This window comes from Oryx dammah, unplaced genomic scaffold (genome assembly GCF_014754425.2).
Source record: "Oryx dammah isolate SB20612 unplaced genomic scaffold, SCBI_Odam_1.1 HiC_scaffold_11050, whole genome shotgun sequence".
Taxonomy (NCBI): Eukaryota; Metazoa; Chordata; class Mammalia; order Artiodactyla; family Bovidae; genus Oryx; species Oryx dammah.
The window spans coordinates 3,947,735-4,091,913 of NW_024080444.1; the positions used below are offsets into that span (position 1 = coordinate 3,947,735).

Below are 144,179 nucleotides of genomic sequence, written 5' to 3' on the forward strand. Positions count from 1 at the left end.
GATAAAGGGAATATTAGAAGAAAGAAAACAAAAGTATCTGATAGATATTCATCTTTATATGTCATAGAAGCAGGAAGCAATGATTCTGCTAATGAGTACCTAAGAATTATAATGAATAGTGCCATTCTATTTTGACCCATTGATTCCTGGACCTGGGTATCTGGCTGTATGAGAAATAGTATTTCTACCTAACAGAAATATTGGGTGCTGATTCAGCGCGTGTACAGCCTACTGGAGAATCTTACCCCAGCCCTACAAGATATACCACCTAGCTGGTACTGAAACTGAGTCTTCAAAAGACCATTCCATCATTCTATCAAACCAGCCTCTTCAGGATGGTGGGGGCCATGATAAGACCAGTAAATTTTATAAGCATGGGCCCATTGCTGAACTTCATTTACTGAGAAGTGAGTTCCTTGAGCAGAAGCAATACTATGTGGAATACCATGATGGTGGATGAGGCCTTCTGTAAGTCATTTTGGTAGAAAGTATTGCATGCAAGAATGTCAAATCTGTGTCTAGAGTACGTATCTATTCTAGTGAGAACAAAACATTGCATCTTCCATAAGGAAAGTCAAGCCGTGTGATCAGCGTGCCACCAGCTAGTTGACTGATCGTCTCAGTGAGTGGGGCCAATGAGGGACTCAGTGCTATTCTCTGCTGTTGAAAGACTGGGTACACAGTAGTGACTGTATCCATGCTGATGTTGCTGAGTGGAAGTCTTTGTTGCTGAGCCCATGCATAGCTTCCATCTCTGCCGCCATGGAAGCTTTGTTCATGAGCCCACAGCTGGAGAAAGAGGCTGACTGGTATTCATAAAACAGGTCATCCTATCCTCTTATTATTAAAATAGTCTTCTGAAGTCACCTTTGGTAAGTATTCACTTGGGACATAGGTATCTTCAGGATTTTTCCCGTTCAGGGAACTCGGTCTATATACTTCTTTCCTGAATTTCTTTGTCACCAATTTTCCAGTCGTGTTCCCTCCAAATCCGTGACTATCCAGCCACACTGTTGCTCCTTGAATGAATTAATATACAATTTCATATCTGGCCGTTTCTTCTTTCTATCAAATTAGGCAACCAGATACACTGATTGAAATTCTGCACACTGGGAGGATTTCCCCTCACCATTCTCCTTTAAGATTATCTCAGAGAGGGGCTGGAGTGCTACGGCTGTGCATGCATATGTGCAGAACCACCTGTGAACCAGGCCCAAATCCTCTCTTCCTCTGTCAGCCAATCATAGGGAACTCCCCATGAGAGTGCAGGGGAGAGACAAGGCAGTGTAGCAGGAGAGGGAACCATGGGGACATGGGCCACTTCTTCGTGTAATTTACCTATAATTTTAGGGCCCATTTGGGCACAGTCATGTATGTATCATTTGCATCTGATGATGGAGTGCTGCTGTACATACCCAACTTTATGGCTTTGTGGGTTAATAACATCCAGGTCCTGACAGGCAGCTCAGGTTACACACTATCTTGGTAGCCTGTCGCTAGATGCTTAGTCTCTATAAGATCTGTTGTTGTTCAGTCACCAAGTTGTGTCCAACTCTTTGCAATCTCATGGACTGCAGCATGCCAGGCCTCCCTGACCCTCACCATCTCCCAGAGTTTGCCCAAGTTCAGGTCCATTGAATCGGTGATGCCATCCAGCCATCTCATCCTCTGCCACCCTCTTCTCCTCCTCTCCTCAATCTTTCCCAGCGTCAGGGTCTTTTCCAGTGAGTTGGCTGTTTGCATCAGGTGGCCAAAGTATTGGAGCTTCATCTATAAGGTCTAGTAGCAGACAAATAACTGTTTCTGAACAAGAGAGTAGTTACCTGATTTGGGGTTTTGCTCCAAAACCTTAAGGGCCTGAGCCATAGCTTATTTATAGGAGCCTTCCAGGGGCCCCAGATAGCATCCCTACCTGCTGTTAATACTTCAGCCACCATTGAATCTGCTGGATCTCACGGCCCAAGTGGCAAGGCAGCTGGTATAGCAACCTGGACCTGTTGCAGAGCCCTCTTCTGTTCTGGGCCCCACTCAGAACTAGCAATTTTGGGGGTTACTTGTTAATTGGGCCATGGTAACATGCCAAAATGAGGAATATGTTGTTTAACAGAATCCAAAAAGACTCACTAGGCATTTGTTGCTTTTTAGGTTATGTGTGAGGGTGTCAGAGGAAGCAACTTCTCCTCCATCTGAGAAGGGATATTTCAACATGCCCCATACCACTGACCCCCTAGAAATTTCTCTTGGGTAGAGGTCCCTCCATGGTGTTTCTTAGATTTATTCCCCAAACTCTATCATGGGAATGTCTTATCAGTAAGTCTAGAGTAGTTGCTATGTCTTGATCACTAGATCCAATCAGCATAATATAACCAATGAAATGGACCAGCATTATATCTTGTGAAAAGGAAGAGCGATAAAGATTCCTGTAAATTAAATTCTGACCTCGGGTCAGAGAACTGATATACCCGCTGATATAGAAGAGTGGAAGTGTATTGCTGGTCTTGACAGCTGAATGCCAGTTGATTCTGGTGGACCATATTTACAAGGATGGGGAAAAATTTATTTGCCAGATCAATAGTTGCATACCAGATACAAAGGGACGTATTAACCTCCCTGGTGGCTCAGTTGGTAAAGAAACTGCCTGCCAGTGCAGGAGACCTGGGTTTGATTCCTGGGTCAGGAAGATGCCCAGGAGGAGGAAATGGCAACCCACTTCAGTATTCTTGCCTGGGAAATCTCTTGGACAGAGGAGCCTGGTGGGCTACAGTCCATGGGGTCACAAAAGAATGGTACACAACTTTACAATGGAACAACAACAATAAAACCTGCTCAAACAATGAAACCACAGCTGATACAGCCATTATAGCTGGAGTTACTGCCTGATTAAGCTGACAGTTATCCATTGTGAGGTCTTTTGTGTCCATCCATCTTTTACGCAGACCAAACAGGTGAGTTGAGTGGTGATACCGTGGGAGTCAACGCTCCTGCATCCTTGAAGTCTTTGATGATAGCACTGATCTCTGCAGTTCCTTCAGATATGTGGTGTTGCTTTAGGTTTACTAGTTTGCTATGTAGAGACAGTTATAGTGGCTTCCATTTGGTCTTTCTCACTCTGGTAACCCTCACTCCACAGATCAGGTAACTAATGTGGGGATTTTGACAGCTGCTGATTATATCTATTCCAATTATTCATCCAAGAAGTTGAGAAATAGGATGGGTTCAAAGACCCACTGAATCACCGTGCAGATGGACCTGCATGAAAATGCTTGATGACCTTGATACCTTAGCAGTGAATGGTGAATAGTGCTGCAGATTTGTGGTCTCTGAAGATTTAACTCTGGGACCAAAGATGGTTTCAATCACTGAGTTTTGTGTAAATTTTTATTTCAAGTAAAAGTGACAGATAAAGCTTCTGATGTAGACATCGGAAGGTGGTAGGAGAGTATCTGCCTCACTGGTATAAGCAGGGCCTTACCTGCTTCTCAACAGGCTGCTGAGAATAGATAAAAATAATACCTCAAGATTCTAAGAGTTCCACAAGACCCTTTCCCAAGGCATACATCCTAAGACAACTTCCTACAAGATTAGCCAGGGAGAACTGTTTCTGAGTGAGGTCTCTGGGCAAGATACACTGTTGCTGTGTAATCAGGGGTACAAGTCTTGAGAAACAGGTTCCTGGGCAAGATTTGTTACAATTATGATCATAGAGCCTAAGAAATGTATTTCCATAAGACATTGTGCTGTGTGATCATTAGTTCCCAACCTAAAGAAAGGCCAGTGTTTGGGCAAAATACATTGTTGCACAAGGCTTAGGGAAAGTATGAGTGAGAATGTTCACCTCCTCCTTTTAGGGCCACAAGCTTTAACTCCCTCAATCTGACCTCCATAAGTCCCTAATGTGATTGGTGGCACACAGTGATGTTTGGAGGGCTCTTGGAATCATTGTCAGTTCAGGGCCAGTTTACCCTAGTCCTTGGAAGACCTGATTATTTCTTTTTTTCCCAGTGCACAGTTTCCCTAGCAGAGGCTTTTGGTGCTTTCCAAAAGGTTGGGTGAAAGTTTAACAGAGTAAATTTTTGGTAGTTACTTAGGATCTTTAAAGAGACCCAGCCTCCTCATGCAAGCGGTTCTGGGTCTATTAAGCACTCAGTTTTGGGAATTGAATAACATACTGTGATGCTCTAACTTTATGACTCAAGTTAGATTTTTATTCATTCAACCAGGAATTTTTTTGCTCATGGAGATCAAGGAAGAATTTAGTAGGCTTCCTGTATGTGTTACTTCTAGGAACACTGTGAGCAACTAGTCAATACTGCAGGCCTGCTTGAGTTAGATAATACTGATTGCTGCTTTAACTCTGCTCATTAAGGTAATCAGGTACACTTGCCTTGGGCAGTAGAGTGCCTGCACCTGGCCCCCTCTACACCAGGATCTAATTACTCCCACTGTATTTAAGTTTACTAAGCAAGGTTTGGGCTATAGAGAGAATCTTGGAGCTCTTCAGGGACACTAGGGCTCCCAGAACAAATTTGTTTCTCACAGTACTGGTGAAAGGTGCATTTTTTTGACCGTCCCAGCAGAGGTGAGTAAAACTTTATTTAGCATGGTACCCTTCATGGAAGCTCTGGGCCCAGGGAAATGCGTGTATAATTTTTTTTTTTTTTTTACTTTGTGTGTTAGGAACTATGCAAAATGAGCTCTTTTGCTTACAAGGTAGTGGGGCTCCAGTGAAACTTATATGGGGAATTTTAGTACCCTTGTTTGGCATTTCTAAAAAGTCTTCATTTTATTCAGTGACTGCTGAGGTCTATTGGGTAAATTTGCCTGGTTTGCTTTATTTTTCTTTTAGTTGCTTTATTTCCATTCTCTAATTCTGAAACGGTGTCCCTGCTGAGAAGAATTCCATGCTCACGGAGTTTAGAAATGCCATGAGTTTTGTTTCAGAGAGTTTTGATGCTTTCTGGAGGATCTTTGTGTTTTCTCTAATCCCACTTCTGAATAAAGGGTTCAGGCTGTTCTGTTTATGCCAAGTGTCTCAATGGAGAGGATCCATTACACTTAAAACACAAAAACATATATCATTTCTCCTCTGATTTTAAAATTTCTCTTTAGGCTTCAGAAATTGAGGAAGAGAAATCTGTTCTTTGAACTAGAATTTCAATTTTTTTTTTAAGCTGGGAAGTTCTCTCAGATTTTATAATATGACTATATTGCTTGCTATTTTTTCCTTTCTTCCACTATTAGCTTTTTTAGTCCTACAATGGGACTATTAAAAAAAAAAAAGTCCTATAAAGGGATTATTTTCCTGGAGTAGGAAATGGCAACCCACTCCTGTATTCTTGTCTGGGAAATCTCATGGACAGAGAAGCCCAGTAGGCTACATGCCATAGGATTGCAAAGAATTGAACATGACTGAGTGATTGAGCATAAAGCGACTATTAATTGTATTTTTATTAAAAAATTAATAGCAAATCTGTTTTGCTGATGGGATTTTCCCACTTTGACTGGTGGTGGTTTCTCCATACAGCACTCAGAAGATTTGTTCATAGAAAAAGAAAGATAAATTTCATATGTTGCTGCCTTGAATTTTCAGTGTATGTTTACTGGTGATTGTGTAATGCCATAAAAATCACCAACACTTTTTTGAATTCAAGGTATTCTAGTTCACAGCGTATTAAAATGAAAGATAAATAGCTGATTTCCTAAGTAACTATTGACTATTCCAGCTAAAGAATATGGTTCTATTTGTCCCAGCTGAACCACATAAGTACCAATGATGTGTAATTTCTTTTTACTTGAAATACTTCTGAAATTATCAGGGCTTTATTCTTGCAAGTTAAAAAAGCAACATTTTGAAAAACTGAGTATGAGAATTGTGGAAAAAGGAAAAGAATAGGAGGTAGAGAAATGGAAATTAGAGAAAAATGGTCTACAACAACAAGGAGATGTCAGTTCCTATCACTGTGATGAATGAAATGCATACAGGAGGAAATTTAACTAAGACGTGTTATTGAGTGGTTTTTTTATAGGCTCCTCTGGAGAACAGTGTTGTTAAAGTCTGTGTAGCAGAGTGGAAATGAGCATGGGCTGTCCGACTAGAATGACGGACTAAGTTGCTGCTCCATGAAGTGTCAGTTCTGTAATCTTTGTGTCTGTTTACTCAATTACAACACAAGGGTACTGTTAGTACCTGACTCATACAGTCATTGTGGACAAGAGACAAACTGATATATGTAAGGTAGATTGATGAGTACCTAGAATGTGGCTACTAATGCAGGAGGTGGGAAGTCTTAGGCAGGTATCCACTACTGCAAATGAGTCATTACTCCCTGGCTGTATTTCCCTCCTGTTTACTTTAGGAGAATACCTGATGCTCATTAAAATGTACATTCTAGCATGCATTATGGCCTTCCCTGGTGGCTCAGATGGAAAAGCGTCTGTCTACAATGCGGGAGACCCGGGTTTGATCCCTGGGTTGGGAAGATCCCCTGGAGAAGGAAATGGCAATCCACTCCAGTACTATTGCCTGGAAAATCCCATGGACAGAGGAGCCTGGTAGACTACAGTCCATGGGGTCTCAAAGAGTCGGACACGACTGAGCGACTTCACTCACTAGCATGCATTATAATACTTAGAGGCATATTACATGGTTTCAGTTGAAACAAGGGAAATCAATTCATCTCTGTGATATACTTCTTGTCTATATGTCAAAATATGATAAAGCAGATTACACTCCTTATATAATATCATTGCTGCTTTCATTGCTTTGTACTGGGGTTTATTCTACGTTTGTTTTCTTTGTACTTGTTCAGCTTTTAAGATAGGTTTCATTTTATTTGGTTTGTATCAAAGAGACCACATTGTAAAGGCTGATTATCATTGCATTCTTAATATTGTTTTATTTTGTTTGTACAAACCATTCATTGGTGATTAATAATCTTAACTCCCTAATTTGTCCAAAATACATTTTTATGTTCGTGGAAAAAGATTATTTCAAATTTATAACCTTTTGAGACATATGTTAACTTCTTTTTATTAACTTGTGATAATATACATTTTTACAGATTATGTAGAATTAAAGACAAGTTTTGCTAATTTATGGGTGTTTTGATATAGTTTATTTCATCATATTAATGGAAATAAAAGTTTGAAATTAGTTTGTATTAAAGTAGTGCTTTTCAAACTTACCTTTAAAATATAATACTTTAAAAGAAACAACAAAAATATTTTTACCTTTAAGTTCATCTGCATATCTTGAGGTTTGATTATAGAATAGTAATTCATGCCCTGTGCATCTAATAACATTCAGCCTGAGAACTCCCTCCTAAAAAATGCGTAAAGTATTTGGCTATAACTTATGTTCTGCTAAGTCTTACTGCTTTGTTTCTGCATATTTTTACTATCCACCTCCAATCACCAGAAATATTAGAGACTCCAAGGAAACTTTCTTCTTTGACATTATTCTTGATGCTGCTGCTGCTGCTAAGTCGCTTCAGTCGTGTCCGACTCTGTGCGACCTCATGGACGGCAGTCCACCTTGACATTATCCCTATTCAATGTATTGAATCTGCATTGGCCTGTTTAAATATGATCCACAAGGAAATTTAGATAGCGTGGACAGGGAAAGAATGAATGGCTTTAGCAAACAGAATATTTTGTCATAAATAGCCCTCTCTTAGTCCAGACAGTGGTAGCGGTAGTTAATGAGAAGTGAATTTAGTGAAAAAAGGAAGATGAAAGTAGCCATTCTAATCAAATTCTGTCGTAATTTCTCAGGGGTCTGGAATTTATGGCACAACATTCAGCAAATCTCCAGTGATACATTTCTATAACAGGAGTTGTAAATCCATTGGCAGTTTCATTAATCAAACAAAGAGCTGTGCAGTTATTGAAATAACTCCTCAAATAATTGCCAACTTGCCATGCAGTGACATTACTCCTAAGAGAAGTGTTTCAACAATTGATGATTGAGCCCTGGTAAATTAGCATTTCTGGCACTGAAACATCATTGTTGGGCATACCATGGTTCCGAGGAAGCAATTTCTGGCATTGTTTCCCTTCATAGGCAAGATTTAAGGAGTGCTGATGATCAATAATTTCCTTATTTTACACATGAGAAGTGTACAGGCTGTGCACTCATCCCTCTCTATACTGTGGTTAACTACTAAGCTAGTACAAAATTCAAGTGTTGCCAATTTAATTGCTTTAATCTTTGTTGAGTGACTTTTTAAGCATTGTAAACTCAAGGCTGCTAAGGAGTCTTATTTTATATAAGACATGACTCCCTCCTCCTAGGTAGATCCTATATTACCCTTCTGGGTATGTTACGGTTGTTGCTCAGTTGCCAAGTTGTCTCCAAGTCTTTGTGACCCTGTGGACTGCAGCACGCCAGGCTGAATGATATGGTACAGTGGAGTGAATGCCGTCACAGAGGTTCTACCAACAGAGGGGAAAATATTAGGTATCTAAGTGGGAAGAAGATTGGAATGGGAGTACAGTTATGTGTTCTTAAGCTTTTTGATACTCTGTACCTTGATTTTTCACTTAAAAACAAATTGATTCCCTTCTATTTTTATGATGATTTTCTAACTTAAATTTTAAAAAGTTGGAAATAGGATTTTGTGTGGGAGGAAAAAACCCAAAAACATAAATATTAAATTAATGGTATTTTATGTCTTGGAATACTACAAAGACAGAATTTCAATATGTTCTAGTAGATAAAAAGTAGTCATGTGTCATAGTCAAATATATATTTACATGATATAAAAATACTTTTCTGCAGTTACTCCTTTTGTTTTTAATTAAATATTTTTTTAAAATTTGCTAATTTTATTTGCCTGCTCCTGATCTTAGTTGTGGCAGGTGGGATCTAATACCCTGGCATTGGTTGAATCTGGATCCCCTGCATTGGGAACTTGGTGTCTTAGATACTGGATGCCAGCAAAGCCCCTACATTATTCCTTTTAAGTATCTCGTATGTTCTCTTTTAGCTCTAGATTTAAATTTGCAAAGGAACACAATTACCCTCAGTGATCTAAAGACATAATAGTAGAATACAGTGGGCAGTGTATAATGCTTTATAAAATTTAACCTTTTTACCTACTTTATTTGATCCATTCCTTAAGATTCACATTTGTTTTTGTTCCATTGCAAGTTGTGTCCGACTCTGCGACCCCATGGACTGCAGCACATCAGGGTTCCCTGTCCTTCACTATTTACTGGAGTTTGCTCAAAGTCCTGTTCACTGAGTGGATGATGCCATCCAACCATCTCATCCTCTGTTGTCCCCTTCTCCTCCTGCCTTCAATCTTTCCTGGCATCAGGGTCTTTCCCAATGAGTCAGTTCTTCACATTAGGTGGTCAAAGTATTGGAGCTTCAGCTTCAGGATCAGTCCTACCAATGAATATTCAGAGTTAATTTCCTTTAGGATTGACTGATTGATCTCCTTGTCCAAGGGGCTCTCAAGCTTCTTTTTCAGTACCATAGTTTGAAGGCATCAATTCTTCGGCACTCAAGCTTTTTTATGGTCCAACTGTCACAGCTGTACCTGACTACTGGAAAAACCATAGCTTTGACTATACAGACCGTTGTTGGCAAATTGATGTCTCTCTACTTTTTAACATGCTGTCTAGGTTGGTCATGGCTTTTCTTTGAAGGAGGAAGCATTTTTTAATTTCATGGCTGCAGTCACCATCTGCGGTGATTTTGGAGCCCAAGAAAGTAAAATCTGTCCCTGTTTCCTTTGTTTCCCCATCTATTTGCCATGACATGATGGGACCAGATACCATGATCTTCAGTTTTGAATGTTGAGTTTTAAGCCAGCTTTTTCACTCTCCTCATTCACCTTCATCAGAGGCTTTTTAGTTCCTCTTCACTTTCTGCCATCAAGGTGGTGTCATCTGCATATCTGAGGTTATTGATCTTTATTCCGGGAATCTTGATTCCAGCTTGTGCATCATCCAGCCTGGCATTTCACATGATGTACTGTGCATTTAAGCAAGGTGACCATATACAGTTTGATATACTCCTTTCCCAATATTGAACCAGTGTTCAATGTTCCATGTCCAGTTCTAACTCGTGTTTCTTGAGCTGCATACAGGTTTCTCAGGAGGCAGGTAAGGTGGTCTGGTATCCCCATCTCTTTGAGAATTTTCCACAGTTTGTTGTGATCCACACAGTCAAAGGCTTTGTTGTAGTCAATGAAGCAGAAGTAGATGTTTTTCTGAAATTCTCTTGCTTTTTCAATGATGCAACAAATGTTGGCAATTTGACCTACTTGTCTCCTTGTTCTACAGAAATTAATAGTCTTTTGATTATGCATTAGTTCTGATGTATTAAATTGCTTTCTATAAATACCTATGAAGTTTTCATCTGTTTTTTGTATATACAGAATAGTCAGGTGAAGCATCCATGATATAATTATTCTCCAATTTGAATTTTGCTTTTGAATATATCTTATTAGTGTAAGCTGATGCAGTAAAACTTTATATAAAAATTCTGAATTTAAGAGCTGAGTACTTGAAAATAAGAAGTTATACCAAAATATGGTGGACTATTGTAACAGAATATGTTCTTATTCAAGAACACTAATCAAATGGTCAGTGTTCACATTCACTTATAATAGACTTTATTAATTATGTATTTATTGTCATGATTAACTGTTGTACTAAAATGTGTTTATGTCAGCATTGTTCACCTCACGATTATGTTTAGTGACTGTAGCAATGCCTGGCATATTGTATTACTGTATAATTTGAGGAATTATGCCAAAATTATGTAAAATCAAGTATAAGTAGCTTTGTCAATTAAATGAGATTTTGTTGAGTATATGTAAAAACCTGAAATATTATTTTGCTGAATTCCTTAGTTTACTATTTGTTGCATTGGTAATAGAGAAATATAATCTTTTTTAATAAATAGGCTGAGTTTTGTTTCAAAGTTTGACAGTGAGTGAAGTAAATTAGAAACGAGATGTGAACTGTTTCTTGGTAAATCACGTCACTAAAATGTTAATAATGACTTTACTTTTCCCATCACTGTCAAACTTCTGACAAAGGTGAACTTTTAAAAGAAAAACTTAATTCTGTTTAAGGAATATCTTTAGATTTGGTTGAGACCAGGACATTGAGAGCCCTAGGGATTCTTATTGTTTTCTGTAAATCCCACATAAAAATGACTGCTCCCCATATTTGATGTCTATACTTTTTGCTTACAGTGACTAATTTTGTGATAAATTTTAAATAAAATTAAAATTCACAATGCTTTGGCTCCCCCCCCCCCAAATTTGCTTAGAGATAGTCTTCATCAACTTTTCCTTTGGGCTGAAAGCTGGCAAATAAGAGAGGAAAAAATATATATAAGATAGTATCATGATTGTAAAAAGATACCTGTGTTGAAACCTAATCCACCATAGAATTCTAAAGAAATGGTTTATATAAGCAGTTCCTTGAGCAGGCAGATGTAATATAAGTTGCTTAAATCTTGGGGGCAAGGGGGTCAGGGAGATATGCCCCTTCTCATTTTAGAAAGAGAAAGCAATGGTTTTGCTTATTTCTTACCTGAGTTAAAATCATATGATTTGTGGATGAATGAATATATATCTTATTTTCTTTCATGAAAAATAGATCTTAACAGAAAGGGTAAAAGAGCCTATTTACAGTACTGAGGAAAAGCCTGCTCTGGGTATTCTTCAACATACTTTATTCTGTGGAATTACCCCACCAGTCACACCTCACCAAATACTGTGTCGCCTTTTGCTTACATGAACAGATTCAACAGTCTTTGTTGCAAACACTGGCACAGGCCAGCTTTCCATTGCTTCCTCCATGCTTTTTATGAAAGTTCGTCTCATCTAAGTGTTTTCCTAGATTTTGGGCTTTAAAAATGTAAAGCTTTCTACTGCAAAACTGACATTTTGAGTAACTTCACGGATTAATCATTCAAGTTTAACTCATCTCAAGGGCTCATGTCTTGAAACAATTATAAACTTGTAATTCTTTCCAAGAGGACAGTAATCCTCCTTAGGATAACATGATTATGAACATGCCACTTTTAATAGCCCATGGTAAAAAATAGGCTGTTAATAGGATGTTAAGTCTGACATTGTTTGGATTTGTTTGTGTCTAAATGAAAGCAAAATTTTCTTGAGGTTCGAGGTTAACGTATGTATCGTCATTAAATTTTGTATGATTTGCTTCAGCACCAAAATACATGTTCTATTTCAAAGAACAAAAGAAAATGGATTTTTAATTCAGTGCCTTTTTTTTATACCACTGAAAGTAAAGACTAGAACCATCCTTTTGCTATGCTTTTATTTTATAATGCTATCCCCCCTTGACTTGTGTACAAAAGGTAGCAGATGCTTTGGGTTTTTGGAGCACACCTGGTTTTTATGCAAAGACAATGTATAATTTGGACTATCAAGTGAGTAATGTCAAATTAATTCAAGATGCATTATAAAAAATCACGTGTGAGATTTCTTGCTTTCTCTAGGAACTGCTGATATAGGCATCTTTATTTTGAGTTTTCCTCCACTTCTCACTAGAAAATTCCACTCAAAACACTTGTGCTGATTTTTCCCAGAAAAAATTACATTTGCTGGGGTTTTTTGTTTGTTTTTTAAGAATATGTTCACTCTTGTAAAATGCTGGGTTTTGTGATATACCTTGAACTGACATAGCACTTTCCAGAAGATGGCTATTTCCTGGAATATCACCCCCAGAGATTTAGAAAAATGCCTGTGTCAGAGATCTGCCCATATTTGGACTATTAATGGCAGTCTCAAGATATATGCAGAAGGATTTGTCTTGTCATGTGCTTGGTATTTAGAATCCCAAATCTTGAAGTGATGTCTGTATTTAACCTCTGGCTTTCAGGGAATGGGCTGGGCTGGTTATTGGACCAGTTATGCTGCAGAGTAATTTTGCTTTGTATGTTTACAGACAAATGAGTTTTTTTTTTTTTTTTCAGATAAATGACTTTAATCCTAACTATTCTTCCACCCCCATGCTTTTATTTCCCCCTACCTAGGGAGATATGAAAATAGTCAAAATTTCTTTCAAAGTATTTGAGGAGAATGGGGACAAATGACAAGAATTTAGCATGAAATTCTGTGGATTTAACGTCAACATATAAAAATAAATATTAAAATCTACCTGAAAAATGGGAGTGGGAGAACTTAAGTGTGTTTTAAACTTATAAATAAATAGCACTGTAAAAATAAGCTTATCTCAGCTTCTAGCAAACTGATGTAATTTGCAGATGTTTAGTTAGTAACAATTTTTGAAATAGTACTATATGTTCATGGGATTCCCAGGTGACTCAGCAATAAAGAATCCACCTGCAATGCAGGAGATGCAGGAGAGCCAGGTTCAATCCCTGGGTCAGGAAGATCCCCTGGAAGAGGAAATGGCAACCCACTCCAGTATGCTTGCCAGGAAAGCCCCATGGACAGAGGAGCCTGGTGGGCTGCAGTCCACAGAGCTGCAAAGAGTCGGACACGACTGAGCGACTGAACATGCACGCATTATATACATACTTTGTGTGTATGAACATAAACCAGCCCTGATATTGGCAGGCCCATCACATTGCACTCCTCAGTGAGTATCTTTTACAGCCACTGAAGCAGATCAGCTATTTTTTTCTCAATGTCTTTCATGCCTGATTCTCTCTAAAATATAATAAATCAGGAGCTCTGCATTACAACCCATCCCAGAAGCTAATGATCCTTCCCTTTTCACTTGAGACTACATTATCCCATCAAATAACCATTCGTAGCTATAGTTTTAATTCCAGTTCAGTTAGAATGTCTGTGGGCTGCATAAGGAAGGATACTTCAAAAAAAATTTTTTTTTCATACACAACAGTTTTGGCAGACTCTACATGTCTCTCCCTTCCATGTTTCCCAATAAAATGATGAACTACTACAGAGGTTCACCTCCATAACCATGTAAACCTTCTTCAGATCTTTCCATTTTAAATATCCAGTCACTGTGGGATACATCTGTGCTATTTCCATAGGAAGGTTTGGCTCTAAGTATTTCACTCTCTGCCTGTACTCTGAGGTCAAATATCTGGTCAGGCTTTAAGAAAATGAGTGCCAGTGGCTGTCTGGACCCTGACCAACAGATTCTGAGAGAAGATGAATCTCTGTTTATGGAGTGAGATGAAGATGGGACTTCCAAAGCAAGATCAGCCTTCATCCATGGAGTCTGAGATTGCTGTTTCTTATTGCTGGGTTACCCTCTTAGATAAGCACACCTTCAAAAGCTATTTTTTTTTTTAACACCCACACTAATGTCAGTTCCTAAGAAGAATTATCTCCAATATTTCAACAGGGCTTTAACTTTATCCTTAAAAAGTAGGTTTGTGAGCAGCATTTTGACAATTTTATTTCAGTAACCACATTAATAAAACCCACTCTAAATGGTATTAGTTCTCTCTTGGGATCTCAGAGATTGTTTAGTTCAATTCAGTCCCTCAGTTGTGTCTGACTCTTTGTGACCCCATGGACTGCAGCACGCCAGGCTTCCTTATCCATCACCAAATCCCATAGCCTACTCAAATTCACATCCATCGCATTGGTGATGTCATCCAACCATCTCACCCTCTGTCATCCCCTTCCCCTCCCACCTTCAATCTTTCCCAACATCAGGGTCCTTTCCAATGAGTCAGTTCTTCACATCAGGTGGCCAAAGTATTGGCGTTTCACCGTCAGCATCACTCCTTCCAAAGCATATTCAGGACTGATTTCCTTTAGGATTGGCAGGTTGGATCTCCTTGCAGTCCAAGGGACTCTCAAGAGTTTTCTCCAACATCACAGTTCAAAAACATCAATTCTTCAGCGCTCAGCTTTGTTTATAGTCCAACTCTCACATCGATACATGACTACTGGAAAAACCATAGCTTTGACTAGATGAACCTTTGTTGACAAAGTGATGTCTCTGCTTTTTAATATGCTGTCTAGGTTGGTCATAGCTTTTCTTCCAAGGAGCTGCTGCTGCTAAGTCGCTTCAGTCGTGTCCAACTCTGTGTGACCCCAAAGATGGCAGCCCACCAGGCTCCCCCATCCCTGGGATTCTCCAGGCAAGAGTACTGGAGGGGGGTGCCATTGCCTTCTCCTTTCAAGGAGCAAGTGTCTTTTAATTTTAATTAGATTAAATCCCTTTTATGACTCCTCATCTTTGCTGATATCCGCTGAGGTAATTAGTTAAAGTTTGTATGTTGCTGCTGCTGCTGCTGCTAAGTTGCTTCAGTCGTGTCCGACTCTGTGCGACCCCATAGACGGCAGCCCAACAGGCTCCCCCGTCCCTGGGATTCTCCAGGCAAGAACACTGGGTTGCCATTTCTTTCTCCAATGCATGAAGGTGAAAAGAGTAAGTGAAGTTGCTCAGTCGTGTCTGACTCTTAGCGACCCCATGGACTGCAGCCTACCAGGCTCCTCCATCCATGGGATTTTCCAGGCAAGAGTACTGGAGCGGGGTGCCGTTGCCTTCTCCGAAAGTTTGCATAATATTAAATAAATACACAAATTAAATAATAAAAAACTGTTCTAAATAAATGAGTAAATGTAACAGTTTCTGAGCATTTGAGTAGATTTTCTGATGACCTTTTAGATTATGTACAAAGCTATTTTTTTATCTTCTCATAATTTTTCTCTTTGAATTTAAACAGTTTCTTTCCATTTGCAAACCCAGTTCAGGAGGAACATCATGATGATTGAAAACTTCAAACTTCTAAGTTCTTTCTTGTTGTTTTTATTAAAACAAGGTTAAATAAGATAGTATGAATTCTAGAAAATGGATCTATATATTATCTTCATCTTTGTTGTATTCCTTTCTTACTTGAAACCATTAATTTTATGTAAACATAGAAAAATTTACAGGTAAACAAGTTGTATACCAATTTACATAAGGAGCAGAATTTATTAATTGTAATATTTCATAGCATTTATATCATGTATATAAAGAATCAAAGTATATTTCTAATCCCCATATCAATTCCTTACTTTTATCAGAGGAAACTATTATATAAAAGGATACATGCAACATGCACATATGCACAAACACACACCATATTGTTTGTATCATACTGCCTCTTGCTTTGTTTGCTTAATAATTTAATTCTATTATTTATATGATATATATAGATCTCATTCATTTTAAAATATATGTCTATATATTTATATTAAATATATTTATGCTATAAAATAGTTTATATATATTTATGTTAAATAAATATGATTTATTATATGTTTCCATATAATAAATATTGATAAGACTCATGGCCCCAGAGACTCAAGTTGCCTAACACGTAAATGGAAAAGAGTGAAGCCCAGCTCTAGTTTCCTTGGGACCCAGGGTCCTCCACAATTCCAAGTGCGAGCTCTCTTTATATTTTAGAAATATCTTTTAAATAAGAATTCTTGTGCAATTATTCAATCTGAGACTCTTTTGTGTTTACATATTCTGTTCTATTTATTGTAAGCATTGATCGCTTGAGTTTTCCCTAATATCTTAGTGGTTCCCACTCAACATTTTTTTCTTAGATCCACTATTTTCCATCTTCATTTTTCTTGATCAAGTTTTTCTTTTGATTAGCTTGCTTGTAATTCCATTTTATTGTTTTAATAGGTAGGATCATATTATCTGATGTATACTTTAATTGAAATACCTCTACCTTATTATTATCTCATGGACTTGACATGACAGACTTTAGAATGATTTGACATATAAACTTTAGAATGACTTACTGTTGGCTTTAAATCAGAAGTTACATTGCTTTCCCAGTTTAAAATCATTTTTTCACTTGATTCTAACTGATTATGAGAAGTTTTTTTGTATAAAATGTCTGTTATCTTATTTTTTATTTCTCTTTGTATTTGGTGTTCTTCATTTTGTCTATAATATATATAGGTGCTCATTTCTTATTTGCTATCCTGCTTGGGAATTAATCTGACATTTTGGTGTGATAATCAAGTTTTGTGTGTGTATTTTTCCTAAATTCTATAAGAAATCATGGTCATTGCCTCTTTGAGAATTTCCTTTAAACTCATTTTCTTTATGTTCTCCTTATGTAGCTCTTCATAATTAAGTTAAATTTCTATATTCTGCCTTTTCTATATTTTAAAAAATTATCTTTCTAGCTCTAAAATGAAGATTATTTCTCTAGATCAGCATTCTAGTTCATTAATTATGTCTTCAGCAAGACAGTCTGTGGTTTAAGCTTTTCATTGTGTCGTTTAATTTTAGAAATTTATTATATCTTATAGAGCAGTCTTCCTATATTCTATGTTTTTATTTTATCTCTCTAATCATGGCAAATATTAACTTAACCATTGCAAAAAGCTTTTTGATGTCTCTTGATATTATCATGGATTTTCTTTGCTAATTTCTTAATGTGATAAATTATTTAGCTTAATTTTCAAATCTTAAGCCATGCTTTGTGGTAAAACTTCCCTAATTTGGTATGATGTAATATTCTTTTAACATATTTTAAATCTAATTTGATAGTATTTAGTTAAGAGTTATGTCTTTTTTCTGTGGGACATTGTGGTCTGTGGGATTTTTGTTTTTTTTAATTGTAATAATTTTCTGATTTTGGTATTAGTATACTAGTGGCATCATAAAATGAGTTGTGAAGTTTTTTCTTCCCTCCTATTCTCTGGAAGGGCTTATGCAGAACTGACATTATGTTTTCTTTATCCTTTCGGTCAGTTTGGAGTTTGCTTCATGGGAAGATTTTTAACTATGAAAATAATTTTTTAGGTACCTATGATGTTACAAACATTATGAAGTTCTTCATGATTAAGATTTAGTATATCGTGTGTTAAAAGAATATCATTTAACTTGTAAAAATAAATGCTATAATATTTCCTTAATATTCTGTTTCATTAGTGATATTTTTCCTGTACCTTGAATCTCTTTTCTGTTTTTCTCATCATTTTAGTAAAGTACTTTGAAATGTCAAAAGTAGAGATACTTGTTAAAAAAAATTAGCTCTTACTTATTGTATCTTTAAAATATTTATTTTAATTGAAGTATATTGTTTTCCTTGTGTTAGTTTCTGCTGTAGAACAACACAAAACATCTAGCTGCTGCTAAGTCACTTCAGTTGTGTCCAACTCTGTGTGACCCCATAGATGGCAGCCCACCAGGCTCCCCCGTCCCTGGGATTCTCCAGGCAAGAACCGTGGAGTGGGTTGCCATTTCCTTCTCCAATGCGTGAAAGTGAAAAGTGAAAGTGAAGTCGATCAGTCGTGTCTGACTCTTAGTGACCCCATGGACTGCAGCCTACCAGGCTCCTCTATCTATGGGATTTTCCAGGCAAGAGTACTGGAGTGGGGTGCCATTGCCTTTTCGGCAAAACAACTAGAGGTATACATATATCCCCTTCCTCTTGAGCCTCCCTCCCATCTTACCCCTCTACATCATCACAGAGCACCAAGCTGAGTGGTGCTATATAGCAGCTTCCCAGCAGCTACCTATTTTACACATGGCAGTATGTATATGTCAGTCCTACTCTCTTAATCTGTCCTACCTTCTCCTTCCTGTACTGTCCACAAGTCCATTCTCTACATCTGTGTTTCTATTCCTGCCCTGAAAATAGTACCATTTTTCTAGATTCCATATATATGTTAATATATATTTGTTTTTTCTCTTTTTGACTTACTTTTTATGACCTACTCTAAGTTCATTTAAATCATAAACAATGAAAGTTTCATTCGTTTCTATAGCTGAGTAATATTCTATTGTATATATGTACCAACACTTTATCCATTCATTTGCTGATGGACATTTAGGTTGCTGCCATGTACTGGTTATTGTAAATATCACTGCAATGAACATTAGGGTACATGTGTATTTTTGAATTATGTTTTTCTTGGGGTATATGCCCAGTAGCAGGACTGCTGGGTCATATGTTGGTTTTAATTTTAGTTTCTTGAGGAATCTCCATACTGTTCTCCATAGTGGCTATATCAATTTACATTCCCAACAGAGTAAGAGATTTCCCTTTGCTACACATCCTCTCCAGCATTTGTTTTTATCTTTTGATTATGGCCATTCTAATCGGTATGAAGTGATACCTCATTGTAGTTTTGATTAACATGTCTCCAATAATGAGCAAAATTAAACATCTTTTCACGTGTTTGTTGGCAATCTGTATATCTTCTTTGGGGAAATGTCTGTTTAGTTCTTCAGCCAATTTTTTGATTGGGTTGTTTTTGTGACATTGAAGTGCATGAGCCACTTGTATATTTTGAAGATTAATCCTTTGTCACTTGCTTTGTTTGCAATTATTTTTTGTCATTCTGGTGGTTGTCTTTTCATCTTGTTTAGAGTTTCCTTTGCTGTGCAAAGGATTTTATGTTTAATTAGGTCTCATTTCTTTATCTTATTTTTTTTATTTGCATTACCTTAGGAAGTGGGTCAGAGGATCTTGCTGTGATTTATGTCACAGAGTGTTCTGCCTATGTTTTCCTCTAAGAGTTTTATAGGGTCTGGCCTTACATTTAGGTATTTAATCCATTCTGAGTTTATTATTGTATATGGTATTAGGAAGTATTCTAATTTCATTCTTTAACATGTAGCTGTCCAGTTTTCCCAGCACTGCTTATTGAAAATGCTATCTTTTTTCCATTGTATATTTTTGCCTCCTTTATCAAAGATAAGGCTTTCCTGATAGCTCAGTTGGTAAAGAATCCACCTGCAATGCAGGAGACCCTAGTTGGATTCCTGGGATGGGAAGATATGCTGGAAAAGGGATAGACTTCCCATTCCAGTATTCTTGGGTTTCCCTTGTGGCTCAGCTGATAAAGAATCTGCCTGCAATGCGGGAGACCTGAGTCTGATCCTTGGGTTGGGAAGATACCCTGGAAAAGGGAAAGGTTACCCACTCTGGTATTCTGGCCTAGAGAATACCATGAGCTCTATAGTCTATGGGGTCGCAAAGAGTCAGACATGACTGAGTGACTTTCACTTTCAGATAAGGTGACCATAGGTGTGTGGGTTTATCTCTGAGCTTTCTAGCTTGTTCCACTGATCTGTATTTCTGTTTTCCTGCCAGTACCATACTGTCTTGATTACTAAGGCTTTGTAGTATAGTCTGAAGTTTGAGAGCCTATTTCCTCCAGCTCTGTTTTTTCTTTTTCAAGATTGCTTGGGCTTTTGTATTTATTATCACTATTTATCACTATTATCACTCTTTTCCATTTCATTAACTGCTACTTTTATTCTTATTTCCTATATACTGCTTGGGGCTTCCCTGGTGGCTTAGACAGTAAAGAACTGGCCTGCAATGCAGGAGACCAAGGTTTGATCCCTGGGTCAGGAAGATTCCCTGGAGAAGGGAATGGCTAGTCTCTCCATTTTCTTGCCTGGAAAATCCCATGAATTGAGGAGCCTGGTGGGATATAGTCCATGGGGCTGGATATGACTGAGTGACTAAGTATACATTCTGCTTACTTTAGGTTTAATTTGTTTAAGAATTTTGGATCATTAAATCACTGAAATACACAAATACCTGAGTATTTCAATAGGAATCATATACCTACTAATGAAATCCATTCTTAACTGAAAAAAATCCCATGAATAAAACTTACAGGCCTTTATAGATAGATGTCAAATAAGCACATGAAAAGAGGATCAGCACCATTAATTATGAGATAAATGCAAATGAAAACCACAATAAGAATCTGCTAAACACTTAATGGTATAGATAAAAGTTTGAACATTCAAAATGCTGGAGAACACGAGGAGCAAGTAAAACCTTAGTTGGCATGTGAAAAAGTGGTACAACCACCTTGAAAAAATATTTTGACAATTCTTACAAAGTTAAGAATTTAGTTACTGTATGACACAGACACTCTACTCCTAGATATTTACCCAAGATAAAAATGTTATGTGCAAAGCCATACACAAAGACAAATGTAATAGCCATAAGTTGGGGAAAATCAAAATGTCTATCATCAGGTGAATGGGTAAATAAACTGTAGTATATTTATAGTACCCAAACAATGGGATACACTTCAGCATTTAAAAGTAATAGATAATTGACAGTAGCATGAATTTGGGCTTTGCTGGTGGCTCAGGCGGTAAAGAATCCTCCTGTAATGTGGGAGACCTTGGTTCGATCCCTGATTTTAGAAGATCCCCTGGAAAAGGGAACAGCTACTCACTCCAGTATTCTGACCTGGAGAATTACATGGATGGGGAGCTTGGCCAGTCCCAGTCCATGGGTTCGCGAAGAGTCAGATGTGACTGAGCAACTTTCACTAACTAAACTAACATGAATCTGAAAATATTTTTTGAGTGAGTGAATGCAGATGAGAGAATGTTAATATCAATATTACATGATTCCATGTATATAAAACTCTGAAAAAAAAAAGCAACCTATGATAGAGAGCTCATCAGTTGTTGCCTGAATGTGAAGAGAAGAACTGAGATTTGGGAACGGATTACCAAGGAGTATAAAGAAACTCTTGCGGGTCATGTTCAGTTCAGTTCAGTCTCTCAGTTGTGTCCGACTCTTTGCGACCCCATGAATTGCAGCACGCCAGGCCTCCCTGTCCATCACCAACTCCCGGAGTTCACTCAGACTCATGTCCATCGAGTCCGTGATGCCATCCAGCCATCTCATCCTTGGTTGTCCCCTTCTCCTCCTGCCCCCAATCCCTCCCAGCATCAGAGTCTTTTCCAATGAGTCAACTCTTTGCATGTGGGTCATGTAGAACCCATTATTTTGTTTTCACTATTTTTTTTTTTTGTATACACATGGCAAAAGTTATCAAATTGTATTAAGTAAATATGGTTTTAATTTTGTGCCAATTTTACCTCAAGAAAACTTGAGAGGAAAAAAGCACTAGATTCAGTACAAAGAAATGAATTTATACACAGGTTTGTCTTGATTATGCATTGGCATTTCCTTCTCCATCTTTAAAACAGGGGAAAAATAGTGGTTCTGACTTGCTTATGCGGTTGCTTAAGATCAGACAGAATTATATCTATATGCTCTTTGAAAAAGTGTTATGTAGCCAAGAATCATGATTATAAAGGATCTGGTTAGATTTGAGCAGTTCAGCTATGATGCACTGCATTTACATTCATGTGTGTGTGCATGTGTGCCCACTGGCAGAATTCTGGCTATGTTCCCCCGGAGCTTCTGATTCCTTCTTTGCAGGTGCTTTGCTTTAGTGAGAAATGGGAAAAGGATAAATGGAAGGATACTAGCAGCTAGCCTTTTCTTCGGTACACAGGATAAGCAAATGAGAGAAACATGATTGGATTGGCATGTGGGGGTTTTCCAGGTGGTGCAGCTGATAAAGAATCTGCCTCCCAATGCAGGAGATGAAAGAGATGCACGTTCGATCCCTGGATCAGGAAGATCCCCTGGAGAAGGAAATGGCAACCTACTCCAGAATTCTTGCCTGGGAAATCCCATAGACAGAGGAGCCTGGCTGCCTTTGGTCCATGGGTTCACAAAGAGTCAGACACAACTGAGCACAACACGTCACCAATAAATGTTTAAAGGGTGGCTGCCTGAACAAGGTGGATGGCTATGTGGTAGATGTAGCACAGCAGCAAAATACCCCAAACTTGACTTTTTTGACCAACTCTGTCATTTCTCAAATCCCAGTTTCCTTCAGCTTGCATGTGGGTGGAGGATGAGCGTCTCCGAATTTCTGAATTATTGTGTGTAAGGATTCCAAGTCAGGGTTTATTTTCCTGGAGCTGCAGAAGATGGCTGAAAGAAAAATGAAGGAATATGTTTCCAGCTTTTACTATGGTTTGCATACAATGATTATCTTTGATTTTATTTGGAAGGTGAATTCCAATACTGATTGGAAAAAAAAAAAAAAAAGTTTGTTTCCCTTAGGAACTCTGCTTCTTAGCTTCTCCAAAGGGAAAATATTTATTTCAGCTTTACAAAGACACAGACATACACATTTACACAAACATACATTAATGTCACCAATGTTTGTGGGTCTAAATGTCATCAGAGGAATGTTGGAAATAGGTAATTAAAAAATAGACAGGAATGGAGCAATAGCCATTATCAGAAGCATGTCCCTTCAGAAGCAGCTGAGTAATATTTAACAGAGTTGGAGTTGATAGAACTCCTTATCTACATATCTATAGCAGTCTTATTTTTAGAAATTTTAGTAAGAACTAATAATCTTTCTAATATCCAGGCTTACTAAACTTTGTACATGGAGATAGCTCATACCTGACAGTGACTGTCTATGTATTTTATATTCTGAGGTCAAAGAAATAGCCTCTTCTTTGAGGTAGATAAATCACCTCCAGATTTAGGAAAAGGTAGCATTCCTGCCAAACTTGTATAGCAGACTCCTTGCCCTCTACTTTCTACTAATAGAATGAGGGCTGAAAGGTGAGGGTAGACTTCATGAAGGAGAAATGAGTTCATAAAGTCATAGATGAGTTCTTCCTCCTCCCCTCATCCTTCAACTTGTAGTCGTAGAATGGAATACACTTACTGTGGTCATTTCCCATTTGTGAGTGCTTCAAGATAAGACAGTGCGAAACTGGACACATCTGCATCTTATTCCTGGCCAGTTGTTTGCCGAGTCACCTTGGTCCTATCAGAACATGGAGAAAGAATTTAGGAAGAGGGCAGAACAATGTAACAATTTGGGAAAGGACAAATATTGCTTACCAGAGTTAGCCGAGGAGCCAGATCCACGTGCATTCTATGGGTTTGAGTAGGTGAGAAAAGGAGCTGAAGGCAAGTGTTGGCTGTCTACCACCCCACCCCCAGTAGGGACTGTCCAGGAGAACAAAGACAGATCAACATTGTATGGAATGCAATTGTCTGGCATTGGTTAAGGGAAGCACTCATATTTCTCCTGTATTATTTGTTATTTAGCCTATGGTTAACATCTGCTAGGTGTTCAGTGATCAGAAAATGAGCTCTAAAATAGAGCAGAGAAATAGCCACTGTAGAAAGTAGGAGGTCAGACTCACTAATGTCCACAGCGACCAGAGTCAGCAGGGCCATAACCACAAACAGTAATACAGCTCTCCACACCTACCTGTGGCTCTTTCTCCATTTAAGAAAATCTCCCCACAGCTGCAGCCTCTATGACAATAAGAATAATGGTAGAAATAAAAGAAATAACTTGATTTTTTGCAAGTAACCTTATACATATAGACTGAGCTGAGTCAGGAGTTGATGTTTGTTGTTTAGTCACTACGTCATGTCTGACTCCCTGCAACCTCATGGACTGTAACCTGCCAAGCTCCTATGTCCATGAAATTCTCCACGCAAGAATACTGGAGTGAATTGCCATTTCTTTCTAGGGGATCTTCCTGATCCAGGGATTGAACCCACGTCTCCTGCATTGATAGGTGGAGTCTTTACCATTAAGTTACCAGGGAAGCCCTGGCTCAGTGGAGCTTTGATTATTCAGAGTGGACTAAGACTTGAACCAGGAAGTAAGTTTAAAAAGGATTGAAGCTGACATGGAAAAATCAGGCATAACTGAGAAACTATTAATCAGAAACTTGATTCCCTATCTTCCTTCTTCATTAATGTAAAGGAATGAGTGGGGAGGTTGGGGCACTTGGAGAATAAAATTATTATTCATGTTTACCAGATATATTATCTCAATGCCACTAAATCTATAAAATAAACCCAATTAAATGAGTTTCATACAAACAACACATACTCAACATATCCTCAATTAAATGCATTCATTACCTTTCTCTAGTCTTCCTTCCATGTTCCATATTTCAGTAAGTTGTGATGCTGTCCATTTGGTGACTAGGGAAGAAATATTTTTCTCTTTGATTACTCTCTTAGTTAATTCTGGCTGCTGTAACAAAGTACCATTGATTGAGTGACTTATAAACAACATAAATCGATTTCTCTGAAGTTCTGGAGGCTGGAAGTGTGAGATCTGGTGGGAACCTACTTTCCAGTTGGCAGATGGCTGACTTCTCACTGTTCCTCACAGAACAGAGAAAACTCCTTGGGGGTCTCTTTGATAAGGGCACTAATCCCATTCTTGAGGGCTCCCTCTCACAACCTAATCATATCCCAAAAGCCCCACCCTTTAACACCATCATATTGGGGATTAGGACTTCAACATCAGAATTTGAGGGGAGACAAAACCCTTCAGCTGATAAGCTACTGTCAGACAATTATCAATACATCTGACAGTTTTCCTCAACAACTCTCAGGTCTACTTACTTCTTTTCACTCATTCTCCTCATGATTACCTTGGTTCAGGCCTGTCATTTCTCAGCTGTCATTATCTTAGGGCCTCATATCTTATAGCTCCCTGCCATGATGGTGAGAGTAATTTTTTAAGCATAATGGGATCGCCCACCCGTGCCCCCTGAAAGTTATCTCATCACTGCCCTCAATATGAGTTTTAAACGCACATGTAATTTCAAAGGTCTACTCACATGTGAACGTCAATAATAATTTACAAAGTCCTTCACAGCCCATTTATCACTTTGTTTCCCTTTCTTCCTGTCATTTCCATCATGCTTGAGCCTCTAGATTAGGGGCTTAAAAACCATGTTCCAAAGAATGTTAGGCTTTTACAACATACTTTCAGAGACTATTGGGGGTGTGTGTGGGTGTGGGTGTGTGTGTGTGGGTGTGTGTGTGGGTGTGTGTGGTGAATTTGTTTTGAAGAATGCAGGAGCAATTGGGGCAGAACCTCACTCCAAGACTGCTTTGAAACTTCATGTTCAATCAGAGTAGCTATATAGGTGGGGAACAGGGAGAGGGTAAATATTGGGTCTCCATATGCATGGTTCTTTAAGGAAAGAGTGTCATGGCTTAAAGACTGATCAAATAAAACAAAAACAACTTTCAGGACCACTACTCTGCCTTACTGATCGATAAACATTTTCTTGGAAATACCATGCATTTTCTTTTTGAAGGTTCTTTTACTTTCTGATAATCTTGTTCTCGAAGATTCCTATACTTTCTTTCATTCTTATCACCTAGTCACCTAGGTAACTCCCACTCATGTTTGAACTGTCCAGAAGCCATATATTTCAGGAAGACTTCACTGAGTTTTCAAGATTAAATTCACTGTCTTTGTTTTTTTTTTTTCTATATTTTCAGCACTCATCATGGTTGATTATAATTATTTATCTGTGAAATTAAAGTGTTAAGTCAAATATGACTCCTTATGACCCCATGGGCTGTAGCCTGCCAGGCTCCTCTGTCCATGGAATGGAATTCTCCAGGAAAGAATACTGGAGTGGTTTGCCATTTCCTTCCCCAGGGGACTTCCAGACCCAGGATCAAACCCAGGTTTCCTGCATTTCAGGCAGATTCTCTACTGTCTGAACCACCAGGAAAGCCCAATTTATCTGTGTTCCTCCCCAAAGGGCAAACTCATGAAGCCATGCAACATGCTGGTTTCATCATAGCACTCAAAGGTCCTAAAGGAAACTCCTAACATCTATTTATCTTAAGATAGATAAACTCTTTTTTTTTTAAATTTGTATAGCAATGTTTCTAGCTACTTTTTTGTTTCGAATCAAAAATGGTAAACAACTCAAAAATATCTATCAATAAGTGAATGGATAAACACACATTGATATATCAATACAACAGAATACTACTTGGCAGTAAAAAAATGAATTAATGGTACATGTACAATATGGATGAATCTCAATTATGCTGAGTGAAAGAGTCTAGATTTTAAAATAGCACATATTGTTTGGTTCAATTTACATAAAATTGTAGAAAATGCAAACTAATATATAATGATAAAAAAGCATAAAACAGTGATTACCTGCAAAGTGGGAAGTAGCAGGGGTATTTGGGTTGATGAAATTTTTCATTATTTTGTGCTCTCAGTTTAGTTCAGTTCAGTTGCTCAGTCGTATCCAACTCCCTGTGACCCCATGGAGTGCAGCATGCCAGGCCTCCCTGTCCATCACCAACACCCGGAGTTTACTCAGGCTCATGTCCATTGAGACAGTGATGCCATCAGACCATCTCATCCTCTGTTGTCCACTTCTCCTCCCACTTTCAATCTTTCCCAGCATCAGGGCTCTTTCAAATGAGTCAGTTCTTCCCATCAGGTGACCAAAGCATTGGAGTTTCAGCTTCAGCATCAGTCCTTCCAATGAGTATTCATGAATGATTTCATTAAAGATGGATAGCTCAGATCTCTTTGCTGTCCAAGGGACTCTCAAGAGTCCTCTCCAACCCCACAGTTCAAAAGCATCAATTCTTCAGTGCCCAGCCTTCCCTATAGTCCAACTCTCACATCCACACATGACTACTGGAAAAACCATAGCCTTGACCAGACAACTTGGTTGGCAAAGTAATGTGTCTGATTTTTAATATGCTGTCTAGGTTGGTCATAACTTCCCTTCCAAGGAGAAACTGTCTTAATTTCATGGCTGCAGTCACCATCTGCAGTGATCTTGGAGCCCCCCAAAATAAAGTCTGTCACTGTTTCCACTCTTTCCCCATCCATCCACCATGAAGTGATGGGACCAGATGCCATGACCTTAGTTTTTTGAATGTTGAGTTTTAAGCCAACTTTTTCACTCCCCTCCTTCACTTTCATCAAGAGGCTCTTTAGTTCCTCCCTGCTTTCTGCCATAAGGGTGGTGTCATCTGCATACATCTGAGGTTATTGATATTTCTCCCTGCAATCTTTTTTTTTCTCTTATTGATATATATTTTTTAATTTTTACTTTTACTTTATTTTACTTTACAATACTGTATTGGTTAAGAAAAGTTTAGATAGTCAAAGGGAGAAGATTGTACTCCATCAACTTTCCTCCAAATCTAAATTCAAATTTGACACTCTTTTTGAAGAAATAGGCAGGTAAAAACTCTGTTTCCTACAAAAGTTGCCCTTATTTTTTCCAAGGAATTTTTTTGCCTTTATGTTTCACTGCCTGTTTCAGTAGACTTTTCTCTATTTCTGCATTTGCGTCTTTAGGATTGCTGGCTGCTATTTGTAAGTATACTTTGCAAAAGAAAATCTTAAATGAATAAATCATGACATTCATTTGCTTATTGGAAAACACCTCAAAGCCCTATAAATAAATGATGCTTATTTGTTTGCTTAATTTATCTTATTCATATCTCTTTGAGAAAAATGTGTTTCAATATTTTTAATAAAGTATCAGATGTTTCACCTTAATTTAAAACCTTTTAAAATATTTTTCCTGCAGATTTCTGACATATGTAAGGAAGACCAATGAGCAGACTAGGATAATGTGATTTCAGTGACAACAGAGTAAAAATAAACCAGGATCACTGCAGAAGGGTTTGTTTTTGAATAGAAATTCATTTACCCTGAGACATGAAATTATGAACAATTAAAATGCATGCTTACTTGAATTGAAATGAACCTTTATAAAACAGCCAAAATAAAGGAGTACCAGGTGACCTTTTATATGTTCTTGGAAAAAAAGAGAAACAGAAACGGTAGAATCATTATAGAAAGCCATATGTAGTGAAATGATTTTGAATTCTTTCAAGTAAATAGGAAATTTACATTTCTGGGCATCTCATTAGAATGTTCCAATTCATTAAAATAAGCCATTTGCATTGAAAGAAAAAGAGTGTGAATCAACAGAAGTCTTGCTATTAGCTTTTCATGTCCTGTATTAGGGTTTTTCAATTTGCAGAGCCTGATAGATCAAAATATCTTCAGTAAAACAATCACCAGGCATAATCTCACTCACACACCCAGAAGTATATGACCTTGCACAGATTGCATTACTTCTCTGGCATCTGCTTCTCTTCACTGACAAATGTAGTGAAAATCTCTACCTCGAATGTTCCTAAGAGTTTTGAAAGCAGTAATGCTTGCAGTATACCATATGCATGTGTGTATGCTCAGTTGCTCAGTTGTGTCTGACTCTTTCAACCCCAGGGACCAAAGCCCAGTTAACCTCCTCTGTCCATGGGATTCTCCAGGCAAGAATGCTGGAGTGGTTTGCCATTTCCTACTCCAGGGGATCTTCCCGACCTACATATTGAACCTGAATGTCTCTGACGTCTTCTGTATTGGCAAGCAGTTTCTATGCCACTGAGCCACCTGGGTAGCCCCATACCCAATATAGACCCTGACGTATAACATGTGCTCAGGGATTGACGTTTTTCAAACTGATGTCACATGTTAAGGAAATAGATATCCTGGTATTGTTTTCACGTTAAGACACTTTATGAGTAATAACTGTGGTGGAAAAATCTTGAATGAGTGAGAAGAGGGGTAAGAACTGTGCAAATGGTTATTTGTATATATGAGTTATTCTTATTTCATAACCAGGAGTGACGGAGGACTGCAAATGAGCAGGAGCACCCATAAACAGACATTTCTAGTTGACAGGCTACTGATAAAAGTTTTTATTCTAATATGATGAAGCAAGTAAAGCAAACATATGATTGAAGCTGCAGTGTGAAAAAGAATGCAGAGTATGCTTTTGAAGTAGAAAATGATATAAGTTTGATTACAGTAACTTTGATCGACATATTATATATATGTAGATATGTGTATGCACATATCATGTGCTATCATGTGCATGTAGTATATAGAATGTTTGTATATGTATGTACGTATACATATGTACTTTTATCTATCTGAAATCCTTAGTATAGTACAAGGCCCATAGTTGAGAGTTAAATGAAAACGTTGAATGATTATATGGCAAAACAAAAAGTGAGAGAGACTTCAAGAATAATCATCCCAATAGAAAACTGTAGGAATAGATAGGGGAAACATCTTAGGACCTAAGACTTGAAAATTTTAACATGCATGTAACACACACCACATGCATACCCAACAATGTTTGATACAAATATTAGGAAGACAGGTATCATAAAAGAAAGGAATAAGAGAAAGACTTGTGTGTAATTTTGTCGTTATTATTGATTTTTCTGTTGAAATCAACAGAGCTGATTTATACAGCTGTTTAAATACTTCTTTTTAAAAATTTCCCCTCATTTTTAAGCTTCCTGGGACTCAAAAATAGTGCTCCTTTTCAACTGCAAAATTTCAGCTTTCTCTTCTAAATCACATTTTATTTTTCCTTTACATCCTTAATATCTCTCCTAGAATGTAGTCTAGAATTCCTGATAAATATGAGTAGCTCTCTACTTGCTACATTTGGATTAAGTGTCATCTCTCATTATTCCTCTTCTGAAGGTACCTGGGTTATCCTCTCCTCAACTTTTTTAACTTGTTTTTTTCTCATTCTTCATCTGTCTGTTTCTAATGGTGTAAATTGTATAATTGTTTCTAATTGTGCATGTGTGTATTCAAATCCACTTCCAGATCTTCCATCAATCTGGTTTTATAGTTCATTTCCCCAGAAACAACTTGGCAGATCAAGAGATGGAGTCAAGTTCATATTTCTGAAGTCACTCAATACTATTAATATATTTCTTTAGTTCTCAAATACACAGGGGCTTCATGGCATTGTAAACATAAAACTGATGTAAGATAGAACTAATTTCAAATACTCACACAGTTCTAACCATTATTTTTCTGCTGCTGCTGCTAAGTCATTTCAGTCGTGTCCAACTATGCATGACCCCATAGAGGGCAGCCCACCAGGCTCCTCCATCCCTGTGATTCCCCAGGCAAGGACACTGGAGTGACTTGACATTTCCTTCTCCAATGCATGAAAGGGAAAAGTGAAAGTGAAGTCACTCAGTTGTGTCTGACTCAGCGACCCCATAGACTGCAGCCTACCAGGCTCCTCTATGCATGGGATTTTCCAGGCAAGAGTACTGCAGAAGTTATTTAAAGCCTCTGGAACCTCAAATTTGTCATTGGTAAATTCATAATGAGGTCTCATTTTCATAGAATATTTTAACATTCCCTATTTCATGTATGAACTAATTCAAATCCCTTATGATTATACAGTGGAAGTGAGAGATAGATTTAAGGGCCTAGATCTGATAGATAGAGTGCCTGATGAACTATGGACGGAGGTTCATGACATTGCACAGGAGACAGGGAGCAAGACCATCTCCATGGAAAAGAAATGCAAAAAAGCAAAATGGCTGTCTGGGGAGGCCTTACAAATACCTGTGAAAAGAAGAGAAGCAAAAAGCAAAGGAGAAAAGGAAAGATATAAGCATCTGAATACAGAGTTCCAAAAGAAAGCATTCCTCAGTGATCAATGAAAAGAAATAGAGGAAAACAACAGAATGGGAAAGACTACAGATCTCTTCAAGAAAATGAGATGCCAAGGGAACATTTCATGCAAAGATGGGCTCAATAAAGGACAGAAATGGTATGGATCTAACAGAAGCAGAAGATATTAAGAAGAGGTGGCAAGAATACACGGAAGAACTGTACAAAAAAGATCTTCAAGACCCAGATAATCATGATGGTGTGATCATTCACCTAGAGCCATAAATCCTGGAATGTGAAGTCAAGTGGGCCTTAGGAAGCATCACTACGAACAAAGCTAGTGGAGGTGATAGAATTCCAGCTGAGCTATTTCAAATCCTGAAAGATGATGCTGTGAAAGTGCTACACCAATATGCCAGCAAATTTGGAAAACTCAGTGGTGGCCACAGGACTGGAAAAGGTCAGTTTTCATTCCAATCCCAAAGAAGGCAATGCCAGAGAATGCCCAAACTACCACACACTTGCACTCATCTCACATGCAAGTAAAGTAATGTTCAAAATTCTCCAAGCCAGGCTTCAGCAATACTTGAACCATGAACTTCCAGATGTTCAAGTTGGTTTTAGAAAAGGCAGAGGAACCAGAGATCAAATTGCCAACATCTGCTGGATCATGGAAAAAGCAACAGAGTTCCAGAAGAACATCTATTTCTGCCTTATTGACTATGGCAAAGCCTTTGACTGTGTGGATCACAATAAACTGTGGAAAATTCAAGAGATGGGAATACCAGACCACCTGACCTGCCTCTTGAGAAACCTATATGCAGGTCAGGAAGCAACAGTTAGAACTGGACATGGAACAACAGACTGGTTCCAAATAGGAAAAGGAGTATGTCAAGGCTGTATATTGTCACCCAGCTTATTTAACTTCTATGCAGAGTACACCATGAGAAACGCTGGGCTGGCAGAAGCACAAGCTGGAATCAAGATTTCTGGGAGAAATATCAATAACCTCAGATATGCAGATGACACCACCCTTCCACCCTTATGGCAGAAAGTGAAGAGGAACTAAAAAGCCTCTTGATGAAAGTGAAAGAGGAGAGTGAAAAAGTTGGCTTAAAGTTCAACATTCAGAAAATGAATATCATGGCATCTGGTCCCATGACTTCATGGGAAATAGATGGGGAAACAGTGGAAACAGTGTCAGACTTTATTTTTGGGGGCTCCAAAATCACTGCAGATGGTGACTGCAGCCATTAAATTAAAAGACACTTACTCTTGGGAAGGAAAGTTATGACCAACCTAGATAGCATATGAAAAAGTAGAGGCATTACTTTGCCACCAAAGTCTGTCTAGTCAAGGCTATGGTTTTCCCAGTGGTCATGTATGGATGTGAGATTTGGACTATGAAGAAAGTTGAGCACCGAAGAATTGATGGTTTTGAACTGTGGTGTTGGAGAAGACTCTTGAGAGTCCCTTGGACTGCAAGGAGATCCAACCAGTCCATCCTAAAGGAGATCAGTCCTGGGTGTTCATTGGAAGGACTGATGCTGAAGCTGAAACTCCAGTACTTTGGCCACCTCATGCGAATTGTTGACTAATTGGAAAAGACCTTGATGCTGGGAGGGGTTGGGGGCAGGAAGAGAAGGAGACAACAGAGGATGAGATGGTTGGATGGCATCACCAACTCGATGGACATGAGTTTGAGTAAACTCCGGGATTTGGTGATGGACAGGGAGGCCTGGCATGCTGCCATTCATGGGATCACAAAGAGTCTGACACGACTGAGCAACTGATCTGAACTGAACTCAATATACATACAGATATGTGATTTAAGTTGCTTTATGAGTAATCAACACACAAACTTGTAGGTAAGGTACTTATATATAAATATTTATATATACAGTATTATAATTACTGTATTGACATAATTACATAAAGCAGTCAATTCAATTCCTGAAATGCGAAATGGTATATAGTTATTTTTTTCCTGATTTTTATCATATATGTAGTAGTTCATATAAAAGTGCCTCTCTATGTATCCATGAATTATGTTGAACCCTTCTTCCCATATTGGTTGTGACCTTTCTTCAAAAGACCTTTTTTTTAAAAAAAAAATATGAATTGTTTCTCTGACTTCCTGTTACGTAACTTCCAGTTTTTGCATTGTGTGTTAGCAATTATGTCAGATGGTGAGATGACAAAAGGAGAGAAGGCAAGCCCAGAATGATCCAGAGTCAGTAATTATTAACAACTGAAAATGTTTAAAGAGGAATGGTATTTGCTCAAACACGGAAAAGGCGTTAGGTCTAGAAAAAGTGGGAAAATTTGTTTCCTCTCTCAAACTTCTTTTTCACAGAAGGTAAAATTGAGAATCAGCTTAGAGTATTTGCAGTTATTTTTTTCTAGCAAGATCATGATATTGAATCCCAATTTCTAGCCAGATACTAAGAAATTCCTTCTTATTCGTCTTATTTCAGGTGTGGTATAAGTTGAGTATTTCAATCTCAAAGAAACTATCTTAAGGCAAGGCTTACCTTAAATGTGTGTGACAATTAAACCCCACATACTAGAAAACAAGTTAATCACATGCTTGGTGTTTACATTTCAAGAAGAGTGAACAGTAAAATGGCTTTTTAGGGAAAGACGATTATAGTTTGCTTTGCTGTGCTCATTCAGTCTCTTTAGGGAATGCAGAAATTTGGTTTTCTTCTGCTTTATAACTTTTAGATGGCAGAAAGACTGCCAACCTATCTTTATTCTGCTGTACTGTCTCTCAAATACTCCCTTGCCCTTGATGATATTAAGTATCAAGGACTTTTTGAATCCTTTAACATGGTTCTTAGCATCTACCCAGCTTCTGAGTAGCTCTAAAATATTGTTTGTAGTCTCTGTTATAAGAGCCACGCAGGACCAAGAAATGATGAATATTATAATTTAGATAGTACAGAAGTGACACCCACAGACCTAATGACTTACATGATATTATCAGACCTTTTCTTCATTAATTGGGCAATGAATATTAATTTTCAACAGCAGGCAAAATTACTGTGATTTATTTTATCCTCCTTTGTTAAAATCCGGGGCGGGTGGGTATGCCTGATTGCTATGTTTCATCATTTTGAAGCTATAAAAGTAGAGTGAAACTAGGACACACAGAAATGCTGAGTGTATAAATGCAAGGACAGATAGGAGAGTCCGGGGATCCTCATCACTGTAAAGCGACACTGAGATTATAGAGGACAATTCTGCCTTCTGGCTTTGCCTGAAGTTACTGGATTTGAACTAGGTTACAGTCACAGTACAAGTGAAATAAATAATATGCCTTGGATTTTGTGAATGCATTTGCTTTTTTCTCTGTGTGCAGGAAGCTGTAGCTTACCACAGTATTGGAAGCAGATTCCTTTACTGCATCATTTCTACCCTCCAGATAGTGGTAATTTTTATGACCTCAGAGAAAAGCTTCTTCATGATAGAACATTCAGAAAATACAAAAAAAATCGCAAATGAAATAAAAATCTGTTGAAAAAGTCAGGGATACCTATTACTAAAATTTTACATGCATAGTCATATTTGTCTCTTTATGTATATTCAGGATTATATTTGTATAATGTGTATCTTTTAAATTTTAGGAAGTTATTTCTGTTTGAATACACATCCTTATATAATATTTCTAAACACCTATATATTTCCTAAAATTTAAGGAATACAGAATTCAAGCTTGAAATTGAGGGATAAAAATGGTTAGGGGATATTGCTGGAAAATACAAAATTATTTCTCAAATTAGGGGTAGTCCCTAGGCTCTTGAAGACAAATCAATCAGCCTCACTTTTCCCTTTGCATGCTAAGAGCTGTTACTCACTGAGAAACTATAAAAGGATTCCAACACAGTACAGTCCATATGTGTCTGCAAATTGCAGTGAGCACCCAGTAAAATCTTGAGAGGAATTATACTAAAGATGGAAGATTTTAATGAACTGGGGAACTGAAAAGAGCATATAATTCTATCCAAGATGTTTCCTATAAGTTATACTTACAAATGGGAGTTGGTATAAACAAGAGAACTTATATTCATTTTCTAAATCACATATTTTTATGTGTAAACATGTATAGGTGACCTACAATCCTGTCATATATAAACTTTAAAGTCCAAGGTCCTTACTGTCTGAATTCTTCATAGATATGTATTAATTAAATTTTCATACAGGAGCAATTTATCCTTTGGAAGGGACAGAAAAGCTAATTTTGCTAATAGTTACAATCCCTGGTGGCTCAGATGGTTAAGAATCTACCTGCACTGCAGGTAGACCTGGGTTCAATCCCTGGGTTAGGAAGATTCCCTGGAAAAGGAAATGGCAACCCACTCCTGTATGTTTGCCTGGAGAATCCCATGACAGAAGAGCCTGGCACACTACAGTCTGTGGGCTGGCAAAAAGTCGGACATGACTGAGCAACTAACACTTTCACTTCACAATGTAAACTTAGGACAATTACTACATATGTTTCTATTTTCCTTTAGGTGGTAAATCGTAATGGAATTTGACAATCCGCATGTGTAAATTCAGTTGAATCAACAGTGCTTTATGGAGTGTCTCTAACTTGGTGGCATAACTGACTTGGTAGTTAGATTATAGAGGAGTGGAATGGTGTAGGATAGAGTTTTATGTAGCATAACAGAGGACTTTAAGAATAATTACCTTGACAATATGGCACTGTCTTTTACAATGGTCACTTACTGATAGGACTGTATTTGTTCAAATTGCCAATCCATTTCTGCATTCCACTTCAGAGCTCCCATTAGCTACTACTCATTGAGATTTTTCTTTATGTGCTCATTTCTAAAGGGGTAATGGCTGCAATATCAGCAGAATAGGCAGAGATGGCAATCCAGACCTCTTAGAAACAGATGAGCTTATGTCTCTTAAAGAGACTTCTTTTATATGCTCTATTCCGGCAATGATATTTAGTATTTAATATAATGTGCTAAATACAAGTTTAAGATTTAAAAAATATATATATGCATATATTAAATAACATCTTTATTAAATAACTATTACATACCAGGCCTTCTGCTGTGTTCTACACAAATGTCAAGATTGACAGGAGAAATATCAATAACCTCAGATATGCAGATGACACCACCCTTGTGACAGAAAGTGAAGAGGAACTAAAGAGCCTCTTGATGATAGTGAAAGAGGAGAGTGAAAAAGTTGGCTTAAAGCTCAACATTGAGAAAACAAAGATTATGGCATCCAGTCCCATCCCTTCATGGCAAATAGATGGGAAACAGTGGAAACAATGGCATATTTTTGGGGGTGGGGTGGGGTGGGGGGCTCCAAAATCACTGTAGATGGTGGCTGCAGCCATGAAGTTAAAAGATGTTTACTCCTTGGAAGAAAAGTTAACTAACCTGGAGAGCATATTAAAAAGCAGAGACTTGACTTTGCCAACAAAGGTCCGTCTAGTCAAGGCTATGGTTTTTCCAGTGGTCATGTATGGATGTGAGAGTTGGACTGTGAAGAAAGCTGAGCACTGAAGAATTGATGCTTTTGAACTGTGGTGTTGGAGAAAACTCTTGAGAGTCCCTTGGACTACAAGGAGATCAGACTAGTCCATCCTAAAGGAGATCAGTCCTGGGTGTTCATTGGAAGGACTGATGCTAAAGCTGAAACTCCAATAATCTGGCCACCTGATGTGAAGCGCTGACTCATTTGAAAAGACCCTGATGCTGGGAAAGATTGAAGGTGTGAGGAGAAGGGGACAACAGAGGATGATATGGTTGAATGGCATCACTGACTCAATGGGCATGAGTTTGAGTAAACTCGGGGAGTGGTGATGGACAGGGAAGCCTGGCGTGCTGCAGCGCATAGGGTCACAAAGACTCGGACATGACTGAGCAACTGAGCTGAACTGAACACATGTGTCATTTCTGTACTTTTAATTTCATTGGTAAGAAAATAATTGCACCTAACATTTATATCACACAATAGAGACAAACATCCAATAAATTTAGATATCATGTTTTATTTAATCCTTATAGGAATAAATATTTTAAGGTAAATACTAATATTATCCTTCTTTTTTGTGAAGAAACTGAGGGGCAGGTAGGCCCAGTATTACTAACGTACAATGTGGTGTGCCTGGAATTCCTTCTGAAACAGCCTGAACTGAGTCATAGCTACAGGCCCTACATTCAGTTCAGTTCAGTTGCTCAGTCGTGTCCGACTCTCTGTGACCCCATGAATCGCAGCACGCCAGGCCTCCCTGTCCATCACTAACACCTGAAGTTCACTCAGACTCACGTCCATCAAGTCCGTGATGCCATCCAGCCATCTGGATGGATGCCATCCAGCCCCTAACCCATCCAGCCATTCCTCTGTCATCCCCTTGTCCTCCTGCCCCCAATCCTTCCCAGCATCAGTCTTTTCCAATGAGTCAACTCTTCACATGAGGTGGCCAAAGTACTGGAGTTTCAGCTTCAGCATCAGTCCTTCCAAAGAAATCCCAGGATTGATCTCCTTCATAATGGACTGGTTGGATCTCCTTGCAGTCCAAGGGACTCTCAGGAGTCTTCTCCAACACCACAGTTCAAAAGCATCAATTCTTCGGTGCTCAGCCTTCTTCACAGTCCAACTCTCACATCCATACATGACCACAGGAAAAACCATAGCCTTGACTAGTCGGACCTTAGTCAGCAAAGTAATGTCTCTGCTTTTGAATATACTATCTAGGTTGGTCATAACTGTTCTTCCAAAGAGTAAGCGTCTTTTAATTTCATGCCTGCAGTCACCATCTGCAGTGATTTTGGAGCCAAAAAAGTAGTCTGACACTGTTTCCACTGTTTCCGCATTTATTTCCGTGAAGTGATGGGACCAGATGCCATGATCTTCGTTTTCTGAATGTTGAGCTTTAGGCCAACTTTTTCACTCTCCACTTTCACTTTCATCAAGAGGCTTTTTAGTTCCTCTTCACTTTCTGCCATAAGGCTGGTGTCATCTGCATATCTGAGGTTATTGATATTTCTCTCGGCAATCCTGATTCCAGCTTGTGTTTCTTCTAGTCCAGCGTTTCTCATAATGTACTCTGCATAGAAGTTAAATAAGCAGGGTGACAATATACAGCCTTGACGTACTCCTTTTCCTATTTGGAACCAGTCTGTTCCATGTCCAGTTCTAACTGTTGCTTCCTGACCTGCATGTAGGTTTCTCAAGAGGCAGGTCAGGTGGTCTGGTATTCCCATCTCTTTCAGAATTTTCCACAGTTTATTATGATCCACACAGTCAAAGGCTTTGGCATACTCAATAAAGCAGAAATAGAAGAAAAAAAAATAGAAGAAAAGAACAGAATGGGAAAAACTGGAGATCTCTTCAAGAAAATTATAGATACCAAGGGAACATTTCATGCAAAGATGGGCTCGATAAGGACAAAATGGTGTGGACCTAACAGAAGCAGAAGATATTAAGAAGAGGTGGAAAGAATACACAGAAGAACTGTACAAAAAATATCTTCACTACCCAGATAATCATGATGGTGTGATCAGCAATCTAGAGCCAGACATCCTGGAATGTGAAGTCAAGTGGGCCTTGGAAAGCATCGCTACGAACAAAGCTAGTGGAGGTGATGGAATTCCAGTTGAGCTGTTTCAAATCCTGAAAGATGATGCTGTGAAAGTGCTGCACTCAATATGCCAGCAAATTTGGAAAACTCAGCAGTGGCCACAGGACTGGAAAAGGTCAGTTTTCATTCCAATTCTAAAGAAAGGCAATGCCAAAGAATGCTCAAACTACCGCACAATTGCACTCATCTCACATGCTAGTAAAGTAATGCTCAGAACTCTCCAAGCCAGGCTTCAGCAATACGTGAACCGTGAACTCCCTGATGTTCAAGCTGGTTTTAGAAAAGGCAGAGGAACCAGAGATCAAATTGCCAACATCCACTGGCTCATGGAAAAAGCAAGAGAGTTCCAGAAAAACATCTATTTCTGCTTTATTGACTATGCCAAAGCCTTTGACTGTGTGGATCACAGCCCTACATATAGAGCTCTGTTAATCAAACTATGATTTTGTTTTCACTGCTCTGACTGGTTAAAAAAAAAAAAAATACACTGGAGGGGCAAAATTCACATAATGATAAAGAATTGTATGGTAGCACACTGAGCTCTGATTCCAATCTTGCTATCATTTTCATTTTCCTATCTTAATTTTTGTTTGCCATTTTTTAAATTTAAAAAACTCTACTTTTATTGTTCGAATTCTATATATGTCTTCAAGTTTTTCACTGTTTAATTCATTTTGGGAGAAGGTGGCATAAATAAGGAAATTTAGAAAATCATCCCATTGATTCCACCAACTTTACTGCCTTGTTAGGTAGGTTTCTGTGAATTCTGGGGTTAAGACACAAAATGTTTTGGTCAAGATCACACAGCTTTTAACTGCCTAACTAGGCTATGGTTCCTTAAAGCAATTGCTTTCATTCAACACTCATTCAACAGATATTTATTGATCACAAATGTTAATTCTTTTTCCGGGATTCCATGCTGCATTTTGTTCACCAAAGCAAGTTTGTAATATTGGTGTCAGTCAGATCTTTGTACTAAATGTGCATTAATGAGAACATAGCAGATGGTTTGGGTGCTAATCTTTAGTGGTAACTGGTGGCTCTAACAGAGGATTCTGTGCTATAGGCATGCTCCACAGGCCTGTGTGCAGAGCCCTAACCTTAAGAAAGCACTGGTGAATATCATGTCTGACCAAATGCAGTGTAGGTATCTACTGTCCAATATAGTGGAAGCAGGTCACACGTGTGGTTACTGAGAACTTGAAACATGGCTGGTACTAATTGGAATGTGCTGTATTTGTAAATTCCATGTCAGATTTTGAAGACACAGTAAGAAAAACAATGTAAACATTTGTGATTTTTATGTTGACTAAAGTTGAAATAATAATATTTTTGTTAAATGAAACATTAAAATTAATTATAAATTCATTAAAATTAAAGCAAAATTTACCTGTTTATTTTTACCTTTTTAAATGTATGTATTAAAGTTTTATGTGGCTCTCATATTGGGCAGCACTGATTTAGAGCATAAAAATAACGTTGTAACTTTCACTTTCTATTTCTCTCTTGTATTTGACTCAAACAAAAGAAATCATAGAACAGATAATTGCAGTCTGAAAATTCAACCATTTTGCAATACTCTTATGAATTTCTTAGCTTCTCTCAGGTTTACTTTTTTATTATGTATTAGTTGGAGCTGTTTATATATTTTGGATATTAATCCATTACATATTATGCCATTTGCAAACATTTCTGCCAATTATAGCATAAATTCTTAACTATTTAATATATCAGAAGTCTCCTAATTTACAGTTAAAGAAGATTTTCATTTTTTCTGCAGTTAAACTTGTCATTCTGTTTCTCTATGACATCTTGGCTATATGTGGTTTAGGAAATAGTGTCCTCATACCAAAATTACAATTTTCTTCTATTTTTCTTTTAATATTCTTTTATTCATTTGACTTTTAGCTTTTAACCACCTAAAATTTAATTTTGCATATTTTTATGTAAACCTCTCACCTACTTTTAAACTTCTCACTTTTGTATGGGTAAAACAATATTCTAATGTTATAAATTGAAAAGCCTATCTTTCCCATTTTTATTTTGAATGCAATCTTTATCATATAATGCATTCTTATATAGTCATGTGTTTGTCTTTGGATTATTAATTATTTTGAATCAGTTCTTGCAGTGGACTGATTGGATCTTCATCCAGTCCTCTCCATTTATATGTTGAAACTTTAATACTACTTTGATATTATTTGGAGGAAGGGCCTGTGGGAAGTAATTAGGTCATGAGGGAGGAGTCCCCATGAATGACTCTACTGGCCTTCGAAGAGGCTAGACATCTAGCTCGCCTTCTTTCTGCCATGTCAGGATATAAGTGCAGGTAGGAGGTGTGGTGTTGGAGAAGATTCTTGAGAGTCCCTTGGACGGCGAGGAGATCCAACCAGTCCATCCTAAAGGAGATTAGTCCTGAGTGTTCATTGGAAGGACTGATGCTGAAGCTGAAACTGCAGTCCTTTGGTCACCTGATGAGAAAAGCTGACTCACTGGAAAAGACCTTGATGCTGGGAAAGATTGAAGGCAGGAAGAGAAGGGGACGACAGAGGATGAGATGGCTGGATGGCATCACCTACTCAATGGACATGAGTTTGACTAAACTCCGGGAGTTGGTGATGGACAGGGGTGGCCTGGCTTGCTGCAGTCCATGGAGTCACAAAGAGTTGGACACGACTGAGAGAGTGGACTGACTGAACTGAGGCAGACTACAGACCTGAAAAGAGTCCTCAGAAGAACCTATCCATGCAGGCTCTCTGATCTTAGAGTTCCAGTTTCCAGAACTATGAGAAATGAATGTTTTTTGCTTAAACCATGCCAGTCTATGGTAAAGTGCTATAGCACCTCAGAGTGACTAAGACAGTTATTATTATTATTTTTTATTCCTATGTCATATTTTATTCTTTTGATTTCTCTCGACTTTTACTTTTTATCCTGATGTGACCAGTCTTTCCTCATTATTCTTCTTTTAAAATGTATGCTTTCCTCCCCACTAGTCTCTCCCTTCCAGAATAACTTTGTAATCTGGAGGTCAAGATGCATAAACCATATTATTTATTATTTCAGTTACTTTTGATTTATTAAAAGAACTGTTATTGTAAAAATATTGAGTCTTTCAATGTAAAGATTGTAAAAGATTGTAAAGATTCCCATGTAAAATGTAGGATTCCCTTATAGAATCCCTTTTCTCACATGAATTTCTTTTTATTAAATGTCCCTACTGATTTAATGTTAATTCCTATATATTTTAAAGCTGAAATTGATATTATAATTTTCCACTACCTTTAATGGGCATTACTGTTATTTAGGGAGCTGTTGATTTTTTAATTTTGTACTTATCCTTCTCAGTATGTTTGTAGCTTTTTGCTTCCATATTGTATTAACTAGGACATTTAGCATACTGTTATAAAGTTGTATATTTATGGTCATCTTTGAGTTGTTCTTGACATTTGAATATTTTCACCTTTAGGGATCATTCTTTTGGAGTTTTAGTTCCTGTGCCTTATTAAAGAAGTCTCATTCTTTTTCTATACTTTTACATTCTGGTAGTATATAGCAACAAAGAAGATTAAAAAAAAAGTTTATTTCATTGGTAAAAAAGACAAGAGTTTTTATTTTGTTTTAAGAAAATTTATTTATTTTCAGAGAATATATCTAACACCCTACATCTTCTATCATTAAACTCAAACTCTTCCTTCAAAATGTATAACAAATAAGCCTTTTCAACCCTCACAGAATGAAAACAATTCCATTCTACTGTGCTCCTATAGAAGTTTGTATATAATTCTTATAGATGTATCTTATATATAATTCTTACATATATTTACTGTAAAAGTTCCAAATCTATTAGGAGACATTGTTCAAGTAGTTATATATCCAATAGCTACATGAAAGTGAAAGTGTTAATCTCTCAGTTGTGTCTAACACTGCAACCCCATGGACTTGTAGCTCACCAGGCTCCTCTGTCCATGGAATTTCCAGGCAAGAATACTGGAGTGGATTGCCATTCCCTTCTCCAGGGACTCCTCCTGACCTAGGGATTGAACCCGAGCCTCTGGCATTGCAGGCAGATTCTTTACCATGTTAAAGCTGGATATGCAGCTATTTATATTTAATTATTTGGGCTTCCCTGGTGGCTCAGCTGTAAAGAATCCACCTGCAATGCGGGAGATGTGGGTTCAGTCCCTGGGTCAGAAGATCCCCTGGAGAAGGAAATGACAACCCGTACCAGTATGCTTGCCTGGGAAATCCCATTGACAGAGGAACCTGGTGGGCTGTAGTCCATGGGGTTCCAAAAGAGTCAGACACAGCTTAGTGACTAAACAGCATCAAATATTTAATTGTGTATCACTACTTATTGCTTCATATATGGCTTCCCAGGTGGCTCAGTGGCAGAGAATCAACCTGCCAAGCAGGAGACACAAGTTCAATCCCTAGGTCAGGAAGACATGCTGGAGGAGGAAAAGGCAACCCACTCCAATAGTTTTGCCTTCAAAATTCCATGGATAGAAGAGCCTGGCTACAGTCCATGGGGTCACAAAGAGTTAGACACAACAGCATAGAAGCAGCAACATTGCCTCATAGAGTTAAAGACTGGTGTAAGTTGTATTGTGTAAAGCCAAAAAGTTTCTTGGAAGACTCAGGGTTCTAGAACATTCTATAGCTTCTGTTTTTTCTTACATGCTCCTCCAGTGCTATCATTCTATTTATCTACACTTGTTTCCTTAAAACTAAAAAAACAGGTTTAGACAAACATATTGTTTATCTCCATCATTAATATGAATACAGTGATTTTGAAGTTTCCCCCTCTTCCACACGATGTAGAGAATTCATGTTTTTGTGACACCCTTTCCCAAAGCCTATGCAATTTCATACCTTCTGCATCTAAGTCACATACTAAGTGGTAATAAAAAGGTTTTAATTCTTGCTTTCAGCTTTTAAATTTTGACTTCTTAGTACATGGTCAGACTTATCATAGTTTAGTAGTAGAAGACATAATATTATTTCCCAAAATATAAATGCTAAAAACTGTTTAATACAAGACAATGCACTGGAACTTTATTTAAGTATCTGGTGATGTTTTTAATAACTTGTAAAACTGTAGAAAAAGAGTTGATATGCTAAATAAATGTTTTCATAAGGACAGGTATCAGTTCAGTTCAGTTCAGTCGCTCAGCCGTGTCCCACTCTTTGCGACCCCATGAATCGCAGCACGCCAGGCCTCCCTGTCCATCACCATCTCCCGGAGTTCACTCAGATTTACGTCCATCGAGTCCGTGATGCCATCCAGCCATCTCATCCTCGGTTGTCCACTTCTCCTCCTGTCCCCAATCCCTCCCAGCATCAGAGTTTTTTCCAATGAGTCAACACTTTGCATGAGGTGGCCAAAGTACTGGAGTTTCAGCTTTAGCATCATTTCTTCCAAAGAAATCCCAGGGCTGATCTCCTTCAGAATGGACTGGTTGGATCTCCTTGCAGTCCAAGGGACTCTCAAGAGTCTTCTCCAGCACCACAGTTCAAAAGCATCAATTCTTTGGTGCTCAGCCTTCTTCACAGTCCAACTCTCACATCTATACATGACCACAGGAAAAACCACAGCCTTTACTAGATGGACCTTAGTCGGCAAAGTAATGTCTCTGCTTAACACATCAAAAAATATTTTTTAAAAAGGTAATTAAAAAAAATAAAATCCAGAACATTGTGGACTCATTAAGCATAAAAATGATTTACTTATACATCATTCTTCCTTTAGTTGATTAGTAGAACATTTTAGTAGACTTCATTTCTAAATAGAATCTTGTTTATTTTAGAGACATGAAATTTTCTCTTTCCTTCCCACATGTTCTTTGTTAATTATATCATTTAAAAACTATTTAGAGTCTATGCCTCTTTCTCATAGAATTATAAAAAGTTCACAATGTAGAAAATTATTGTTGTAATAGATTTTAGAAATTGCCCAGTGTACCTCAACTAACATATTTTCATATTGTTGCGTTTGTTGATAATATTTTATCACAATGTGATGAATACTATATTACCATTTCATTTATTATAGATGATATTTATATTTTAATATTTTATTATAAAATGATAAATATGACAAGTAAATATATATCAATATGTTTTACTTATCATTATTGGATCATTTTACATCTGTGTGTCATATATATTCAACATTTATTTGTCTTAATCCATCATTCAAGGCTCATCATTTTCTTAACCAGTTAATTAAAAAAATAATCAATATCCCTTTTTTCTGCTTCTCATGACAAGACCCTGTAATGTGTTTCTATATTGTTGTCAATTTGATCCATTAGTTACTGGTTTAAAATATTCCATGATGCCAAATCATCTTAAATATAGAAGGTCTTTCCTGACTTGTCCCTTCTTCCATGCCTGGTTTTATCTCTTGCCATTCTAATACATATAATATAGATCTGCCGTTAGGAACTAAATTGTAATTTCACCAGCTACCACCTGTTCTCCCCCTGCTGAGACTTTTCACGTGCTATTTTCTCTGTCTATAATGCCTTTAAATCTCTTTTCTCTTCATTTTTATAATTCCTAATTGACCTTCAAATTTTTTCTCAAGTATATTACTCTGGGGGATGTTTTTAAAAATGCACCCTAAACCTAAGACGGCATTAATTGCTCTTTTTTGTGTGTGCTTTTATAACGTTCTACATAAAACTTGATCAAATTCCTCATTACTATGCATTATAATTTTATACTAGCTTGTGTTCATCTCCCATGAGACTGACATTAGGGATCCCTCAGCTGATTAACTCCAACTCCTCTGTATTATAATATTAACAGTCAAGTCTACACACCAGCTAACTAAAGTTGTATATTATTGTGTGTCTGTGTGCATGTAATCTCTCAAAGATTATAAGCTTCCTGAAGAATTTCTCTGAGTTTGTTTCTCCTATATCTTTGGAAATATATAGCTCAGTGTTGAAATATACCATGAGTAAGGACCAAGTTTTAAAACAGTGTTCAGCAGTGGAATGAGCAAAGAGAAGTAGGTTTAAATCACAGATTTGTCAGTATTTAACTGTTTCAACTTGCATATTTCATTTAAACTCTGAGTTTTAGTTTCCACATCTATCAATAGACGTAATGTCATTTGCTTCATGAGAACCTTTGTCACTTTAACTGGATTAATGCTTATAAAATGTTGAGTGCTGTGTGGATGGTGGTTTAGTTGCTAAGTCATGTCCGACTCTAGCAATCCCATGGACTATATAGCCCTCAAGACTTCTAGGTACCTAGTATTTTCCAGGCAAGAATACTGGAGTAGGTTGCCCATTTCCTTCTCTAGGTGATCTTCCCGACCCAGGGGTTGAATGGGGTCTACTGTACTGCAGGCAGATTCTTTACTGACTGAGCTACCAAGGTAGCTGTATTTATTTAACTTGGATCTTGTGAACTTCAAACTGTTCAGATATAGATACATTAAAATTCCCACTTTGTGCATAAAATCTGAAGTACTGAGAATCTTTTTTATGGGTGCTGTATTTATTGTTGATGGTTGCTTTTGTTATATGATAACATAATTTTAACTGGTAGAAAGTAATATCTGTTATTCTTTGTTAGTATCCTGTAACCTTAATATTGAGATGTACAATAGTAGTTTCTCAAAATATTTTTGTAAATGTTACCCTTATAATGTAAAAGCTTATTTATATTATGTAATAATTCCACCCAGATATTCATAATTAATGGTATATCATCAATGCTGACCAAAAACATCTAAAATAAGTAAATTTGGAATTAACAAAAATTTGATCAGAATTTAGAGAAAAAAAAAAAATAAGGCCAAACCACAACTAAGAAAAAAATGTTAATTTAGGACGTATATTTCTAAATGTTAAAGATAATGCTAAAAACTTTTTGAAAAGTTGGAAGTTATTTTGTACTTTTAAGTTTGCAAAAATCAACCTATATTCAAATATAAATCATGGGAAAATTGAATATTTGCAATATGCAGAATTGATGCTGCCATAATATAATACTCAGCAATCTTATTTTTTGTGTTAGGGCACAAAGCTCTTGATAATTGGAAAAAAATAAAAAGGAAAAATTTACTCATCAATTTTCTTCAAATTTATGTATTCTAGGAACATATTTCCCCTGCTTATATATTGATTACTATGAGAGAATAAGTCTTGAATTGAGTTTTGATTTTATGTAAACAGCATAACTTTTTCCATGCCTTTTTAATTTCCAGAACACAGGAGACATTTAGTGTAATATAGCTAATCTAATTAGTATTAAATTCCAGGAAAAAAAATTTAGTACTGAAGTTTTGATCTTGTTTTAAGTCAAAAGTTCAGTTCTCTGTGAGCACCTTCTGAACTTTGTAATTTGGTATGAATATTATCATTTCTCAGGGAACATTTTGGATGTTGTCATTCAGTTGCCAAGTCATCTCCAACTCTTTGTGAGCCCATGGGCTAAAGAACGACAGGCCTCCCTGTCCCTCACCATATCTCGAACTGTGCCCAAGTTCATGTCCATTGAATTGGTAATCCCATTCAACCATCTCATCCTCTATTGTTCCGCTCTCTCAGGTTTCCCAGGAGGCAGGTAAGGTAGTATGGTATTCCCATCTCTTTAAGAACTTTCCACAGTTTGTTGTGATCCACATAGTCAAAGGCTTTAGAATAGACAGTGAAATGGAGGTAGATATTTTTCTGAAATTCCCTTGCTTTCTCTATGATCCAGTCAGTGTTGGCAATTTGATCTCCGGTTCCTCTACCTTGTCAAAACCCAGATTGAACAGTTCTCAGTTCATGTACTGCTGAAGCCTCACTTGAAGGATTTTGAGCATAACCTTAATAGCATGGAAGATGAGTACAATTGTCCGAGAGTTTGAACATTCTTTCGTACTGCCCTTCTTGGGAACTGGGATGAGGACTGACCTTTGCCAGTCCTGTGGCCACTGCTGGATTTCCCAAATTTGCTGACATACTGAGTGCAGCACTTTAATAACATAATCTTTTAAATAGCTGGAATTCCATCACCTCCACTAGCTTTATTAACAGCAGTGCTTCCTAAGGCCCACTTGACTTCACACTCCAGAATGTCTGGCTCTGGGTGAGTGACCATACCATCATGATTATCCGTGTCATTAAGATATTGTTTTTTGTACAGTTCTTCTGTGCCTTCTTGTCATCTCTTCTTCATCTCTTCTGCTTCTATTAAGTCCTTTATTGTGCCCATATTTGGATGAAATATTCCTTTGACATCTCCAATTTTCTTGAAGAGATCTCTAGTCTTTCCCCTTCTGTTTGCCTCTATTTCTTTGCATCATTCATTGAAGAAGGCCTTCTTGTCTCTCCTTGCTATTCTCTGGAACTCTGCATTCAGTTGAGTATACCTTTCTTTTTCTCCCTTGCTTTTCATTTCTTTTCTCACTGTTTGTAAAGCCTCCTCAGACAACCACTTTGCCTTCTTGCATTTCTTTTTATTTGGGATTTTGTTCATTGCCCTCTGTACAATATTATGATGCTATGTGTGTAGTTTTCAGGTAATCTGTTTACTAGATGTAATCCCTTGAATCTATTCATCACATCCACTATATATTCATAGGGGATTTGATTTAGGTTGTACCTGGCTTGACTAGAGGTTTTCCCCACTTTCTTTAGTTTAAGCCTGAATTTTGCTATAAGGAGCTGATGATCTGAGCCACAGTCAGCTCCAGGTGTTGTTTTAACTGACTGTATACAGCTTCTCCATAGAATGTAACAAAGAATGTAATCAGTCTGATTCTGACATTGACCATTTGGTGATGTCCATGTGTAAAGTTGTCTCTTGTATTATTTAAAAAGGGCATTTGCTATGACCAGTGTGTTCTCTTGGCAGAATTCTGTTAGCCTTTGCCTTGCTTCATTTTGTACTCCAAGGCCAAACTTGCCTGTTACTCCAGGTATCTCTTGAATTCCTATTTTTGCATTTCAATCCCCTGGGATGAATAGGACATGTGTTTTTGGTGTTAGTTAGGAGGTCTTATAGGTCTTCATAGAACCGATCGGCTTCTTTGGCATTGGTTGTTGGAACATGGACTTGAATTACTGTGATTTGAATGGCTTTCCTTGGAAATGATCCAAGATCATTCTGTTGTTTTTGAAGTTGTGCCCAAATACTGCATTTCATACTCTTTTGTTGAAAATGAGGTCTACACTATTTCTTCTATGGGATTCTAGCCCACAGTAGTATAATGGTCATCTGAATTAAATTTCTGGCCATTTTACTTCACTGATTCCTAAGATTGTCATCTCCTGCTTGACCACGTCCAGTTTACCTTGATTCATGCAATAATGTTCTTTACAGCACTGGATTTTACTTTCACTGCCAGACAGATCCACAACTGAGCATCATTTTCGCTTTGGCCAGACCCTTCATTCTTTCTGGAGCTATTAGTAGTAGTCCTCCACTCTTCCCCAGTAGCATATTGGACGCCTTCTGACCTGGGAGGCTCATCTTTTACTGTCATTTCTTTTATACAGTTCATGGGGTTCTCATGGCAAGAATACTGGAGTGGTTTGCCATTCCCTCCTTCAGTGAATCCAGCATTTTGGATGCTTATATCTTATTCAAGCCGCATCCTGCTCCTTGCCAAGCCACCCACAGCCCTGAAGTCAGAGCAGGCCTCAGGGTGCTAAGACTTCCCAGTCACAGCAGTTTGTCTTCTCCTTTGCCACATTCGTCATTTGTCATGGGACATGAGGAAGACACGTGTGGCCAGCCCCCCTAGTGTTTCTTGGTCCGGGCCTTTCTGGAGGGCAGTTACCCCTTGGAAAACATACAAAACCTCTCACTGTTGCTTCAAAAATAGATGCCAACATCTAGTTTTTGTCTTTTAATAGAAGTCAAGCTTTTATAACGAAGAAACATAGATTATAACTACTCAAATCTTATTCTGTGTGACAAGAGATATGTAACTTCTACTTTCATGCTTCTTTATGGCTGTATTTTGTGCTGCCTGTTACTTAGATATCTGTAGGAAAAGAGCATAGCTAAAATCTTGCCTAATACATTATTCAAAGAAAGGATCATCCATATATTTCACTCATTAATACAACCAAACCACAGAGAGCATGTCTAAAGACTGCTTGATATCAGAGGGCTGACCTTTCTTGAGTAGTAAGTATTCTCGTTTGTGAAATATTTTGTGGGTCTTTGAAATTGTCAGAAAACTTCTGTAGCTCAGAGTATACTAGGAACATAAGAGAACAGGGTGAGTGATTGCATTTTAAATATACAGATGTAGTAAAAATCAGTTGCAGCGTGAGATGGAGTGCAGTATAGTTTTCAGGTTCTATTAATAGATAAATGCATAAATTTTCAAGACCGTCAAATACCACTACTTATATTTCTTTTTTAAAAAATATATTGCTAAATTTATCTTAGCACATTAGCATTATAAGCCTTAAAATCTCTTCCTTAAAAATATGCTACCCATCTGTTTTTCCTGTATCTCTAAAGATGCATTGCTTCTGAAAGTATAGATACACTTTTCACATATCAGGGAACATTTAAGTATGTTAGAGTATAAAATTGTGGCAAATATATAAATTCCTGAGTTACTGCATTTTTCCCTGGAATATTGGAAGATATGCGTACTGGCAAACACTGCTTCTACCAACCTTACTTCCCTAGATTCATTGAGTTTTAAACCAAATGATAACTAGTTGCATTTGAGTATTAGACACAAAGTGAATTCCAGTTCAAGAATTACCATTTGAGTACCTCATAACCACATTGTACTGAGGTGAACCCTGCTAAAGGCTGTGGTTGTTTTTATTTCTAACACCAGATGGCACTCGTACATTTGTAATCAGCTTTGATTTTTTTTTTTTTTTCTTTAAAATTTTTCCCTACATCTCTCTTTTTCAGGAAGATTTTGTTTGAAAGATTAAAGTCCATATATGTTTTCTCTCATGTAAAACTTAGTTGAAGGCTTTCATGTATTGATTAAAATTATAGCCCATTTTCACTTTTTTGTTTCTTTCTTTTCCTTCATTGAGCAATATTGTTAAAAAATATTGACTATCACAGGAGTTACTGGTAAAGAGGATCTGTATTAGTGACCTGAGGGAGCTGTCCAAAAAGTCACTGTCTAGTTATTTAGCAATCCAATTCATTTAGAAATTGCTCTAATTTTCAAAGTGATTTTAGCCTGGGTTTCATTCTTCTGTCTTATTAGTATAAGAAGAAATACACTAGTAACTAGGAATTACATTTATCCATCATCCATAAGAGAGCCCTGTCTATGTGCAAATTAGTTTTATGTGAAGCCCCACGGGTGTGTGTGAAATCATTCCTCTTACAAACAGTCTCTTGTTCTACCTTATTCTCACGTTTCAAGATCTCTGTCACTTTATTTTGCTTAAACTGTCAAACAGATAATAGCATACAATTAGGCTCCATATTATAAGAGCATTAGCCATTGCTGCTGCTGCTTTTTTTTTTTCTCTCTCTCTTTCTCTCTCCTCTCTTTCCCTCTGAATTGATTAGAACTAATTTTTACTTAGTCCATGGGGTCGCTAAGAGTCAGACAAGACTGAGCGACTTCACTTTCACTTTTCACTTTCATGCATTGGAGAAGGAAATGGCAACCCACTCCAGTGTTCTTGCCTGGAGAATCCCAGGGATCAGGGAGCCCGGTGGGCTGCCGTCTATGGGGTTGCACAAAGTCAGACACGACTGATGCTATTTAGCAGCGGTAGCAGCAACAATTTTCACTTGGGAGAGATGTGGCATGCTATAAAGAACGTTCTCTATAGCCTGTCTCTTCATTTTAACAAAAGCTTTGTAAGTGGGCCTTAAGCCCTTACAGCAGTTGCTTCCCCCCTGCCCACCCCCAGGAATTTATCAACCACCTCTGAGACACTAAGTTTAAACAGGGGTTCCCCACCATCAACAATAATAAGAGAAACACATATCCCTGCAATGTATATTGTATAAAATAGACAAAAGTTTAAATTGAAGGAAACTTTTGCCATTTTTATTCTTTATTTTTGCCTTTTAGTGAAAAGTGGTAGGAAAATACAAAACATATTAAATGAAATTCACAGGACAAAGGCAATAATCACATCCTTTACAAAAAATTAGTCTGAATGTGAGAATGAGGACATGTGTTTCTCAAAAAAAAAAAAGAAAAAAAAAAAAAGAAAGAAACCCTATTTCCTTTCCCCTGACTAAAATGCAAATTGTTCTTCTCATTATAATGAGCCCCTTATCTAGCTCAAGAAATTCATTTAGAGACTTGAAATTTCCCCCGTTACTAGTTGAGGGGATTATTGACCAAAGTGCTTTGGTTGACTTTGTTATGTTAATAGTAGCACCTAGATTGTGATAATGATCTTACTACCCAGACTCCTGGACAGCTGTGATCCTATCTTTTCAGGAGAAGTCTATATTACTTTTTGGAAATATTCCTACATAAGCCACCGAAAAGTATTTTCTTTTAGAACAGACCATTTTTCTCTTTCAGCCCTTTCCTAATGCATTGAAACTTTAATCAGAATCAAAGTTAAAAAAATTCAATTTAAAACCTTGTTGAAAATTGAGCAAGATTAAGGAAACAGAAGAAAAGGCTTTTGACCTTTTTCTTTTTACTCAACTGCTATAACATTAAGATTTTTACATTAGTCAATCTTCCACTTATTTGAGGAACTGGATCTCCTGCAACTCACTATATATTTTCCACATAGCAGCGTGTTTGTTTGTTTATTTGTTTTTTTTTTTAGTGATAATGAAACAGAACAGAACCCTGTAGGGGGTTACAAATCCTTTCCTTGTCTACATTACTTATTTGTAGAAAAGGGGCTTCATTCCGCTTTCTTGACCTTTCCTCAATTCTAAAGGGTAGGTGCAAGCAGTTGCTTCTCAGGAAAGAAAGGGAGTGCAGAAACAAAAGAGGAGCAGTCAAGAAAAGAGAGGGAAGCCCTGGTCCTTCCACCTCATCAAGGAATACTCATAACAATACCTTTGAGTTCTCCTCTAGGATCTAAGGCTTCCCACGTGGCCATTGAATCCACCTGCCAATTCAGGAGACATGGCTTCTTCAGACTGAACACAGGAGTCCTAGCACATTGCCTTGTTACCTCACCACCAACCAGTCAAAAGAAAAAGTGCATAAAGTGGAAGATAATCTCAACCAAGAACTGCCAGATGTACAGGCTGGATTTAGAAATGGCAGAGAAGACAAGATCAAATTGCTAACATCTGTTGGATCATACAAAAGGCAAGGAAATTCCAGAAGAACTTCTACCTCTGCTTCACTGACTATGCTAAAGCCATTGACCGTGTGTTTTACAACAAACTGGAAAGTTCTTAAAGAGATGGGGATAACAGACCACCTTACCTGCCTCCTGAGAAACCTGGCAGGTTAAGAAGCAGCAATTAGAACCAGACGTGGAATAAGAGACTGATACAAAATTGGGAAAGGAGTATGACAAGGCTATATATGGTCATGCTCCTTATTTAACTTACATTCAGAATACATTTTACATGCAGAAATGACAGGTTGGATGAAGCACAACTGGAATCAAGATTGCCAGGAGAAATATCAATAACCTCAGATATGCAGGTGATACCACCCTAATCAGAAAGCAAAGAGGAACTAAAGAGCCTCTTGATGAAAGTGAAAGAGGAGAGAAAAAGTTGACTTAAAAACTCAACATAAAAAAAACTAAGAACATGGCACCTGGTCCCATCACTTCATGGCAAATAGCTGGGGTAAAAGTGGAAACAGTGACAGATTTCATTTTCTTGGGCTCCAAAATCACTGCAGATGGTGACTGTGAAAGGTTGTTGCTGAGCCGTGAACAATGCCGGGGTTCTTGGCTGCCAGAGGAGAGGAATTCAATCCAGGGCCAGTGATGAGGCTTGATCACTCAGAGCTTTTGTGTGATAAAATTTTATTAAAGTATGAAAGAGATAGAGAAAGGTTCTGACATAGACATCAGAAGGGGACAGAGTATCCTGCTGTTGGTCTTTAACAGGAAGTTACATACCTACTAGCAGGTTGTTAATTAGAGAAAAGAAATAAATGCCTCAAACCTCAGAGAATGACACCAGGCCCCTCACACACAACATGCATTTTAGGATAACATTGACACAAGGTGAGTCATCCTGGGCCATAGAATGATTGAGGTGGACCTTGAAGAAAGGGAGGTTTCCAAGCAAATACATAGTCTCATTAACATAGATTAGGAGAACAATTTTATGAGTAAAACATACTGGTTTGTTGAGCCATTATCAGTTCTGAGTCTTAGGCGTAACTGACTTGAAGAAAGACAGAGTCTTGGGTAATACATAGTTCATTAACATAGCTTAAGAAAAATATTTCCATAAGAAAAATCCATTGGTTAGCTCAAAGTTTGAGAAAAGTTAAGTTCAGGTGGAACCAGGTGCTGTCATGGCAACACAGAAGTTTAAAAGAAACCTCCTTTTAATTTTGTATAGAGAAGGGGAAAAAAATCTGACACTTGTAGTTCATTTCCTCCTACTACTTAAGAGAGAGAGAAAAAACGTCTTACACTTGCAGCCTATTTACTCCTTTTGGGGACCCCTAGCCTTCCTGCCTGTTACCCTCTGACTGCAGCCACAAAATTAAAAGACACTTACTCCTAGGAAGAAAAGCATGACAAACCTAGATAGCATATTAAAAAGCAGAGACATCACTTTGCTGGCAAAGTTCCATATAGTTAAAACTATGGTTTTTCTAGTAGTCATGTATGGATGTGAGAGCTGGTCCATAAAGAAAGCTGAAAAATTGATGCTTTTGTACTGTGGTGCTGGGGAAGACTCTTGAGTCCCTTGGACAGCAAGGAAATTCAGCCAGTCCATCCTAAAGGAAATCAGTCCTTAATATTCCTTGGAAGTATTGATGCTGAAGCTGAAACTCCAATACTTTGTCCACCTGATGCAAAGAGCCAATTCATTGGAAAAATCCTGATTCTGGGAAAGACTGAGGGCAGGAGGAAAAGGGGGTGACAGAGGATGAGATGGTTGGATGGCATTACTGACTCAATGGACATGAGTTTGAGTAAACTCCGGGAGTTGGTGATGGACGGGGAGGCCTGGCGTGCTGCAGTCCATGGGATCACGAAGAGTTGGACACAACTGAGCAACTGAGCTGGAACTGGAACTGGATTGGCATCATTGACTCAATGGACATGAATCTGAACAAACGCAAGGAGCAAATGAAGAGCGTGAAAGCTTGGAGTGCTGCCATGGGGTGGTAAAAAGCTGGACATGGCTGAAAGACTGAACAACAAGGACATGGCTGAAAGACTGAACAGCAAATGTTTCTGATGCCCTTCCCACACAACTCTCCCTTTAAAAACTTTCATGGTCAAGCGGAATCTTCAGAGTTGGATTTTGGACATGACTCTCTTCTCCCCAGGTTGTGGACCTCAGGAATAAAGCACTCTTTTCTTTTAAGCCAACACTTATCTCTAGAGTATTGGCTTTCAAGTAGGGGGTGGCCAAACCATAACAGCCAACAGAGCTTGTAAGATTGCCTAGCCCAACGTTGACCAGTAAAGAAACTGCAGTGGTGTCCAGTGAAAGGACTTCTTCCATGTTTGTGGCAGAACTGGCATTCAAGAGACGTTCAGTACTGATTTCTACTGCAGGGTAGTATCCTATTTATTATGTGAAGTTATTAGTATGCTCGTTTTGCCCTAGATTTTCCATTTCAGAGGGGAAATGGCTTCAGAGGGGAAGCCAGTGTTTCCATTTGCCTCAATGGATCTTATGATCCTATGCCATCTGGCATCTCCTCATTTCATTACCTTTCATCTTATCCCCATCCCTTCATCCCTACCAAAAGCATTGAAAGCACCCTGTTACAACCATGCTGGACTCTCTTCAGTACTTCCCAAACACAAACTACAGTTGCAAGGTTGGGATAATATTACCCCAGATAGCTGCAAGACTAAATTTCTTTAAGTCTTTGTTTACCTTTTACCTTCTCAATGAAACCTACTCTGCCTATCCTATTTTAAATTATACTCTCACCCTTGTGTCATTCTGGATTATTCTTCTCCTGCTGTCTGTAATTTTGTATTTATTAACACATAGCATATATTAACTCATATCCTTTATATTTTGCAAGACATTTTTGGTATGCCAAGATGGAGATAAGGGTAAGCACTCATAGCCAATTGAAATAGATATAAATAATACTCCTAAGTTTATATCAGTAGAATGCTTTCTTTATTAAGTTTAAATATGAAAAGATATCCTTGTTTTTAGACCTAATTTATTTTTAAAATTCAACAGTCACTCTATAGAAAAATGTTTGGATATGTCTAAAGATTGCCAGCTGAAAAAAAAAAAAGAAAAACGCACAACCTAAAAGTTGTGAGTTAGGTTTTGTTTGGGGACCTTACTGAGGAATATAGCCTGGGAGGTAGCCTCTCAGATAGATTGGAAGAACTACTCCAAAGAGGTAAGGGAGAAGGCAGGATACATAGAAATATTTTACATAGGAGTACAAAAAGGTTCATAGGAGTATAAATAAATAATGTAATCATATATCAAAAAGTATTGCTAACCACAAAAAGCTGACATCTCAAGGTAATGATTTTCGTGTTTTCCTATGTATGAGAAGACACAAGAATCAGGGTTTGTTGAAATTATTCCTTAGATGTGCATCTTTACTATCTAGGGTTAGTATTCAGGGCACGGAATGCCTCCTTTTTTTCCCCATCCTGAATGCCCCTGAGGATGCACCACGCGTGGAGGTGGGGGGCTGTAGTAACTGAAGGCTTGAATGCAGACAACATGTATTGTTTACTGGAATGGCAGAAAACATTCTTTGTCTGCAGGATCAAGATCTCCTTTATAGGAGAATCTCATATTTTCAAGTGTGGAAATAAGAGAACCCAAGTGAGAACGAACACAGGCTCTTATTTGGAGCTGGCTATAGTAAGGAAACCAGTAACTATTAATTGTGTTTGGCAGAGACTGAAAGGCAAACAGGGCAGTGAGAAAGCTTTGTTAATGAAAAACTAGGGAAGGTTTTAGATTTGCTTTGATTGAAGGTTGTTGGCATTGATCGTGGGGTGTCTATAATGCCCCCCACAGCTTGTGTAAACTCCCCTGTTCCTGACTACAAGCTCCTAACCCCTCTTTGCTTTCTCATGAAAACTTGGAATTGTAAATTCTCTTCTCCTTTGAGATGTAAATCTTCCATATCACAGGACTGTTTTTCTCAAGGACCTGGGAGTCATCCTTTTGAAAAATGAAAGTGAAAGCTGCTCAGTCATGTCTGACTCTTTGTGACCCCCATCGACTATACAGTCCTTGGAATTTTCCAGGCCAGAATACTGGAGTGGGTAGCCTTTCCCTTCTCCAGGGGATCTTCCTAACCCAGGGATCAAACCCAGATCTCCCTCAGTGCAGGCAGATTCTTTACCAGCTGAACCACAAGGGAAGCCAGGGGCATTCATCAAAAGAAAGAGCCCCTCTCTCCCAGTCTCTGGGGGGTTAGGAGTTTAACTTTGATAAGAACAACTAGTAAACACAGGGGACTAACTCACATTGACATGCCTCCCAGTCAACATCCACCAAAGTTTTATATCAATTCTTCCCAGCATTTAAAAATCCTTCTGCCTTTGGTTTCAGAGAGTTTAGTTCAGTTTCTCTTCTTTCAGTGGTCTTGACCTCTATGGAAATAGTTTTGAATAATTTTTACACCAGAAAAGTCTGCTGTAATTTTCTTTGACAGAATGAGGAAGCTGGAAGCAGTCTAACTAGAAGCTAGGTGTTCTATGTGTCTGATTGGAGAGTATATTTGGGTTTTTCTATAATAGTTGGTCTTGAGTTGGAAGCAGGAGCAAAAATTAGAGAAGATGACAGTCATTGACCAAACTCTTACTTTTTGCCTATTGCTATAGAAGTGTCAACTGGCTTTCTGGACTATTTGCTACAGAGACTATGGGTCAGCCTTCTCTAGTAATTTATGGCCTGCCCATTGTCTGTATATTCAGTGTTTCACAAGAACACTGATATTACTGAATGTAGGATATTCCAGCATTGAACCTGGAAAAGAGAAAGTGTGTATTATATAGGTGTATTTCTTTACTTCCACTTGTCCTATGGAAAATGCTAGAGGATCCCAGATAAGATGAAGCAATGATGGAACACTGAGGATCTACTTGGATAAAATTAAGGAGAATCTGGACTATTGCAATGCTGAATTGGTGTATGACAGGTCAGGGTTACTTCTTTACTTTTCAAGCAAGAATTGAAATAGGAAGACTTTTAGGGAATGTCATAACTTTAAAACAAGTGGAATACAATTTCAGTGGGATGGTAAAGATGGATGATGACTTGCAAGGCATATGTGAGAGGGTCTTCCCATCCAGTGGGAAAACTGGTAGAGAGGATTTTCAATAGGGCTGGCTGCTAGAAACCACTGGATCTTCGTTCCCAGCACTCACTCCCAGACATAAGCACAAAGCATCTGCAATATAACGAAGATAGACTAAACAACAACAAGCAACCCAGACTGAACAATATAAAAGCCACATGACAGTCACTTGGAACTAAAGTGTTTACAGTGACTGATTTCTTACTTGATGCTTTATCTTGACCAAACTTCAGTCAGGCTTCTATTTCCTACAGTCCCCTGAACCCTGCTTACCTGCAGGCTTGAGCAGGCACCAAAAAAAAAAAGAGGAAAGCACCTGTTATGGACTGAATGTTTGTATCTCTCCCCTCTCCCACCCAATTCATATATTGAAATCCTAGACCCAAATGTGGTGATCTCAGGAGGTGAGGCCTTTGGGAGATAATTAGTTCACAAGGAAGAAGTCCTGGTGAATGGGATTCGTGCCCTTATAAGAAGACACAAGACTCTCAGTCTCTGCTTTCCACTCTGTAAAGAAACAACAGGAAGAGAGCCATCTATAAGCAAGGAGGTAGACCCTCACCAGGCAGTGGATCTCTTAGTATCTTGATCTGGGACTTCTCAATCTCTAGAACGAAGAATTAAATGTGAATTGTTTAGCCACCTAGTCTATGATGATTATTATAGCAGCCCAAATTAACTAAGTGCCTTCTCCTGAGCTTTTCCTGGGACTCAGCTAAGCACCCAGTGAAAACTTTGCTTGTCAAAACTTTCTTGTCATTTCTCCTTGCTTGTTCAGCTTCCTCTCCAAAGATTCTGTTTACCCTTCCCTTATGTTATTTTTTAAAAAATTCTGATTTTATATTGGAGTATAGTTGATTTACAGTATGTTAGTTTCAGATGTAGAGCAAAGCAATTTAGTTATATATGTAATCTATTTCAGATTCTTTTCCCATATAGTTTATTACAGAATATTGAGCAGAGTTTCCTGTGCTATGCAATGGGTCCTTGTTTTTTTATTTTATATGTAGCAGTGTGTATATGTTAATCCCAACCTCCCAATTTATACCTCCCACCCCTACTTTTCCCCTTTAATAACCATAACTTTGTTTTATAAATCCATGTGTCTATTTCTGCTTTATAAACAAGTTCATTTGTATCATTTCTTTGAGTCCACATATGTGTTATTATATGATTTGTCTTTATCTGACTTACTTTACTAAGCATGAAAATCTCTAAGTCTATCCATGTTGCTTCAAATAGCATTATTTCATTTTTTATGACTGAGTACTATTCCATTGTGTGTGTGTGTGTGTGTGAGTGCACACCATATCTTCTTTACCTATTCATCCATTGATAGATATTTAGGTTCCTTTCATGTCTTGACTTCCCTGGTGGCTGAGAGGTTAAAGCATCTGCCTTCAATGCAGGAGACCCGGGTTTGATCCCTGGGTCAGGAAGATCCCCTGGAGAAGGAAATGGCAATCCGCTCCAGTATTCTTGCCTGGAGAATCCCATGGACGGAGAAGCCTAGTAGGTTACAGTCCATGGGTTCGCAAAGAGCTGGACACAAATGAGCGACTTCACCTTCACCTTCATGTCTTGGCTATTGTGAATACTGCTTCAGTGAACACTGGGATGCATGCCTCCTTTGGATCATGTTTTTCTCCAGATATATGACCAGGAGTGGGATTTCAGGGTCGTTTGATAGCTTTTTTTTTTTTAGTTTGTTAAGGAATCTCTATACTGTTCTCTGTAGTGGCTGTACCAATTTACATTATCACCAACAGTGTAGCAAGGTTCCCTTTTCTGTACACTCTCCTCAGCATTTATTGTTTGTAAAGTTTACAAACATTCTGGCCATTCTGACTGCTGTGAGGTGATACCCCATTGTAGTTTTTATTTGCATTTCTCTAATAATTAGTGACATTGAGCATCTTTTCATATACTTTTTGACCATCAGTATTTCTTTGGAGAAATGTCTATTTAGATATTCCACCATTTTTTTGATTGGGTTTTTTTTTTTTTTTTAATTTTTATTTTGAGCTGCATGAGCTGTTTTTATATTTTGGATTTTAATCCCTTGTCAGTGGCATCATTTACAAATATTTTCTCCCATTCTGTGGGTTGTCTTCTTGTTGTATTTATGATCTCCTTTGCTGTGCAAAAGATTTTAAGTTTAATTAGGCCCCAATTGTTTGTTTTATATTTTTTCCCATTACTTTAGAAGATGGATCTAAAAAGATATTTCTGTGATTTATATCAGTGTTCTGCCTATATTTTCCTCTAAAAGTTTTATTGTATCCAGTTTTTTGTTTAGGTATTTAACCTACTGTGAATTAATTTTTGCGTGTGGTGTTAAAGAATATTCTAATGTCATTCTTTTAACATGTAGATGTCCGGTTTTCTTAGCAGCACTTATTGAAGAAACTATCTTTTCTCCATTGCATATTCTTGCCTCCTTTGTTGTAGATTAATTGATTGTAGCTGCATGGGTTTATTTCTGGGCTTTCTATTCTGTTCCATTTATCTATATTTCTGTCTTTACAGTAATAAAAACTATATTGTCTTAATTACTCTGGTTTTATAGTATAGTCTGATTCCTCCAACTCCATTTTTCTTTCTCAACATTGCTTTGGCTACTTGAGGTCTCTTTTGTTTCCATTAAAATGCTATTAAATAAAAAAGTTTCTCTTTTATTTGAGACACTTGCAGACATTAATAGTCACAGTGTTTTCCCTGTTGCAATAGTCCCTTTCTCTCCCTTGCAATAATCATTCTGAATAAGTCTCTACTTATTAAATCCTGACTTGTTTTTCTTTGATAGAGCCCATAGAAGTAATTAATTAACAAAACAGCTAACATTTCTGGAGCGCTTACTCTGTAACAGGTGATGTCCTATGTACCTTACATGAACTACCTCATTTAATGCTCCAACAAGCCTATGAGGTAGGTATTGCGATTATGCATTTTTTTGCAAGTGAGAGAACTGAGGATTAGACCGATTTCTTCTTCAATGTGGCACGGCTGAGAACTGACAGACAAGACCCAGACCTGAGCCGTTTGACTCTATATTTGGTCTCTTAGCACCACACTCTATTACCTCCAAGGGGAAAAAGAGAGAAGGAGCATGCTACATAGAAAAACTTTTACAAGAAGATTAAATCTCATTGATTTGATACAGTACCAGTTTGGGAGGTCACATCATTTTTAAAGAGGAAGGTATTTTTTCTCCCTCCAGTCCTCAAAGCCAATCTGTTAAAAGAAAGCTTTTTCTCTCTTGTTTATTCATAAGACCTGGGTGCAAGTCAATATTTATTTGTCCTCTGCTCTTTTTCCTGATATGTGGAGATGAAAAGAACCAAGAGGTTCCTCTTAGAGATTTCCTCCATGTTTTATGAAAATGAGTTATGGCTGACTTCTCCTGGATAAGAATCTTTGAGCTTTTCTGCAACTGGTTGTGTTTCCCAAAGTGGAGTCTGACTGCTGCTTAAAAGCCAATAATGAGGCAAGGCTTTTGGAAAGGAAAGTTTGCTTTATTTTGGAGGTCAGCAACCAGTGGGGGAGGGTGGACTTCTGTCCAAAGGTCAGCTCCCCCTGACTGGCAACCAGTGGATAAGAACTTTTACAGAAGGGGTGGGGGGGCTACTTCCAGAAACAGTACAGTCAGCTCTGACAGTCATCTTAAAGTTGGTTATGCAATGGTCTGATCAGTGTCATCTTGATTGTTTAAACTACAGTTCATCTTTAGTTTCAGGATCAATTTTTTCCTGTTTCTTTGAGGCCAGCCTTCTGAATTATGGCAGCTTAATGTCATGGTTACAGTCCGGTTGGTTCTCATGTAGTTAACTTCTTCCATCTAGATAGGGGTTTAGTCTCTATAAGATAGCACACAGGACATGTATCAGAATATTATCTCTATCCCTTGAAGAGTAACTAAAGGCCCTTGGCCATGTTTAATGATTGAACTATTATAAGTACTCTTGTTGAACTGTTTTCCTTTGTTTTTGCATTTTCTCACTTCTCTGAATAAGTTTCAGTTCAGTTCAGTTCAGTCGCTCAGTCATGTCCTACTCCTTGCAACCCCATGAAATGCAGCATGACAGGCCTCCCTGTCCATCACCAACACCCAGAGTTCACCCACTCTTGTCCATCAAGTTGGTGATGCCATCCAGCCATCTCATCCTCTGTCATCCCCTTCTCCTCCTGCCCCTAATCCCTCCCAGCCTCAGAGTCTTTTCCAAAGAGTCAACTCTTCACATGAGGTGGCCAAAGTACTGGAGTTTCAGCTTTAGCATCATTCCTTCCAAAGAAATCCCAGGGTTGATCTCCTTCAGAATGGACTGGTTGGCTCTCCTTGCAGTCCAAGGGACTCTCAAGAGTCTTCTCCAACAACACAGTTCAAAAGCATCATTTCTTCGGTGCTGAGCTTTCTTCACAGTCCAACTCTTACATCCATACATGACCACTGGAAAAACCATAGCCTTAACTTTACTCTTTGGCTAAAATTGTTTCACAGACAAAAGGCAGCCTGAGGACTTGAGGGGCAAGAATCTTAGCATTATGCTCCTTTTCAGTAGACTGTAATCTGTAATTTGATTATTAAGAAGATGTTGGCCAGAGGAGGCCCCATCATCATCTTGGTTTTAAGCTGTAGTCTTCTATTATTTACCATTAATCATGAGGTTATTTTCCTTTCCATGTACTCCCTATGTCACTTGCTCAGTTGCTTCTGAACACCAAGGGGAGACAGATTGTGATTAATTGATACCTTAAAAAAAATGTGCTTTCCATTTCATGTCACTTTACCAGCTTAAATATTTAACACAAGGTAAACTTCTCATCTGCATTTCTAAGAATCTCTCCTCTCAGTCTCCTGGAGTTTCAGAAGGTTTCCAGAGGCAAGGTGGCATTTTCATGTTGTAAGTTCTGAAAAGATGAGGTGGTGCTTACAGTAGAAATTTTAGTAGAATAATTTGGATGGAACTGGGTGACTTAGACTCATAAGGGTAGTAATGTTAGTGAAATGAACAGAAGATGCCATTGCATTAAATGTACAGAGTATGTATTCTTTTAGCATGATTGTATTATTTTCCAAAGATGCATCTGTATTTCAATAATGGCCAATTTTTAAGGATTGTAACCTATGTGGAACTCCATTATTATGTTATTAAAGTTCTTGGTTACTGGTAACACATTGCATGCACATTGCATACAGCCAGAAATGGAGATGTGGCTGATGTGTCTGATAGTGATCATTGCAATGCTTCTAAATTGTCTGGCAATAAATATTTTGGCCACTGTTACTACCCTATAATAATCAATAATTACTGGTTCAATAGCTTTAGAATATATGTAAGCAGATGCTTTGTCTTACAAGTGGTTTTCTAAAAATGGAAACAGATAAATTGCCGTTGATCTAAGATCGCACTAGCTGGCAAAATAACTTCAATCTTCTAAACCTCTCTGTAGGAATATGATTTTGTAGTTGAAGATCTGTCGTAGTGCCCAAACTGGTTTTTCTAATGTTTTGTCACTTGCTAGTTATGGTATCTTGATATAAGTATAGCTTAATTGCTCTGCACTTGATTTTCTTCATTTATTAAATGGAGACAATGATACTTACTATAAATGGATGCTTTTAAAGTTTGCATATCTAGTATCCAAATTTACCCATCCTGATGTCAGATTTATTTTGAAAGCCTCTCTTCTGTTCTGAGATATGTTATTTGGAAAAAACGGTCCCTGTTTTTAGTTATATGGCTTAGATCAGAATACTTAAAAACAGGCCATCTCATTGATAGACAGGAACATGATCATATTTGAGCCAATGAGACGTGAGGAGACAACGTCTGGGGCATCTAGGAAAAACATGTCTTTTCTTTTCCATAGAAGCTGTGAAAAGAGATGTTTGCTTGTCCTCCAGATAATGGAGTTAAAGATGTGTTGCCTAGGGGACAGTCTAGGGAGGCCACAGTTGGGGTTTTCTAAGCTTAGAATCAGTGTGGAAAGAAAACAACACATGAAAAAGTATAGAAGTAAGAGAACCATAGTTACACTTGGAATCTTGATGACTATGAATTTGCAGATCAAAACCTGTCTAAATTCACACCTACTTCTGGGCTTTCATTTATATAGACCAGTTATTCTATTTGTTTATTTAAAGACATCTAAAATTTAAGTTGTTGCTAATAAGCAAAGAGCCTAAACTATAGGATTGCTTTAAGGATTAAAGGTAAATTTATAAAGAGTATATAAATGGCCAGTTTACATATGGGAGCTATAGCTCTTAATGTGGTAGATTCCTTCTTTAATTTTAGTGCCAAGGGAAAGAACTAAGACAGAACTTATATCTCCATTAACACATTAAGTGTTTATGTAGTTTGGGGAGCATGTCCTTTAAATAAGGGTTTGTTTGAGGTCACATAAAAATGAACTAGAAGGATTGACCTCATTTTAAGATTAAATTAGAAAGAACATTCTAGAAAATATGTTGAATGGAATATTTAGAATCAACAAATTTTTGTAACTGAGAAGTAAGGGAAGTAAATCATAGTTTTACCTTATACTTTTAAATATCAGTATAAATATTAACCAATAGTATGGGGAAAGGGAAAATAGCCCTGATATTTATTAAAATTTACAGTCTTATTGAATTTCCTATGCTTCATATCAAATAATACTTAATATACTTGCACTTTTAACACACAGAATGTGTTATAAGCATTCTAGTGTTATTGCCTAAACTGAAAATCAAAACTTTAACTCGTGTTACACACTCAGATGCCCACCAGTCAATCCCTGACTTTATTTTTTCTATAATTTACACAAAGCAGGAGTAAATGTAAAGGGATGGCTTTGTTTATTAAACTGAATTTCTAGCAGGTTTTAACTTTAAAAATGTATATGCATCAGGTTTGCATGACTTCATGGCCTCCCAATAATTAGTTGGTTTAATTAAGTCAGTGAGAGAGAAAAGACAGACTAATGGCTCTTCATCACTTGGTCCAAATGATTGGTTAATCAGAGTAAAAATAATAATGGAATATGTCATGTGTTCTCTAGAAAGGATCTATGAGTATTCGTTAGGATTTTAGCTGTTAGTCAGAAATTCCATTTACTTTGTTGAATCTTTTTCTATCACAATCATAGACCTATCTTACCACAGTAAATGAATACTATTTTGTCTATTATGTAGAAAGATAACTTTCAAAAATTGTTTTAATTCTTCTGATTCAAGCAGTAGAATTAAAAAGAACTTCAAGAATGCCTTGGTGAGTCCTGTAATTGGATGAATTGCCCTAGGATTGATCTATTTTACAACTTCAAGTTCACATAAAGGAACATACAATGGTACATATAAAACTGCTCTTCTAGGAATTTTCCAAGGTTGTGAAGCTACACACTAAAAATAGTAGAGTTGAAACTTTTTAAATCTCACGTTTTAATCTATCATTGTTTTTCCTTCTCATGGATGAGTATTTGAAAAGTTGTATCAAACTTTAACATGAGTGTTAAATGTTCAGTTGTGTCTTTATAAAATCTATATGCTGATATCCTAACCACTAGTACCTCAGAACATGGCCTTAGTTGGAAGTCATTGTAGACGTCATTTGTTAGGACTGACTGTTGTCAGGGTGGAGTAGGATGGGGTCCTAATCCAATATAATGTCATTTATAATAAAGGGAAATTTGAACACAGAGTCAGGCACAGAGAGAGAGAAGATGATGTTAAGGCATATCTACACATCCCCAAGGAGGTGAAAGCCATCTACAAGTCAGGAGTGGAATAGAGCCTTCTTTCACAACCCTCCAACTATTTTGACACCTTGATATTGGGCTTCTGGCTTCTAATACCAAGAGACAATAAATTTCTGTTAAGATGCTTAGTTTGAGGTACTTTTATATGACAACCCTAGCAAACTAATACAGTCACCGAAGAGAGATCTTCAAAGAGGGAGGTAACTAGAAATTGGTTTCTTGTCCCTGGAAGAAATCTGGCATTAAGATGATTTCTACCATGTATTCTCCGAAAAGGGAATAAAAAGAAAATGGTACAAATAATAAAGTATCTTTGAAAAATATTCATTTCTTAAATATCCAGTGATTTCTTCCTGAAAGTGAAAGAGTTAGCTGTTCAGTTGTATCTGATGCTTTGAAATTTCATGGACTGTAGCCTGCTAGGCTCCTCTGTCCGTGGGATTCTCCAGACAAGAATGGGTGGGTTGCCATGCCCTCCTCCAGAGGATCTTCCCAACCCAGGGATCTAACCTGGGTCTGCTGCATTGCAGGCAGATTCTTTTCTGTCTGAGCCACCAGGGAAGCCCCAGTTTGTTTTTAGAGGTTCTTTTTCAAGATATTGTGTCAGGGTTTTGAGTTCTTTAGAGGAGTAAAGCCAGATGAATATAATTACAATCTACTTAATCATAATTAATAGTTAGGATGAAAACAGTTAATATAGTTCTGAGTTATTCATATCCAGTTACTACATTTTTTCCCCCAATATATTTTTGTTTTCTTTTTAAACCATTGCTCTACAGTTAAATAGCTCAGTTGGTAAAGGATCCGCCTGCAATGTGAGAGACCTGGGTTAAATCCCTGGGTTAAATCCTGGGAGAATTCCATGGACTGTACAGTCTTATGCAGTTACAAAGAGTCAGACACAACTGAGCGATTTTTACTTCACTGCTTCACTACTTTCTACAGTCAAATGGGTTTTTTTGCAACTAGATTGACTTTGAAGGAAACAGTTAACAGCATATAATTTAGAGAGGAAAACAAGTTGGGTAATAACTATGCAGTCCGGTGAGATAGGGAAGAGCAGACGCAGGGTGACTTGAGGTGTAACGTCTTAGATGCCTGGACCAGGAAACTTGAGGAGAGGCCTGGGGGCAAGGCTCTCTGGTGAGGTAAAGACTTTCTGACCAGGCGAGAGTAAACAGAGGAGTGTCATGGGGACTCATTGCCCAGATCAACGGATAGGGTTGGAGCATTGCTTCGGGGCCTGCTTCTAGGGGTTGGCAGCTAGTGATTATTTGGAGCTTACATTTCTCGGCATGTTTTCAGTCTTTTATAGCTGAGTAGGAAGGCAGCACAAATAAGTTTCTTAAACATGAATACATCCTCTGAGTAAGCAGGGGGCAAAGGTTAACACTGATGGTCTTCAGAGTATTCCTATTTCAGTTTTCTGTAACCTTGTCTTGCTTTTGTTTTAACAGTCTGCAAAACTTGTCTCAGATACTGAGCTTTTTCTCTGACACATGCCCCCAGTTGCTGTGAGTAAACATTTGAGAAATAGTTTCTTTGTTTATAAACTATAACTTTAATACTAAATAAATGGTTTTCTGAACCTCTGTAGAGTATTCATGGTGAAAATAATATTATTTTGATTCATTGACAAGGTTGCCGAAACCCAGAAAAATGGTTATTTGGCAGTGGTCACATTTTGGGCTGATTTTTGAAATCAGTGTTGGATGCTGCTCAGCCCTCAGTTGTCAGTAATGGCTGGCAAGATTGGGAAGAAGGTTGACATAGTTTGCCTTCTGTGTAACATCATTTTCCTCCTTCTTGAATTACTGCTCCATTTTCCTTCTTGATAATATTGTCATGTTTTCAGCTGGTGACATGCCAATCGCTCCTAAGCTTTTAGTATTTGATGCTTGCTGACGAGGACTTAAGATAGCACACCACTCAGGGACACTGTACTTGGAAAGACAACTTGTTACTGATAGTATGAAAGACTCACTGTTGGAATGGCCAGCCATGGGATTGCTGCTCTGTAGGTGACACTGCTCAGAAAACCCTTGAATTACATCTGTGATATGAACATCTCTTGCTTAAACAGTCATCACTAAATATTCTTTAACACAGATATTCCTATCCTATGTTTAGCAGTACAGTTATTGCCCACCAGGGCCCTAAATTTGGCATAACAAGCATGTCTAGGTTGAGAATTTGATCATCTTTGGAGCTCTGTTACTGCTCTAAGTCATGAGCCTGTTTCTCAGTTTTGTTTGCCATCCAACTGAAAGAAATATGATTTATATGCTGCAGGGCAGCCCACTGGCTCCCATATTTAGCCTTTAATTGATAGTTAATCATTTTCAGCCCTACATTGTCTCTCTCTAAAACATCAATTGTATCCAATAACAATCATTCTTTTCCATTATTGTTACTATTACTATATCTTCCATATTCTTTGAATTTTGTAGATTTGTAGATTTGCAGTATAGTTCCTCCTACAAGCATAACTTCTAGTTCATCAGCTATGTAACTTATATTTAATTACATAGCCATCTAGTGTCTGCAGCTAACTTTACCTACAAACTCTGATAGAGTACACGTTTCCAGCTGTAGTGTGACTCGCAAAGATCTTCACACTAGTATAACCCTCTCCTCTTGAGTGTTGGATAAACCTCCTGATTGTTTCTAGCAAACAGAATTATGACAGGATGATGGGATGTCCCATCCATGATTTGGTTACAGAGAACTATGACTTTTCACTTGCTGACTTTTCACTATCTTTTTTCTTGTTTGGTCTGATCCCACTGTGTATCATGAGTTATTCTATGGAGTGGTTCCCATGGCACAGAACTCATAAAGGATTCCAGCCAACAATTTATGAGGAAATGAGACCTTACTTCAGTAGTGCATGAGGAACGACTCCTGCCAACAACAATGTGTGTGAACTAGAAAGCAAATCCTGTCCAATCAAGCTTTGAGATGACTGCAGACTTGTAAGAGGCTCAGAAACTGAAGATCTGGCTAACCTTTGTCCAACCTCTTGACCCATCTTATCTTGGTAAAGTAATAAATGTTGTTTAAGGCACTAAATTTGGGGGTAATTAGTTGCACTTGTTGTTCATTCGCTAAGTGATGTCTGACTCTGCAACCCCATGGACTGCAGCACACCAGGCTTCCCTGTTCATCACCAACTCCCAGAGCCTGCTCAAATTCATGTCCATCAAGTTGGTGATCCATCCAACCATCTCATCCTCTGTCATCCCCTTCTCTTCCTGCCTTCAATTGTTCACAGAATAAGGGTCTTTTCCAATGAATTGACTCTTCACATCAGGTGGCCAAAGTATCGGAGCTTCATCTTCAGCAATAGTCTTTCCAACAAATATTCAGGGTTTATTTCCTTTAGGATTGGCTGTCCAAGGGACTCTCAAGAGAATCAGTTGCACAGCAACATGAAACTAATCAGTTCAGTTCAGTTCAGTCACTCAGTCATGTCCGACTCTTTGCGACCCCATGAATCGCAGCACACCAGGCCTCCCTGTCCATCACTATCTCCCAGAGTTCACTCAGACTCGCATCCATCGAGTCAGTGATGGCCATCCAGCCATCTCATCCTCAGTCGTCCCCTTCTCCTCCTGCCCCCAATCCTTCCCAGCATCGGAGTCTTTTCCAATGGGTCAACTCTTCACATGAGGTGGCCAAAGTACTGGAGTTTCGGCTTTAGCATCATTCCTTCCAAAGAAATCCCAGGGCTGAGCTCCTTCAGAATGGACTGATTGGATCTCTTTGCAGTCCAAGGGACTCTCAAGAGTCTTCTCTAACACCACAGTTCAAAAGCATCAATTCTTTGGCGCTCAGCCTTCTTCACAGTCCAAATCTCACATCCATACATGACTCCTGGAACATCTGCCTTTTCATGAGGAATTGTTGTAGGCAGCCTACAAGATGGTCCCCGACAATTCCTGCATTCTATTATTCATACTCTGTGTAGCTCTGTCCTACATTATATCAGGATTGCTCTCCAAGACCATAGTATACAGCAGACATGTTAAGTATGTTACTTTTGAGATGAGACTCATAAAAAAAATGTGGCTTTGGTCTTGAGCTCTCAATGTCTCCCTTGGATATTTGTTTTGTGGGAAGCCAGATGCCACGTATTGAGGCATCCCCTCGGAAAGGCCTATGTGGTAAGAGGCTGAAATCTCCACCCAGTGGCCAGTGAGGGACTGAAGTTTTCTGACAGCCACTTGAGAAAGCTTGGAAGCAGACCCTTCAGCCTCAGTGGAGCCTGAGATGAATGAAGTCCTGCCTGACAGCTTGATTGCCACCTCCTGGGAGACCCTAATGTAGAACCACGTTGCTGAGGTGATTCTGGATGCCTAACACTCAGAATTTGGTTGAAATGATAAATGTTACAAACTGACAAATTTTGAGTAGCTGTTACACAGCAGCTGATAACTAATACAGGCATACATCACCATATACAATTTTAGTGTCTGCTATATTTTGGTCATTCCTAAATCAAGCCTTTTATGGAAGTGAGAATGCAGGAAATTTATTTAATAAAGCTATCAGGATATCAGAGACATCACTTTGCTGACCAAAGTTCATATATTCAAAGCTATGGTTTTTCCAGTAGTCATGTATGGATGTGAGAGTTGGACCATAAAGAAGGCTAAGTGCTGAAGAATTGATGCTTTTGAACTGTAGTGGTAGAGAAGACCTTGAGAATCCCTCAGACAGCAAAAATATCAAACCATTCAATTCTGAAGGAAATCAGCCCTGAATATTCATTGGAAGGACTGATGCTGAAGCTGTAGCTCCAGTACTATGGCCACCTGATGTAAAGAGCCAACTCACTGGAAAAGACCCTAGTGCTGGGAAAGATTGAAGGCAGGAGGAGAAGAGGGTGACAGAGGATGAGATGGTTGGATGGTAGGATCAACTCAATGGACATGAGTTTGAGCAAACCCTGGGAGACAGTGAAGGACAGGGAAGCCTGGTGTGCTACAGTCTCTGAGGTCACAGAGTTGGATGCAACCTAGCAACTGAATAACAACAATCAGAATATCTACTTGTGGAGAGAAGGAGGAAAAAAAATGGGGTGACAAAGGAAGAATTTTGCCTGAGGTAGAATCATAAGAAAACTTCACAGGAACCAGTAAAGGATGCTGAAACTAGGATGACCATCAAAGTTATCAACAATTTGAGCCAAAGGTCAGGTCTTATGTACCTGCAAGTGCTAGTAATTGGAGGTAGGCAACACTAGGATGAATCTTAAGTAAAGGAGATCTCTTCAGCTGAGCAAGTTCACAGAAGCCTGACTGCTGATATTTTTCAACCACTGACCATCCTGAGGACAGCACACAACAGCAAACACAAAGTTAAATACAAGCATAACTGATCTCAAAAGAAAACCCCATAATAGTCTTATAAAGCAAAAATAAAGTAATAGGATTCAGTGCATTTTTCTGAACCAGAAGATTTGAAGCTACATTTTTTTCAACGACATTAAAAAAAAAAAAAAAAAAAAAAAAACAGGAAAATAGATCCAGCATAGTAAAAACTAAGACATAGGCTAGCAAGTTAGGAAAATAATGGGGCTTTTCTTAATCATCTCTAGGTAAATAAAATTGAAAACTCTTTAACAAAGATCAGTTCAGTTCAGTCACTCAGTCGTGTCCGACTCTTTGCGACCCCATGAATCGCAGAACGCCAGGAATCCCTGTCCACCGCTATCTCCCGGAGTTCACTCAGACTCACATCCATCGAGTCAGTGATGCCATCCAGCCATCTCATCCTCGGTCGTCCCCTTCTCCTCCTGCCTCCAATCCCTCCCAGCATCAGAGTCTTTTCCAATGAATCAGCTCTTTGCATGAGGTGGCCAGAGTACTGGAGTTTCAGCTTTAGCATCATTCCTTCCAAAGAAATCCCAGGGCTGATCTCCTTCAGAATGGACTGGTTGGATCTCCTTGCAGTCCAAGGGACTCTCAAGAGTCTTCTCCAACACCACAATTCAAAAGCATCAATTCTTCGGCGCTCAGCCTTCTTCACAGTCCAACTCTCACACCCATACATGACCACAGGAAAAACCATAGCCTTGACTAGATGAACCTTAGTCAGCAAAGCAATGTCTCTGCTTTTCAATATGCTATCTAGGTTGGTCATAACTTTTCTTCCAAGGAGTAAGCATCTTTTAATATCATGGCTGCAGTCACCATCTGCAGTGATTTTGGAGCCCCCAAAAATAAAGTCTGACACTGTTTCCACTGTTTCCCCATCTATTTCCCATGAAGTGATGGGACCAGATGCCATGATCTTCGTTTTCTGAATGTTGAGCTTTAAGCCAACTTTTTCACTCTTCTCTTTCACTTTCATCAAAAGGCTTTTTAGTGCCTCTTCACTTTCTGTCATAAAGATGGTGTTATCTGCATATCTGAGATTATTGATATTTCTCCCAGAAATCTTGATTCCAGCTTGTGCTTCTTCTAGCCCAGTGTTTCTTATGATGTACTCTGCATAGAAGTTAAATAAGCAGGGTGACAATATACAGCCTTGACATACTCGTTTTCCTATTTGAAACCAGTCTGTTCTATATTCAGTTCTTACTGTTGCTTCCTGGCCTGCATACAGATTTCTCAAGAGGCAGCTTAGGTGGGTTGGTATTCCCATCTCTTTCAGAATTTTCCACAGTTTATTGTAATCCACACAGGCAAAGGCTTTGGCATAGTCAATCAAGCAGAAATAGATGTTTTTCTGGAACTCTCTTGCTTTTTCCATGAGCCAGCGGATGTTGGCAATTTGATCTCTGGTTCCTCTGCCTTTTCTAAAACCAGCTTGAACATCAGGAAGTTCACGGTTCACGTATTGCTAAAGCCTGGCTTGGAGAATTTTGTTCATTATTTTACTAGCATGTGAGAGGAGTGCAATTGTGTGGTAGTTTGGGTATTCTTTGGCATTGCCTTTCTTTGGAATTGGAATGAAAACTGACCTTTTCCAGTCCTGTGGCCACCACTGAGTTTTCCAAATTTGCTGGCATATTGAGTGCAGCTCTTTCACAGCATCATCTTTCAGGATTTTAAATAGCTCAACTGGAATTCTATCACCTCCACTAGCTTTGTTCATAGTGATGCTTTCTAAGGCCCACTTGACTTCACATTCCAGGATGTCTGGCTCTAGATGAGTGATCACACCATCGTGACCATCTGGGTTATGAAGATCTTTTTTGTACAGTTCTTCTGTGTATTCTTGCCACCTCTTCTTAATATCTTCTGTTTCTGTTATGTCCACACCATTTCTGTCCTTTATCTAGCCCATCTTTGCATGAAATGTTTCTTTGGTATCTCTAATTTTCTTGACGAGATCTCTAGTCTTTCCCATTCTGTTCTTTTCCTCTATTTCTTTGCATTGATCTCTGAAGAAGGCTTTCTTATCTCTTCTTGCTATTCTTTGGAACTCTGCATTCAGATGCTTATATCTTTCCTTTTCTCCTTTGCTTTTTGCCTCTCTTCTTTTCACAGCTATTTGTGAGGCCTCCCCAGACAGCCATTTTGCTTTTTTCATTTCTTTTCCATAGGGATGGTCTTGATCCCTGTCTCCTGTACAATGTCACAAACCTCCATCCATAGTTCTTCAGGCACTCTATCAGATCTAGTCCTTTAAATCTATTTCTCACTTCCACTGTATAATCATAAGGGATTTGATTTAGGTCATACCTGAATGGTCTAGTGGTTTTCCCTACTTTCTTCAATTTAAGTCTGAATTTGGCAAAATGGAGTTCATGATTTGAGCCACAGTCAGCTCCTGGTCTTATTTTTGTTGACTGTATAGAGCTTCTCCATCTTTGGCTGCTAAGAATATAATCAGTCTGATTTCGGTGTTGCCCATCTGGTGATGTCCATGTGTAGACTCTTCTCTTGTGTTGTTGGAAGAAGGTGTTTGCTATGACTAGTGCATTTTCTTGGCAAAACTCTATTAGTCTTTGCCCTGCTTCATTCCGTATTCCAAGGCCAAATTTGCCTGTTACTCCAGGTGTTTCTTGACTTCCTACTTTTGCATTCCAGTCCCCTATAATGAAAAGGACATCTTTTTTGAGTGTTAGTTCTAAAAGATCTTGTATGTCTTCACAGAACCGTTCAACTTCAGCTTCTTCAGCATTACTGGTTGGGGCATAGACTTGAATTACTGTGATATTGAATGGTTTGCCTTGGAAATGAACAGAGATCATTCTGTCATTTTTGAGATTGCATCCAAGTACTGCATTTCGGACTCTTTTGTTGACCATGATGGCTATTCCATTTCTTCCGAGGGATTCCTGCCCACAGTAGTAGAAATAATGGTCATCTGAGTTAAATTCACCCATTCCAGTCCATTTTAGTTCGCTGATGCCTAGAATGTCGATGTTCACTCTTGCCATCTCCTGTTTGGCCACTTCCAATTTGCCTTGATTCATGGACCTAACATTCCAGGTTCCTATGAAATATTGCTCTTTACAACATTGGACCTTGCTTCTATCACCTGTCACATCCACAACTGGGTATTGTTTTTGCTTTGGCTCCATCCCTTCATTCTTTCTGGAGTTATTTCTCCACTGATCTCCAGTAGCATATTGGGCACCTACCGACCTGGGGAGTTCCTCTTTCAGTATCCTATCATTTTGCCTTTTCATAGTGTTCATGGGGTTTTCAAGGCAAGAATACTCAAGTGGTTTGCCATTCCCTTTTCCAGTGGACCACATTCTATCAGACCTCTCCACCATGACCCGCCCGTGTTGGGTGGCTCCACGGGCATGGCTTAGTTTCACTGAGTTAGACAAGGATGTAGTCTTAGTGTGATTAGAGTGACTAGATTTCTGTGATTACGGTTCCAGTGTGTCTGCCCTCTGATGCCCTCTTGCAACACCTACCATCTTACTTGGGTTTCTCTTACCTTGGGCATGGGGTATCTCATCACGGCTACTCCAGCAAAGCACACCTGCTGCTCCTTACTTTGGACAAGGGGTATCTCCTCACTGCTGCCCCTCCTGACCTTGAACGTGGAGTAGCTCTTCTTGGCCCTCCTGCCATTTTACTTATGAATATTAAAATCTAATATCAGTATGCAGAAGGAGATTAAAAGAATCATATAGTTTTAAACAAATGGATATTATTTTGGAAATGCAAGGTAAGGGTAATGCAAAATTTAAAAATATTTTAGTATAGTTTATTATTTAATATATTTAAAGAGAAAAGTCATGTTTAACTATCAAAGTATTGAGAAAATCATGTTTTCAATACAGTAGATCAGCAACTCTCATTTTGAAATTTGAATACAAATGATTTTTTAATTTCATTAATCAAAAGTTAGTTTAATTAGTCATCTCTAAACACTTTGTACTATGCTGCTGCTGCTGCTAAGTCGCTTCAGTCTTGTCCGACTCTGTGCGACCCCAGAGACTGCAGCCCACCAGGTTCCCCCATCCCTGGGATTCTCCAGGCAAGAACACTGGAGTGGGTTGCCATTTCCTTCTCCAATGCGTGAAAGTGAAAAGTGAAAGTGAAGTCGCTCAGTCGTGTCCGACCCTCAGCGACCCCATGGACTGCAGCCTACCAGGCTCCTCCGTCCATGGGATTTTCCAGGCAAGAGTACTGGAGTGGGGTGCCATTGCCTTCTCCTGCTATATCACACAATTTTTCCATATATAGTACTTAACATTTACAACACAACACAAATGCTAATTACTTATTCTGTATCTTCAGCAGTTAAAGGTATTATCCATATTCTTACAAGTGGTAGAGCAAAAAAAAAAAAAAAAGAAATGCAGAAATTGTACCAAAAATTGGGGGTTTTTTTTTTTTTTTTTTTTTTTTTTTAAATAAGGCATTTGACTAGGCTTCCCTGGTGGCTCGGAGGGTAAATAATCTGCCTGCAATGAGGGAGATCTGGGTTCGATCCCTGGGTTGGTTAGATCTCCTGGAGAAGGAATTTGCAAACCAGTCCAATATCCTTTCCTGAATAATTCCATGGAAAGTGGAGTCTGGCAGGCTACAGTCCATGGGTTCGCAAAGAGCTGGACACAACTGAGCTACTGACGCTTTCACTTTCTACGACCAACATATTTGTAGGAAAAGATAATTTGAAAAGTTCTGTAACAATTCTGGGTCATTCTTTTTTCTAGTAGGTTTTGGGCATGTCTCTAGTCATAGAGTGAGGATGAACCAGTGGGGTGTTGGTATGAGATGTGACAGGATACTCCTGGGGTATTTCTTTCTGCAAAAGCTGCTCCGTTTAACTGAGTCTCACTTGAAAGTTGGCTCTGGCAGCCAGATACTCATATACAGAATAACGACTTGGTAATAATAATGACCATATTATGTTATGGTATTATGTTGTTATAAGAGTCCCTAAGAGTATTTCATGTGCATTGACCCTTCAAATAAGCATAGATGCTATCACTTTTTTTATTCCTCATTTCATGTCTTTCCCAATGATACACATGGATAAACTGATTTCCTATTGGTGATAAGAAGTAATGGCAAAGGTAGAAGAAGAAAACATGTCATTTCTTAAAGCTTTAGACAGTAATATGACCTATTATATTTCATTCAGTAGCATCTGATGTGTGAGTATTTACAAAGATAAGGCATTTTACTATCTGTAACACTTTTTCACCTTCATAATAGTAAATTAACTATAGTTTTCCTAAATTTAGCTTGAAAATTATTTGTTACAGAGTAAAAATGTTAAATATACTATGCCTCCTTTTATTAAAATAGCAATAAAACAATACAGTATCAAAAGAGGGAAAAACCTGAAATCGTGGTTGTTTATAGCTTACCATTCCACTGGAGTTTTATTAAACAGATAAAATTAAATGGATAAAATAAAAACTAAACTTAAAAAAATACAGGCATTTTTTGTTTAAATAATGACTAGAAGTCATAAATTATAACCATGACTGAATTAAATGATTCTAGTTCCATTTGTGTCTTTTCCCCTTTGTTACTGCTTTAGAGTTTCAATAAAGTATAGATGTGTTATGAGATGTGATCTAAGAATAACACTGTTAAGTCTATTGCATAGGAGAGAGAAGTAGATTTCTGCTTTGTATTTCTAAGGATCCATGAGTGGGAAGCATTGCATGAAACTGTAAAAATAGCTGTAGCTTCTTAGAAATAAGTAATTTAGGACAAACTGAATAGTTAATCTCATTCAATTTTGTGAAACCTGGCTTGTATCAAAGAATGCTTTCCAGTATTTTTGATAACTTTTTGTGCAGTTACTATAATCTAGGGTGGTATGCCATATAAGGAGACACATTACTGCAGTGCTTACTTTCAATCAGGTTACAGAATTCATCCTTAAGTAAAACTTTAAAAGTCACTCAGAATTTCCATAATTATTTTTATAGGCCAATATTTATACTTGTATCATGTATGTGATTTAAGTTTGAGGAGGATTAGTAGTTCTTTGTGTTTTTTATTCATTTTATATTTTATTTATATAAATACTCTTTCATTCCCAGCACTCACAGTTCCATCTGTATCAGTACCAGATTAATTTTAAGCAAATATTCTAGTTATTTTCTTACTATGGACAAGTACTAACAATCTTTTTTGGGGGAAAGAGAAACCCGTAATTGTGTGAAGAGGAATTTTATTTCTTTAAATTTATAGACTTGATATACATATACTTTATTTTTCAGAATGTTGCGTCTACCCACATTATTCTACAAGGACATCTTATAATAGGATACTATTAACCCTAATACCTAAGCATACACATTAAATGTCCATGTGAAATACTCTGGAAGAATTGTATAGAGAAATTATAGGTATAAATATGTTCTGACATCTTAAAAAGATTTTCAAAACTAAAAAGAGATCCTGTAAAATATGTGATTATTTACTTCCAAAAAAACCCCCATAACATTTTGCAATCTTAAAATTTAATTTAAAAAAGCCACAGAGATTTAAAAATCTACCATTTTAAAAATGAAAAACATGTTGCCTAGACAAATTCAGTGACTGTCTCAATCTTATGGAAAGTTAGATTCCATTTGGGAGACTGAGAGTGCTGTTGGGTGATACAGCTTGCTTCCAGTCATTCATTGGTGTGAGTTGATATATGTAAGGATTTGATAATTTGTTTTAAGTGGAAAAGGATTAGGGAACCAATTTTGTGGAGGAAGGAGATCATATGTATGCAGATGCTCAAAATGAGGAAAGGATACATTAAAATAGAGACTAGTATGACATTTGTCCCTGCCTCTAAAGAGATTGCGCTAGTGGTAAGAACCTGCCTGCCAATGCAGGAGATGTAAGAGATGCAGCTTTGATCCCTCAGTTGGGAATATCCCCTGGAGGGGAACAGGGCAGCCCACTCCAGTATTCTTGCCTGGAGAATCCCATGGACAGTGGAGCCTGATGGACTATGGTTCATAGGATTGCAGAGTCAGACAAATATTGAAGAATGAAGCAGACACGAATGAAGCAACACAGCACACTGAAAGATATCAGTATTGAACTCCTGTGGGTTTCTACATAGTGAAGAGAGTTGTTTTAACTGGAAAATACAAATACATGTATGTACATGGGAAAACCTTTCTGAAATCCCAGAAATAACTGAGGATACAGTGCGAGATGGAGGTTGAGTTTAGATAGTCTATAGAATCATGCTAACAAACTAATGAGGATTGAATGGTGGTATTGTTTGTACTCCAAAATGGGTGAAGATAGAGACATTCATGTTACTTCTTACAAAATGAATCTTCAAATTGCTGAAACTAAGGAAAATTTGTATTGACCTAAAAAATAAGTAACATATTTTCCTCTTCTTTTTTCTTGGAGTTTTGTGACTAGAGCTTAGCACCAATCATATGGATGATCACTATATATTGTGAAATTTCTGGTTTGTTGTGCTTCACCTAAACTTTACTGTTTGTTTTTCACTCTTTAGATTTCCATTTCTAAAACACTTCTTCAATATTTGTAGGCAATACACAAATATACTTATATTTACATTAGAAAAAAAAAGATGAACTCCATGACAACAAAGGAGACGAGGGGTAATGTAGATCAGGGGCACATTGCTTCTGTCTGTGGCCACATAAAGATGGGGAAGTCGGCAGGCACATAGCAAGTTCTGTTTTCTTTAGATGACACCTAAATGCAAGCTAAGCTGTGGCTAGCTAATGCACTTGGGTCACTTTTTCTTAAGGTGCTGTCTTAGAGAACATTAGTTACCATCCTCAACCATTGCTTAGTTGGAATATAAAAGTGTGTGTGTGTTAATCATCCAGTCGTGTCTGACTCTTTGTGACTCCATGGACTGTAGTCTGCCAGGCTCCTCTGTCCACGGAATTCTCCAGGCAAGAATACTGAAGTGGGTAGCCACTCCCTTCTCCAAGGAATCTTCCCAGCCCAGGGATTGAACCTGGGTCTCCTGCATTGCAGGCAGATTCTTTATCATTTGAATCACAGAGTATGGAAAGTGAAACTATTACAAATGCAACTGGTTAGGATATAACTACCAGCTCTGGAACCTGAATTATGTATAAATCATACACTGCATCATAAGACTGTAAGACTTCCATGCTTAATCCTATATGTCGTTCCTGTGAGCACTATGGCTCTTAATGAGTGGCTAATCTTTCTAAATCATGATAATCCGTTCATCCTCATGAAAGCAAATTTTAGCATGTAAGCTCTTTCCTGGGAAGGAAAAAAAAATCTTTTCCTCTATGAAAAGGACACCAGCATGGTTTCTTATATTTCTGTTTCACTTGATTCATTGACTGAGGTGGAATATGCAATTGGATTTGTTTCTGGAATTTTACTCACATAAAGGAGTCTGGCTCTTTATTGATTAAGAGTTACAATTCGATGACTAAAAAAAAAAACCAACCAAAGAACAACAACAGCAAACATCTTTGGAAATCAGTTCTTGTGGTCTTAGTTCATTTCTTCCATTGACAAAGGACACTGCCTCTACCCATTGTAAAATCTGGTTAAATTACCTAGCAATACAGCTTTTACCTCTTTCTTTGTGGAGTGGGAGGATGGTAAAGTCTATCAATGTCTTCTGCCTTGGATCTGGTCAGAGACAGACAAGAATGGATTCTTGACTGAATTTTCCAACTTAGTGTGCTTCACAACAAGACAGTGAGATATATGTGAAAGAAGATGGAGATAGAATGCAAAACTTGTTCTCTCTCATGTAAGGCAGGAAAGGATGAAGAGAAATGACAGATAAGGATGTGATTCTGTGTCAGGAGGGGGTGATTCTGTGTTGAGAGGGCATAGAAAGTTCTGGTATGCTCACCATTGGCTTTTGCTTCATTTTGTCTTTCTCACTCTCTTTCCCCCTACTCTCCTCCTTCTTTTCCACAATTATTTGAGTGTCTACTTTGATTAGGAGATTAATATGCAAAAATCATTTTAATAAAGGCCCTTGCTTTAATTGAGAAAAACTTCATACTTGGTATAGTGTATCTTTATATTTTTAGGTGCTCAAAAATTTTTTTAAATTTTTAAAATTCCTTGTCCTTACTCCCAGATATCATTATTTTATTTCCTGAGATATGTAATCCCCAATATAGGCTTTACTTCTCTTCTGAACGCTTTCAATCAGCTCCCATGTTATTCATTTACTTTGTTACCTGGTTGAAAATTTTTCCTGATTATTCATTTCATAGAAAAGAGACTAACTCTCTAGCTCTCATATATATTCTTTAAAGTTCATCATTGTGAGCAGTTCTTACATTTAGTATGGATGCCAATACAGGAAAAGCTAGTTGGATTCATTCAGCCAAAGATATATCTAATGTAACAAAGCATTTTAACCATTAGAGATAAAACTCACACATGCTATATTTAGAATAAGGGAAATTCTTTTATATGATTATATCCAAGCATTCATTCTTCTAAAGTATATAGCTATGACATCTATAATGTATAGGAGAAGAAAGAAATAGTGATTCCTATATTGGAAAGAGTATTTAGGAAGAAGTCAAAGATGAGATCTAAAGAGGAAAAGTGGAGTATTATACTTACTCATTTTTTTTCCTTCCAGTAATGCAACACAGAGTTCCCACTGAGCTTTGGAAGTAGTTTGGAGTGTTAAAGGGAGCTTAAATCATTCATATTGCACCCTCTGGAGAGGTCATTTCTCTTGTGTGACTGCACAATAAATGAAGGTGCATATTCTGGACATCTGGGGCCAGCTCGATTTTTTTTTTTTTTTCCTCCTTCTTTGCTTGCCTGAGAAATCTCAAGACAGTATTAGCTATTGTGGATAAAAATGGAATTCTTCACTTCTGTAATATAGAGACATTTTCTCTTATGATTTTGACCTCTCAGATCTCTCCTTTATTGTTCCAAACCATAGCCATAGATTTAGTTCTAAGGAGGTCTCCCTTTCCTGACATTTGTATCTATGGGATGGATGATGGTATGCTGTGACCTTTTTATGCCAACAGGCCACACCATCTTTTCTGTACTGTTGCAGATTTTTCTCTTAAGAAGTAGTGCTGCTCTGAAGACTCCTGGAGATCCTGACAACCTTTTCCATCAACTGGATCAACCAAGAAGCATTGCTACCTCAAGGAAGTAAGGTATGAATATAAAAGTGAATTTCCTTATTTCCTGTTTCAAAGTTCATAAAGGGAATTTTCTTGACAGAGTTAAAACATCAAGGGTATCTGTATATTTCAATATGAGATTCCTTGCTGTCTTGATGTTTGATTTTGCATTTGGTAGGAAGATAATCTTAAAATCTAAAATGCTCCAAGTATCTTTTGCTTTGCTTGTATGCCTCTTTGAAGTATTATTTTCTTCATTGTCCCTGAACAAATCATAAAAATGGAGCCTCAGATAATCATTCATTGCAGGGTGTGAATCATAATTTTTGTCATATAAAATCTAGATGATCAGATAATATTTTATATAGAGTCTCAGATAATCATTCAATGCAGGGTGCTAATCATAATATTTTCATATAAAATCTAGATGATGATCAGATAATATTTTATGTGAAAATTGTTATTCTTGTAACTTTCTATTAACCCTGTAAGATGTACTCAAGTTTTAGTTTTCTCTTCCGAGGATATTTCCTCAAGAGAAAGTTCAACTCAGGCTATTAGGCTTGGTTAGTAATTGCTAGTTTTTATGCTGAAACTTGTTCCTCTTTTTCCTTAAAATTGGAGAAGCCTTTATTTACAAGTTTACTCTGCTTAAAAAAAAAAAAAAGATAACTAAATCTGTGGGATAAATGCCACAGGAGAGAATAAGTAAGATTATTTTCTAAATTCCCTGAGGGCTCAAAAGACTAGAATTACTATGAATGTTTCTTTCCCTATTGGCAGAGGATGGGGGAGATATAAAGAACAATGATGACATCATTGATAACACAAACAAAATGATGTCATCATATAGGCCTAGAAGAAACATCTGAGAAAACGATATGCAAGTTTCTTGAGGTTTCAATTTTTTTTAAATTTATTTTTAATTGGAGTATATTTGTTTTACAATATTCTGTTGGCTTCTGTGGGTTTAAATTACATATGAACAGTCTACTTCAAGTGAAAAAACTCACTTGTTCCTAGAAAACCTATAAAATTGTCTTGGAAAAGGGGGATAAATCTTTTGAGAGAAGAGAAGGTATAGCGTGTACCTAAAAATAGCAAGAAAGAGGATGAAAAAAGGAAGGAAGAAAACAGACAAGATACTTTCAATACTTGGTAAAAGATGTTTTGGCTTCCTTCACCATGATGGCAGTCTTTGCTTCTCCTTCACAATATTTGATACGTATAATTATCCAGGCATTTATAATTAATTGAAGTAATTTGTCCTTGGGTTTCACCACTAAAGGACAAACTTTTTGAGATTATGATTTATATTTGCTCATATACTATACCTTTTCTTTGCTACAGTATGAAATGTACAGTTGGATGATATCCAGTAAATATTTCCTAACTAAATCTGTCTAAGAGGATTGTTTGGGAGATCAAAAGCAATCTGTATAAGGAAGGTTTTTTAAACAGTAAATAAATAATAGCTTGATAACTTTATTATGTACATGGGTAGGGACAGAAGACTAAGGAACTAGTGTTGATGTTTCACGGAAATTCAGTAGAAATTTATGCAAAACCCTAATGTAAACATGAAAGGATATATTTCAAAGTTTAGAAGTATATTATAATTTAAGTTCAGTTCAGTTAGTTGTATAGTCATGTGCAACTCTTTGCAACCCCATGGTCTGCAGCACACCAGGGTTCCCTGTCCATCACCAAATTCTGCAGCCTCCTCAAACTCATCTCCATCGAGTTGGTGATGCCATCAACCATATCATCCTCTGTCATCCCCTTCTCCTTCTGTCTTCAAACTTTCCCAGCATCAGGGTCTTTTCAAATGAGTCAGTTCTTCACAGTTCAGTTCAGTTCAGTTGCTCAGTCATGTCCGACTCTTTGTGACCCCATGAATCATAGAATGCCAGGCCTCCCTGTCCATCACCAATTCCCAGAGTCCCAAACCCATGTACATTGAGTTGGTGATGCCATCCAACCATCTTATCCTCTGTTGTCCCCTTCTCTTCCTACCCTCAATTTTTCCTAGCATCAGGGACTTTTCAAATGAGTCAGCTCTTTGCATGAGGTAGCCAAAGTATTGGAGTTTCAGCTTCAGCATGAGTCCTTCCAATGAACACCCAGGGCTGATCTCCTTTAGGATGGACTGGTTGGATCTCCTTGCAGTCCAAGGGACTCTCAAGAGTCTTCTCCAACACCACAGTTCAAAAGCATCAATTCTACAGCGCTCAGGTTTCTTTATAGTCCAACTCTCACATCCATACGTGACCACTGGAAAAACCATAGCCTTGACTAGATGGACCTTTGTTGGCAAAATAATGTTTCTACTTTTTAATACTCTGTCTAGGTTGGTCATACCTTTCCTACCAAGGAGTAAGCGTCTTTTAATTTCATGGATACAATCACCATCTGCAGTGATTTTGGAGCCCAGAAAAATAAATTCAGTCACTGTTTCCACTGTCTCTCCATCTGTTTGCCATGAAGTGATGGGACTGGATGCCATGATCTTTGTTTTCTGAATGTTGAGCTTTAAGCCAACTTTTTCACTCTCCTCTTTCACTTTCATCAAGAGGCTTTTTGGTTCCTCTTCACTTTCTGCAGTATAGGTGGTGTCATCTGCATATCTGAAGTTATTGATATTTCTCCCGGCAATCTTGATTCCAGCTTGTGCTTCTTCCAGTCCAGCATTTCTCATGATGTACTCTGCAAAGAAGTTAAATAAGCAGGGTGACAATATGCAGCCTTGACGTACTCCTTTTCCTATTTGGAACCAGTCTGTTGTTCCATGTCCAGTTCTAACTGTTGCTTCCTGGCCTGCATACAGATTTCTCAAGAGGTGGGTCGGGTGGTTGATATTCCCATCTCTTGAAGAATTTTCCACAGTTTATTGTGATCCACACAGTCAAAGGCATTGGCATAGTCAATCAAGCAGAAATAGATCTTTTCTTGGAACTCTCTTGCTTTTTCGATGATCCAGCAGATGTTGACAATTTGATCTCTGGTTCCTCTGCCTTTTCTAAAATCAGCTTGAACATCTGGAAGTTCATGGTTCACATATTGCTGAAGCCTGGCTTGGGGAATTTTAAGCATCACTTTAGTAGCGTGTGAGATGAGTGCCAGTGTGCTGTAGTTTGAGCATTCTTTGGCATTACCTTTCTTTGGGATTGGAATGAAAGCTGAACTTTTCCAGTCCTGTGGCCATTGCTGAGTTTTCCAAATTTGCTGGCATACTGAGTGCACCACTTTCACAGGATCATCTTTTAGGATTTGAAACAATTCAACTGGAATTCCATCACCTCCGTTGGTTTTGTTCGTAGTGATGCTTCCGAAGGCCCACATTGACGTCACATTCCAGGATGTCTTACACTAGGTGAGTGATCACACCATCATGATTATTCATGTTATCACATCATCATTAAGATCTTATTTGTATAGTTCTTCTGTGTAATCTTGCCATCTATTCTTAATATCTTCTGCTTCTGTTAGGTCCATATCATTTCTGTCCTTTACCAAGCCCATCTTTGCATGAAATGTTCCCTTGGTATCTCTAATTTTCTTGAAGAGCTCTCTAGTCTTTCCCATTCTATTGTTTTCCTCTATTTCTTTCCATTGATCATTGAGGAAGGCTTTCTTATCTCTCCTTACTATGCTTTGGACCTCTTCTGTCAGATGGATATCTTTCCTTTTCTCCTTTGCCTTTCAAGTCTTTTCTTTCCTCAGCTATTTGTAAGGCCTCCTTGGACAACCATTTGGCCTTTTTGCATTTCTTTTTATGGGGGATGGTCTTGATCACTGCCTCCTATACTGTGTCACAAACCTCTATCCATAGTTCTTCAGGCACTCTGTCTATCATATCTAATCCCTTGAATCTATTTGTCACTTCCACTGTATAATTGTAAGGGATATGATTTAGCTCATACCTGAATGGTCTAGTGGTTTTCCCTACTTTCTTCAGTTTAAGTCTGAATTTGGCAATAAGGAGTTCATGATCTGAGCCACAGTCAGCTCCTGGTTTTGTTTTTGTTGTCTCTTTAGAGCTTCTCCATCTTTGGCTGCAAAGAATATAATCAATCTGATTTTGGTTATTGACCATCTGGTGATGGCCATATATAGAGTCTTCTCTTGTGTCATTGGAAGTGGGTGTTTGCTATGACCAGTGAGTTCTCTTGGCAAAACTCTGTTATTCTTTGAGCTGCTTCGTTTTGTACTCCAAGGTCAAATTTGCCTATTACTCCATATATCTCTTGACTTCCTACTTTTGCAATCCAGTCCCTATAATGTAAAGGACATCTTTTTTGGGGTGTTAGTTCTAGAAGGTCTTGTAGGTATTTATAGAACCGTTCAACTTCAGCTTCTGGTCAGGGCATAGACTTGGGTTACTGTGATTTTGAATGGTTTGCCTTGGAAACCAACAGAGATTGTTCTGTCATTTTTGAGATTGCATCCAAGTACTGAATTTCAGACTTTTTTGTTGATTATGATGGCTACTCCATTTCTTCAAGGGATTCTTGCCCACAGTAGTAAATATGATGGTCATCTGTGTTAAATTCACCCATTCTAGCCATTTTAGTTCACTGATTCCTAAAATGGTGATGTTCATTCTTGCCATCTCCTGTTTGACCGCTTCCAATTTGCCTTGATTCATGGACCTAACATTCTAGCTTCCTATGCAATATTGCTCTTTATATCATTGGACTTTACTTCCATCACTAGTCAGCTCCACAACCGGGTGTTGCTTTTGCTTTGGCTCTGTCTCGTCATTCTTTCTGGAGTTATTTCTCCACTCATCTCCAGTAGCATATTGGGCACTTACCGACCTGGGGAGTTCATCTTTCATATCTTTTTGTCTTTTCATACTGTTCATGGGGTTCTCAAGGCAAGAATACTGAAGTGGTTTGCCATTCCCTTCTCCATTGGACCATGTTTTGTCAGAAATCTCCACCATGACCCATCTGTCTTGGGTGGCCCTACAAGGCGTGGCTCATAGTTTCATTGATTTAGACAAGGCTATGGTCCATGTGATCTGATTGGTTAGTTTTCTGTGATTGTGGTTTTCTTTCTCTCTGCCCTCTGATGGAGAAGGATAAGAGGCTTATGGAAGCTTCTTGATGGGAGAGACTGACTGAGGGGGGAAACTGGGTCTTTTTCTTATGGGCTGGGCCATACTCAGTAAATCTTGAAACCAATTTTCTGTTGATGTGTGGGGCTATGTTTCCTCCCTGTTGTTTGACCAGAGGCCAAACTATGGTGGAGTTAATGAAGATCATGGTGACCTGCTTCAAAAGGTTCCATGCACACACACTCTTGCACTCAGTACCCCCAACCCTGCAGCAGGCCACTACTGACTCACACCTCTGTCAGAGACTCCTGAACACTCACGGGCAAGTCTGAGTCAGTCTCTTGTGGGGTCACTGCTCCTTTCTCCTTGGTCCTGGTGCACACAAGGTTTTGTTTGTCCTCTCCAAGAGTCTGTTTCCCCAATCCTTTGTAAGTTCTGGTGGCTCTATGGTGGGGTTAATGGCAACTTCCTCCAAGAGGGCTTATGCCATACCCAAGTCTACCCAGAGCCCCTGCTGCAGTCCACTGCTGACCCATACCTCCACAGGAGATAGTCAAACACAATTCTAGCTCAGGCTTTGTGGCATGTCTGGGTCCTGGCATGCACAAGTCTTGTTTGAGCCCTCTAAGTGTCTCTGGCAGGTATAGCGTTTGATTTTAAAGGTGATTTTGTCCCTCCTACTGTTTGCTGGGCCTTCTCCTTTGCCCTTGGATGTGTGGTATCTTTTTTTGGTTGGATCTGACATTCTCCTGTTGATGGCTGTTTAGCAGTAAATTGTAATTTTGGAGTTCTCACAGGAGAAGATGAGTGCATGTTTTCTACTCTGCCATTTTGACCTAAATTATAATTTCAAGGTTAATAATGTGTTTCTCCTTAAGACAGCAAATTCAAAATATATATATTTCTCAGTGATGTTATTTTAATCATTTGCCTGTTTTACTCAATCCCTCAGTAGATTAGCTCTTTTTCCTATGTTATTTAGTCATGACAAATTAGCCAAAATTAGCCAAAAATGACAAATGACTTACTATATGCCTGTGGAGAACAAGATTACTTTTAACAATTGCTCCTTTTGAAATGAGAAATATAGAGACAGAAAAGAAAACAATTCAGAAGTCAGAAAAGCAATAATTTAGGGCAAGTGGAAGATTGGCTTATCTGTCTCATTTTTCTACCTACTTACACATACCTAATATACATATTCATTTGCAAAGTAAATCAAGTTGACTATCTCAGAATAGTGAGACAATATCTCACAATATATCTTAAATCATGTTGATGATCTTACAATATATCTTGTATCTTATCTTATATCTCACAATATATCTTATATGTGCATTATTGGTCCAGAAATATTAATAGTATGTGTTTCTTAACAGTTTAAAACATTTAACTTTACTGAACTCAAAGACCATTTGCTTATTGTATCAAAACTTCAGTGAAAACCTCTAGAGCCTTATTATGTGGGAGAAAATATGAAACCTGCTTTTACTTTTTACAAATGTTGAAGTAGTTTTATACTGATAATGTTTATTGCAACATTTCTTATGTTCTCTCAGACCAAGTCAGAAGATATTCGACATCAATTAGAATCAAAACTCACATTTATGTGGGAACTTTAGTGAAATATTGTATTTTGGCAGTTGCTTACCAAACCAGCTTTGATATTTGCCCTTCACATAAGCAGACCTGCTTTAATGTCTGTTTCTAGGCTATGTTCCATGGTCTTCACTCTTGTCAGAGAGTTGTACCAAAGCCCAGCTGGTAGTATAAACCCTCGAATATGGTCCTTATTCTCAAAGATAGCAAAAAAGGGGGAAAGGACATTTGTACAAGCCAGCTAATAAGTGGAAGTCAACTATATTGTGGTTTGAAAGATTAAAGTGAAAAAAGACCAACACACACATCTCATCCAGTTGCCTGGGGCAACTACAGTCCTTTTTCTATACTTAGCTTTTATTTACAAAGCTATTCACCAAGAAATGACATATATTAACTAATTAGTCTTCCTAATTTTTATGCATGTACTAACATGGTTGGATCACGAAAACGAAATATGAGAAAAAATACCAAGACAAAAAACAAAAATAACAAAGACACCAATTTTTATTAGGTTCACATGAAAAAAAAATGTAATACTTAAAAAATATAAAGAACAGACTTTTGGTCTCTGTGGGAGAAGGCAAGGGCAGGATAATTTGAGAGAATAGCATTCAAATATGTATATTACCATATGTGAAATAGATGACCAGCCCAAGTTTGATGCATGAAACAGGGCACTCAAAGCTGATGCACTGGGACAACCCAGAGGGATGGGATGGGGAAGGGGATTGGTTTGGGATGGCAGGACACATGTACACCCATGGCTGATTCATGTCAATGTATGGCAAAATCACCACAATACTGTAAAATAATTAGCCTCCAATTTAAATAAATTAATTAAAAATGAACAAACAAAAAATACATACCTAGTTTGTAAAACTGCAAAGGAAAGTAACAGTTACCTCTCTTTGGGAGAGAGAAATTGGATCAGGAAATGACACCTGGAACTTATAGGAAGCTATCCAGCTTTCACTTTACCTAGATAACTAATTACATAGAGACATATGTATGGTTGTATTTACAGAGGGCTACAGGGTTTGGGGACTAGAAGAGGAGCACACTCAACCTAATGCTAATGGGTGGATGATTCCTCTGTTCCAAGTATCTGTTTGAATCCTTTTTGTTTGTTTTCCCCTCACTTTTATTCAGATAGAATCAATATAACATTTAATAGTATTATGGTGTATAACATAATAATTTGATCTCTATAAATCCATTGATTTTACCAGTGGCTAGAAAAGGCTTAAACAATTGTTACACATAAGTAAACATTTTTCAGATGTTCATTCAGAATGAATCATTCCTGCAACTTTTCTGTAAGTTTGAAAAATTTCAGAATAAAAGGGCAAAAAGGGTAAGAAAATTATTAATCACATGTTTAAAGACAAATCAGAATAACACATTGAACTTTCAGGGTCCTGTTTTAATAAAAGTATCACCTAACATGGTCATTTCTGGTAACAACAAAAACCCCCAAAAGAATTGGACCTTTGTGACAGTGGTTGGGTTCAGACATTTATAGACAAGGAGAATGTATTGAGGGATACTGGTGATAGAAAGGGAGAAAAAGAGAGAAAGAGAGCATCTTTCTGATATCAGTTTACCCTCATCCATTGGACCTTATAGCTTGAGAATCAATCTGCCAACTTACATTTGGAAGTGCCTATTGATATTCCAGTGACTATGCTTCATTCACCTATTGACCCAGCCTAACATGCTTGCACATACACAGATGCGTATATAGATAATTATGTTATTTTTATAAAACATATAATTAAGTTATATATATATTTATATAAATTATGTTTATTTATAGGGAACTCACTGGAAAAGGAGAGACAGGTAGTCTGGATGTTAGTAAAGCTTGTGAGAAGCTAAAATTTAATTGATTTCCAACGTGGAGGACCTTGCTATAAGCATTTATGGTTTTTAGTTATCAAATCATGTGTGAAGTTTTATGGAGGGCAAACAGTGCTCCATCTGTGTCTTTGCAGAGCATGATTGAATAGTCAAACAATGTGAACCAAAGCAAACAGGTGATTCTGCACAGCACCCCGCCCCCCTCCAAGGGCAGACTAGGGCATCTCACCACCAGGGATATTGTTAAACAAAATTTCAAATGAATTCCACTTAACAATTCAGATCTTCCTTGTTCTATTCTGCTCCACCTTTATATGCATCCATTAGATACCCAACCGGAGAAGGCAATGGCACCCCACTCCAGTACTCTTGCCTGGAAAGTCCCATGGACGGAGGAGCCTGGTAGGCTGCAGTCCATGGGGTTGCTAAGAGTCAGACATGACTGAGTGACTTCATTTTCACTTTTCACTTTCATGCATTGGAGAAGGCAATGGCACCCCACTCCAGTATTCTTGCCTGGAGAATCCCAGAGACAGAGGAGCCTCGTGGGCTGCCGTCTATGGGGTCGCACAGAGTCGGACATGACTGAAGTGACTTAGCAGCAGCAGCAGATACCCAACGCCTTTGTTCTCAGTTGCTCATAGTCTTCTTCAAATGATTGCCAATCCAGTTCCAGTTCAGTCACTCAGTCGTGTCCGACTCTTTGCGACCCCATGAATCGCAGCACGCCAGGCCTCCCTGTCCATCACCAACTCTCAGAGTCCACCCAAACCCATGTCCATTGAGTTGGTGATGCCAACCCATCATCTCATTCTCTGTCATCCCCTTCTCCTCCTGCGCTCAATCTTTCCCAGCATCAGGGTCTTTTTAGATGACTCAGCTCTTTGCATCAGGTGGCCAAAGTATTGGAGTTTCAGCTTTAGCATCATTCCTTCCAATGAACATTCAGAACTGATCTCCTTTAGGATGGAGTGATTGGATCTCCTCGCAGTCCAAAGGACTCTCAAGAGTCTTCTCCAACACCACAGTTCAAAAGCATCAATTCTTCAGTGCTCAGCTTTCTTTATAGTCCAACTCTCACATCCATACACGGCCACTGGAAAAACCATAGCCTTGACTAGATGGACCTTTATTGGCAAAGAAATGTCTCTGCTTTTAATATGCTGTCTAGGTTGGTGATAACTTTCCTACCAAGGAGTAAGCATCTTTTAATTTCATGGCTGCAATCACCATCTGCAGTGATTTTGGAGCCCAGAAAAATAAAGTCATCCACTGATCCCACTGTCTCCCCATTTATTTCCCATGAAGTGATGGGACCAGATGCCATGATCTTCATTTTCTGAATGTTGAGCTTTAAGCCAACTCTTTCACTCTCCTCTTTCACTTTCATCAAGAGGCTGTTTAGTTCCTCTTCACTTTCTGTCATAAGGGTGGTGTCATCTGCCTATCTAAGTTTATTGATATTTCTCCTGGCAGTCTTGATTCCAGCTTGTGCTTCCTCCAGTGCAGCATTTCTCATGATATATTCTGCATAGAAGTTAAATAAGCAGGGTGACAATATACAGCCTTCACGTACTCCTTTTCCTATTTGGAACCAGTCTGTTGTTTCATGTCCATTTCTAACTGTTGCTTCCTGACCTGCATACAGATTTCTCAAGAGGCAGGTCAGGTGGTCTGGTAGTCCCATCTCTTGAAGAATTTTCCACAGTTTATTGTGATCCACACAGTCAAAGGCGTTGGCATAGTCAATCAAGCAGAAATAGATGTTTTTTTTCTGGAACTCTCTTGCTTTTTCAATGATCCAGCGGATGTTGGCAATTTGATCTCTGGTTCCTCTGCCTTTTCTAAAACCAGCTTGAACATCTGGAAGTTCATGGTTCACATATTGCTGAAGCCTGGCTTGGAGAATTTTGAGCATTACTTTACTAGCATGTGAGATAAGTACAACTGTGTGGTAGTTTGAGCATTCTTTGGCATTGCCTTTCTTTGGGATTGGAATGAAAACTGACCTTTTCCAGTCCTGTGGCCACTGCTGAGTTTTCCAAACTTGCTGGTATATTGAGTGTAGCACTTTCACTGCATCATCTTTCAGGATTTGAAATAGCTCCACTGGAATTCCATCACCTCCACTAGCTTTGTTCATAGTGATGCTTTCTAAGGCCCACTTGACTTCACATTCCAGGATGTCTGGCTCTAGGTGAGTGTGAGTGATCACACCATCATGATCATCTGGGTCTTGAAGATCTTTTTTGTACAGTTCTTCTGTGTATTCTTTCCACCTCTTCTTAATATCTTCTGCTTCTGTTAGGTCCATACCTTTTCTGTCCTTTATTGAGCCCATCTTTGCATGAAATGTTCCCTTGGTATCTCTAATTTTCTTGAAGAGCTCTCTAGTCTTTCCCATTTTATTGTTTTCCTCTATTTCTTGACACTGATCATTGAAGAAGGCTTTTTTTTTATCATTTTTCTTTTTAAACTTTTCATTTTGTATTGGGGTATAGCTGGTTAACTAACAAATTTTTTTTTGTTTCAGGTAGACAGTGTAGACAGTGAAAGAATTCAGCCATACAGAGAGATGTATCCATTATCCTCCTAACTCCCCTGCTGTGAGGCTGCCTCGTAACATTGAGCAGAGTTCCACATGCTATACAGTAGGTCCTTGATGGTTATCCATTTTAGATATCACAGTGTGTACGTGTCAATTCCAAACTCTCTAACTGTCCCTTTTCCCCACACTCCTCCCTGGCAACCATAAGCTTGTTCTCAAAGTCTGTGAGTCTCTTTCTGTTTTGTAATTTCATTCATATAGTTTCTTTTTAGATTCCACATATAAAGGTGGTCATATGATATTTCTCTTACTCTGTCTGACTTGCTTCACTCATAATGGTACTCTCTAAGTCTATCCATGTTGCTCTAAATGGCTTAATTTCATTCTTTTTAGTGGCTGATTAATAGTCCATTATATATATGTACCACATCTTCTTTATCCATTCCTCCATTGATGGACATTTAGGTTGCTTCCACATCTTAGCTATTGAATGTAGTGCTGCAATGAACATTGGGGTGCATGTATCCTTTTCGATCACATTTTTCACTGCATATATGCCCAGGAATGGGATTGCAGGGTTATATGTTCACAGATAGCTTTAGTTTTTTAAGGAACTTCCATACTGTTCTCCACAGTGGCTGTACCAATTTACATTCCCACCAACAGTATAGGAGGATTCACTTCTTTCCACACCCTCTCCAGCATTTATTGTTTGTGGATTTTTTGATGACAACCATTTTGACTCATGTGAGTTGATATCTTATTGTAGTTTTGATTTGCATTTCTCTAATAATTAGTGATGTTGAACATCTTTTCATGTGCTTGTTGGCTATCTGTATGTCTTGTTTGAAGAAATGTCTATTTAGGTCTTCTGCCTATTTGTTAATTGGGTTGTTTGTTTTGATGCTGTTAAGCATCATGAGCTGTTTGTAAATTTTGGAGATTAATCCCTTGTCAGTCACATCATTTATAAATATTTTCTCCCAATCTGTGGGTTGTTGTTTCATTTTATTTATTATTTCCTTTGCTGAGGCATATTATTTTTGATTCTTGATTCTTTTCATATTTCCAAAGATGTTTTTAAAGAATTACTAAATTGCTATTGTTGAAAATAGCTTTAAGAATCAGTTAATTAAGTAATACCTGAATATAAATGTTACCTAAGAGGTTCATAACTTGTCTTCACTTTGACTTTCAGACTTTTTTTTCAGTTAAAAGTCCAATATTCTAAATAATTTGGCTTCTGTATGAGTGAGGTGTATAAACTTTGCCTCACAAACCATATGCAAGACAGGTTTTCAGACAGGGATATAAGAAATTTCCTCTCGACAAATAAAAGTGCTAAAAGGCCAAGATTTCTTATTGTCTAAAATTTCCACAACTTTGGGCCAAGACAGATTTTCTAGATGAGTCCCTTGAAATGCAAGGAAGGATGATGGATAAGACTTTACTAATTCTTGTCTCTTTAATGTTTAACACTGGTAACAATGCTATCCATTTCCATAGTGCTTTTTAATCTTTATAATATCTTCATAATCTTTTGCTATCAGTATATAAAGAAGAGGTCTCTGCTTAATAGATGAGGAATCAGAGACGAGAACAATTAAGTAAATCAGCTAAGATAATTCATATTGCCATCAGCATTTGAAAACAGCTACTCTAATCCAAAGTCTTAAGTTTAAAAAAATCTAACCACCAATGGACCAAGGCTGGGTACTTTATATATGCCTGTGGTTTTCAAAATTAAAAGTGAGAAAGTCGGTCCTTTTCAAGTAGTTGTTTCTTTCTTTATGAGGCTCATGAGCACACTGGTGTTCATTGTTTCTCACTTTGCATGAAAAATCGGGTTTGCAATGAAATAAAAAACAAAGATTGGAAAGATGTGGAGGGTCCTAACAACACTGAAGATGCTCATTCCCTGAGTTTCTAAGGTTGACCTGCATGTCTGCTTTTTACCAAGTGAGCTATTCATCTTGGTTGAATTAAAAGAGTCAATCAATCAAAATTTCCTCTTACATGTCCTTTGGGTAAAATTTTTTGACTAATTCATACAGCTAGCCTGAAAAGTTCAAGTTTTCACACCATTTTTGTCTACTATTTAAATCAAGAATCTGTATTTTCTTTGGTGAAAATAAAAAATATATTTCTAATTGGATGTGTGTGATGACCTAGGTGATTTAATTAGTGATTAGTTCAGCCCCACCCCTGGAGTTGGTCTTCCCAGATGACGCTAGTGGTAAAGAACCTGTCTGCCAATGAAGGAGATATAAGAGATTGTGGATTCGATTCCTGGGTAGGGAAGATCCCCTGGAGGAGGGCATGGCAACCCAATCCAGTATTCTTGCCTGGAGAGTCTCATGGACAGAGGATGCTTTTGGAGTGTGGTGTGGGAGAAAACCCTCGAGAGTCCCTTAGACTGCAAGGAGGTCAAACCAGTTGATCTTGAAGGAAATCAGTCCTGATTGTTCATTGGAAGGAATGATGCTGAAGCTGAAACTTGGGCTACTTCCGTAGGGTCACAAAGAGTTGGACATGACTGAAGCATCTTAGCGTGCATGCAAAGATCTTTATTTAAAGAGAACAATCATGTGGCTGCCAGAGAGGAAAGCTTGGGAGTATGAGCAAAATAGGTGAGACAGACTGAGGTACACACTTCCAGTTACCAAATAAATGAGTCATGGGGATGAAATGTATAATGTGGAAAATTTTCATAGTAATGAAATATCTTTATGTGGTGACAGATGGTAAATAGACTTATCCTGGTGATCATTTTGTAATTTACAGAAATATAGGATTACTGTGTTGTGTTCCAGAAACTAACACAATGTGTAAGTCAATTTTACTTCAACAAACAGACATGGAAATAAAGAAACTCATAGAAAAAATTAGATCAGATGTTTGGCTACCAGAGATGGGAGCTATAAGGAAGAGGAATTGGATGAAAATGATTACAAGGTTCAAACTTCCAGTTATGAGAATTATTTACATGTTATATATGAAAGTTAAGAGTAAATGCCAAGTTCTGATCACAAGGTAAACATTTTCTTTTATGTGTTTAAGAGATGATGGATGTCCACTAAACAAATGGTGATAACCACTTCATGATGTAGGTTACTCAAATTATTATGCTGTACAATTTAAATTTATGCAGTGCTGTAAATCAATTACAACTCAACAAAATTGGGAGAAAAATTTATGAATGAAGAGCTAGATCACTAGGGAGGCTGATTTCAAAATCCAGCTCCTGTCACATTTGAAGTATGGTTTGGGGTTCAGACTGTTGAAACTGAAAGGGGACTGTGATATGAAGGAAGCTTTTTATCACAAGCTTATCTCAGCGTTTATCCAGGAACCTACATGACCATCCCCAAACTCATTTCAGGAGTCATGACACTAGGAACTTTAAAAAGATTTTAAGGTTTTGTGATTCAAACTGCTTTGTTATCTTTAAAATTATCCTGGAATTCAGAGTCAATTTTTAGAAGGGTTCTTAGTTTTGCTAGAAATTTATTATCTTGTGAGGGTAACTGAGCCTGTACTTCCTATGTTGGAGGCTTTCAGAGATGAAGTATCTATTTTCTCTGCCTAAAGAAACTCTGATGTTTTCCCCTGTCTCTTTTAATGGCTAAATCTATAGTTACATCTTGAACATTCAGCTCAGATAAGGAATTACATCTTTTGGACCACTTGAATTGCTACCTTGGCTCCTCCATTTTATGAGCTGGATGTCCTACCTGTAGTGCCCCAGCATCCAGGACAGAGCTCCACGGAGTCACTTACCATTACTCTGCATATCTGTTCACTACATGGTGATGCTCTGAAAGGCAGAGAGCATCTTCCATTTCCTGGTTGCTAATATTGAGCATGTTGTTGGATCCTAGTAAACGTTTGCCGGATAATTAAATAAGATGACAATAACAATTTATAGCACAGAAGTATCTGTCTAGTCTCTTGTGCTGATACTCTGTAGGAAATGTTTCTTTCTGAATATGTGTTACTTAACTAGAGAAGTCTGTGAAATATTACATACTGGATTTGTCTTCCTATCTCAAAATATAAAAAATAAAATACATGGTGTTTTTGAATTGCTTCTTGTGTTAAAACTTTTGTGCAAATTAGAAATGATTTTTCCTTCAATTATAAAAAATAAATCATTAACATTAATCTATAATCACTGTTACCCTTTGGGCTTTATTCTTTTATCTATGTACTCTTTTTATGTGTGTGTACCATAATAATGATTATTATATGAAATATATATTATTTTGATTACATGTTGTGTCAGAGAAGATGCACTTAAAAATTTTTATATGCCATCCTCTTTTTGCTCTGAAAGTGAAAGTGAAATGTGCTCAGTTGTGTCCGACTCTCTTGCAACCCCACGGACTATCCAGTCCATGGAATTCTCCAGGCCAGAATACTGGAGTGGGTAGCCATTCCCACCTCCAGGGGATCTTCCCAACCCAGGGATCAAACTCAAGAGTCATACATTTCAGGCGGATTCTTTGCCAGCTGAACCACAAGGGAAGCCCAAGAATACTGAAGTGGGTAGCCTGTCCTTCTCCAGAGGATCTTCCCAACCCAGGAATCAAACTGGGGTCTGCTACACTGCAGGCAGATTCTTTACCAACTGAGCTATCAGGGAAGCCCAGATCTCCAAAATCACTGCAGATGGTGACTACAGCCATGAAATTAAAAGACACTTGCTCCTTGAAAGAAATCTATGACCAACCTAGACAGCATATTAAAAAGCAGAGACATTACTTTGCCAACAAATGTCCATCTAGTCAAAGTTATGGTTTTTCTAGTAGTCATGTATGGATATGAGAGTTGGACTATAAAGAAAGCTGAGCACTAAATAATTGATGCTTTTGAAGTGTGGTGTGGGAGAAAACCCTCTAGAGTCCCTTAGACTGCAAGGAGGTCAAACCAGTCGATCTTAAAGGAAATCAGTCCTGATTGTTCATTGGAAGGAATGATGCTGAAGCTGAAACTCCAATACTCTGGCCTCCTGATGTGAAGAACGGACATATTGGAAAATACCCTAATGCTGGGAAAGACTGAAGGCAGGAGAAGAAAGGGACACAGAGGATAAGGTGATTGGACTGCATTACTAACTGAAAGATATGAGTTTGAGCAAGCTCCAGGAGCTGGTGATGGACAGGGAAGCCTGTCTTTTTGCTCTCCATGCCATTAAATACAGCTGGCCTAGTAAAAGGAAAACTTGAGATATTTCCTTAACTGTCCACTGGATGGCATCAGAGTTGTCTTCATAAATCCAAATGTTAGTGTTTTTCTCTGACATTTATGCTCTAGACTCTTAAAGCAGAAACTTTCTGATCTGAAGATTTGAGTATTCATAACATCTTTTTTATGGTTGGTCTTCATATCTCCATTTTGATGCTAATTCCCAGTGTAGTTACATGGGTGAATAATCAGTACAGCACTAAGAGGAAATAAAAAACTCAGCCTGAGCAAGCTTGAATAAATGTCAGGATTTAAAGCACTTACTAAATGCAAGGAGAGGGAAATATAGTTTTCTGATGGCAGGGGTACCAGTAGCTGACTTGTTGATTGGATGTTTAACAGAGCATATAAATTCAGCTACAGACAGTTGCCAGGAGAAGTTGCACAATTCACATGAAGCAAGTTTGCATCAGGGTAAGTCAAAACCATGCTTTGCATTTTTCAAGCTATACTTATTCTCAGAAAGATAATATCTAGTTTCTTCAATATTCGAGGGCTTTACAAGCACAGATATGAATAGACACTTTCTCAGAATAACCAAAAGCAAACTTGATCTCAACTTCCAAGGCATACTCCAGATGTAAGAAATTGGGACAAAGACACTTTTTCCATATTTCAGGTAGGAGGTAAAAATGTCTAGATATTCCATTCCCTTGTAGCTGTAGTGCAGATCAGATCTGTGACCAGGCATCCTGGTAGCTGTTTTTTTTTTTTTTTTCTCAGAGAGGCTTTGCAATACTGGGTGTTGCCTTAAGTTGGGAATCTGTGAAAGTAGAGCTTGCATTCTGGATACTTCGCTAACCGTACATGTGATTTGAGACAAGCATTTTAACTAACCTCTGTCTTAGTTGTTTTTTCCTCATTTTAAAACTTAATAGGTGGAAACATATGGTCTTTAGGAAACCTTCAGCATCTCATGTTTTATGAGTGTATTTCTATTTGCATTAATGTTTCTGATCCTCACTGTTCTAATTAAAAACACATTCTTTTATATTACAAGTCTGTATGTAAGTCACTTATTTAGAACCCAAAATGATCTTTTTCCAGGAATGTAACAATACATTTAGAGATTATTTTTCCTAATTAAATGTCTAGCAATAACAAAGGATAAAAGCAGGAGTTCAGTAGTAGGAAATTGCAAGGATCTTTGACAAAAAAAGTTCCAACAAGGGATGCAGAAGAACAGCTGTGAAGGGTAAAAATGAGATGAGGTTTGGAGAAAATTTGCTGGTAAAGATTTTAGTGCATAAGCAATGTTTTCTGAGTAAGAGCAACTCTTAGAACTGTGGGTTTTTCAATAAAGAAGGAGAAATGAATACATTTGTACAAATTAGATGTCACCATTTGTATACATAGTTGAATTTCTAATCCACATTGTATAGAAGTACTATACCCTTTTATATATATTGTATATTCATAGAATAAAATATTCCACAGGAAATGAATGATAAAAAATATGCTAAATTAAATCAAGTTAAGTTCCAATCAAAATGCATTGCCCTTGTCTTGAGTATATTTTGCAAGACTTGAGATGCAAAGATGGCTTAGATCACCTCTGTTTTTAAAAAGCATGTTTAAGACATTAAACAATATATAGTACAGTAATAATAGGATGAATAATTTTAGTATAGATGAGAATTAATTGAACTATCTAAGGCATTGCAGAATCACAGGACCTGTTTTAATTGAAGTATAGTTGATTTACAATGTATTTATTTCTAGTGTACAGCAAAGTTATACATATATAAATATAAATATATATATATTCTTTTCCATTTTGTTTTGTTACAGAATATTAAATATAGTTTCCTGGGCTACACAGTAGGACCTTATAGTTTATATCTATTTTGTATATAGTCATTCATGTCTGCTAATCTCAAACTTCTAATTTATACTTCCTCCTCCCTCTCTTCCTTTAGGTAACCACAGTTTGTTTTCCATGTCTGTTTTTGTTTTGTAAATAAGTTCATTTGTATAATATGGATTCCACATGTAAGTGATATCATATATTTGTCTTTCTCTTAATATGATAAGCTCTAGATCTATCCATGTTGCTGCAAATGGCATTATTTTACTTTTTTATGACTAAATAATGCTCCATTTTGTATGTGTGTATAAATAAAACATCATATCTGTATTCCACATCTTTTTAATCCATTCTTCTGTTGATGGACATTTAAGTTGTGTCTGTGTCTTGGCTATTGTAAATAGTGCTACAATGAATATTGGGGTGTATCTATCTTTTCAAATTAGAATTTTCTCTGAATATCTGCCCAGAAATGGAATTGCAGGGTTATAAGGTAACTCTATCAGGATCTGATTTCTAAGTAGAAAGTTGACCATATGGTGATAGGGAGGGGATTTTAAGATTTCAGGTATAAAAAAGGCAAAGATATAAGTGAGCATCTTGAGTTTTGGGAACTATAGTTACTTTCCAAGTGGGTAATATTAAGAAAGGGAACAGGAAAGATTATTCTGATTAAGAAGGGTCTGGTATGTATGGTACATATACTTTTTTATGGTTAATGGGAAATCACTTCAGGACATTAAATGTGAAAATCAAAGTACTAGAATTTCCTTTAACAAAAAAATCTATCTGGAACAGTGTCAAACGAAGCAGAGGATTGTTAGTACTCATCTAGGAGAGAAAGTACTTTGACTAAGTCATTGTTAATATTTGGAAAAGAAAGAGGAGATTGTAGAAATATTTAGTCACAGAGTTTAATAAATGAACTCAAGAAAAATACTTCGTTTTATTTATTTTTATTTATTTTATTTTTTATTTTACTTTACAATACTGCATTGGTTTTGCCATACATCAACTTGAATCCTCCACGGGTGTACATGAGTTCCCAGTCCTGAACCCCCCTCCCACCTCCCTCCCCATACCATCTCTCTGGGTTATGCCAGTGCACCAGCCCCAAGCATCCTGTATCCTGCATCGAACTTTTGGAAGAAAATTTTTTCCTGACTGAATTAGGATAGGCTATGCTTATAGTTTATACATAACTTGGGGTAAACAGTGGATCGCACAGGGTTTAAATTTGCATTCACTCAGATGCTAAATCAACAGACAGGTAGTGCAAAGGACATTCTTGAGCTGAAAGATATCAATGAGTAGATACAACTTTCCCCTGTTTTTCATGGAGGTTTACATAAAGTACAGTAATTTAATTCCATGAATTTAAAAATTTTAACAATCTCAAATGAATTTAAGAATCTACCATTTAGAAGACACCAGAACCCCAAGCTTGATGACTTTTGTGTGAGTGACTGAAAGGAAAGAAGTGAGTACTTACTGATATAACTCCTTAGCATATAAGGAAATTTCTTCTGAGCTAGGGTTACACACTTCTGTTTTTGATTTCTCACTGAGTCATAAGGCCTTGGCAGTCCTAAGTTACCTATCATGTGGAAGAAAATGCAATACCATATGGGGACATATTTTAATAAGCTTAGCTAGAGGCTTTTTTCTATTACTAAAGAAAAGATAAACATGAAGCTTCTCTCTGTAATTTCTCTGCAACCCCACATATTCCACATTTGAGCACATCTAGTACATAATTATATGGTTGTCATATATTAAACTTCCCTTATTTTCTATGAAATATTTTGTGGCAGTATTGCAGAACATCTGTACATCTCATATCTCATACAACTGAATTGGAATGTTCACGGAGTGCATAAATTACCAGAAGTTGTTTAATGAGAAGAGCCAGGAAGGTATCACAGAGAATTCAAGTCACATTCAATGGCAGGTGACAGTAACACAGAATTTCAATTACTCCCACATTCATGGTAATAAGAATTGATAAATGACTTAGGAAGGCCCAACTATCTATGGAGATAATACAGGGCTAATTGTCTACCCAGTTCAATAGAAAATCAACAATATCAGTCCTGCTAGCAAAGTCAGAGCGAACATGTTAACAGAAATGATAGTAAGAAATGTGTAACTATAATGAGAGAAATTCAAATATGAAATAGTCTTCATTGCAAAAAGAAACAGCACCTATTGACATATACTTTTGAGAAGTGACTTAGAAAAAGATTGCATTGAAAAACCAAGTTTTTACTTATTCTCCATGTAGCACCTAAAATTTGAATAGCAATTAAAGAAGAGAATACAATATAATAATTTTAATTAAACCCAATTGTCAAAAATGACAACTGTAAAACTTTTATCAGTCAAGTTATGAGCAGCTTCAAGGACATGCAAGTACATTTGTGTGTGTGTGTGTGAATTTTTCAAAGCAGGATAGAGAAGTTAGAAAGAAATTCTTTCAATTTGAAAAGCAATTAAATATCACACAAAAAAAACAGAGGCTAAATAAGTTGAAAAAATGAGTTTAGCAAAACCTTGTTCTTAGAATTTTTATATTGGAATTTTTCTAACAAATGACAAAATAGCCCAAAACACCTTATTTTATTTAAGTAGAAAAGAACATTGGCTTTCAAATTCTCCACACTCTAGAGCTTCATGAGAATCTGTTTGTATTACAAATTTTAGATAGAGTGCAGAACAGTTTTGTAGCTTTATTTCACAGACAGTTGCCCAAAACACCATTTAAAAAAGAATATTACTGAGGTATCTACTGTGAAAGATTTCAAGATAAACTAATTCTCCTGCCATGAAAAAAATGTGCAAAGAAATAAAAAATCCTGATCTGGAAATAGATTCTTTCAGTGGTACATGTTGCTTGAGTGGTGAAATTTGAGTAAAATTGTGGTAGATAAAGTTTATGGGAGATTATTTCATTAGAGGAAACTGTATGAAAAGAAGAAATGATCATGTATTAGGAGGAGCTTGTTTAAGACATTAAGTTTGATTAAAGAATACATTGAATATAAAAGTAGGACATGTAAATTAGTAATCAAATTTGAAAAGGTAATGGCTATACTAGTTAAGGATTGGGCAATGCTGGCTTTTATTCATAATAGGAAATTAAGAGAAAAGGGAGTAGAAATTGACTATTAAATATGTATCAGGTGCTTTATATATTTTTATGATGTCATCCTCACAGCTATAAGGTGGGTTATTGGAAGTGAAACTCATGTAGGTTGCCCAGGGTAGTATACTTTGCAAGGAGAATTTTTTTTCCCACACTCCCAAAGTCTTATATAATAAAACATTTCCAATACTAAACAGATGGGGCTTCCCCAGTGGCTCAGTGGTCTAGAATCCCCCTGCAGTGAAGAAGATGCAGGTTTAATCCCTTGGTGATGAAGATTCCTTGAAGAAGAAAATGGCAACCCCCTCCAGTATTCTTGCCTGTGAAATCCCATGGACAGAGGAGTCTGGCAGGCTACAGTCCATGGAGTCTCAAAAGAGTAAGACACAACTTAGCAACTAAACAGCAACAGCAAACAACAATAAATAAATAAATATAAACTCTAAGGCCATAGGCCTTAGAAAAATATTTCAAAAAAAGCCAACCTGAGACAATGAATGTTCATAATAGAAAATGAGAGTGCTGAATAGGCAGAGAGGTTTGAATAGCTAACCTAACTCAAGATGCTATAATGATTTTTTTTGTCTGAAGGTATAGGCATCCTGACTTGACCCTCACAGATATTCATTTAGATATGATGGAATATGTTAATAATTAACACCTACAATAATGTGTTAAATGTTAAATGCATTAAATGTTTTTTCCTGGGAATATCATTTTAATTAATTTTTAATGTTCTTGTCTAGCTCAAAAGAAATATTATTCACATTAACATTTAAAAATGCAATTATAAAGTAAACACACAGACAGGTGTTCTGTAAAGTACAAATTATTTTTACTTCATAATATAATATAGCAAGCCTCTTATTTTTAATTTAAATAGAATTCATTATGTAAAAATATAGTTCAATCTCATCCAGTTTTCTCAGTATGTCATATATGCTATTTTCATATTCATCTTTGTAAAATCTTTATTATGTATCAGATGAAAATATTCTTTTCATTTATAACACATACTTAGTGAGTCATGTCGCAAAGTGATAAGAATATTTTAAATCTGAAAAATCATGTATACTTTGAATTATATCCTATACAGTTCTATAAATTGTAGTTTATATATTAAGTCACTTGAAAATTTACAAAGTGCTTTTTATATACTATTGTCTCGTTAAAAATTAATAGAAAACTATTACAGCAAGCCACGGTACAATGTCTTGTTCTACCATTCTTGTTAGAACAAGAATGTCTTATTCCAACACAGAGTCTGTTATTCTATTTATAACTTCATTGAAACCCCATTTCTTATATACAGGTAACTTACCACAGCATACTGTTACAATGTAGAAATGATGAAATAGTCCATATACATTTTAGGAGGATATGCACACCTAATGAGTAATGAAAATAAGTACCAGTAGATATTAAATGATAGTATGTGTAGCTGTTGACTTTAAATATAGTGATTTATTTCTTTGATCAGTAGATTTGGTCATGATGATTTGTGTTTGTTAAATTAAAACATTCTTCAAAATTGTGACTTTAGAGTGATATCATAATGAAAACAGTGGAATGAGAGGTCAGAGTGGGGATTAGATACTACATCACATGGTTAAGCAAAGGATAGAAGTTCCAACAGCAAAGACTAGGATATATCCAGCAGGCAATAGGAGTAGTTAGCAGAGAGAGAGAGTGTGAGAGAGAGGAGTAGAAATACCTATAGGTAGTGTAGGGGAAAAGTTGAACTCTGTTTCTGTATGTTATTCAGACTCTGGAAAATCTGGCAAGATATGAGTCAGCTTTAAATTTACTAGTGTAAGTCACATTATATACAAAAAGTGTTACCCTTAAAATATAGAATGGGATTAACCTAGAGTAGATTGCTAAATGTGCCTGGCTCTGACATTTAGAGAAATGCAGGTATTAGACATAATCAGATAATTTACTCCAGCATTTCTGTTCCTGGAGCCTCCCCAATAGGAACATGTCCTTCTTCTCAAGTGTAATAGCTCAGTGTTATATAAAATTTTGTGTCATATGAGAAGATTGAAAAATATCCTTGGAAATGAAGTGTATAATACCATGTTAATTTCATAATGCCTAAAATAGTACCTTTAATATAATGAGCATCAATATATATCTGCTCATTCATTCACTCATCATTTTTCAAATTGAATTAATGCAATGTGTCAGGCACTTTTCTGCTCTGGAGAAGCTACAGTGGAAAAAAAAAAAAAAGCCAGTCTTTTCCTTTTCTCTCATGGAATCTATGTTTCAGTAAGATAATTATAAAAATTATAGATACGTAAGTAAACGGAAAGCAGTATAATACATGTTATTAAAAAAACTGAGACTAAGGGGTAAACAGTGAAGAGAGTGATCTTGGTGGAGTATTTCTGCTTTTCAAAATGCTTTGATAGAGCAGTCGGGGTGCATCTCAGAGAAGGTCACATTTGAGCTGAGACTTATGTTTAAAAAAGGAGCAAAACTTATGTATGCAGGTAGGAGGAAGGATAATAAGCACAAGGGCCCTGGGCTGAGTGTTTGCCAGTATATGAGGAAATAGCAGATGTCTATCTGGTGAAATTAGTACAGTGAGCAGGTGACTGACATGAGACCAAGTCACACAGTTGTGCAGTCAGATCATGGTGACCTTGTGAATTACGAAAGAAGCTTTTATGTGAAATGGGAAACCATTGCAAGTTGACAAAGTGCTGCATGACTTATATTTTATTTGGGTCATTCTAATAGGTGGAAATAAGCCGTAGGAGAGAGAGTAGGAGGGGAAGCAAGAAGACCAGTTCAGAAGTGAATGTGTTAAATAAATGCTGTTGTATTCAAGCACTAGATGATTCCTACATGTAGCTGGTAGCTGGGGTTTCAAAAAAAAAAAAAAAAGAAAGAAAGAGGGACTTCCCTGGTGGTCTAGTGGTTAAAACTCCCCATTCTCAATGCAGAGGGTATAGATTACATTGCTGGTTGGGGAACTAATATCCTCCATGCCACGTGGCAGGGCCAGAAAAAACAAAATCTAGAAAAGAAGAAATATATTGACTCATCTATTGTGTTCCCTGATGATATCACACTAATTATGTTTAAAAATAGGAATGATTTAATTTATACAATATCACTAAGAGTTGTAGGCATTTCAGGCTCCACTTTACAAGTGGAAAATGGAGTCTGAGAGAGGTTCTTAAAACTCTTGATTGAATTAGAATTGCTATAGAGAAAGGTAGTGGTTAAAACATGTATAAGGTTTGGAGTCATACAGACACGGGTTCAAGGCACTCTTCTGACACAAAGAAGTAAGGTCAAGTCAAATTAAGCCTTTACTCTTGACATTTTTAGTTTCCTTCATGTTTTCTGGAAAGTGGACTTAAGAAAAAATTTACTCCAGTGGGTCGATGCTAGGTTAAATGAGATGATTTATGTAAAACGCTTATTACCATGTCTGGAATATAGTAATTGCTCAGTCAAATGTTGCAGTTATCATTATTTTTAACCTCAAAAGTCATCTTTAACATAATTGAACGTTTTCAACAGCATGAAAGTTGATTCAAGATAAAGCTACACCATCAAATCATATGTCTGGTTTAAAGACATAGAGACATCTCCCTTTTTGAGTGGTCTGTATTTTTTCTTCTGGACTCCTGGATCCCTCCTTATATACTGGCGTCCTTCAGATTCTTCCCACTAGGAAATGTCTTCCTTCTGGATTTCAAAATCCTATGCTTTAAACACTCGGAACTCAACAGGACACATTTCATAAATGTAAAAAATTATGGAAAAATCACCATGACTGCTATTGTCAAATAAAATTTTGAATGTGTTCTTACATGCATGCACATTTCCATAAACAGGATACTCACCCCAAAGCAGTATGTATATAGGGCCTATGCATTCACTTATCTTTGGATTTAGCAAGACATACACTATAATCCAATTAGAAAGTAAAATAGGCTTAATTGCTTAGCTCAGATCAAAGAACATAAGCTGCAAAGAATCTAATCAAAATTAATAATATAATGGGTAACTTTATCTAATGCCTAATCTAGGGCATTTCATTTTAATTTAAACTCCATAGTTCTCAAATTCAGAGGAAGGTGGCATCACTGTTGCTGATTATTATGAAATCTGATAACCCTGTGGCAAATCTTTTCTGTGTATTTGTTGCCTAATTCTATGTAATAGATTTAACTCTGTTCTACAAAGAGAGGTCAGAAAGTTCACTCTGCTACATGTTTATATTGAATTTCTTTAGCTTCCCATCTCTTATTTTAGCCTGATATTCTTCAGATGTTATTGAGTAGTGCAAATGATGTATGAAATGTACATAGCCACAAGCATATTTATATTGAATAAGAGCAGCACTTAAGTTAATCAGGAAGTCACATTAGTTCAGTTCAGTTGCTCAGTCATGTCCAACTCTTTGTGACCCCATGGACTAGAGTACACCAGGCTTCCCTGTCCATCACCAGCTCCTGGAGCTTGCTAAAACTTATGTCCATCAAGTCAGTGATGCCATCCAATCATATCATCCTCTGTCGTCCCCTTCTCCTCCTGCCTTTGATCTTTCCCAGTATCAGGGTCTTTTCCAATGAGTCAGTTTTTGCCTCAGGTTGCCAGAGTACTGGAGTTTCAGTTTCAGCATCAGTCCTTCCAATGAACATTCAGGACTGATTTCCTTTAGAATGGACTGGTTGGATCTCCTTGCAGTCCAAGGGACTCTCAAGAGTCTTCTCTAACACCACAGTTCAAACTCATCAATTCTTCAGGGCTCAGCTTTCTTTATAGTCCAACTCTCACATACATACTTGACTACTAGAAAAACTATAGCTTTGGCTAGATGGACCTTTGTTGGTAAAGTAATGTCTCTGCTTTTTAATATGCTGTCTAGATTGGTCATAGCTTTTCTTCCAAGGAGCAAGCATCTTTTAATTTCATGGCTGCAATCACCATCTGCAGTGATTTTGGAGCCCAAGAAAATAAAGTCTGCCAACTGTTTCCATTGTTTCCCCATCTATTTGCCATAAAGTGATGGGACTAGATGCCAGGAATTCACATGGATGCCTCTAAACTGCACTTAAGGTGTATTTTCAAAGTACTGCTTATCTTAATGTTTGTCCTAAATTGATCCTCTGATAGAGTCCAACATCATTTTGTTGACAATCTGTAAAGAAAGAAATCTATTTAATTTATGGATGTACAATCTTCACTGTTAACTTTCATGTGTGTGCATGTGTACACATGTACATCATAGGAATTACACATCCAGACCAAAGCGGTCATCCTTTTACCTTGATTGGTTAATGCAAGCCTGAGTCTGTTGTTTAACTTTCAGTCAAAATGACGAATTTCCATCAGCTATTATAATTGCCTTAAACATCCTTCCAGGAAGATAAATCAAAACATTGTAAGTTGAACTTGACTATGAATTGACTATGAGCTTCATCTTTATTTAAACAAAGATTTTAGAGGTAATTTGATACCAAAACAGCAGCAATTGGGTCTGCAGTCAAAAGAGGTAAGAACTCAGGATATAGCCCCTTAAAATGTCAAGGGCAGCTTTGGGAGAATAAGCACAGTCAGATGCAGTTATCCAGATAAGAACAAAGTTATGGTAAAACAGGATAAGAGCCACAATGGATGGCTTAAATGAGAACCAAAGTGGGAAGAAGCTTTAAAAAGAAAATGGCGTTTTAAGAAAAGGTTACAAGTCTGGAGGCTTGCTGGGGATATTCTGCTCTGTGAAATGTATGTGCTGACTCTCTTTTGACAGTTATGCAATTATGTTCTGACAGGCTTCCCTTCATGCATCTTACAAAGCCAAAGGTATTAAATCTTAGTGTCTCAGTGTACAGAAGTCTGGCTAAAGAGACCAGATTTCTAACACATGCCAGGAAAGAGAAAAATAAATCATTATGTTGGTGAATTATTTTACATAAAAATATTTTCTGTAAAAGACTGATTAAGCTCCATTAAGAAAACTAAACTTGCTTGAACTGATTGGCTAATACATCAAAGTGATTGAAATGCGTGGTTATACACAGCAGGGTAATTCTATTGTAGAGAAAATTCATTTAGTCAATATTCTCCTTGTAGTGGTGCTTAAACTTAAGCACTCCCTGATTGTTCTACCTGGTTTATAAACTCCCTGAGAGTGTACATAATCAAACACTCCCACTCATAGAGGGTTGAGCCACAATATTATTTTGCCCTTGGGAATGTTTCTCTGGTTGCTTTACAACCAACCACAGCAATTGGTTTCTGTGTTACTCCAGTGGCTTTGTATCAATACAGCAGGAGACGTTTTTGGTACATTTTGATTAGGCACTTTCTTGCCTACTATGTATTAAACAAACTAAAAAAAAATAGTTTAAGATGGATGAACGTTTATATTATGGATGAACATTTAAGTTGTGAAAGTTCATTAATTTTGAGATAGTGGAAGAGAGAGAGAGAATTGAACACATTGGACAGATTAAACAGGATGATCTGATTAAATTTCCCACACACCAAAAAAGAAAAAAAGAAATATAAGACTGATGACCACTAAGGGAAATTTTGCACCTCTATAGAATAAATGTTGTTAGGAGAATTCAAATATGAAGGTAAGAAAATATCATTGTTGTCTTGAAACATTTAATACAGAGATGAATTAGTCTGCAGTGTAGAGTACATAAAATACAAATACATCATGAAGGAGATGAACATTTATTGTGTTATTTTTTTGAAACATATTGTGACATCTCTATTTTGAAAAAAAAAATGCACTTGCTTGCATGTTGTTAATTATGAAGAATGGAGAAAAATAACTGAATAATCCCAAGGCACAAAACACATAATCTTGTTTTGATTGGATTACCATGGCTGAATGTCAAGAGTGCTTTAAATTAATCAAATAACATAGTAATCTTCAGCTTTTTGAATATGTCAACTTGATCTTTGAGTCATCTTTGATAATATATTTGAATAATTGGAAATGTTTTGTCATTCATATTTTACCATAAAATAAAAATATTGTAGAGTCTGGGTATTTCACATATCTTACATATATACTAGATGCCAGAACATAGAACCATGTTAACAGAGAAGATTGTTCATCAGGTTTTTACGAACAGTGATTCTTCACAATTTCTTAGAATGCTAGCTATGTTGTAGAGTGACGTGGAATGATGAACCTAAATCAAATCAAACCAGTTTTTTAAAACTGATTTTATTCAAGGCTTTATGCCAGTAATTTTGGGGGAACAAAGAAGGTACAAAAGTTTCTACTCTCAGAATGCTGAGGATATAACATGTTAAATGAATACATGAGAGTAACAAGGATATTTCCTGAGGAAAGGGAAAGATAGGACTTGTTTCTGTGTCACAAATAAGGTTACCTCAAGTCAGTCTCCACGGAGGAGACTTAACTGAACTGATGATAATTGTCAGGAATTTGACACAGAAGAACAAAAGCATATCAAATGTAGGAGTTTTTAAAGAGACAATGGGATAGAAAAGTGCAAAGTGTTCTTGAGTAACGGTCACTCTTCTAGTTTAGTTGGAGCTAGTTGGTACACAGATAAGGGGAGGGAGGGATAGGTGGGCAACAAGAACTGGGAACAGATCAGGGAAGATTCTGATGGCTGTGCTGCAGAGATTGGACCGAATACTATAGACCTCGGCAGTTCATGAAATTGTACAGTGACTACCAGTAGGGTTCTGGAGATAGACAGTGGTTGCTCAAATCCCCACCCCAACAAGTACTTACTTAGGTAGCTGCCAAGAATTTAGGTAGGCTTAAACCTTCCTGATTTATCTAAAAAAATGGAGATGATAATGGTACCAATGTGTTGTTTTGAAATCCATGGCAGTTAAATCTGCTATATAGCTTAGAACCCTTCCTGACACATAGTGAGTGTTATATGTTACCCATCATTAGCCTTGAACCAGAAAGATATGCACAAAACACATTTGACAAGGTGAAGTATGGGAAATGTTAGAAAGAATTCTTATGGATTACTCTTCTGGAAGATTCACTTTGCTATTAATAATCACTTTTGGCATGCCAACCCTGTCAGGTTATTGATGGTCACTAGTATGTTACTTCTGCTCAGAACACTGATTTAAAGGATGAATTTTTTTTAAAAAAACATTTACTTTTATTTTTTATTAACTTATTTTTAATGGGAGAATAATTGCTTTACAATGTTGGGTTGGTTTTAGAACATAATTTCAAATTATTAATGAGAAATGTTTATTTTCAGATAAATATACAAGGTGTTTAGTGGGTAAAACCAGAAGCAAATACCACAATCAATGAGAATTTAAAAACAAGCAGAACTTAAAATGACTTTTTTAACCATTCCAAATAAAGGTAATTATATTTTTGTCCTTATACCTCCTCAAGATTTGCTTTGCTTGAAACAAAATTTTTTTCCCTAAGCAAATAGTGTTATTTTCCCTTACTTCCAGTTTTCTTGGGTTCTAAGAAGCCATCTAGCTGTAAGGTGACTCATACTTTTTATTTTAAATTCTCAGCACATCCTGGTTCTTTTTCTTAATTCTATATTAATAACATATACTGAAGAAGGAAAGAGTAAATATTGTATCATACTAGACAACTTTGAAAAATTATAAAATGCAATTGGTTTTAATGTGCCCTAAAAACCTACTTAAGTCAAAAAAAGGAAAATGTCACTTTGATAATTGAAGCAGTGGGAATAGTTAAGAATTGGGGAAGAACACATCAAATAAGATAGCAGAATTAAGGTTAAAATGTTGGGAAACTGCAAAGTTTCAGAGTTGAAGTAAAAATAACACTTTAATTGAGCACTTATTATGTGGCAGGTACTGTAATAAATGCTCTACATGAATTATATTATTTAATCCCTGCTATAACACCATGGGATATTTGCCATTGTTTTACCAATTTTGCAGATGAGTAAATGAGGTATAGTAATTTGTACTCTTGCATAGGTAGAAAGTGATAGAGTGATGATTTGCACCAAGGAAGGCTAATTTGGAGAACATGGTTTATTAAACTATTATACTAAAGAAAATGACTTAATAAAGAAAAATGAGAAGGAATCAAAATATTTGCTCTGATTACCTATTGTTGTGTGGCAAACTTCTCCAAAGATTGGAAAAATAAAGCAATGACAACATTTCTTTAACTCATAAATTGGAAATTTGGACAGGGCTCAGCAACGACAGCTTGTCTTTGTTTCACTCATCAACTACAGCAACATGAAATCTAAAGCCTGGAATCATCTATAGGCTTGCTCACTCATATCTGGTGGTTGGTGATGACTGCTGGCTGAAATCTTAGCTTCAGTTTTGGCTGGAATACCTAAATGTGGTTTCTTCATGTGAACTTGGCTTCCTAACAACATAATGGCTGGATGCAAGGTGATCATCTCAAGAGAGAAAACCAGATGGAAATTGTCTGCTTTTTATGAACTAACCTTGGAAGTGAAGTAGCATTCTTTTTCTACATTCTGCATGTCGAGGTAGCCAAACAGCTCACCTTATTGCAAGTAAAGAAGAAATAGGCTCACTGCTTGATATGGTAGTGGCAAGGTTCTAGAACAGCATGCACTGGAATTATTGTTGAGGCAAGTTCTGGAAATTACAATCTGCCATAATTTTAGAGATGAATGAAGAGAGTAGGGCACTGATGTTTCCAACAGAAGAGGAAGCAGTGTTCAATAATAGAGGGAGTGTTTGGTAATAATGGAAATCAGTGAATCAGTGGCGATAACTGATAGGTACAGTGACAAAGTCATTTTTCCAAATACGTGGAAGCCAGGTCACAGTGACTTACAAAGTGAATGGGAAAGAAGAATATGACCAGTGAAGTCTTGCATACTCTGGCTGTCATCAGTTTCTCTGGGCTTATCTCAAACCCCATAGCTGGCTGTGTGCTCCAGGCACAGTGGCTTTTTACCAAGGCATTGTTCTGTTTCCTCACTCCATCCACATATTCTGTGCATATACTATTTCTACTGTTTGGGATGCAGTCTCTGCTTTTGTTTACCTGGTGTAATCCTACTCCTTGTACTGATTTCATTTACTTTATCAAAGACTGTCCTGCTACCATACCAAGCCAGGTGTTTCATATTACTCTTTCCTTCAAAATAGTTATATTTGTAACTATTTTTTCCTGCCATTATTTGATTAATATCAGTCTACTTTACAAGATCTGAGTCACAGAATATATCTGTTTTTGTTCAGGCTAAGAATCAACTAGAATGGATGAATCTAATTGTGCTCTCAAGTGATTTTTTAAATGTGTGTTTGAAACATTTTTTGAAAGCTTCCATGTAAAAGAAAAGACATTAGTAGCATCTAGAGGAAAATATAGTATCCAAAAAATTCACTAGACAAAAACTATTTTCAATCATCTTGAGAAAGAATTATTTGGTCACATTGTTAGTGTTGGGTAAGTTATTCTTTGTAAAAAAAAAATTACACCTAAAAGTTATATTGGCTCAAACAAAAGAGAAGTGTATTTCTTGCTCAGTTACAATAAAAGGCAAATTCTAAAAGGCAGGCAGGCAGTCAGTCAGGGATGCTGTTCCATGCAGTTCAGCAGCCTGTACTGATGTGTCTCTATTTTCTATGACACGTGATTTTCATGGTCACTCTTGTTTGTTATCTCCATATTATTCAGCCAAAAGAAGAAAACAATGTGATGACTTTATGGGTTGAGTTTTTCTTAGAGCAGGTTTAAGAATGGCACCCATCATTTTTTTTCTCAGAGTGAGCTAGAATCTTGTCAAATTACTGTAACTGAGCATAACCTGAAAAAATGTGGGCTAGTGATGCACTCAGAAGAGAAAATCAGTCGTAGAGAAATGTTATTGCCTCTGCTACAACAGTCATCCAGCAATATCTTGAATTATCATGGCTTAGAAGTCTATCAGAACACCTTTCAAGAAAGCTGAAAATGTTTGCTGATATATAATTACTAAAGCAAATGCTACTGATCTTACAAGTTATGTGATGAAGTGAAACAAATATATCTGAAGCTGAAATGTGGGACTAGATAGTAGGAACAATTCGTTAGATGATCACTGAAGTATCCAGGGGAAAAAAAAAAAATTGTCCTCTTTTTCAATTACCCAAGCAAAGGCCAGAATGTCTTCTCTGAAAACCTAACATGACTGCTTGACTGATTATTCAGAATTTCCATGTACTATTCATCAGTGGTATAAGGAAAAAAATGTGCAAATGATCATTTAATGATGCAGCTTCAAAGGGGGCTAGAGGGAAAGGGAAAACTAAAATAATTAGACTCTCAATATCATAATTATAGACCTTATTTTTAAGCAGGGAATTTTTCAGACTTGAAAAAGATTTTTAAAAATCTGAGTATGAAATAAACTGAATAAGAAAGGATAAATATCACTAATGTCTTTTTTTACCTCAAATATTCCTTTATAGAATTAAACCTTAAACATTATTAAAGTATATAAAATGTTCCATTAAATTTGACTGCTTTATATATCTTTATATATCTATAGAGTATGACTGAGAAATTGCATTTTAAAATACTGATGGAAGGGTTGTAAACTATTTCTGCCAGTTCCTTCTTCCCTTTACGTTCAGGGACCAATTATTTCTCAAAAGAGAGCTAAACACCTGCAGTGGATACAACTCTGTTAAACTTGGTATGGGGAAACTGTATCAGTCAAGATTCTATTAAAAGCAGGTGACATACAAAAAGGAGTAAGAAGGATTTTATGATTATGCTATTTATTAACGTGTGTGTGTGGGTAGGACTAAGGGAGAGGAGAACGGGCTGGTAACAGTGAGGAGGAGAAAGGAGACAGAGAGGTTTACATGACCTACTTAGAGCTGCTGTTGAAAGAAAGGGGCTTCCCAACTAGAGGACACAGCCTCTGTCTACCCTCTGCATTGTGGGGATTGGGGCACAAGTAGCTCAGCCTCTCTCTACATCTCACACTGGTTTCCTGCCAGTATAGCCTTCCATTGGTCAAGCCAAACGAAAGCTAGAGAGCCAGATAGCCTGATGGTAAATTCAGTCTTCTGGGGCAAGGCATAAGGTGGAGGATTGTGGAAAATATACCTAAGAGGACAAACAGAATATTCAGAACATTTGTGTGAGAGAGACTAATAGTGTAGATATTAAAGCAAACTCATTTATATATTCCTGAAATCTATATTTTGTTCATTGAAAGGTATATGAAGTTATTTTCTTTAACAGAAATTTGAAAATTTCAAAGAGAAAGGATTGAATCTGTTGAAGATCTCCTTATTAAAAATAGATAAGGGTTCTGAAGTGTGATTTTTGAGCCATTGCCTGATCATGATGTAACAGAACACCATAGGAGATGCCAAGACTGAGAGCCAAGAGCCGAAACATGAGTCTGTCTGTAATCCATGTTCACTGAGGGAAAGAGGGAAGAAAAATCAGAATGAGGACCTAGAAGAGGAATAATGTTCAAGTCTGGCAGAAAGAATTGGCAGAATAATGGTCAAGGTACCCAGACTGATGATCAGGGTCTAGATTTTCTATCCCTGCAGCAAGGTCACTTGAAGATTAATTGGCATCAGTCTGGTTGGGAATGGCCATAACTCAGGATTATACACATGCACATGTTCAGAGGAGAAAATTAATGATGGATCAAGCAAAGAAGATGAGAGATCTTGGCAGGCAGGCAGAGCTCAGAGGAATCTGGCAAAGGGCAGTGATGAAGGAGGTCTATGACATTGCTGATTGACCATAGAGAAGTCCATCACAGTGGCTTAATATCATACAGATGGTAGATGCATGAGTAGAAAGTCAGCTCCAGATCTTTTTGTCTCAAATAAAAATTCTTTCTGTTGTAACATATGGCCTACAGCAAAGAAGAAATAAAGATATCATCAATTAAAATGAACCATTTTTAACAAGTCTGAAAGTTTTTCCTAGCAACTGAATCTTTATCTTTCAACCAAAGCAACAATGTATTTGTAGTGTACAGTTGTACAGAGAGGGATACAATTATAGTAGATCACATCTCCTTTCAAAGAAACACTTTGATGATAGACACAGACGTTTTGGTCTTTAAGATGTCTATCTTGCATTAGATTTGTGAGCTAGATATTTTTATACTTTAACGGAAAATTTTGTATATTCTAGATAATTGTTTTATTATCACATCTGAAGCTATTTTTTTTCCAAATAAATCCATAATAAATTTCCTAACAAATAAATGAATTTACTGGGCTTATACCTCAGATATTTTTGTATTATCACAAAGTTTTGTAGGAGTCAATGACTTTTACTTTTATAGTGAAAATTGAAGAAAATATTTACATATTTTAATTTAGAAACAAAATACTTTGGTTGAACGCTCTACTGTAAAGTTAAATGATGTATAATTTGCAGTGTATTTGACCTTTGTTTTTCCTTTGAAAATCCTGGGATACTGTTACCTGTTTCGCTTGGTTCTTTCCTAGTCCATAAAGTCTATGAAAGCATTTTGTGATTTGTGGGGGTTTTAGGAAGGCATGATTCTTTTCTAAATGTCATTTGCTGGCTATGTCTCAAAGAACATAATGATAATCAAGCCCCTTTTAAAAAATATTGTATATTCCAGGACTTAGTCCTATAGGTATGATGGTGTCACTGGAAAGCTTGAATGCTTTGATAAAATTTGTTGTGGTTGATATAAACTAAAAACTAATTCCTTGTACATGCCTGGAGACTCCAATAACCTCTTTTATTTTTTTTGCTGATATATGAGACAATATTACTTAAATTGATCCACAGAAGAAGATATGCCAGAATACAGAGAATCCCAAGACAGTGCTCTATTATCCCTGTTGGTCATGATCACATGTTTTCTTTTGTCTTCTAGTTCACCTACACACATTTACCAGTACTAAAAACAGTACAGAAAACATATACAATCTGGATATTTATAATGCATCTAATATCCAATGGTTCCTAGTTACATTACTTTTTGTTGCTGCAGCTAAGTCGCTTCAGTCGTGTCTGACTCTGTGAGACCCCATAGACGGGCAGCCCACCAGGCTCCCCCGTCCCTGGGATTCTCCAGGCAAGACACTGCAGTGGGTTGCCATTTCCTTCTCCAATGCATGGAAGTGAAAAGTTAAAGTGAAGTCGCTCAGTCGTGTCTGACTCTTAGCGACCCCATAGACTGCAGCCAACCATGCTCCTCTGTCCATGGGATTTTCCAGGCAAAAGTATTGGAGTGGGGTGCCATTGCCTTCTCCATTACTTTTTGTTCAGTTCAGTTGCTCAGTCCTGTCCGACTCTTTGCGACCCTGTGAATTGCAGCACGCAAGGCCTCCCTGTCCATCATCAACTTCCGGAGATCACTCACACTCACATCCATAGAGTTGGTGATGCCATCTAGCCATCTCATCTTCCATCGTCCCCTTTTCCTCCTGCCCCCAATCCTTCCCAGCATCAGAATCTTTTCCAATGAATCAACTCTTCACATGAGGTGGCCAAAGTACTGGAGTTTCAGCTTTAGCATCATTCCTTCCAAAGAAATCTCAGGGCTGATCTCCTTCAGAATGGACTGGTTGGATCTCCCTGCAGTCCAAGGGACTCTCAAGAGTCTTCTCCAACACCACAGTTCAAAAGCATCAATTCTTCGGCACTCAGCCTTCTTCACGGTCCAATTCTCACATCCATACATGACCATTGGGAAAACGATAGCCTTGACTAGACGGACCTTTGTTGGCAAAGTAACGTCTCTGCTTTTGAATGTGCTATCTAGGTTGGTCATAACTTTCCTTCCAAGGAGAAAGCATCTTTTAATTTCATGGCTGCAGTCACCATCTGCAGTGATTTTGGAGCCCCCCAAAATAAAGTCTGACACTGTTTCCACTGTTTCCCCATCTATTTCCCATGAAGTGATGGGACCAGATGCCATGATCTTCCTTTTCTTTTTGTTAGTTGGTGCTTATTCGCCCAACAGTGATGGGCCAGAGTATCAGAGCATTCAGTAATTTTCAACCTCTGCTCTGGCCACACCTAGTGTTTTGAGACTGAATCAGAGTATGTAGTCAATCCTATTGATTAAATCAGCATAATACTTACATGTCTCTTCCAAGTGATTATAGTTTTAACAAATCAAGAGAAAGCCCCTTCCCTGTCTTACATTATAATTTTATGAGAGTTCATTTATTTATTATATCATTGTAGCATTTTTTAATTTTTCCTATAGAGGAAATTTTTCAATGAAAAAAATACACTAACTCAAAATGTAAACATGTGAACAATTGCTTTTTTGTTATTACTTATATGCTCCCTTATCATGCAAATCCTGATTTTTTTTTTTTTGCTTCAGAACCAAGCTGATCTTTTATTAAAAATCCGACTCAAGTCCATATACATTTTCTTCCATATTTTTAATAACAGTGGAATTGGTTTCATTACTAAGTTGAATAAGGTCACATCAATTATTTTTAAGTAAATACCTTATTATTATAAAATCTCCATATAATCATTTGGAAAAAAGCTTTATCAATCTCATGTCCCAACAATTTAATTAATTTACCCTTGAGAAATTGTAGCCCAGGGAGGTTGAATGACTAATTCTAGATCAAACAGTAAGTCAAGAAAAGTGCCAGAACTAAAATTGTATCTTCTGTCATCCAAGTGTCATATTCCAGCTCCACTCCCTAATTAAGAGCTAACTGACACTTCATGTGTACATACAGTAGATGTTGGTGATACAATCACTATTTATGTTCAGGACCACATCCCCCCAAAATCAGTAGAATCCCTTGAGAGGGACTGTTTGTAGAATTGTAATGGGAAATAGATAGGGAAACAGTGGAAACAGTGCCAGACTATATTTTTTTGGGCTCCAAAATCACTGCAGATGGTGATTGCAGCCATGAAATTAAAAGACGCTTACTCCTTGGAAGAAAAGTTATGACCAACCTAGATAGCATATTCAAAAGCAGAGACATTACTTTGCCGACTAAGGTCCGTCTAGTCAAGGCTATGGTTTTTCCATTGTTCATGTATGGGCTCTAGCCTCTCATGGGCCCAGTCCAGTTTTTCAGCCACAGTGCCTCCATTCACCTGAATCTCCATGAGGTGGGCCTTCTTCTGGCACAGAGGAAGAAGGAGCATCTGGGTGAGGGCGATGACATGGATGACCTGGAAGTATTTCTTCTTGCTACTGAAGTCCCTTTCAAGTTGCTTCTTGCCGTCTATGTCCTGCCACTTCTTGTAGTATTTGGTGAAGGCCTTCTTAGATTTATGCCAATTCTTATAGAAGCTCCTTTTGCACTCATTGCTGATATGCTCAGCAAAGATGGTCTTAAGGGTCCAGAGGCCTTGGGGTGTTTCCACATAGCCTACGATGCCCCAGTCAACATGGTGGAGTCTTCACCATGGTCACAGTCTCCACAGCTTCCTTCTTGTTCACCTTGGACCCTGGCCTATCAACCTCTCTCTCAGTGTGGGTCATGCCCGCCTTGTAGCCAAGGAAGGCGGTGAGGTGCAGGGTCTTGGAAGAGCCATCCTTGGGGAAGCTCCTCACATTCCTGTGGTGCCAGCTACTGTGCTTCTGAGGCAGGAAGCCCAGGGACTTGTGCCTGGGAGCAGAGAACTTCCTGTGAGACATCCTGCCCATTGGAAGCTGCTGGTAGAGCTCATATTATTTTCCATTATGTTTTATCACAGAATATTCAATAGAGTTCCCTGTGCTATATAGTAGGACATCATCGTTTATCCATTCTATATATAGTACTTTGGATCTATATATAGTACTTTGCAATCCAAAATTCCCAATATACCCCTCTCCTGCCCCAACCCCTCATAACCACAAGTCTATTCTCTGTTTCTGCAAGTCTGTTTCATAGATAAGTTATTTGTGTCATATTTTAGATTCCACATGTAAGTGTTATATGGTATTTGTCTCTCTGACTATTTCAGTCTGTATGATAATCTCTAGGTCCATACAGGTTGCTTCAATTGGCATTATTTCATTCACTTTTATGACTGAGTTGTATTCCACTGTGCGTATGTACCACATCATCTTTATCCATTCATCTGTCAAAGTTCATTTAAGTTTTGTCTGTGTCTTGGCTATTGTGAATAGTGCTGCTATGACTGTAGGAGGGTATGTATCTGAATTAGAATTTTGTCCAGGAGTGGGCAAAAAATATTTTTTTGAGTGATTTTATTTTATTTTTTAAAATATAAATTTTTTAATTTTAATTGGAGGCTAATTACAATATTGTATTGGTTTTACCATACATCAGCATGAATCTGCCACAGATGGACATATGTTCCCCATCCTGAATGACCCTCCCCCCTCCCTCCATGTACCATCCCTCTGGGTCATCCCAGTGCACCAGCCCCAAGCATCCTGTAGCCTGCATTGAACCTGGACTGGCAATTCATTTCATATATGATATTATACATGTTTCAACGCCATTCTACCAAATCATCCCACTCTCACCCTGTCTCACAGAGTCCAAAAGACTGTTCTATACATCTGTGTCTCTTTTGCTGTCTCACATACAATGTTATTATCATCTTTCTAAATTCTATATATATGTGTTAGTATACTGTATTGGTGTTTTTCTTTCTGGCTTACTTCACTCTGTATGATAGGCTCCAGTTTCATCCACCTCATTAGAACTAATTCAAATGTATTCTTTTTAATGGCTGAGTAATACTCCATTGTGTATATGTACCACAGCTTTCTTATCCATTCATCTGCTGATGGACATCTAGGTTGCTTCCATTCCTGGCTAGTATAATACAGTGCTGCAATGAACATTGGAGTACAGATGTCTCTTTCAATTCTGGTTTCCTTGGTGTGTATGCCCAGTAGTGGGATTGCTGAGTCATAGGCAGTTCTATTTCCAGTTTTTTAAATAATCTCCACACTGTTCTACATAGTGCCTATACTAGTTTGCATTCCCACCAACAGTGTAAGAGGGTTCCCTTTTCTCCACACCCTCTCTAGCATTTATTGCTTGTAGACTTTTGGATCGCAGCCATTCTGACTGGTGTGAAATGGTACCTCATTGTGGTTTTGATTTGCATTTCTCTGATAATGAGTGATGTTGAGCATCTTGTCATGTGTTTGTTAGCCATCTGTATGTCTTCTTTGGAAAAATGTCTGTTTAGTTCTTTGGCCCATTTTTTGATTGGGTTGTTTATTTTTCTGGAATTGAGCTGCAGGAGTTGCTTGTATATTTTTGAGATTAGTTCTTTATCAGTTGCTTCATTTGCTATTATTTTCTCCCATTCGGAAGGCTGTCTTTTCACCTTGCTTATAGTTTCCTTTGTTGTACAGAAGCTTTTAATTTTAATTAGATCCCATTTGTTTATTTTTGCTTTTATTTCCAATATTCTGGGAGATGGGTCATAGAAGATCCTGCTGTGATTTATGTCGGAGAGTGTTTTACCTATGTTCTCCTCTAGGACTTTTATAGTTTCTGGTCTTGTGTTTAGATCTTTAACCCATTTTGAGTTTATTTTTGTGTATGGTGTTAGAAAGTGATCTAGTTTTATTCTTTTACAAGTGGCTGACCTTTTTTCCCAGCACCACTTGTTAAAGAGATTGTCTTTTCTCCATTGTATATTCTTGCCTCCTTTGTCAAAGATAAGGTGTCCATATGTGTGTGGATTTATCTCTGGGCTTTCTATTTTGTTCCATTGATCTATATTTCTGTCTTTGTGCCAGCACCATACTGTCTTGATGACTGTGGCTTCGTAGTAGAGCCTGAAGTCAGGCAGGTTGATTCCTCCAGTTCCATTCTTCTTTCTCCAGAATGCTTCGGCTATTCGAGGTTTTTTGTATTTCCATACAAATTGTGAAATTATTTGTTCTAGCTCTGTGGAAAATACCATTGGTAGCTTGATAGGGATTGCATTGAATCTATAGATTGCTTTCAGTAGTATACTCATTTTCACTATATTGATTCTTCTGATCCATGAACATGGTATATTTCTCCATCTGTTAGTTTCCTCTTTGATTTCTTTCATCAGTGTTTTATAGTTTTCTATATATAGGTCTTTTTAAAAAAATTTTTACTTTATTTTACTTTACAATACTGTATTGGTTTTCCCATACATCAACATGAATCTGTCATGGGTGTACATGAATTCCAAATCCTGAACCCCCCTCCCACATCCCTCCCCATAATATCCCTCTGGGTCATCCCAGTGCACCAGCCCCAAGCATCCTGCATCCTGTATCCTGCATCGAACCTAGACTGGCGATTTGTTTCTTACATGACATACATGTTTCAATGCCATTCTCTGAAATCATCCCACCCTCTCCCTCTCCCACAGAGTCCAAAAGACTGTTCTATACATCTCTTTTGTTGTCTCACATACAGGGTTATTGTTACCATCTTTCTACATTCCATATATATGTGTTAGTATACTGTATTGGTGTTTTGCTTTTTGGCTTAATTCTCTCTGTATAATCAGCTCCAGTTTCATCCACCTCATTAGAACTAATTCAAATGTATTCTTTTTAATGGCTGAATAATACTCCATTGTGTATTTTGTTTCTTTAGGTTATGAAAGTGTGATAACACCTTTATAGGAGACTTGGAAAACAAAATCAGGTTACATATAGTTCCATTATATACTACAATTTTTTAAGTAGACAAAATATTTTTTAGTTGGAGTATCAATATCAAACTTGCACAAATTAATAGAATGAATATACAGAGAAGTAGAAGGATATAGTAGACTTGAAAAACACTGTTACCCAATTCAACATAATTAAGATTTATATAATTTTCACACAACAGTAGGGTACAAATTCTATTCAACTTTCCATGGATTATAAGCTTGGAGACACTGGAACATATCCACAGACATAAAACAAGGTTCAGAAATTTAATAGTCTAAAGGTATTTCTAGTACTTTGAGAAACCTCCATATTGTTTTCTGTAGTGGCTACATCAGTTTACATTCTCACCAACAGTGTAAGAGGATTCTGTTTTCTCCACACCCTCTCCAGCATTTATTGTCCATAGATTTTTATTTTTTTGATGGTGGCCATTCTGACTGGTGTGATGTGATACCTCATAGTATTTTTGTTTTGCATTTGTCTAATAATTAGCAATGTTGGCCATCTTTTCATGTGCCCGTTAGCCATCTCTATGTCTTCTTTGAAGAAACGTCTACTTATGTCTTCTATCCATTTTTTTGACTGGGTTGTCTTTTTATTGTTGCTGTTGAGCTGCATGAGCTGTTAATATATTTTGGAGATTAATCCCTTGTTGGTCACATCATTGGCAAATATTTTCTCCCATTCTGTGGGTTTTCTTTTTCATTTTGTTTATGATTTTTTTTTTTTTTGCTTTGCAAAAGCTTTTGTTTAGTAAGGCCCTATTTGTTTATTTACTTATTTTTCTTTTATTTCTATTGCCTTGGGAGATTGACCTAAGAAAACACTGGTACAATTTATGTCAGAATGTTTTGCCTGTATCCTCTTCTAGGAGTTTTACAGTATAATTTTCTGCTTAATTCTTTAAGCTGTTTTGAATTTGTTTTTGAGTATGATGTGAGAGTATGTTCTTTTTCTCTTTTTTTTAAAGATGGTATATTTATTTTCTTTTTTTAAAAAATTTATTTATTTATTTATTTTACTTTACAATTCTGTATTGGTTTTGCCATACATTGACATGAATCCACCACGGGTGTAACTTTTTTGATTCACATACTGCTGTCTAACTCTCCTAACATCATTTGCTGAAGAGACTGTCTTTCTGTTCATTATATATACTTTCCTCTTTTGTCAAAGATTAATTGACTCTAGGTGTGTGGCCTTATTTCTAGACTCTGTATTCTGTTCCATTTATCCATATGTCTGTTTGGGGGCCAATACCATGCTGTTTTGATTACTGTCACTTTGCAGTATTTTCTGAAGTCTGGGAAGATTATGCTTTCAGTTTTGTTCCTTTTCCTCAGGATTGCTTTGCCAATTCTGGTTCTTTTATGGTTGCATATAAATTTGGGGATTATTTGTTCTAGTTCTGTGAAACAGGTAATTTGACTGAAGGATCTCAATAAATCTTTAGATTGTTTTGGGTAGTATGGCCCTTTTATATTATTCCCAGTTTAAAGGCATGGGTTATTGTTCCATTTCTTTGAATAATTTTCAGTTTTCTTTATTAATGCTTCATAGTTATCAGTGTATAAGTCTTTCACTTACTTGGTCAAGTTTATTCATAAGTATTTTATGATGCAATTTAGAAAATTTTTTTTTCATTTTCTCTCTGATTGTTGATGATACACAATTTTCTGCTGATCATTATTTTTCTTTCTCCCTTTTATCTTTCAAATCTGAAACCTGCAGATAAAAGTGTGCTTGATTCTGTTTTAAACTTTAATTGAAATAAGATTTGAATGTCATAAAAAAATTAGAAAGCAAAACTTTAAATAGCTTCTTCAGCTAAAAAACATAAGAACTCATGTGAAATTGCACCTTCTGAAATTTTGTCCAGTGGGCAATCTTGCCTTCCCTAAAAACACATGAAGTGAATTTCCAAGGAGAAAGCACATTTGCTTTTACTGCTGGAATGTTGAGTTTATGAGTCAAATGGAGTCACTCAGCAAAAATAAACAGCAGCATAATGATGATTACATACAGCCTTATGTTTGTGTACCTCTGCCTTGCTGCAGCTCAAGGCCTTTCACAGACTGTCTTTCCAATCTCCTTCGTACATCTGCCAAAGACAGAAGCAGATAAGGACTAACTTCGAAGTTTGCATGTGAATAAATCACTGACATAAACCAATGACTAATTTGTTTTAGGCTACATTTCAAATCAATGCCAAACCTCAAAAAAAAAAAAAAATCCTAACATTCTGGGTTTCAGTTATACTACCTTGAACACAAGGAAAATGCTTTCCTTTTCTAGCTATTTCTGAAGTTCAGCATTGTTGGAAGGGAGGCTAGAAGGCACACAGCATGGTGGTGTGATGTTTGGTCTTATCTGCCTCAGTTCAGTTCAGTTCAATTGCTGTCGCTTCCGACTCTTTGCGGCCCTATGGACCACAGCACACCAGGCCTCCCTGTCCATCACCAACTCCTGGAGTTTACCCAAACCAATGTCCATTGAGTCAGTGATGCCATCCAACCATCTCATCCTCTGTCTTCCCCTTCGCCTCCTTCCCTCAATCTTTCCCAGCATCAGGGTATTTTCAAATGAGTCAGCTCTTCACATCAAGTGGCCAAAGTATTGGAGTTTCAGCTTCAACATCAGTCCTACTAATGAACACCCAGGACTGATCTCCTTTAGGATGAACTGGTTGGATCTTTTTGCAGTCCAAGGGACTCTCAAGAATCTTCTCCAACACCACAGTTCAAAAGCATCAATTCTTCAGTGATCAGCTTTCTTTATAGTCCAACTCTCAGATCCATACATGACTACTAGAAAAACCATAGCCTTGACTAGACGGACCTTTGTTGGCAAAGTAGTGTCTCTGCTTTTTAATATGCTGTCTAGTTTGGTAATAACTTTCCTTCCAAGGAGTATGTGTCTTAATTTCATGTCTGCATATCTGCATCAACTCCCTGTAAAACCATGCTAAAGCAAAATGAAGGTACTCTTCATTTCTTCAGAAGATATAGAGCATCAAGCATATTTTTTCCAAAATGGCTTATTTGACTCAGCAGCTTCATGAAATATGTTCATTTTAAATTTATTGTAGCCTACAAAAGAAAAGGAATTAACAGAGATGGAATGCTCAAACTACCACACAATTGCATTCATCTCACATGCTAGTAAAGTAATGCTCAAAATTCTCCAAGCCAGGCTTCAGCAATTCGTGAACTGTGAACTCCCTGATGTTCAAGCTGGTTTTAGAAAAGGCAGAGGAACCAGAGATCAAATTGCCAACATCCGCTGAATCATGGAAAAAGCAAGAGAGTTCCAGAAAAACATCTACTTCTGCTTTATTGATTATGCCAAAGCCTTTGACTGTGTGGATCACAATAAACTGTGGAAAATTCTGAAAGAGATGGGAATACCAGACCACCTGACCTGCCTCTTGAGAAATCTGTATGCAGGCCAGGAAGCAACAGTTAGAACTGAACATGGAACAACAGACTGGTTCCAATTAAGAAAATGAGTATGTCAAGGCTGTATATTGTCACCCTGCTTATTTAACTTATATGCAGAGTACATCATGAGAAATGCTGGGCTGGAAGAAACACAAGCTGGAATCAAGATTGCCAGCAGAAATATCAATAACCTCAGATATGCAGATGACACCACCCTTATGGCAGAAAGTGAAGAGGAACTAAAAAGCCTCTTTATGAAAGAGGAAAGCAAAAAAGTTGGCTGAAAGCTCAACATTCAGAAAACAAAGATCATGGCATCTGGTCCCATCACTTCATGGGAAATAGATGGGGAAACAGTGGAAACAGTGTCAGACTTTATTTTTTGGGGCTCCAAAATCACTGCAGATGGTGATTGCAGCCATGAAATTAAAGACGCTTACTCCTTGGAAGAAAAGTTATGAGCAACCTAGATAGCATATTCAAAAGCAGAGACATTACTTTGCCAACTAATGTCCGTCTAGTCAAGGCTATGGTTTTTCCTGTAGTCATGTATGGATGTGAGAGTTGGACTGTGAAGAAGGCTGAGTGCCAAAGAATTGATGCTTTTAAACTGTGGTGTTGGAGAAGACTCTTGAGGGTCCCTTAGACTGTAAGGAGATCCAACCAGTCCATTCTGAAGGAGATCAGCCCTGGGATTACTTTGGAAGGAATGATGCTAAAGCTGAAGCTCCAGTACTTTGGCCACTTCATGGGAAGAGTTGACTCACTGGAAAATATTCTGATGCTGGGAAGGATTGGGGGCATAAGGGAATGACAGAGGATGAGATGGCTGGATGGCATCACTGACTCGATGGACGTGATTCTGAGTGAACTCCGGGAGATGGTGATGGACAGGGAGGCCTGGCGTGCTGTGATTCATGGGGTTGCAAAGAGTCGGACACGACTGAGTGACTGAACTGAACTGAAGGCTGAAAGGAACATTGAAGACCTCCTTATTGAACTCTCAGATTTCATACATTGGATCAGTCTGGTGATATTACTTGATAAAGCTCATACCTTGAGTGTTTTTTTTTAGAGCACTTTGAGTCATACAGAACATTATGCCTTCACTCTTCTCAGCCTTTCAGAGGAGTAAAGAGGAGTGTGCTTCTTCATGCAGCTGTCATTCTTTTTTCCCCCTCATTCTTTGGCTTGTTCCTCTCATTTTCTCTAATAGTCTTTATATAAATATCTCCTCAATTAGTAACCTAGAGAATATTTGGAAAGTCACCAAAGAACTTGAAATTCCTCAAAATTACCTCTTGATCACATCTGTCCTGGGAGCCCATCTGATCCTCTTCCTGAAGGTCTGTGGGGGAAATAATGGCTTATCTCTCAGATTAAAAACATTTGTTTTGTTTTAATTTAACAAATGCAGTGTTGTTAATCCTTCTTCAAGCATAACATATTCCCAACTTTTGATATCTTCACTGTCCCTAAACTGTCAAGCTGATCATAAACAGCATCTCTAACCCCTAAGTGACAGTAAGACATAGAATGTTACAGAAACTGAAATAGCAAGGGTGTACTGTGCATGCTAAGTCACTTCAGTTGTGTCTGACTCTGTGATCCCATGGACTGTAGCCCATCAGACTACTTTGTGGAATTTTCCAGGCAAGAATAATGGAGTGGGTTGCCATTTCCTTCTCTAAGGAATCTTCCTAAGGGGATCTTCCCTTCCCTACCAAGGGCTGTGAAAACAATAGCTAAAAACTGAAAGAAATTCAAGTAGGAAAGGTAAATCTGATTACCTTTTGCATAATTTCCACTTTCTTTTCATACTTATAAGATGATCATTCACTTCCCCTTTAATAGTACTCAGAAAAGTGTTACTCACCCTGTTGTATCCAAAAGAATTATACTGTTTCTTCTAAAACTTGGAGTTTTTTTGTTTATGTTGTTTGTTTTGTATTATAAGTGAAATAATGATAGTTCTTCTACTCTGTTAAATCTGTACTCTGTTCAGTAACCTGTGCCTGATGCCATGACATTGTAGATGAGAAGCACACAGCACAAAATTTTGTTCCAGAACCTCTTCATATGTCTACCCTTGGGAGCTGGGATTCTTTCCAGATAGGATAATTAGTGTCAGAGGAGCGAATTCATTATCCTAGTGCTGAGTATGAATTGCACTGACTCTATCATCACAAGGATTCTTTAACAAAATAGCTATCAAGCTTTCAGAGGTGAACTTGAATATATTGAGCTTCTCTGAGTGATATCCAGTGACTGTGGCTTCCCATTGCTTTATTAGCTAGCAAATGTATTGATACTAAGGATAAATTTTCTGCTTTGAATGATAATCATTATTATTATTATTATTTGGCTGTGCTGGATCTTTGTTGCCATGCATGGACTTTCTTTAGTGGTGGAGAGTGGGGGCTACTTTCTAGTGGTACCTGGGCTTCTCACTGCAGTGACTTCTCTTATCATGAAGCATGGACTCTAGACATGAGGGTTTCAGTGCTTATGGTTCCCGGGCTCCAGAGCACGGGCTCAGTACTTGTGGCACATGGGCTTACTTTCTCTGTGGCATGTAGGATTTCTGGACAGGGATCGAACCCATGTCCCCTGTATTGGCAGATGGATTCCTATCCACTGCATCACCAGGAAAGTCCCCAATAGTCATCATTATTCATTTTGGTTATTTTCTGTTGTAGGCTTGATTTCAATATGGAGTAGTTTCTTTCTGATACATACACATCTTAGAATACTTATCTGGCTCTCTGTCCCCTCCAATACAAAGTAAAATTTTCAGTGAGAAGTGACTCTGGTAATTATATCCTTCTACTCCTGTGTCTGACTCCAGAATGAACCCCACAGATGGATCACACACCAGGATTTAGTGCCTTTTCAGTGGAGACAAGTTTCAGAGTGTACTGCTTGACTAGACTTCAAAAGCAAAAAGAAAAAGAAAAAGAAAGAAAAAAATTCTAGTGTTTTTGTATTTCCATCAAAGGCAACAATACATGTAACATACTAGTAGTGTTTTCCACTAGAGTTGATGTTAAAAAAATTAGTTAAATGTAGCTTTTCCACAAATCTATCAGAATCTGTACATCTTATTTACCGGTATCCTTTCCCTTATTTCTGATTTTCATCAGAATCTCACATATTTTTAAAACAAAAAAATAATAATATATTTCCCATAGCCTATAGGAATTTATAATATTACACATGATGATTTTTAATATTCATGTTACAATAGGAATGTAATTGAAATCCAAGATTCATGTATCAAATTAATAACTAAAATAGGTTATAATTAATACTGGGCTATTTTACTTTAGAATGTTAGTCTAAACAGTTGAGATTGTGAGTAGTTAATTAATAATTTGGTTGATGTCCCCTGTAGGCCAGAAATAGATATTTCTTATCATCTGCTTCATACAGTTGTTTTTCATTCATGAGGTGTGCCAAACACTTGTGAAAATACTGTATTTTCCTTGTCCTGTATGTATTATTTCTTGGATAAGAGACACATTCATTTATGTAACAAACATACACACACATTGGTTCTTTCCTTAGCAAAAGTGTGGTCGTGTGACTTAGACCCAGCCCTCAAAGTACCCCAGACTTAACGTCTTTCTCTAGTATATATAACAGAAGAAAATTTGTCTTTTGAGGCTGCTTGTGTTGGGTTTCTACAAGAACAGACCCTGAAGCATAGATTTAAAATAAATTAATTTATTTGAGAGGCTATCCAAAGAAACACTGGTGGGGCACAGGGAATGATCATGAAAGGAAAAAGAATCATTTGAGGGTATGCGAATGAGCAGGTGATTGCTTTGGGAAATGGAAGGTCAATCCCATTGAGAACTTCTTGGCAACGGTATAGAACAAACCTTGAAGTTAAGGTTGCTCCAGGGCTGTTAACTGCTCCACACTTCCAGGTTGCACTTGCTCAAGCAGCCACAGAAGGCCCCCAGGTAGAGAGACTGCAGATGCTTGGGATAAGAAGCCACTATCATGCATAGGAACTACAAGTGCCAAAGGACAATTGGCAGAGTACCAAGAGCATCCAATACATTGGTAAACTGGAAGGAAGAGACTCTTGGGTAACTGGTGACTATAGGACTTCAGTGTGTAGTGAATCTAACCAAGGTTAAAGATGAAACAGAGAAAATTAGAAGCAGAAAAAAGTGGATAAAGGAGATACACAGAGAAACCAAGGTGGAATATTATTTGAGTCCTTAGACCCAGCTGTTCTTCAAGATTAATCTCCAGACATCCTAGTCACATGAAGCACTACATTCCTTTTTGCTTCCCCTTCTTAGTGTGAGTTTCTATAACTCATCACTAAAACATGTCTTAATTAATATACCCACCATTATGATTGTTAGGTCCAGGACTTTCTAAAATCTTAATTATATATTAAAAGAGGATAGTGAAAAAAGTTGACTTAAAACTCAACATTCAAAAAACTAAGATCATGGCATATGGTCCCATTACTTCATGGCAAATAGATGGCAAAATAATGGAAACAGTGACAGACTTAATTTTCTTGGGCTCCAAAATTCACTTCAGAAGGTGACTGCAGCCATGAAATTAAAAGATGCTTGCTCCTTGGAAGAAAAGCTGTGACAAACCTAGACAGCATATTAAAAAGCAGAGTCATTGCTTTGCCAACAAAGGTCCCTCTAGTCAAAGCTATGATTTTTCCACAGTCGTGTATGGATGTGAGAGTTGGACCATAAAGAAAACTGAGTGCTAAAGAATTGAATCTTTTGAACTGTGGTGTTGGAGAAGACTCTTAGGAGTCCCTTGGACAGCAAGGAGATCAAATCAGTCAATCTTAAAGAAAATCACCCCTGAATATTCATTGGTAGGACTGATCCTGAATGTTAGCTTCCATAGCCCATTCTCGAACTTGCTTTCTGGTAAAATAGAATTCTTGATCAGAAGGATCAAAAAGTTTTATATTCTACTTTAGTGTAATGATGAGAAATACAAGCAAAATGCCAGGTGAATACCACTGTCTAAGATAGAAAAGTGTCCTAAATAATTAGTTTCCTACTCAATATGGTTGAAGCTCTCTATTTCTCTTAGAAATTTTTATTTTTTGTGGGATTTAAATCAGTGTGTAAGTATGTCTTGAATCAGAGAAGTTGATATTCATGGAAAAATGTCATTTATAGTTCATTGCTTCCAGCAATATTGGACGCACACATATTCTCCATCACATCCCCATCTCTACTTCCTTTTAGGGCACACTTCTTAACAGTGTGCCATGAAGGAACACACAACACACCACAAATGTGATTCAAGATCCTTTGGTCAAAAGTGCCTAGTTCCCTTTCACATCCTCAGGTATTTAAGTCATGCTTGGTTCACCATTTTTTAGCACTAGCTGATGAATCCCAGTGCCTGTTCTCAATGAGGCAAGTTTGATATGAGCAATCCTTCTTTTTCCTGATTGGTACCAGTTGATTTCCTATATTTTGAGTTCGAGAAAATAAAAACAACTACCTCAGCCTACTTTTACATAAGATAAGGGATTTATTGTACCAAGAGTTATACAGTGCAGTATATGAGTAATTATTACATCTAGATTGAACTATAGTATGATAAGTATTTATGAAATCCTACCTGAAAGAGAAATTCCCAAGATGAATAGGAGATTTTCAATTTGAGCCCTGGACTTCTGTTACCAAGCATTCTGCTTTTGCTTATGCCAGAGAAACAGGATCTTAATCTTTTTTTTTTTTTTTTTTTTTCTGTCTCTACGGGTTTTCCTGACCAAATGAACTGAAAGATCTGAGTTAGAAAGAGTAAGCTTGCCTTCATAATGAGTAGGTTTATGTTAGATGAAGCAGTCACAAACTCCTCATGACTGGTCTAGTTGTTGTTGTTGTTTTTGGCAAAAAAGATTTTAAATTTATTCATGTAGTTTTTCCTATTTACTTTCCCTTGATGCCTCCTATTGAATATAGGTAAATCACTTTATTTTGTCTTAATTATTTTCAAATCATGAAGCAAATAATATTTAATATGAAGAAAAATAGGTTTATCATAGATTGTTTCTACACCTGTAACAATTGCAGGTATTTTAATATAAAGGAAATTCTGAAAATGATTTAGTGGGTAAGAAGCAGAAAGATGGAGAAGGGATTTCCAAAATGCCATTCTTCCATAAAAAGTGATGATCTTTATAGTTTTATCACATGATTTTTAAAAAGTAATAGTTATAAATAATTAGAATGTTTCATAAGAAAGGGGGAAATTACCTTAGAAGTGTAAAGAAAGCTGAGCCTTGAAGAATTGATGCTTTTGAACTGTGGTGTTGGAGAAGACTCTTGAGAGTCCGTTGGACTACAAGGAGATCCAACCAGTCCATCCTAAAGGAAATCAGTTCTGAATATTCATTGGGAGAACTGATTTTGAAGCTGAAACTCCAATATTTTGGCCACCTGATGTGAAGAACTGACTCATTGGAAAAGACCCTGATACTGGGCAAGATTGAAGGCAAGAGGAGAAACGGACAACAGAGGATGAGGTGGTTGGATGGCATCACTGATTCGATGGACATGAGTTTGAGCAGCTCCTTGAGTTGGTGATGGACAGGTAAGCCTGGTGTGCCGCAGTCCATGAGGTTGCAAAGAATCGGACAATGACCAAGCGACCTAACTGACTGACTGACCTCAGAAACTGGCAACTAGGAGTTCTCAATAAGGATATTGTGTTTCTAACTGATATTTATGGACTATAAACAACACTCAAAAAATTCACTCTGTAACCATGATGGAACAAGACAGGGACATATACCCTAAGCAACCAAAACTTGTAATAGTAATAGAACAAGTAAACCTCCTTTTTCGGGCTAAATTTCTGTGGTTATTATTTCTTTACCCTTGGCAACTATACTTCTCCTTTAATTTTCAGGCTTCTTAGGCAAAAAATTACTGAGATAACCAAGAAGCACACTGTCTTCACTTCCTAATGGCACTCAATCTAAGTTGACACCTGCTTCCCTACATTTGCCTTAAAATTACCCAGAATAAGGACAAACACTGTAATATACCCCTTCAAACTCCCTGGTGCTGAGATTGCCATGGTTCCTCTGGTACATGCTCTCAGTCACTGCAGAAGGCTAAATAAACCTAAACTGTATGATTGAAGGTTTCTAGTTGTCTTTGATCAGTTGACTTCATTATTGGGATTATGGCAAAAATGGACCATCTAAACTGTCTCCGTAAAGTCTAATTTAGAGTGTAGTCTGAAATTATAGGCTAAGGTTATGATTTAGTTCCTTATTAAAAGTGAAGTTGGAATGATATTAATAGAAGGGACTCCAGTGGTGTTGACTTAAATTTTCTATGCAGCGAGAGAAATTTGAAGTGTAGAAATCCTCCTGGGTTTCTCCAATTAATACCAAAATTAGTATCAAGTTTGCCATAATGGAAGTATTTTCTCACCTTTGCTACAAATTTGAGCACTGATTCTTTTTTTTTTTTTTTTTAATTAGGGGGGAAAAAAACAATGAAATCACTAGAGGGGCAAGAATAATAAAGGCCATGGAGATTTAATCTTTTTAACTTTCCCCTTCCATGAATGCCATACCCTATTAGTTTATTTTCATTTTAAACATTTCAATCAGTTCAATTCAGCAAATGCATACTGAATGAATTCTGTATGTCTGGTATTATACTAGTGTTGAAAGTGTTAGTTGCTCAGTCATGTCTGACTCTTTCTGACCCCATGGACTGTAGACTGCCAAGCTCCTTTGTCCATGGCATTCTCCAGGCAAGAATACTGGAATGGGTAGCCATTTCCTTCTTCAAGGAATCTTCCCAACCCAGGCCCTGAACCTGTATCTCCCACATTGCAGGCAGATTCTTTACCGTATGAACCACCAGGGAAGTGGCTGAAGGATGTTCCACCACGAGCAGATACCACTTCACTGTTTCAGAGAGTTCATAGGTTAATAAAAGGTAAGAGAGGAACTAAAATAAATGTGAATAATTTTGCACATAAATTCAGTGAAATTTTAAACCCTGAGATAGTCTGATTTTCACAGAGCTTTAGCAAAATAATTATATAATTGTAGCTTTCACTTTTTTCTCTTAAATGTCATTTTCATGAAATGAATAACACAATTACACATAATGAAAGGAGATAATTATTAAACATCATCAGGTGTTTTATATTTTACATGCCAAGATCCTGGATTGTTTCTAAAGAGAAAATTAGTGTTTTGACCGTTATCCACAATTTGAGGGTATAATTATAGAAGATTGTAGGGTATTTTATTCTAAGATTCACCTGAAGACACTGGTTACAACACTCTATTTCAATGTTTTCCCTTACAGCCTTACACCATGCCTCGAAAAAGAGTTTGTATTTGGGGTTTTCTTTAGAAGAAAATAAAAAATCTATTAGCTTTCTGAACATATAAGCTTATATACTAGGAAACTGAATTCCAAGTCCTCCACAACAGTTTTTGGCTGGCATCTAGAAATGCAATCTCGTGGGGATGGGATTTATCCAGATCATTGAGAAGGAGTAGCACCCTGTCAAACATGGGGAATAATAAAATGGGTTATCCTCTCGTGCTAATTTCTCATGAAGTGAGTAAACTAAATATACAATAAGTGCATATTGTTCTTATTGTAGAAATATGTTTTAACTTCTTTCCTTGGCAGGTCCTTTAGAAAATATAAATTTACAGTTCCAAGCTATTATATGCGAGATTTTCTTTTAATCATCTTTTAATAGAATTGGCTTTATTATCTAATACAGCTAGGCATAAGTACTTATAGATATTTGTCAAATGTTTAGTATGAGACCTGGACCATTACAAATGTATCTCACACACAAAAAAGTAATTTTCATTTTCTTCCCAAATGACAGTGTGGTTATTAGACTCCATCTCTAAAATGCCTACAAGCAAATTTAATTAGTCAGTTAAATGAAACTGTCAGAAATTTAAGAAACATTTTTATAGTAAATTATAGCCCTAGGTATTTCTTAATTTGCTTTGTGTAACTTCAACTGGAAAGTATGTTTATAATATTCTATTTGTTCGGCATGGATGAAGGTCACTTCACATTTACTTTCATCTTCAAATCGCCTGGCCATTTTACAGCTGTTTGAATTTTAATAAGAGGGAACCAGTTTGGAAAAAGGAAAAAATAATAATACCATTTGGCATTTATGAGGTTTATCATAATTCTGCTCTTGGAAACTATGGAACAAGGCTGATGTTTTTGTTTCAGGTCATAAGTTATGGAAATTAATTCTACAGACAAAATTAATAGGTGTAAAATTATGGTAATTATAGTCATGGTAACCAGATATCTTTATGCATTAAAAGCCAGTTTTTGTACCATGGATCAGAAATGGTATCACAAAATCATAGCCCTCGATTAAATAAACCTTTTATGTAGTATATTTAAGTGTTGTACTAAAATCATTCAGAATGCTCCTCTATTAAAGAAGGGTAATCTCCTTCCACCAAAGGAAAAGCCAGAAATAAATGAAAAGCTAGAATGAGTCCAGTAGGCAACCACACGTGCAATTAGAAAGACCTATTCATCTTCATGGCTTTTCATCATTTAATTTTTTTTATATATATACAGAGTTAGGAGCTTGAAAATCTTTCATCATTTTCTTTGAAGTTTTATTTTAAGATAACAGATATAGAATGCACTCGAACATTTTTCAGTCAGGTACTTTGCTTTGACATCAAACTTCTTTGTGCCTTTTATTTTCCTCTTTTAAGTAAAAGTTTTGAGATTGAAGAAGAAACTGAGAAAACAATATATGTATGAAAGAACAATGATGAAAATTAATTATTCCCAGAGAGAAAACAATATTTGATACAGAAGTAAGCACATAAACATCTGTTTCAATAGCAACAGTGTATCTATTTAGGCAGCAGACATGTAGCATAAACAAGTTGTTGTTTAGTTGCTGAGACATGTCTGACTCTTCTGTGACCCCTTGCACTATAGTACAGAAACCAGATATTTGAGTAAGAATTAAAATGTAATTAATGATCATTTTTCCTTACTGTCTTTATGTAAAGTAGACTGAAGTTAAAACTGCCTGTTGTTAGTAGAACAGTGAGCCCCTTGTTATTTTTTCTTTCTGAGAAGTTTATGAAGTTTATTTTTTGAGGTACAGCAAAATAATCCAATGGCTTCTAGGTGGCTCAGTGGTAAAGAACCCACCTGCCAATGCAGGAGACACAGCTTCAGTCCCAGGGTTGTGAGGATCCCCCGGAGAAGGAAATGGCAACCTACTCGAGTATTCTTGCCTGGTAAATGCCATGGGCAAAGGAGCCTGCTGGGTTACAGTCTATGCGGTTGCAGAGTTGGACACACCTTAGCAACTCAAAAACAACAGCCAAATATACAGTTTGATTCTTTTTTTAAAAAAAATAAACGACTTTGAAGTCTAATCAGTTCAGTTCAGTTGCTCAGTCATGTCTGACTGTTTGTGACCCCACGGACTGTAGGACTCCAGGCTTCCCTATCCATCACCAACTCATGGAGCCTACTCAAACTCCTGTCCATCGCGTCAGTGATGTCATCCAACCATCTCATCCTCTGTCATCCCCTTCTTATGCCTTCAATCTTGCCCAGCATCAGGGTCTTTTCCAATGAGTCAGTTCGTTGCATCAGGTGGCCAAAGGATTGGAGTTTCAGCTTCAACACCAGTCTTTCCAATGAATATTCAGCATTGATTTCCTTTAGGATGGACTGGTTGGATCTCCTTGCTGTCCAAGGGAATCTCAAGTCTTCTCCAACACCACAGAATAAAAGCATCAATTCTTTGGTACTCAGCTTTCTTTATAGTCCAACTCTCATCCATACATGACTACTGGAAAAATCACAGCTTTGACCAGATGGACCTCTATTGGCAAAGTAATGTCTCTGCTTTTTAATATGCTGTCTAGGTTGGTCATAGCTTTTCTTCCAAGGAGCAGGTGTCTTTTAATGTCATGGCTGCCATCACCATCTGCAATGATTTTGGAGCCCCCCGAAATAAAGTCTGACACTGTTTCCACTGTTTCCCCATCTATTTGCCATGAAGTAATGGGACTGGATGCCATGATCTTAGTTTTCTGAATTTTGAGTTTTAAGCCAACTTTTTCACTCTCCTCTTTCACTTTCATCAAGAGGCTCTTTAGTTCCTCTTCACTTTCTACCACAAGGGTGGTGTCATCTGCATATCTGAGGTTATTGATATTTCTCCCAGCAATTTTGATTCCAGCTTGTGCTTCTTCCAGCCCAGTGTTTTTCATGATGCACTCTGCATGTAAGTTAAATAAGCAGGGTGACAATATACAGTGTGGATGGCCTCCTTTCCTGATTGAAGAGATGTAAACTAAGCACTTCTCCCTCTCATGTCTTGTTTTATCCACAAAGTACCCTTACCACTTAAAACTCATTTTAGAATGTCTGAAGTTTAGAAATAAAGAAAAGAAAAACATCTCTGGATCTGGATTTCTAAGACCTGGGTTCAAGAATGGAACCCTCTTTTCCTAGTCATGATGCCACTCTCATCTCTATTTTTGTGTGTCTTTGATTTTTAGTATTTTTATTTTTGAAATATGTTTGCTGATACTTCTATTACAAGCTGTTATGAAGATCAGATTAAAGGGTCAGCGAACATATAGCTACTTTGTAAAATTTTAAAACTTTTTCAGAAATCTTCTAAATTGGGTTTTATGTTTCTAATTATCAGAGTTTTTGAATATCTTGCTATGATTATCTAATGAAAGTCATGGAATATGACCTTTCTTAGAAAATAGGAGATATAGTCACTCTTGAAAGACTATTATCATTATCAAAGATAATCTCTGCTGTTCAGTCACTAAGTCATGTCTGACTCTTTGCAACCCCATGAACTGCAGCATGCCAGGCTACCCTCTCCTTCCCTGTCTCCTAGAGTTTGTTCCAACTCATGTCCATTGAGTTGGTGATAACATCCAACCACCTCATCCTCTGTTGCCCCTTCTCCTGGCCTCAACTTTTCCAGCATCAGGGTCTTTTCCATTGAGTTGGCTCTTCACATCAGGTGGCCAAAATATTGAAGTTTCTGCTTCAACATCAGTCCTTCCAATGAATATTCAGAGTTTATTTCCTTTAGGTTTGACTGGTTTGATATCCTTGTTGTCCAAGGCACTCTCAAGAGTCTTCTCCAGCACTGTAGTTCGAAAGCATCAATTCGTTGGTGCTCAGCCTTCTTTATGGTCCAATTGTCACATCTGTACATGACTGCTAGAAAAACTATAACTTGACTTTGTCAGCAAAGTGATGTCTCTGCTTTTTAGTATGCTTTCTAGGTTTGTCATAGCTTTTCTTCCAAAGAGCAAGTGTCTTATTAATTTTGTGGCTTCATTCACTGTCCACAGTGACTTTGGAGCCCAAGAAACGTTAATCTAGGAATTAACAAATAGGAATTCTCAAATCTGGAGAGTTGATGAGAGAATACTGACAGGACAGAGGCAGGTAGACCTTATAGTCTTCTGCTCTGGAGTTTGAGGGATCCAGTGGTGCTTGGGTATACTCCAGAGTTAATTGGAGCAGATGGTTTCTGTCACATAATGAAATGTCCTAGATAGACCTAGGTGGAGAAACATTCCATAGTGGCCATTGATAACATTAATAATTATTATAGTGTTGAATATTTATTAAATACTATCTCCTGGAAGCTGTTCTAAGTATATTACACATATTGAATTTGATCCTCATAATACTATGTGGTGAGCACAGCTGTTCACCCCAGTTTACAGATAGAAAGATGGAACCTCCTCCATAAAGTTTATAAAAAACAAAGTGATGATGATATACATGTATATGCTGTTAACAGATTATACTTTTGAATTGAAGCTATTCAACTCATACATTATTATGGGATGGAGTCTTTCACTGTCTACCACAACATTCTGGACTTCTAAGATATGTCCTGTATCATTAAGTTAGATGTGAGGCATCTTTGAAAAGATATTTGTATAAAGTTCTTAAAGAAGCTTAGCAGAGTGCCTGGCTTATATGAGGTACTGAATACATGTCAGCTATTTCTGTATGTCAGCAACAACAAAAGATGTTAGGTTCTTGGCTCTCTCCAGAAAATTTACTGCCTAAGAATATGATGGTGAACCAGAGAGATGTGACCCCACGTAGTTTGTCTAGAGCTGTGTTGTCCAATATGTGCTATTTAAATTTAGAATACATAAAATTAAATAAATTTTCAGTCTTCAGTCAAACTAGTCATATTTCAAGTACTTAGAAGTCACACATGACCAGTGACTACTATATTCCACAGCACAGGATTTAAAAATTTTCATCTTCACAAAAAATCCTACTGGACAAAACTGCTCTAGACATTCCATCCCTTTACGTTCCCTGAATACAAAACTCTGAGATCAAGATTCCTCGTGGTACTAGCTGTGAGGTATAGTTCTAATATTATAAAACTTCTAAGGGCACATTTGGGTGCAATCTCAAAAATGATAGAATGATCTCTATTCCAAAGCAAACCATTCAGTATCACAGTAATCCAAGTCAGTGTCATAACCACTAATACCAAAGAGATGAATTTGAACAGCTCTATGAAGACCTACAAGACCTTCTAGAACTAACATGCAAAAAGAATGTCCTTTTCATCATAGGGGACTGGAATTCAAAAGTAGGAAGTCAAGAGATACCTGGAATAACAGGCAAGTTTGGCCTTGGAGTACAAAATGAAGCAAGGCAAAAGCCAACAGAATTTTGTCAAGAGAACTGGTCATAGCAAACACTCTCTTCCAACAACAAAAGAGATGACTCTACACACGGACATCACCAGATGGTCAATACTGAAATCAGATTGATTATATTCTTTGCAGCCAAAGATGGAGAAGCTCTACACCATTAGAAAAATGAGATGGGGTGCTGACTGTAGCTCAGATCATGAACTCCTTATTGCCAAATTCAGACTGAAATTGAAGAAAGCAGGGAAAACCGCTGGACCATTCAGGTATGACCTAAATCAAATCCCTTATGATTATACAGTGGAAATGAGAAATAGATTCAAGGGATTAGATCTGAAAGAGTGCCTGAAGAACTATGGATGGAAGTTTGTAACATTGTACAGGAGGCAGTGATTATGAAAATCCCCAAGAAAAGGAAATGCAAAAAGGCAAAATGGTTGGCTGAGGAGGCTTAAAAAATAGCTAAGGAAAGAAGAGAAGCTAAAGGCAAAGGAGAAAAAGGAGAGATATACCCATTTGAATGCAGAGATCCGAAGAATAGCAAGGAGAGATAACAAAGCCTTCCTAAGTGATCAATGAAAAGAAATAGAGGAAAACAATAAGATGGGAAAGACTAGAGATATTTTCATGAAAATTAGAGATACCAAGGGAATATTTCATGCAAAGATGGGCACAGTAAAAGACAGAAATGGTATGGACCTAATAGAACCACAAGATATTAAGAAGAGGTGGCAAGAATACACAGAACTATACAGAAGAGATCTTAATTACCTGGATAATCATGATAGTGATCACTCATCTAGAGCCAGACATCTTGGAAAGTGAAGTCAACTTGGACTTAGGAAGCATCACTCTGAACAAACGCAGTGGAGGTGATGGGATTCCAGCTGAACTGTTTCAAATCCTAAAAGATGATGCTGTGAAAATGCTGCACTCAATATGCCAGCAAATTTGGAAAACTCAGCAGAGCTCACAGGACTGGAAAAGGTCAGTTTTCATTCCAATCCCAAATAAAGCCAATGCCAAACAATGTTCAGACTACAGCACAATTGCACTCATCTCACACACCTGCAAAGTAATGCTCAAAATCTCCAAGCCAGGCTTCAACAGTACATGAACCATGAACTTCCTGATGTTCAAGCTGGATTTAGAAAAGGCAGAGGAACCAGAGATCAAATTGCCAACATAAATTGGATCATAGAAAAAGCAAGACAGTTCCTTTAAAACATCTACTTCTGCTTCATTGACTATACTAAACTCTTTGACTGTGTCAATAACAACCAACTGGAAAATTCTTAAACAGATGGGAAAAGCAGACCATCTTACCTGCCTCCTGAGAAACATGTGTGCAGGTCAAGAAGCAACAGTTAGAACTGGACATGGAACAACAGAATAGTTCCAAATCAGGAAAGGAGTACATCAAGGCTGAATATTGTCATCTTGCTTATTTAACCGGTATGCAGAGTGCATCATGTGAAATGCCAGGCTGGATGAAGTACAAGCTGGAATCAAGATTTCCGGGAGAAAATATCAATAACCACAGATTTGCAGATGACACCACGCTTATAGCAAAAAGTGAAGAGGAATTAAAGAGATTTGATGAGAGTGAAAGAGGAGAGTGAAAAAGTTGGCTTAAAGCTCAACATTATAAAAACTAAGATCATGGCATCCACTCCTATCACTTTATGGCAAATAGATGGGGAAACATTTGAAACTGTGGGAGACTTTATTTTCTTGGACTCCAGAAGCACTGCAGATAATGACTGTGGCCATGAAATAAAAAGACCCTTGCTCCTTAGAAGTAAAGCTATGACCAACCTAGACAGCATATTAAAAAGCTGAGTCATTACTTTGCTTACAAAGGTCTGTCTAGTCAAAGCTATAGTTTTTCCAGTAGTCATGTATGGATGTGAGAGTTGAACCATAAAGAAAACTCAGCATGAAGAATTTATGCTTTTGAACTGTGGTGTTGGAGAAGATTCATGAGAGTCACTTGGTCTCCAAGGAGATCAGACCAGTGCATCCAAAAGAAGATTCAGTTCGGTTCAGTTCAGTTGCTCAGTCATGTCCGACACTTTGCAACCACATGAATCACAGCACACCAGGCCTCCCTGTCCATCACCAACACCCAGAGTTCACTCAGACTCGCGTCCATCGAGTCAGTGATGCCATCCAGCCATGTTATCCTCTGTTGTCCCCTTCCTCTCCTGCCCCAAATCCCTCCCAGCATCAAAGTCTTTACCAATGAGTCAACTCTTCGCATGAGGTGGCTAAAGTACTGGAGTTTCAGCTTTAGTATCATTCCTTCCAAAGAAATCCCAGGGTTGATTGCCTTCAGAATGGACTGGTTGGATCTCCTTGCAGTCCAAGGGACTCTCAAGAGTCTTCTCCAACACCACAGTTCAAAAGCATCATTTCTTCAGCACTCAGCCTTCTTCACAGTCCAACTCTCACATCCATACATGACTACTAGAAGAACCATAGCCTTGACTAGATGGACCTTAGTTGGCAAAGTAATGTCTCTGCTTTTGAATATGCTATCTAGGTTGGTCATAACTTTTCTTCCAAGGAGTAAGCGTCTTTTAATTTCATGGCTGCAATCACTATCTGCAGCGATTTTGGAGCCCCCAAAAATAAAGTCTGACACTGTTTCCACTGTTTCCCCATCTATTTGCCATGAAGTGATGGGACCGGATGCCATAATCTTCGTTTTCTGAATGTTGAGCTTTAAGTCAACTTTTTCACTCTCCTCTTTCACTTTCATCAAGAGGCTTTTTAGTTCGTCTTCACTTTCTGCCATAAGGGTGGTATTATCTGCATATCTGAGGTTATTGATATTTTCCCAGGCAATCTTGATTCCAGCTTGTGTTTCTTCCAGTCCAGCGTTTCTCATGATGTACTCTGCATAGAAGTTAAATAAGCAGGGTGACAATATACAGCCTTAACGTACTCCTTCTCCTATTTGGAATCAGTCTATTGTTCCATGTCCAGTTCTAACTGTTGCTTCCTGGCCTGCATACAGATTTCTCAAGAGGCAGGTCAGGTGCTCTGGTCTTCTCATCTCTTTCAGAATCTTCCACAGTTTATTGTGATCCACACAGTCAAAGGCTTTGGCATAGTCAATCAAGCAGAAATAGATGTTTTTCTGGAACTCTCTTGCTTTTTCCATGATTCAGTGGATGTTGGCAATTTGATCTCTGGTTCCTCTGCCTTTTCTAAAGCCAGCCTGAACATCAGGGAGTTAACGGTTCAGCAGCTGAACCCTGGCTTGGAGAATTTTGAGCATTACTTTGCTAGCATGTGAGATGAGTGCAATTGTGTGGTAGTTTGAGCATTCTTTGGCATTGCCTTTCTTTGGGATTGGAATGAAAACTGACATTTTCCAGTCCTGTGGCCACTGCTGAGTTTTCCAAACTTGCTGGCATATTGAGTGCAGCACTTTCACAGCATCATCTTTCAGGATTTGAAATAGCTCAGCTGGAATTCCATCACCTCTACTTGCTTTGTTCATAGTGATGCTTTCTAAGGCCCACTTGACTTCACATTCCAGGATGTCTGGCTCTAGATGAGTCATCACACCATTGTGTTTATCCGCGTCGTGAAGATCTTCTTTGTACAGTTCTTCTGTGTATTCTTGCCATCTCTTCTTAATATCTTCTGCATCTGTTAGGTCCATACCATTTCTGTCCTTTATTGAGCCCATCTCTGCATGAAATGTTCCCCTGGTATCTCTAATTTTCTTGAAGAGATCAGGCAAATTTGGCCTTGGAATGCAGAATGAAGCAGGGCAAAGACTAACAGAGTTTTGCCAAGAAAATGCACTGGTCATAGCAAACATCCTCTTCCAACAACACAAGAGAAGACTCTACACATGGACATCACCAGATGGTCAATACCAAAATCAGACTGATTATATTCTCTGCACAAAAGATGGAGAAGCTCTATACAGTCAACAAAAACAAGACCAGGAGCTGACTGTGGCTCACATCATGAACTCCTTATTACCTAATTCAGACTTAAATTGAATAAAGTGGGGAAAACTGCTAGATCATTCAGGTATGACCTAAATCAAATCCCTTATGATTATACAGTGGAAGTGAGAAATAGATTTAAGGGCCTAGATCTGATAGATAGAGTGTCTGATGAAATATGGAATGAGGTTCGTGACATTGTACAAGAGACAGTGATCAAGACCATCCCCAAGGAAAAGAAATGCAAAAAAGCAAAATGGGTGTCTGGGAAAGCCTTACAAATAGCTGTGAAAAGAAGAGAAGTGAAAAGCCAAGGAGAAAAGGAAAGATATAAGCATCTGAATGCAGAGTTCCAAAGAATAGCAAGAAGAGATAAGAAAGCCTTCTTCAGCGATCAATGCAAAGATATAGAGGGAAAGAACAGAATGAGAAAGACTAGAGATCTCTTCAATAAAAAGGAGGTTAGTCCTTACTATTCATTGGATGGGCTGATGCTGAAGCTGAAACTTCAGTTCTTTGGCCACCTGATGTGAAGAACTGACTCATTGGAAAAGACCCTGATGCTGGAAAAAATTGAATGTGGGAGGAGATGGGGACGACAGAGGATAAGATGGTTGGATGGCATCACCAACTCGATGAACGTGAGTTTGAGCAAGCTCCGGGAATTGGGGATAGACAGGGAAGCATAGAGTACTGTAGTCCATGGGGTCACAAAGAGTCAGCAACAACTGTGTGACTAAACTAAACTGAATGGAATATTTGTGCTAGGATAAATTACTCCATGAGC

At 37.5% G+C, this 144,179-nt stretch overlaps 1 pseudogene; it reads right to left on the reverse strand.

Moving 5' to 3' along the window:
- Positions 1-13,920: 13,920 nt before the first annotated feature.
- On the reverse strand, positions 13,921-119,271 carry LOC120860188 (annotated as a pseudogene).
- Positions 119,272-144,179: the final 24,908 nt, after the last annotated feature.